Source organism: Carex rostrata, chromosome 25, assembly GCF_964058835.1.
Source record: "Carex rostrata chromosome 25, lpCarRost1.2, whole genome shotgun sequence".
NCBI classification, from domain to species: domain Eukaryota; kingdom Viridiplantae; phylum Streptophyta; class Magnoliopsida; order Poales; family Cyperaceae; genus Carex; species Carex rostrata.
Genome location: NC_135942.1, coordinates 6,388,191 through 6,532,369, shown reverse-complemented (window position 1 = coordinate 6,532,369; position 144,179 = coordinate 6,388,191). Strand labels below are relative to the sequence as shown.

The window sequence follows — 144,179 nt, the reverse complement described above, 5'->3', positions numbered from 1 at the left end:
GTCTAGATAGCTAGGGTGAAGAACAACCGTGAAGTCTGAAACTATTTAGGCACGTTATTAATTCACGACCATGATCCTTTTTAACATTTTAGGTTAAAAACATCATCATATCAAACATGAATTTAACCAAACTGAGTAGGTAGAATTAGCAAGGGATTGTAGACCGAATTCTCCTAGACTTTCAATCTTTGAAAGCAACCAAAACTATCTCTTTACTTTCCTTATTTACTTTTATTGTTTAAAACCTTATCTTCGGGTATTGAAATTATTCGATAGAGTCAAGAACTAGTCTTTAACCATATTCCCTGTGGATCTATACCCAAAGTGCTACAAGGATAGGTTGTGCGCTTGCATCCGACCAATCATTGAGTATTTAGGTTTACAAATTTAAAAAGTTTAAAAGAGTATAAAAATAAGCATAAAACTCTATACATAAAATACTCAACAAACTTTTTGGCGCCATTGCCGGGGAATATCAGATAGATACTAGTTTTTACTTTAGATATTTATTTTAGATTTTTTTTTAGTTTTCTCCTTTTATTTTGTTTGAAAACTCATATTCGTTGTTTTTCAGCGCTTCATGCTCGAAACAATCCGTGAAGAGGAAGAACAAGACATGAAGCGCTCTGATGAAGACTCTTCGTAAGGCATATCGGTGGTAAGATCTGATACCGATAGATTACGACAAGTTGATAAAGGAGGCATGAAGAATGTCCAAATTGGAAAACGAATCAGCGCATGCGATTCCAACACAAGGAGTGGCAAAACCAAGTGCATGAAGGATGTCGCCGGATCAACACCCCTCATAATCTAAGAAAACGGGTCGAGCCGCAGATCTAAAACCAAGCGCTTCTTGGGAGGCAACCCAAGTCCTTCTCGTTCCTTCCCTCTACTCAAACCGCCATCTCTCCACCTCTATGACGGTTCTTCACAGAAGTTAAGTTTTCATATTTCTTTTCTTTTTATTTTTTAGTTTTAGATTAAAGCATTGGGGACAATGCTTGATTTAAGTTTGGGGGATGAGAAGAAATTGTTTCTTGCATGGATGAATTTTAGATTTGTTTTTCGTTTTGAACTTTTTGGAGGGTTATAACCTTGATTTTTACTTGACCATGAATGGAATTTGTGATTTTGAACTTGAATTATTGAAATTGCAAATTTGTCAAAATGTTTTACTTGGTTATGAAAAATAGAGTCTTGCATGATTGGACTTAACTGTTTGAAAATGCATAAAATATAAAATCATGTTTAATTTTTGTGTTAAAAATTGGCTAAAACTTTTGATAAATTTGAGTGATTGACAAAAATTAGAAATTTTGATGGGAAATTTAACAATTTTTTAGGAATATCCTTAGAATAATTTGAAATAACCACATAATTTGGCGAAAAAAATTGTGGAAATAAAGGTTTAAGAAAATGAAACTTTAGGAATTTAAATTTATTTTTTTTGAAAAAAGCAACTTGTATGTGGAAAATAAATTTAGAAAGATCGGGATATCCATAGGTATGATTTAATGCCTAGGGATGTGTGTATTCATGATATATGCAAAAGAAAAATAAAAAATGAAACAAGAAAACGATGGAGATAAATAAGTGTACTCGCACAATAAATCCTATAGGATGCCTTTGAGCTCGACAAATCTCCCAAAGTAATAAAAAAGAGTACTGGCACAATCTTACGAGATGCCTTTGAGCTCGAAAATTTTTAATTTTCTAATTTTTGTCAATGACTCAAATTTATCAAAAGTTTTAGCCAATTTTTAACACAAAAATTAAACATGGTTTTATATTTTATGCATTTTCAAACAGTTAAGTCCAATCATGCAGGACTCTATTTTTCATAACCAAGTAAAAACATCTTGACAAATTTGTAATTTCAATCATTCAAGTTCAAAATCACAAATTCCATTAATGGTCAAGTAAAAATCAAGGTTATAACCCTCTAAAAAGTTCAAAATGAAAAAATAAATCTAAAATTCATGCATGCAAGATACTATTTCTTTACATCCCCCAAACTTAAATGAAGCATTGTCCCCAATGCTTTAATCTAAAACTAAAAAAGTAAATAGAAAGAAATATGAAAGCTTAACTTGTGTGAAGTACCGTCATAGAGGTGGAGAGATGGCGGTTCGAGTAGAGGGAAGGAACGAGAAGGACTTGGGTTGCCTCCCAAGAAGCGCTTGGTTTTAGGTCTACGGCTCAACCCGTTTTCTTGGATTATGAGGGGTGTTGATCGGGCAGCATCCTTTTTTCACTCCTTGCATTGGAACCGCACGCACCGATTCATTTCCCAATTAGGACATTCTTCATGCCTCCTTTATCCACTTGTCGCAATCTATCGGTCTCAAATCTTGCCACCGATATGCCTTGCGAAGAGTCTTCATCAGAGTGCTCCATGTCCTGTTCTTCCTCTTCAAGAATGAAGATGAGTTTTCAAACAAAATAAAAGGAAAAAAACTAAAAAATCTGAAATAAATCTCTAAAGTAAAAACTAGTATCTATCCGATATTCCTCGGCAACGGCATCAAAAAGCTTGTTGAGTATTTTATGTATAGGGTTTTTTGCTTGTTTTTATACTCTTTTGAACTTTTAAATTTGTAAACCTAAATACTCAATGATTGGTCGGATGCAAGAGCACAACCTATCATTGTAGTACTTTGGGTATTGATCCACAAAGAATATGGTTAAAGACTAGTTCTTGACTTTATCGAATAATTTCATATTATGCAAGAAAGTAAAGTTGATTAGGGGTTTTTGTTCTAAAATCCTAAGGTTGGGTTCAATACCTGAAGATAAGGTTTTAAACAATAAAAGTAAATAAGGAAAGTAAAGAGAGAATTTTGGTTGCTTTCAAAGGTTGGAAGTCTAGGGGCATTCGGTCTACAATCCCTTGCTAATTCTACCTACTCAGTTTGGTTAAATTCATGTTTGATATGATGATGTTTCTAACCTAAAATGTTAAAAAGGGTCATGGTCATGAATTAATAACGTGCCTAAATAGTTTTGGACTTCACAATGATTCTTCACCCTAGCTATCTAGACCCATTAAGCTCTTGTTAGTCTATCATATCCTCAAATATTTATACTTCACGGTCGTTCTTCATGCCAATGTTCAATTCAATTCAAGATGTCCTAATTAGGGGTTTGACTTCACGGTCGTTCTTCACCAAATTCTAACCTTAATTTTTGCAGTTTCGGTTTAGATATCAAATTGGTCAATTCTAATCTAAATCCTAAGGTATTTGTGTTCACAATTTGACACTATCCTATATGATCCTATCTTCTTTGGTTCTTTCGAATCCAAAGCAGGAGTTGTGCAAGTCAAGTACTAATTATGTAATAAACATAAAGAATAAATCACAAAAATTAACAATCAAATCAAACAATCATAATAAAAATTAAAATCTGAGTAAAACATAATTAAACAAGTTCATGCATAAGACCTAAACCTCTAGAGATGAAAACTAGCCTCTCATGAAGATGCAAGAATTCAACAAAAGATTCATTACAAAAATTGGCTAAAACAAAGAGAAATTAAATATAGATATATATATATTACACCCTTCTCTAGATAAAGAAGCCTTAATCTTGTTTTCTTTTTAAAATCTTCTTCTTCCTCCTCCTTGAATTGCTTCCTTGACTACATAATTTTACATGAAGTATAGATGTGAAAGAGATATGACAAGAGATGAGATGATATTTGCGAAGAGATGTCTTGAATGAGAAAATTCTCCTCTTTTTAAAGCTAAAGTTCTGCCCAATTTGGAGCCTAGAATGTGTGAAGGTTATTGAATGTTTATTTTACAAGTTTTTCAAACTGGCGTGGTCTAATTTGAGTTCTTGAAATGCGTCATGGAGTGCCAGAAATAGAAAAACTGTCGAAAACGAGTTTTTTTTAAGCTGTCTGTGATTTTAGTGTGTTCATACTTGACTTCTCAGGTTATAAATCTTCTCACGAGCTTTTTGAAAAGTGGTCATATACTCAAAACGGAGTCACGAATCAAAATATATTACTATTTTAAGTTCAGGCTGGCTGCATGCGGCCCCTCAGCATCTGCACTGTGCTTGGATTTTTTTCTATGCGACCGGAGTGCGGACACAATGTACATCTCATTTTCCCAAGATTGGTTAGAAAAACAATGCTTTTGTTAAAACAAATAGAACTTAATGTACACGGTGCAGGGGGATTTTATTTCTTCAACAATATCTCTTGAAAGAAGCTGGCTTAAAAAATTCTTCGGAAAAATCCAAGTTCCAATATTTCATGTAATGAAAACTTGCACTTGTCAACCAGAAAATATATATATTTTTTAATTATAATAATTTCTTCTGCACTTACTTGTCGGATTAATTAGACTAACAAATTCGAATATAAAACGAACATGAATATGCATGAAGTTTCTAAAAAATTAATTTGAAGTGTCAAAAAAATTCTGACAATTCAACTACTTAAGAGTTTGTACCAATATTTATTTCGATTTTAAATTTAAAAAAAATAATTAGTGTGTACCTCTAACAAGTAGAGGTCCGTTTGGATCATAGTGGGTAAGAATAGTGTGAGAGAAGTGTAAAGTTGGATGATTCAAGAAGTGTTAATTTCATGCAAATGTAGATTGGATGATTTACCTGAAATAGTAATATTAATTTGTTAATTTTATTAATTGTTGAGTTAGCGAAATAACTCAACACTACTCCGTAGAAAAGAAAAAAAAGACAGAGATAGATATTATTATTCTCATATTGGTGTTATTATTTTATTTTTATTTTTGGCATTCAAACATACTCTTTAAAACTTCGATTTGACAAATAACCCTTGATTTCGGCTCTTGCAAATGTTTATTAGCAAGAATGCAACTTAAATTTATCTTTTCGCACAAATTATACTTCTCAACTAAATGAATATGTAGAGCATCATGTTAATCCGGGACGGATCTACATATATGACGGAAGTGCTAAGCCACCCTATAATTTTAAAAAATTTAATTATGTGTATATTATAACCATAATGCACCCCAGCAATAATAGCTTAAATCGTCAAATTTTTTATTTTTTTATGTACTATATTGCTACTGCTAAAATATAGACATTACCATTACTACAACCCCTTTTTCTAATCAAGAACAAAGGTACATGCCGAAACTTTCAGATTAGAGGTGCAATCAAGAATCCTAAACTCCTGGTCAAAATCAGTGTAGACATGATAGTCAGACTACAAGATTGGCGAATTAAATCCGAATTAAACACGAATAATTCATTTTTTTTGGTGATGTCGAACCGAATGCCGAATCATTCGGTTGACCGAACTTTGACCGAATTAAACCCAAATAATTCGCGAATTTTACGTACTTTTTCCGAATTTTACAAATTATTCGCGAATATTTCCCATAACATTTTTTTTTTGCTCTCTTACAAAACTGAGATCTCTGATCCGGATAATTTCAAATTATTCCTGAATTATGCCCAAATTATTTCCGAATCATGAATTTTTGACTTCACTGAACCAAACCCGAATAATTCATTTGTCACAATATTATAATACCTATTGTTGTACTTTGATATTTGGAGATAAGAATTAGAGCAAAATAGAGGCCCATTACTTCATCTCGTCTAAATTGAGAGCCCAACAAGGCAATAAAAGCAGGATTTTTTTCGCAACTGGTATTATATTGGTGCTTCGCTAAAATGTAAAATCAATTCTAATAATAAAACAGTATGGATGATGAATGCAAAACAGCACATACCTAAACATTATAAAAATACATAAAAACATGAGCCACACAAACTAACAACATACACACAATGCTTGATAGATCCTTGCCAATAGTAACTATACTTGACACAGCAAGGCTCAAATAATCATGCTATTTAATGATAGCATCGCTATCTTCTTCAATTAATCCTAATCCTTCTTAGCAGTGATTGATCGTGCCTTTAGATTCAAAAACACTGCCCTGAAATACCAAATATGAAAGTAAAAACCAGTTAGTATAAATTAGGTGTTTTTGTTTCTGGAATAGCTTAATCAAGTCTTGTCATATTTGATTATATAAAGATGGATAACAAATTATAAGATAGAAGGACATACCAGCACGAGGCAATAAAGCTATGAAACAGAACACGAAGCTGAAGCGGTATGTACTGGTAATTTATCCATGATACTATCGGCCATAACTACAAACCAGAAAAAGATGAAAAGAACACTCAATAGGTTGATAGGCGATGAAAATATATATTCATTTAGAAGTTAAATACACAGATGCATTTTTCATTTTTTTTTTCTAAAAACAAACTCAAGAAAAGAAAAACAAGCATATTTCAATGTCAGATGACAAGTTTGCATCGGCTGGTTAGCGGGTAGCCAATAGGTTAAATAAATGTTCAACTGGGTATGTGTTTTCAAAGTCAAAATCTTTTTAGTGCTGTTTAGAAAGACACAATGGTGTTGGGTTAAATCCTGTATCCCCACTCATAACCCAAAAATAAGTCATAAAAAAGCTTTTGTTCCTAACAAACCTTCCAAGAAGTCAATTGAACAGTTGGATAGTCATTCTTGATCTTGCTCTTCACTTGGCTAAATGGCCTCCCTTCAAATTCAAGTACATTAATTGAAATTTAATTTTTTTTCTGATATAACTTGTTTCATGGAATTATAAAAATAAGCAACATATAAATTCACATAAAGAATAAATAAAATAAACATCCATAGTAATATATTTTGAAAGGAACTTACTTTCTACAACTAAGCCGTAATATGCCATAAAGAACATGTTGTTCCACGGTGAAGTCGTCAATTGTTCGAGTAACACCTGTGCGTATTATAACTCAGTAAACTTACAAACCAACAAAAACTTGAGAAACATTGACAACAATAGTACTTGAAAAATTACCTTTTTAGCTGTAGTCTCTTTTCCCTTTTTGCCCTTGAAAATAATTTCCATAAATTTGTGCAAGAAATGGCCAAATGGTCCCGCATAAGCAAATCCATAAAGCTGCAATTATTTTTAGTTGCTAATTAAGTCATCCACCTCGAAAGAAAGTGAAGTTAAGAAACATGAAAAAACTGTTTTATTTAAGTTTTTCAAAGAAAAATATTTTTGGGTGGCAAGCACATTCCGAGGGAGAAAAAAATATCAAATTCCAATATAGTGTTGGTAGGTACCGCCTACCAGTGTGTATCATGAAGAACTAGTATGATACTAAACATTGGTGTTGAACTTGATAACTTTTCATAATAGATTTGTGTTTTTTCAGTTATTTCCTACATAACCAAGCAAGATGGCAAAGTCCTTGTATTGCCCCAGAAAACAAAAATGTATCATTAATGCTGAAACAAAGCATATCTATTTAACTCACTTCTCCATTTCATGAAAAGATGCCGAAACTAAACTTCACTTCACACATTGCTTCTCTCTAAATGAGAGAGAAAGGAGGGACCATTTTTGTGATCTTTTAAAAAAAATTGCATGTTTATATGAATTTTACTACATTTAGAAGGGTTTACATGAACTTGTAGTGGAAAGTATTAAAGTTTCCGACTGAAGACAGGTATATTTGACCAACACTGATCAGACTGGGTTATATAATTGAAACAACAGATATGCATAGGCCAAACAAAGTCAACGAGTACAGTGTGGCACCCTCTTAATGACAACCTGCTAAGAAATATTTTATTTGATTAATGAGCATCCCTTAACTAATCAGATTTATACCCAATAGAACTATGGAAGTCAATTTATGCACATAAATTAAGCTGGTCAATTTCATAACTGAACTAAAAAACACCAGACTACACAGATAGCAACCAATTAACAAAGGGCAATTAATTATGATCGATTAACAAATATATATCTTAAATCAAATGAATCACTCACCAGTAAGAATTCCACTGCAGAAAAAATTAAGGAACAAAAAGATAAATAATAACAATAATTAAAATTTCTAAGATAGCCAATAAATAACAAAAAACATATCTTTTAGTTGAGTCCAAACTGAATCAAAATAGCTAAATCATTCTGCCTTCAGTTTATTCCTTGAATGTATTATTATTTGTTACAGGGAATCAGATGTAGTTCTATGCTTGAGGCCACCAATTTAGAGATGAAAGTTACAGAGAAAATTCAGGGTCTAAATTGGGCAAAAACTTTACAAGTTAACTTACATTAAGTTCAATTTGTTATTTCTGTTACTCTTTTTCTCTTCTTTCTGGAAGAGAAGTGTTGAAAATAGAATTTGCCATATTTAGATTTGACGGTGGTTAACAATAGCATAAACTTTTGGATCTTATTTGCGAAAATCAAATAAATCCAATTAGGAAACTAGAAATGGGAGCAATTCCTATGCACCTATACAAAACAGGCAAAACTGTACAAAAGACACAATCATACAAAATATCAAATATAACCCAACAGAACTGAAAATACCCTTCACCTCTGCTGCTTTGACATCCTATGGTGTATTGTTACGAAGAAATTGGATGATTAGTTGGGGTTTATGAAACCCTAAAGGTGAAATTTCAAGTTTTGAAAGCGACACAAGTGAAATTTCTACAAAAACGGGAAGGAAATATTACAAAAATAATATACCATGATCAGAAAAAGCCTTCTCAACTGAATCTTTTTGTTTCCAGCAATTTTCTGAGCGATCACATCGCTAGATCCCGCTAGAACACCTGAAGTGATGGCCTATAAATTAAGATTTCCAAGTCGGAAAAAGGATAAATTAGATGCCTGAGAAGATACCAAAAGGTTCAAAGATAGCAGGGGAGGAAGATGAGAAAAACCTTGGTGCGAAGCGGGTTGAGTTGAAGTTGCTTGAGGTAAGCCGACCATGCATCTTTCACCACCTCCGACATGTTCACTTACAGCAACTAGAGAGAAGAGAGAAGAGAGAAGAGAGGAGAGGGATGAGTAGGTGACGACTTGCGAATTGTGTTATTGTGTTATTGTGTAATTTATGGTAGAATTAATAAAGAGGGAAAGGAAGGTGCCTACGCGCGTTCAACTGCAATTCGTATCCTCTCTGCATTAACTCAAAAGGGAATCTTTTGAGTTAATGAATCTTAACCGTCCGATCTATTTTAAGATTCGTGTATACTAGTTCTGCACTAATATTGAAAGACCCCCTATGTTATAATAAGATGTCGGATTGGATTCGTTCAATATCAGACGGTTGAGATTCTTTAACTAAAAAATTCCCCTTTGTGTTAATGCAGATGATATGCTTTTCGTTCAACTGAGGCCGGACCTCTAAGGTAAATTAAAATTTCAGTTTTAATATAAACCGTTCGATCATAATTGGAGTCAATCCGCTCAGGTTAGAATTTACGGGTTCCCTTTAATAATCGTGAGAGTTTTGATCTTACGGTCTAGATCCAAACTTAAAGATTAAGTTACCTTAGGGATACGAGTTCCGTTCTTTTTGAGTTCCGTTCAACTGTTAAACATTGACTGTTGATTATTATACTGAGAAAATATTGCTTTCTATTTATTTTACTGAAGCATCAGCATCATGTATAACATGCGCGCGTTGGAGACTAGATGGGATTCCAGCAAATGTGATTTTTAATATTTGAACGAAATTTCAAACAAATTCTCAGGTAATTAAAAACCAATTTTAGAAAAGATCGAGATGTAAAATTGTTATCGATTAATACGGAAAAAATATAAGTAAACGATTGTCTTTTTAAATGCTACAAACAAATAAAAGGTAACAATATCTGTTCTAAATTCTAACTAAAAGGTTACGATTTTATAAACCTTGTAATTTTAGACGAATATGTTCTTTTTAATTTTTATTGTCGATGTCTCAAAATATTTAGGGTGATGATACTAAAATAATTAATATTTTTATTAACACAACAAATTCAAATATTTTATTTGTATGGACAAATTTGTCCTTGTTTTACTCTAAATGCCGTATCTTTTTAAAGATGTACTTTCTTTATATTAATTAATATTCATTGTTTATTTATTTTATTTTCAAAACTAAAAGGCCTAATCAATTTTTTTTATTGGAAATGTTTTGTTTTTTTTCAAATTTGAAAAATATAGCTACATAAATTTACCAAACAGTCATTTCTGGCATAAATAATCTTATTTTTTTTAGTAGCTTTAATCAATTTTTTTGGATTTGCAATATTAATATGTCATTCCTTAACATCATATGTCATTTTTACTGTTACTTATTATGTATTAGGTGGTTTGTACAATATAAGTTGAATTTTGAAAAACAAAGAGAGTATAAACTGTATTCAAAAAATATTATCATAGTTCAATAAAAAAAAACACTATAAAGTATAAACTCTATTAATTGAAAATAAACATGAATTAAAACAAAATATTATACGCAAAAAGATTAATTTGTTTGATAGAAATCATAGAATGATTTTTCTCTATGTAAAGAATAGGTTTCTAATTTTATTATTTCTATTCTTTGAAAAAAAAAATGTATTAGGTGAAAATTTCAATTATGAAAATAATAAATAATATTAATAACAAATAGTTATTAATATGAAGACATAAACATGTATTTTATTGGTTGATGATTTCATATATAATTTGGTCATTGTTTAATTGTTTTCTTCCGCTACTTTTTTCATCTATAATTATTTATCTTTGTTTTCTCACTTATTTAATTCATTAAAAATAACTTGTATCTTATGTAATTTCTTATTTGGACTAAAATTAATCTTAATAATTCGTATATGATATTAATTAATAATTTGTCTTGATTTTTAGAAATAAGATTAAAATAATTTATTAAATTACATAATAACATAGTATATGACGATACAAAAAGAAGAATGGATAGTTTACGAAAAATAATATAAACATAAATGCTACAAGGTAATATAAAAATTACATTCAATCGACATAAAACACGAGAAATAATTAAGTTTTTATCTCAACATAAATTAATAAATAAAGTGTCTATCCCTCGACTTTTCTCAACATTATTTTGAAAAAAAAAATTCATTGCAATAATAAACTTATGTTTTTATTGCAGTTTATTTTTCAGTTGGTGTTATTTTTAATTTGTCTATGCTTTAATAACTAGTAAAAATAAACTAATTATGTTAAATTTGTTAAACAAAGTGGTAATATAGTAAAATTTATTTTTATAATTCTTATACTAAATATCTTCAAACAAAAGAGGATCAAAATACATATTTAATTAAAGATAAAATCACTGATGTACATCCAAAAATATGTGGTTTATTTTTCTTTTGTTGCCTTTTTCTAAAAGAAGTGGATTAGCTAACCGATTTCTATTAATACAGAAATCATACAGTGTTTGCCTTTTTTTTTTTGAAAACCTTCACAGAAGCTGCGAAGTCGTGAGAGGGAATCGAACTCTCGACCTTTGAGTACAACAACTCTAAAACTTTTTTCTAGGCAATTGTGCTATCCCCTTTCACAATGTTTTGTCAAATGGTACTTAGTTTGAGATATCTCAGAGGGAACCGAATCTTCTGCCCCCCCTAGAGGCAGAAATTTCCTGCCCCCAGAGTCACTGCATGTGGGTTCGACGTGGATCCCCAATTTAAAAATTAAAAGTGATCGGCTCCTTTAACAGTGATTGGCCCCACACGCAGTGACTGAAGGAACAGGAAATTCCTACTCTCCGGAGGAGCAGAGGATGCTAATTCAGTTTTTCAGCATGTCGCTGGGACAATGCGTTGCACACTGGACAGTGGACAGCAGGATGAATTATCAGCCGTTGGATCGGAGGGTAGCATTAAGCGATCAAATATTTAACAATTTTGGTCAGTGCTACTGCTACAAGAGTACAAGACAGGCTTTTTCCCGTTTTTTTTTTATGTACCACCCTAATAAATAAGAATTAAATCAATACCATCCGTTAATTCCGAATTAAGATTCCGCCACGCTCGCACAGTAGATCTGCGAACGGGTCGCTACCCGTTCGCGTAATAGCTAAGCGGACTAACCCGTTCCCGACGACCCGTTCCCGACGACCCGTGCGCGCAACAGATCTGCGGACGGATGACCCGTGCGCGTGATAGATCGGCGGACTGACCCGTTCGCATTATTGATCTGCGCACGTGGCAGATTCTCCCTATATAGAAGATCAGTTCTGCAGAGCATTCTACACCCTCATTTTCACCGAAGCTGCTGCATAGGTAGGTTTTTTTTCCTTTTCATCCTTTTTTTTTTAAAAATTTATTTTTTGTAGTTGTTTTAATTTAGTTATTTTTTATTATTAGGTTTATTCAACAAATTATGATTGGAATTGCTTGTTATTTTGATGGTGAAGTATTACAAGGACCAAATGGCGCTTATTATAGCCACCAAGTGCCGAAAATGTTTAATATTCGGCCTGATTTGGATTTTAGAGGTTTAAATAGGGAAGTGTACCAACAACTCGGTATTGACCACCGTAATTATGAACTGATAATTACCGCAAGAATTAATATTGGCCAAGGCAATCAAACCTGGTTCCAACAGCTACCGGTACAAGACGATAGCAGTTGGCAGTTATATGTCCAAATGACAATGAATATGACTTTCAAGTTCCTGGAGTTATATGTTGTAGCCAACCCCAGACAAAACTCTAGACATAACTCCAGACAGAATACTAGGCAATTGTTGCAGTTGACTCAGGGTTTGGGGCTCGAGCAATCTGTAACGGGTCCTAGTCGGGCCCCATGTGTAGCGGGCCCTAGTAGGGTCCAATCTGACAGGGGTCGATCTCAGATTCCATCCTCGTCCTCTAGCCGAGTCCAATCTGAAAGGGAGCGATCTGAAACCCCTGAACGGCTTTATTATGCTGACAATACGGACGATGATCCTGAAGAAATGGAGGCAGAGGCTAATTGGGATGATAATGGGGACGGTGGGGTATCAGATCACAGTGATGAGGATACTGGTATTCCTGTGCTTGGTAGACGGAAGTGGCCTATAGTGGATCGTGGGGAAAGACATCCGTTTGAGCAATTTCATGACACATCAGGGTTTGGAGAGGCCGATAGCTCTTTTTTTGCGACTTGTGAGGTATATTTGTTAAATTATATTTAATTTTAATTTAATTATTAAAATGTTGTTATTAAATTGATGTTGTTTATTTTTTGTTGTTTCTTTTGTACAATAAAAGGGAGAAAGACATGAATTGTCAGAGGGGATGACATATGACAACAAGGATAAGATGAAAGATACAATTAACCACTGGCACATCAAACAAAATAGGGAGATTAAAAATACACACAGCGATACCACTAGGTTGAGGTACAAGTGTGTTAGCGCCCGGTGCAGGTGGGCGTTGGTTGCGAGGGCTACAGGCTTTGGTAATACTTGGGCCATCACGAAGAATGTGGCTAAGCACACATGTCACGCATCGGCATCCAGGTTAGATCATGCACAGTTGACGTCCGCTATGGTCGCCAACTGTATAAAATTGTCATTGGAAAAAAATGCTGATATTTCTATCCGGGCAGTCGCTGACTTATGCGCTGAAAGGTACGAGGGTATTGTTCCAAAGTACAACAAATTATGGCGTGGTAGAGAGTTAGCAATTGCTCGGGCCTTTGGTAGTTGGGAGGGGTCTTACGGGCTGATTGTCCCTTTGTTGGAGGCAATAAAAAGGTCAAATCCGGGAACCCAATATAAAATTGTTTCAAAGCCAACCACTAAGCCAGGGTATCGTTTTTTCATGAGAGCAGCATGGGCATGGGGACCATGTATTGCCGCAGTCGGTCACCTCAGACCCGTCATCAGTATCGATGCTTGTTTCTTGTCTGGCAGATACAAGGGTAAGCTGTTAATTGTAACCGGATATGATGCAGAGAATCAGTTAATCCCGTTAGCATTTGGACTGGTAGAGAACGAGGATTTTGAGAATTGGGGATGGTTCATGAAGTGGGTGCGGGAGTTTGTAATTGGGCGAAATATATACATGTGTGTGGTATCTGACCGACACAAGGGCATAAAAAAGGTGTTTATTCAAGATGATTTGGGTTGGTGTGAGGAGAAAGGAGAGTGTGCTCACCGCTACTGCTCTCAACATGTGTTTGAGAATTTTGGAAAGCACACTAAGGATAAGGTAGCTTCCACTTTTTTCAAGGTTATGGTTAAAAAGAAGAAGAGAAGAAGATTGCAAGAAGGACTTGATGCAATCGGGAGGCAAAATCCTGCTTGGTTGGCTTATTTGGATACATGTGGCAAATATAATGAAAATGATGAGGAAGAACTGCCTAAACCATGGAAGGTGTATCAAGCTATGGATGATGGATCTCGCTGGGAAATAATGACTAGCAACGGTTCCGAATCGCTCAACCATGTCTTCAAAACTTCTCGCAGGTTTGTATTTTGTAATCCTCCTATTTTTTATTATTGTTTTCTGCACTTAGTTGTAATTTTAATTATTGTTTTATTATTGTTTTCTCATAGATTACCAGTTGCTGCAATCATTGAGGAGACATTCTACAAGTGTGTCAGCTGGTTTGAGCAAAGAAGTGAGATGGCTGTGCAATTGCAAGCAGCGGGTCAGCTTTTTTCCACTCGCGTGCATAAGAAGCTGGATAAGCACATTGAGAAGACTAAAAAAATGTCAACGCTTGCATTCGTCCATAATGAATTTATGGTGACCTCACATGGCGAAAAGATTAATTTTGACATGGAGAATGGCAGATGGGTACACACGTCTAGCGACTGCAGGTACAAGGTAATTCTGAAAAACGATCATGAGGTGGAATGTCAGTGCCAGAAGCCTCAGATGGGCGGAATACCATGTGTTCATGTGATGGCGGTGTGTCGTTTAAGGTAAAATTATGTTTTATTTAATTTGAAACTTCATATTAGGGACGGTACTACTTACTAATGTGTTAACATTATAGGAACTTGAATCCAAATGACTTCGTCAATTATTATTACAACATTCAAACACTCATAGACACATGGAGTGGTCAATTCCATATGTATGACAATCAATGTGATTGGCCGGTGCACGAAGGAGATCTCTTAGTTCCAGAGCATCGGTTGGTAAAATTGGGTAGGAGACGACACAACCGGATCCAAATGTGGATGGATGTATTGGAAGGACGACGAAAGGGTCACCGAACCAGTAGAGAAACTCTCGAGAGGAATGCGAGAAGAAGAAGGGATGCGAGAGGAAATACGCAATAGGGTAATTTTTATTGTAGTAGAAGTTGTGATTTTATTGTAGTAGAAGTTGTGTATTTCTATTGTAGTAGAAGTTGTGATTTTAGCCAGGAATTTATATATTAATTTTTATTGTAGAATTGTGTGTTTTTTTTTATTGTAGAATTGTGTTTTTTTTTTTATCCGAACCTATGCCGTTTTTTTATTGTAGTAGAAGTTGTGTTTTTTTCGTTATTCGAATTCTAAGAAATATAGTAGCAAGCATAAACCAAATAACAGTCAGAATAACATGATAACTAGATAATATAGTAGCAAGCATAAACCAAACAACAGTCAGAATAACATGATAATAACTAAATAACAGTCCAAACAGTACGAATAGAACAAAAAGTCCAAATAGCCATAACAGTCCGAATAACTACTTGGTCGATGGTGTGTACGGGTCTTTCCTGATCTTATGTCTCTTACCGCGCCCCAACTCCTCCGGTACCTCCTCAATCTCCGAACCTAAGAAATTGAAAGCAGGCGTATACTGCCGCGATGGCTGTGGTGGGGTCTCCTCCTGTATATGTCCAAACAAAACCTCCTCAGGTGAGCTAGGAACAGGACCGAAAATAGAAGCTACAGCAATCTCTGCTAAGGATGAAGCTGTCTCCGTCTGGTACACTACTGCACTGTCCTCTGGTGGTGGATCATCCTGTGTGTGAAACTGAGGATAAGAGTAACCCTGAGTGTATATGGTATCATATGTCGAACCCACGTCAAACTCAAAATCCTGCGATGGCTGAGTCGGCTCAAAATCCTGTGATGGCTCGAACCGGGGCTCATCTCCCTGAAAATAGATTGTTAATAAATGAATAATTTGGTTTCTCAATAAGTAGGTTATTAGAAAAATGCACGTACCACTCGATCTCCAAAACTCTGAAATGCTGCCTCAGGCGTCGGTGCAGACAAGATCTCTGAAAGATCCGGCTCTGGTGTGCTCATCTGCTCTGCAGAATCTTCATCATTCATATTTGCCAAATCCTCGTATCTTGGAAGATCTGCTAGCCGCAGGATCTTGTCTAGCTGGTCTTTGTACCCCGCGACGACCACCGGAGGTGCAGATATGCACAACATCACCTTCCCCACCTTCTTCCAGCCTCTTGTGATCCCATATCTTGCAGCTTTCAGAACTGCCTTGATGTTCATGAGTACCTGTGAATAAACCATTTCATCAATATTTCAAAAGATGATTACCATAACTGTATTGAAATAATATAGTAGAAAATATAAAAAACTTACAATCTGTGCAGCCGGACCACTGCTAGGGATGAAACCATACTGGGGGGTAGTCGTGTCGCGTGGTACATGAAGCGGCTTCCTATTGACCTCTGACATGAGACCGAACATGTACACCGTGAATGCACAATTTTCCTGGTACCACTGTCGATACTGCTGGTCCCACTCCTCGAAAGCATAAATCTGGTACATATCAGGAACCATGTCATCCGGACTCATAGCCTCCAGTCGCTGTACATGCAAGGCGTGCTCCGTCCGCCAATCCTTCATGACCGTAGTGCATAACGGTTGGTGAAGATCATACCAGTCGTCCTTTGTGATAGGATCCGGGACTGGAAAATACTGGGCCATACCAAACTGTCTCATTACCCGTCCAGGGTAATAATGCTCAACAACCTGGTAGTAGATAAGCGGCACCTGCAAATATTTTATGTGTCTAAGTTTCAATTTTAAACTACAATATGTTTATTAATTGTAAACTAGAAAATAAAAAAAATCTAGTCGCACCTGAGCAAACCAGTATTCTCGCTCGCGACTGCAGATCGAAGGAAGTTTTGTGAGGAAAGAGTAAGGTTCTTCATCTTCTTCATACACTGTGACGCGAAAATCATACGGTCGCCACTCGACATGTAGATCTGGAGTCATCTGCTCGAATTGAGTTCTGAAAAAGAAAACTCCCGAAGGCTTGCCGTGAGGGGTCGCGACAAAGGTCTTTCTAGCGCAGAATCTCTGAGCATACGCAGGACAGGTCTCCCCGTCCGGACGACCCCAGTCTGGAACCCAACCCTCGTCTAGTGGTTGTGGACGACCAAATGGAAATCTCGTCCACGACCAATGCTGAAGAAGACCAATCGGTCCGTACAGACCTTGTTTGTCGACCTATTTTTATACAATTTGCATTTATTTTTAAATTCGATAAGAGAAAACAAATTATTTACAATAAGAAGAGAGAGTAATTTATACCCGGCACGCAATGCATAAGCCTCGGTACAGACATGCCAAGACCGCCGCACCCCAATTCATTTGTGGAGGGTCATCCAAGTCCCTCAGCCACTGCAGCATACAAGCAGGGACGGTGTTCCCAGAGGAATCTGGGAACAACCAGCAAGAGAACAGCTCCATTATGTAAGCCCGTGTCCACCGATCCATCTTCTCCTCAGGCGCATCTTCTTCCAATTTTCCACTACATGTACGAACTAATTTAGTACAGAGTATGAAGCATCACAATCAAATACTTACTATTACAAAAAAAATACTTACCTGAATGCCGCCCGCAAAAGAGGGATACTGATGTCATTCTTCGATGCAACCTTCGACCTCTTGAGGGACCTTTCCTTCATCAGGTTGGGTCCCAACAGTTCTTCGACGTCCTTTGTGAAGTCCCCGTACTCCACACCCGTCACCGCCCGTCCAGTAATAGGCAGTCCCCAGAGACAACTGACATCCTGGAGAGACAACGTAATCTCTCCGACAGGCATGTGAAATGTGTGTGTCTCCGGCCGCCACCTCTCGACCAACGCAGATAGAAGAGCGACATCTGCGACAATGGGGGTCAGCTGTGAGACATGCCACAGACCCAAACTCTTCAACACGGGAGCGTATCGGTCGTCGTAGAGGATACTCATCTGATTGTTCCGCGTATTCGTCAAGGTATGAGTCTGCATTCAATTTCAAAACAAACAAACATTTAACTTACCTATTTTTATCTAAATGAAAATGAAAATTATTTGCATTTCTCAAAACAAAAACTTACATATGCGTTTTTCATCTTGTGCTCCTCGAATTTATACCAGCAAAGAGGACTGATACTCTCTTCCGTCATATTTGGAAATACGTGACGGGCCAGTGATAAATCTAACTGTAAATCATCTTGCGTCCGATTTTGATTGGTACCGCTGGTTGACGCCATACTAACAACAAATTAAACAATTTTATCAATTTTGACCTCTATTGATAATTTCAAATAGTACAAATCTAACAATAATACAAATATCTATGGTAATTCAATAATATATCACCATTCTTGAATGAATCGGTAAAAAATCTTACAATCTACACTAATTCAGAAAAAAATAAATTCTGAATTGGTGCATTTATACTCTATTTTGGTCTAAATACAACATTTCTAAATTTGTCAATTTGTAAATTGGTACATTTCTAAATAGGTACATTTCTAAATTCTAAATATAATTTCTAAATTCTACATACAATCACAATTCTAAATTGGTTTAAATACACAAATATTTTGGTACCCAACTAAACTACTATTTTACTGTAATTTACAATATACTACTATTTAATAAAAATTATACACAAATAATAGTATATTATAAATTACACATGAGAAACCATAGACAATTTTAATTAATGTCTATTTTGGTACCATAATACTACTATAATACTACTATTTAATCAGATTGCTTACTATGTTGTTCATTGGAAAAAAATGTCTATTTTGGTACCATAATACTACTATAATATCAACATATTGTAATTACACATGAGAAACCATAGACAATATATTATTTTGATCTAATTAACACAAATATTTACAAAACTACAAAAAAAAATTTGATCTAATTTACAATATACAACTATTTTGGTACCTAACAAAAATAAACTGCCTAAAACTAGAAAAAAAAATTAATCTAATTTACAATATACAATTATTTTGGTACCTAACTAAAATTAAACTAATAAAAATACTCCGGATCTGCCTCGTTTACAAGTCATTCACTGTCAGATCTACCTAAAACAAGTCATTATTATTTTACCTAACTAAAACTAAACTAATTAAATTATTTAACAAAATTAAACTAATAAAAAAAAAAATTACCTGTTTACTGTGCTGGGCGGTGCGGAGACAGGGACAGCGACAGGGCTTCTGTAAAAACCACTGCGCAGCGGTATTTATCCGGATTCGCCACGTACGCATAACTGATATGCGAACGGGTCGTCGGGAGCGGGTCACATCGGGAGCGGGTCGTCGGGAACGGGTCAAGTCGGGAACGGGTCATCCGTCCGCAGATCTATTACGCGCACGGGTCGTCGTGAACGGGTCGTCGGGAAAGGGTCGTCGGGAACGGGTCAGGCCGCTTATCTATTACGCGAACGGGTAGCGACCCATTCGCAGATCTACTGTGCGAACGTGGCGGAATCTTAATTCGGAATTAACGGATGGTATTGATTTAATTCTTATTTATTAGGGTGGTACATAAAAAAAAAAACGGGGCTTTTTCACTTGGAACTGTACGGAAAAGCAGCAGCAACTTCTTAGAAATCAATTAGCTATATATTTAGTCAATGTATTCAACAAGAATGTGAAAAGAAATAATTGACCAGAAGACCAGAATGAAGTCAACTGGATGGTCGTTGCATTATCACCTAGCAAGTATCACCAAATAAGTACCAACTTTCCATGAATTATCACCAAGAGACTATGAAGTATGAACACACTAGACTAGGTTCTGTTTTCACCCCGTTGCAACTTGTTGGACTTGCCTAAAATATATATTTAATTGAATTTGGGAACAATCTTACAAGCTTTGCTGTGGATGAAGAAAATTTAGTTTATTTTATTTTTCATGACTTTTTTTTATATGAATTACATCACAATGGTTTCCTAATAAGTGCAATTTGTCCTTGCAAAATTTATTTGACACACTATAGCTACCATTACATATAAATTTTATAGAATAATAATGACGACGACGAATAGGCCGAAGAAATCTCCGACGAACAAGATTCAAGGTAAATCGATGCCTCAATTCTTGGTGTTCGTGGCACGCTCGACCTTCTCGGCATTTTCTCGAACACACTCTGCTGTTTGCTCGGCGACACCGGTTGCTCTGCTTTTTGCTTCATCAGCCATCTCTTTTGCAGTCTCAAATGCATCATGTGCTGTTTCTTTTACCTCTTCCCCTATTTCATCTATCTAAACAAAATAATTGAGGAATGAACTGGTGGACATATTTTCTTGAGTAATTGTCATTAAAAAATGAAACAAAAAAAAATATATTAATTTGATCCATCTGAGCACTTCTAATGATCTAGTTAATTTATTGGTAGCCATATATAGATGCACCAGAACCCGAGATTTTTATTAATACCCTAAAAAATAAAGAAAATATCAAATTTGTTCTCGGTTTTTTTTTTTAAATGCCCTGACCGTCCAGTAGAGGTTGGAATCGGGTACCTTAGCCGCAGCAGAGCTGGCCATGCCTCGGGCCTCTTCGGTTATTTTCTGAACTTGATCACTACTAGTTCCTTCTGTTGTAGAATTTTCCAAATCATTTGTCCCCTATTTGAAAACCAAAAGAAAATATATATAAAGAGGAATTGCAGTTAAGTATGAAAGACAATAATTATAACTCTAATAGTATGCTAAAATTTCTCTTTTTTTGTTATCACAAGTCAAATATAATGCAGTGTTAATTGGGTAAAGACATTTGTTTTGCTTAATTAAAAAACGATTTAAAATGATAAGCTGGTAGCTTAATTAAAAAATTGAGTTGCTGTTTTAAAATTGCTAACAAAGAATATGAAGATTTTTTTTTTTTTATAGATGAAATATTGGGGAAAAAAATTATATACTATGACTGGATTTGGAGCATTGGTAACATAGGCTCTAAATATCATTGGGCTTTGTTGAAGCCCAAATGGTCTCCGCCTCATGACCTGAGAGAAGACGGATAATAGTGTCATTTTCGCCATTCAAATTTGAATTTTAAAATTTGAAATTTTGAAATCAATATTTTTTTTCAGGGTAAGTGGAGGTGGGTGGAAAATGGGAGAAGTGTGATTTCTCTCTGTTTGTAATTAGTGTTGTATTTATAGCTGTGGGGAACTGTAGTATGGAATATTTCTGTGCTCTATTTGAAGTGATATCCTAAGTTTAAATTGCATGATTTGTCATTTCTAAATTGAGGAGAGAATGAATGGACAGCAACAAATTTAAGAAAAAAAAATTGAAGAAGAAATAAAAAATTAATACATTAGAGGAAAAAAAAATGAGGCGAAAACATATAATATTTTATGAGAGGGACTAGGCTATATAAAAAGTTCTAAAAAAAATTAATTTTAATTAAATTTCAATATAAAGAACCAACCTTTGTTCTAGTGGCAAAGACACATGATCTCTATGTGAGAGGTCATAGGTTTGAAACCCGGATGGAGGAAATCTTTTGTTGTAATAACAATGGTATTAAATAATTGCGTGACTTGACCTTCAACCTTTACTCAAAAAAATTAAATTTCAATATACATAACTAAAATTTTAAAATTACAGAGTGATTTAGTACTTGTAAGGTTGAATGTAGATCTCAAGTTACATCGTAGAGAGGTTAAGGGTAACACTTCATATATACGATACACGCTATATGCGTATTGCTTTGAAAATTGTCATATTAAGTCCCCTCCTCCTATCTGGAAACATCGTAAGCATTTTCAACTTGTCATAACTAACAATGGTTATCGCTAATTGTGAATTTTCTTTTAAGAATGGTTTAAAATAATTTGCAAAATTTGTAAATATATATACTCCGTTAGTTGAAGGTCCAAAATAAAACATACTCCATTTTTTAAATTATAAACGCGGTGTACTAGTACTAAACCATATCAATATTTACATGTTAACTCTGGTATGTTATCTCCTGTTTAGAGATTAATGATCAATTCTCATCAATCTCTGTGTAAGATTGAGACTTATTTTAAACTGGTAAAACTGTCATACATCTCTAAAAAAAAATCACGTGTAACAAGCTCATTTTAAAGAACTTGTGGAAATTTTCAAAGTTGTTTATTTTTTGTTCAATAATTAAAAAATATAAAATTTTGAGCCAATGTTTAGTATTTCTATTTTGAAATCAGATATGGAATACAAAGTCCGGCTAGTATGATATCAGTGTCATATGACACTAATTTCAAAATTAATTGAATATATTTCAAACGACTAATTCAAACCGTTCAAACCGATTTATTTTATAAGTGATGCGTTTACATGCAAATTTTTTATATTTTCGAGTTATTTTAGTATCAAATCAAGCGGTCAAAATGTTGAAAAATAAATGTATGAGAATTAACTTAAAAACTCACACATTTGACAGCTTGACTTGATACTTAATAAGTTCAAAAATTTATAAATTTTGCATGTAAACATACAACTAATGAAGTAGATCGGTTTGAACGGTTTGGATTCACCGTCTAAAATCGATTCAATAGGTTTTGGAGTTGGTGTTATATAAGTTGAAATGACACTAATATTATACTAGCCAGACTCTGGAATACAAGATATAGAAAATGATAGCACTAGTTTAACATAAATAACAGTTAAGGCTCAAGGAAGTTTGGTCAAATACTAGATGGTAACAAAAAAAAAAGTTTCAATTAAAGTTCGAGGGGCTATTGTTAATTTAAAAGGTTCAGGGTCTTTATCACAAAAGAAAAAATCACGAGGGTACATTGACATTTTTACTCCTATTTTGAATCTTAGGTTACGTAAACACGTGAGGTGCCACAGAATAATGTGCCACAGAAGAACGAGATACTCTATGAACATAGGATTCCATTGGGAAAAATTGGGACCGTACCGTATATAAACAAAAAGATAAGTTAAAGGATACTTTCTTTTCTTTTTGTTTGTGAAAATATATTTCTTTATTTATTTTTGAAATATCTTTTAAAGTACACTGAGACCTCAGATTTTTTTTAATATCCAACATTAAATAAAAAATAATATAAATGCTGAGTTTTTTACAGAATTTTACTGAGAAAAAAATATATTTTTATTTGTTCGATTGATGTGAGAAACCGTTTTTATATTAAATTATAAAATGTTATGATTTTGTTTATTTTTTCTATTAAAATATTAGAATTTTTTATATTTTTTTGAAAATAGATGGAATATTATATAATCTAATTTACTAGAAATACTGTAACAAATAACTCCGGTCAAAAAAATTTAGTCGATAATTTTTGTAGTTGTAAGAAAAAATAAAATATTTCTCTGTGTGCTATTGAAAAAAAAATGCTTTAAATCTGAGTTATTGATCTCGGTTCAAAAATTACTTCTGAGTAAATACATAAAATATTGTGGTCTTTTTATTTTTAGAAAAAAAAACAAAAAAGTTATATGACAAAATGATTTCTTTTCAAATAAAATCTCAAAATGGTTGCAATTTCTTACAATTTAAATGTATTAGAAGGGCCACAATATTTTATTTATTTACTCAGAAGTAACTTTTGAATCGGGATCAATAATTCAGATCCAAAACATTTTTTTTTCAATGACACACAAAGAAATATTAAAATTTTTCTTATAACCGCAAAAAGTCCGACCTGAAAAATATTGATCCGAATTATTTGTTACAGCAAATTCGAAATATGAGATGATCATACTTTGCAGAATAAGTTCCATAAAATCGCAGCTAAATTTACTTTGTATAAAATTCAAAATGTACACAAGGGACTTTTATTTCAATAGTTTCACAAAATGTATTAAATCAACGGCTCAATGTGTGATTTCATAAATCATAGGTATTGTGTGTGCATGCAAACTTGCTAGATTCTAGCTGATGTAATATTTCGTAGGAAATAGGGAAGGACCCACCTTGAGCCAGGGAGCAACTGTTTTTTTCTGAATTTTGAAATTCTGTAAAAAAATATAGTTCAGTACCGCTTTGTCTCTCTTTAGAAATTGTTTTATTATTTTCTGGAATTGGAAAACTCATATAGCCAATTCAAAAGCACTGTTAATGAAAAAATTTGTTGTTTTTATATAAAATTTATAGACATTTACGGGTCTGAACCAACTTTGTTGTTTTTTTGAATATGTAAAATAGTATTATTTTATTATTTTTATTATGTAAGAGTAAGAGCATACTATTATTATTGTTTTCTGTTATGTTAATTGGTTTTTATCTAATATTCGGTTAGTTAATGAATTTGAATGTGAAAAATTATTTGAATCTGATTCCTGTATTTTTCTGGTACAAATCTTGCGTCTGTCAGACCTTACTTTACTGAATGTCATAGAATAATATTCCCTTGACATCCTATGCAATTCATAGCATGTTGGCTTAGGTGAATCCTACATGCATGACTGGTTTAATTATTTTGTATTTAATTACTTTTATTATTTTATATCTTGTCAAAGCACATTGAATAATTAAAACCTTTTTAGATTCATAAATTCAGATCTAAATGTAATCTTGAATATCAAACATTAACTAGTGTTGGTCCATATTTAAATATATAAATTAATCCAATCACAAAATTGAGCTGTTTAATTCTTAATTACAATGACTTGTTTCAAATGTCAATACAAATTATTAATTTTGAGTTCACAGACAAAAATTACAACATATAAATAATTAGATGTGCTCATTTTCCTTTCAACAGTAATTAAAAAATAATCTAGTGTGATTATGAGATTTCTGGGGCGTTCTTTTAGTTCTCAGCATTCAAAATTGTTCCTGATTCAATTAATAATCTTAATGAGAAGTTCGAACAAATGATAAGATAATATAAAAATTCTCCTATCAAATGTTTCTGTTTTTTATGTCTTCATCATGCGTATATTTCTAGAACTATAATAACTTAAAATTTAAAATTTAAATGTAAAAAAAATTATTATAAATGATTTATATCATTTTATTTATGCATGCGTAAAAAGTTATGACATTTTTATTTTATTTTAATTAATATCAAGGGCTTGCTAAAATATACCGATGTGGAAAAATTATGAACACTGATTTTCAACTTATTGATCCATATAAAATAAAAACAAAAAATGATAATTTTTTGCGTACACGTGAAGGCATGAATAATATAGATCGCATATAATAGTTTTATTTTGATATATAAATTTTAATTTATTTATTATTAGAACATAAAAAAATAAAGACACGATAAAAACAAAAAACAAAAAAACATTTGAACCCTCCTCGTTATATATTAACATGCTATTATTGATTTTTCTTTAACACAAATGGCATGTATTCTGTTAGAGACCTGCCAACAAATGTTTCCTAAATCACTTGTTCAGATTCTTTTGGTAACTATTATGTTTTAAATGACTCAATCTAGGTTGGTTACAGTCCATTTGTAAAGTTTTTTTTTGAAAGAAGTGGCATATCCACCGACTTTTATATAACATAAAATCTTATAATATTCAACTGGTACCAATCGGCTGATACCATTACATCAACAAAACAAGACAACATTATATAAACCTACTACATCATAGCATAGTCAAAGCAAGCAATCAACAAAAACATGCATGACATTCTGTAACAACACAAAAAAAAAAAAAATCATGTAAGACTACAAATTGGCAGAGGATACAGAGGAGCTCGAACTGACAGTGTCATCCACCAAAATTATCCCCGTTCCATGCATATGGAATAAAAAATTGGGCCATTTCTCTATTTGTTCGTGTCATTCTTGCACAGGAGCCATGCTAATCTTCTATGTATCATTCCAATTCTAAAGTTAACTATATAATTTGTACCTTAACAATTTTGGTTGGTATTCTGATAATATATGGTTAATATATTTGCAAGTTAAACAGTTGACACTTGTTGGTCCAATTTTATTGACAGCACTATGTTTCAACAGCCGACACACAATTTAAAGGCGGATGCTTGACAACTCAAATTTGGTATTAATTTATTAGTGGTTGATGTATAGACAAGTAATTAAAATCTCTGTTTCTATTTTGAACAGGTGAGCTTGGTCATGATCATCAGAGGACTAATTTTTATTTAATTTTTAAACAATAAGTACTTGATCATCAATATGTAAGGCTAAGTTTATATGATAAAATATTAAAAAATATCTCATTTTTACATTAATAAAGAGGATCCTAATTAATTAACCTAAGAAAAATTATTTCAAAGACCCACATTTTATTAATATCGAATTTATTTTAGTTTTCATAATATTACTAACTATAGAAATTTAAAAATTATATCACAAATTATTATCTATTAACTTGGTTAAAATTTTAATATCTATCATCTATTTTCCAACAAAATTACATAATGATAATTGCACTATTAAAAATATGTCCAACTAAAAATGATTTCGGATTACATGTCGTACTTAATTTTAAAATCCCTTGTTACCGTACTAACTTTTCAAATTAATCTAAAAATAAAGTGAAAATATACGAATATAACCTTTAACTTCTCCAAATTCTGAAATTATCCTCCATGTCTTAACTCAGAAACCCAGAGGCCCCAGGAGTTATAACGAAAGTACATTTCTTCTTTGTCCGTAGCAAATCTCTTCCCTTTCCGCATAAAACACTCCCCACCCCTAAACCACTCCTCACTCTCTCTCTCTAGTTTGAAATATTGGCAAAGCCTCTCTCTTACATCACCTCTCTCTCCTGGCTTCCGCTCGTGCGTTCCTCGATTCTATCTCTCTGACGCTATTTGGATATTTGGATCGCGTCTCTCTTTTGGTGTTCGAGGGATTGTCGCTTTTCGCTTCAATTCCTCGGTATCTATTCAAGAGCGTAAAATGGGGAGGATTAAGAGAAAGAACAGAGGAGGTGGTACAGGGGTTCTGACAAGGGCAAAAAGCCTAGCTCTGTACGGCGTCACCACCACCTCCTCCTACCTCGACCTTCGCAACCGCCGCTTGGAGAAGAGGCTCGTGGTTTCAAAGAAGAAACAGAGAGGAGACGACAAACGAAACCCTAGTTCCCTGAAAAAAAGTGTTGCTTCTAGTGAAAGGAGGACAGAGAGAGACGATTTTACCAGGATGGAAGGAGGAGAAGAGAATAACGAAAAATCAGAGGGGTTATTTGGAGATAATGAGCTTGTTTCGGAGCCTGAAAGGTTAACCTTATTTGAATTTTAAATTTACAAAGCTCAAAATTTCGATTATAGAATTCCCATTTCTGATTGATGTTCAAAAATTGTTCCCAACAATTTTTCTATAATTTAGTACAATGTACAAATGTTTTGATTTAGAGGTAAAAGGAAACTGTTGAAGGTTTCCTTTATGGTTATTAATTTGGCATTTTTCTTGAAGCAATTTTGTAAAATAGCCACAAAAGGTTAACACAGAGCTCCCCTTTCTACCCAGAATGCCATCCTTTACTAAATTTAGAATACAAACCACTGGATTCCCTGTGGGCCTTCAATGTCTGGTGATTCCTGTAATCCCTTTTGTTTTTTGTTTTTTTTTTCCAGTATTTCTCCAATATCCCTGATTTGTTTTGCATGGTGAATTGCTTCTATTAGTTTTCACTGGTTAAAATAATTTCAATTTGTCCTGACAGATGTAGTTTGGTTTTATGTTAAAATATAGTTTATAATGGTCTATATGCCAAATTTAGCAGAACCTGAATTCAAATCCTTCATTGTTTTTTTTTTTTTACTTCTTTATCTGTATATTAGTCGTTCCTCAATTCCATCAGCTGTCATTGTTTGTCAGTTGTCACTGATCAAAAGATCCAAAGTTGTTGGATTTTTCAGAAATTTGCAAAATCTCGAAATTCTCTCTATTTCATATTTGTAAGAGTGTCCCACTTGTCAGAAAAATAACCAAACCATCTATTATAAAGGGTCAATGATTTGTTTACGGCGGACCTTAACTTGACAACTTTGATGATACTTTCTCGAATCAAATTAAAAATAAATAGAAATAGGTTAAACGGTATAAACATGTTGTTAGCTTTATAAGATTGTTTGTGTATCAATTTTCACGTAATTTGGGTTGTATTTGATATTCAATCAAATGCCACTAAACATTAACCGTTGCAAATTTCGAGTCATTTTATAAAAAAAAAAATTCATGAAACTTCGTCATTTTCTTTTTTATTTGTATGATGTTCTTCAAGTATATACTACATTCCAACTGTTAGGTTTGAAAATAATAAGTTTATGTATAGTTGTCAAAAATATTAAATTAATCTGCTTGTCAATGGATCCCAACCAGGGGCATATTTGCTGCATAGCAATTGGGGTCCATTGACTTTGTTGATTTATCAAAATAAAAGCTTTTGAAAGGTCTTTAAGTTCTACAATTTACTAGTATACTCTGCATGCTACAAATATTTTTTTTTTGAAAACCTTCGCACAAGCTGCAAAGTCGTGAGGGGGAATCGAACTCTCGACCTTTGGGTACAATAGTCATAGGACTTTTTCCTAGTCAACTGTGCTATCTCCCCTTTTCTGCATGCTATATATATATACACACGCACACACACTTTTGAGTGGCATTGATGGATTATGTTAAGTAGTAATTGTCCACAACAGAACAGTTTTTTGTCTTAAAATTGTGGTGACTTGTGTTCCTAATTCCGACAAGAATGAAGAGAACCAGGATACCTCCAATTATTTTCATAATTGCAGTGCCACCTCATAGATAGTAAAGTGTCCGCACAATCGCTTTTGGAATTAATTGCTATATGTATTCTCGGAAGACTTGTCTAGCCTACTGATCATTCTACCTTTGGTCATTACTGTTTTCATTATTTAATCTTTTGTTTCCGACTTTTATATGTCGTGAAAATTTATTTTGTTTCAACTATATGCTGTAGTTTCCAAACAAAGTTACATATATTGCAGGGAAGCCAGGGAGAGCACACCTTGCAACCTGATAGGAGACCCCAATAAATTATCTACTCCTAGTTCTTCAAACAGAAATACTTTGCAGTCAACAACACATCAGACTGGTGGGCCCGCCTGTCAGAGAGTCGTCCCTTCTGAAAGAGATATCAACGATCTATTCGGGAAGCCTGAGGAGCTTCAACAAAAGAACTTCACTGAGAAGTAATTAGTACATTATACCTCTCTTATTGCAATAATGAATTTGATAGAAATTCCAGAAGTGTATATAGTAGTTTCAATATGAATATTCTAAACATGCAAGTTGTGAAAGTAGTTTAGGTACAATAATTTATTTTATTTTTTCAACTGGTTATAGGTACAACTTTGATCCGGTGACGGAGCAACCATTGCCGGGACGCTATGAATGGGAGAAATTGGACCCTCCAAAATAGGCAAGGGCTAGTATAAAAAAAAATGTTACTTTTGAATTTTAACATCTCTGTCACTTGTTTTCATCTGAGGATGGAGATTTAGTTGGAGTGTGGTGGCGGTGTGTGTGCCACCCCTCCGCTAAACTGTATCTTGACAAATCTAGTTTAGTTCGTTACATAAGACTAGTCTCTCTCCGCTAACATAATTTATCACTTGATATCTAACCTTGGTTGTGTATCTTCTGTACAAAGTTTCTACCAAAGACTTCATTTTTAATAAATCTAATAAAACGGGCCTCTTTTTTGTTTCATCTAGTAATAATGGTTGGCTGTTTGCTTTTCACGAGTAAATGTTGCACCGCAACTTGTGGATTTTACACCCAGTTAATGGTTGACATGGAAATTGTTTGTTTTGCATTTCTTTCCTTTTTTTGTGTCTATGTTGATGTGGGGTTGAAAGCAAACAAACACCACCACCACAACACACACACATCCCATCTCTTTGCATATAAAGTATCTAGACAATCTGTTAACCCATGAAACTGTCTCATATTTTGCTAGCATTGAAGTAGCAATTGTTCTCTTTTTATTCTTTTGGATATATTTGGACATACACAATGTATGGATTTTTTTTTTTTTAAATAGAATCAAATTTAAATATTTCAACCAAACAAGCAAGTTCGACTTGTTTTTTATGAAAAACATGTGGATTGGTGCAGGTAGTTTATTTTGCTTACTGTTCATGCTTACTATGTTTACTTTGTTTTGCATCCACCGATCCACATAATTGGTGGAGCTGTTTTTCATAAAAACAAAAATTTAGCGTGCTTGTTTCGTTGAAATATTTAAATTTGATTCTATTTTAAAAAAAGAATCCAATGTATGGACTATCCCATTGGTCAATCAAGTGGTCTCAGCTCTGGGATGAATTTGTTTTAGCCATTAACAGAAACGTGCTAATTTTGGTCACTTGACAGTTTTAGTTTAATTGAGTGCAACCCTTAATCTAATAATTAAGACCCGATTCTGAACCTATTTGAGCATGTTTGCTGAGTCAGGCACACACTTTCTTGTATCGAGATCCGAAGGTTACGCTACAACAAGTTTTTTATATTGCACGCGTTGTCAGAATTTTTGGTTGTATTAATGATTTAATGTTTTTTTTCATAATATGCCGCTTGAGTATTATATTTCAAATTTACGATTTCAATTACAAGTCCGAATTATTTGTATTAATGATTTAAATTTGTATGCGCATGATGATGTAAAATAAGACGAACTTTATAAATTTTGCACTTACAAAATGAAAAACATAAGAAAATAATGTGGAAAATAGTTGCAAAGAACATGGTCGCAAATTCCTGTCAAAATAGATATTCTGATTCTAATATTCAGATAATTATTTTTTGTTTTGCGAAAAGTATTAATTATATTTGAATTATTAGCTTATTTGAGGGGCACGTTATATTGTCTCTCTCTTGGGCAGTTGGGCTACTACGAAGAAGAATATATCTGCTAGCTCTTCTTGCTCGTTATGACGTGGCAATTGTGGGGACCCCACCTTGGCTTGTTGACACCGACACATTGAAACGCATCGTATATTCTCGTAGAGTATGTACAAGTTCATTAATTTCTGTTCCTTGTATTAGCGTATCCAATGCTAAGCGGTCAGTCTCAGTCGGTCACGGCATCCAATGATTAGATCGGCCGAAAAGCCCACCAATTATTACGGGCCGTCATTTGGTTGTATTTGGGTCTATAAAGGCCTTTTTAGCCCAGGAATAAGATCCTCGTGGCGTAGGTGCGTTGCTGGTCTCCTTCTCGTAGATATCCTGCGCCATTTTGGATCTACAGCATACAGCTTATCAGCATCAGTTACACTCTGGGGAAAAAAGGGTTCCTGATGCCTATTGGTGGGTTTTTCTAGATTCTCTTTAAGATTCATGTCTGTTGCTTCAATATTTGTGTGTTTTTATTTTAAAATTTGTGTTAATTTATCATGCGCAAATTTTAAAAAGAATTAGACGCTAGAGAAATCTATCAAATTCAAATTTGAGTTCGATAAACGTCGGACGCAAAAAATATAAGTCGGGATAGACAAAAAAACATTCCTACCTAATTTTACTTAATTAGCTTATAATATTAGAATAATTATATTCATCTTCACATTCCTATCCCCCTCTATTCCCACAGCTACAATTTAGGAAGGTTGTATTATGGTCCTCACCGAGTATTTAAACACTTTTAAAATTAGAGGGTCCATGTTAAATAAGGAATGTGATAATTATTTAAAGGTTGTATTATGGTTTCCACTAATTATTTAAATACTTCTAAAATTAGAGGTTGTACTATGGTCCCCACTAATTATTTATCCATACAAAAAAATATTTATCACGATAAACGTATACAAGATGATTATTCAAGTTTTTTTTATATATGATAAATACTTGTAATACTTGATATTAATATTTTCATATGTCAGTCAGTGTCATATGTAAAAAATACTATCAAGTATAGGTATAAATGCTTGCACGATGAGGTATAAATGATTGTGTGACGACGAGCCCGAAAGTATTTTATCATGAATCTCATTTGAAAGATAAAATTACATAGAAAAAATTCATGATTTTAGATCTGTAAAATTTCTCATAGATCGTCAGAAATGTGGATGAGATTGAATGAAAAAAAAATCCACCTCTTAAAACGTATATGCCCCCCATGTAATTTGAGATTTGGTTAGAGAGACAATTATTTATGTAAAAAATATTCATTTTATAAGCATAAATACTTTCGTTCTTAGGTATAAATACTTATATGCATGGATATTAATACTTTAGAAAAAAAAAATCAGTGCTGGAACTTTTGTGATTCCCAAGATATTATGGAAGTTAAGTGCGGAGATAAATGAGGAGATAGAGGTGCGGGGACAATTATCATGATCCTATATAATAATGATGTGTGGTTGACAAACATTTTGAAAATGTATATATATATATATATAGGCTGTGGCTAATTTGCTGCCGGCGGTGCTGCTGCCTTTTTTTTATTTTGTGATGTCCAAACAACAAATCCAAACCGTTAGATGTTTAATATATACTATAATCTACTTGGAGACCAAATTTTATATTTTTTGGAATTTTTTTACTATTTATTAAGCTGGTTTGAAAACCGCTGATTTTAATGCTGCAGAAATTTACTGAAATCAGTGATTTTCAAACCAGCTTAATGAATAGTAAAAAAATTCCAAAAAATATAAAATTTGGCCTCCAAGTATATTATAATATAGATTAAACATCTAACGGTTTGGATTTGTTGTTTGGACATCACAAAAATAAAAAAGGGGCGGCAGCACCTCCGGCTAAAATGCTGCCGGCAGCAAATTAGCCGGACCCTATATATATATATATATATATATATATATTTTTTTTTTTTTTTTTTTGATGTTATCCCAAATGGGAATAATATTTAGAAATGAAATTTGAAAGTTTTGGTCTTAAATTATATAAATTGATTCTACAATTGATATTCATAAGATTCGTCATTCATTTGATGGAAGACATAAAAGTATATATATTAAGATTATGGGCGATAAAGGAAATTGGATAGTAGATGAATTAATTTTCATGACATAATACGGTTCATTTAGTAATAGAAAAACAACGAAGGGAGTATTTACTTGACCACTTCCATGATTAAAAAAAATAAAAAATCATGTATATTAAATTTTAATTGATTTTTATATAGTTCAATTAATCTCCATATGAAATGTTATGTGTGTATGTGTAACTTAGTAGTTATAATTAATTTCTCTGTGTGATTATGAAGACGAGTTCAAATCTCATATCAGTTGCTCTTTCTAAGGAATTATGAAATGGGATTAGAGGGGCCATGGTTCTAACTTCTAAGCATAATTTATGTGACTAATGGGTTACAGCTAGGTGCAAATAACATGGACATGGGCTACGTAAGATTCCATTGGTGCAAATAACATGGCCCACATTCATATTTTCTTTTATATATGTATGGAGAAAATTTTCAATTTTTTTTTTTTTTTTGATCGAGATCAATTAATCCGATCTAAATTTTATATCGGAAAAATTGTCCCAATATTTCTACTTCTTTTTATTAATTTTTACGAATGAAATATTCTTGGCCTCTAGAGAGGGAGAGGGAGAGGGAGAGGGAGAGGGAGGTTTTTTAATTAGTTGTTTGTATGTTTTAACAATGTAATGGTGTTTTTTTTAAGAGAGAGAAAGTTAAATTCGGGCAGGAGGCTGTCGGCTAGAAAGAGAATTGGGGCGGTACGGTGTGAGGAAGAGTTCATATTATTAGTATGCCTTGTTTATTTAATTATTCTCTTACTTGGTCTTCTTTTAAAAATTTAAATTTCTAGTAATTATTTGATTAAAAAAAAGTCACTTTTTTAATTATAAATAAATGATCTTTTTACCTAGAGACAGTGTTCCAAATACTTGCTTGACGTAGAAACTTCCAGAATATGATAAGGATTAATATTTTTTGGGTGTTCTTTTTAAATTTTGAAGATGGATTATTCTTCATCTTAACATAGATCCAAATTGAGTTGATTTAAAATTTTGATGGATTATTAATTAAAATCCCGTTAAAATCCAATCTTTAGAGAGTTATAATTATTTGATGACTTACCAAACAATTTTTAAACTGGTCTCAATTCAATGCATATTTTTTTTTCAAATAATAAACAATATATTTAAAATTTTAATATTTTTAGTTTGAGCAATATTTTATTAAAAAAATATCAAAAAGTTCTTTGCACCGTTCCTATTCATCTCTTTTTCATATAATTGGACAAATTTGTACGGTAGGTTTTTTTTTTTTTTTTGGATAAAATTCCGTATGTAATTTTATTTAATTAAAAGAGTTACAGAGGAGCTGTTATATAAGATTAGATCACAATGTATGAAAAAGTATATAATTATAAATAAACTAAAAACACAAAAAGAGTATATGCATCATGTTGAAACCAAATTGGTTATCTCTGCTTTATGGAAATTATAGGAGCGTAGTGATTGTTTCCTCGGTGCGCATAGTTGTCATAGTTCTTCTGGCAGACTACATTGGAGAATGTACTGAATCAAATCAGATCGAAAACTAAATCAATTGGGCTAGGACAGTCACCACTTTGAAATTTCAAGAGATGCATTGAATCAAACCAGATCGAGAACTGAATCAACTGGACCGAGACAATAACTACTCAAATGTTCCAATAAAGAGCCGCAAGTGTGGAAGTCAGAAAGGGAAAAGAAAAAAAAGGAGAAGAAAGATATCACATAGTAAACGCCAACAAACAACTAACATAGATAACACACATATAAAGTAAGTATCTATATGTACAACTCAGTCCATCCACTCTTTCATTGTCAAAGAGGAGAAGAAAAGTTCAGAAGAAGAGAAGGAAAAAACGAACCGCTTGTTGTGAAGAATAAAAATTTCCAGAAAGGCAAAATGAAGAGCTGATACTAGATTCAAAAGTGAAAGCACTGAAAAATGATGATCAAATCCGCTAGACAGAAGCACCTGCTCGAATAAAAAAGAAACAACAAATGGTGACTATATACATCTACGTTTAGAAGCACCAAGAGCAATGACTGAATTCACCAGTGCGGGTGGTTGGGGGGGGGGGGGGGGGGGGGACCAATTTCAAATCGCCTAATAACTTCTCGAAGAAGCGCAAAATCCACTAAATCGATTAAATTTGTACGGTAGGTGTTACTAAAGAGAACAAATTAATTTTTTTTGGAGCAGTTTAAAATATAGGAAGGTATTTAAAATTCGCACAAACTTAAATTAAATAACTCGGATTTAATCTGAATCACTTACCTCACCTGATCTGAATTCCATCTAATAACCCTTCTAATTTGTGTTTGTTAAAAGAAAGAGACTTCGAACTCATAGACAGTCAAAAAACACAGCCTCTTTATTCTTTAAACATTTTTATCAAAAAGTTTGGTGTGCGAACTGAGGGCGCGTGGTGATGAAAATTGAAATTTGGAGGGATAGGTGGTGTTTGTTTAATTTTGATTAATTGAGGTGCTAACTACTTTTTTTAGATGTTATTGGAATGTGCTAAAATTTATTTATGTGTTTTAATGATTAGTTAAGTGTAACACAACTATCAAAAATAGTTAGAGAGTTCATATTCATTGCTCATTAAAACTTATAATATATATAGTTTTTTTTTATAATTATCCGATCGGGTAACGGATACAGAATAGGCTCCGCTTTACCCATAACTTTACCCGTTTAGATAATGAAAAAAGGAATTTACTCGTACCTATATCTGTCTTATCGAATACGATACGGCTCAGGTAAACGGATAAAAGGGTGCCATTGACGAAACTCTTTTGGAAACCATAAATAGAAAAATAGATTTTACCAAACTAACTTGATTGTTTTGGTTTTTACAAAAACCATAAGAACCGAGATGTCATTTCGGTCCTAAATATTTTTTTCGGACTGAATTGCTATTTCAGTACGAGCCGTTTTCACAGATTTTGACAAATTAATTCTGTAAAACTTGTAAAAAATACCTCGGATTGAATCGCCATTTCAGATTGAATCGCCATTTCAGTTTAAAAAAAAAGGTTCGGACTAAAATGATATTTCAATTTTTATAATTAAAAAAAAATAATCATATTAATTTCATAAAAATATATATACATTTTTTAATTATGGTTTAAAAAAAAATTCGCCATTGACACCCTAGATACATTCTCTATTCTCTGTTTATTTTTTATTTATTTTTGAGAATATATATATATATATATATATATATTCTCTGTTAATTCAAAGAAAGAGAAAAGGTACACTGTTCCGCCAGGCCTTTCACATGCCCCACTCTACTGCAGTACTACTGCCTTCTTCTCCACTTCCAACTTTTGATCGAAAGAGAGGGTTTTGTGGTTTCTCGGAAACAAATGGAGGGGAGCGGTAGAGAGGAAGCAGGGAGTTCCTCTGCACCAATAACAGCTCAATGCGAAAATGGAAACGATGCGATCGCATCTTGCCACGCTGGCGAGGTGGAAGGGACAGAAGAGAGGAAAGATGGAAGCGATCAAGAGGAAATAGAGAGTGAGGATGAAGAGCATGAGTTCGTTCCAGGGCCTCTTCTCTCTCTTAAAGATGAATTGGAGAAAGACAAGGTTATTTTTTTTCAAGTCTTTTTCTAATAATTTTGCTTATTAATGGTGTACTTGGTTTGGTTTGTGACTTGGGTTTTGTCACAAATTTGATCCATTTACAACTAATAATTTGAAGGAAAATGGTATACCAATTTTGGAAGGCATGAATAGAGTGGAAAAAATGTGTCGTGTCGTGCTGTGACCAAGTTAATTTTTCACATGCTGTGCCGTGACTAAAATATCAAGGGATGGTCACACCACATGAGTCACGCCGTGCCCAAACGTGACTCGCGTGGCCATTTAATCATAATTTAAGTTAGTCTATTAAAGATTCACCATTTAATCAATATCTGATGTTTTTAATTACACGCGACTCACATGACTACGTGCCGTGCCGTGCCAAAGTTTCAAAAGATGGTCATAGCACGCAAATGGTCACTGCACAGGACACATGAGTCATGGCACGTAACTGAGCACGTCAGGAAGTAGTGATTTTTAACCTGAGTCACAGCACGTAACTAACCTTACTATTCTGGCTTTTGCACATAGGATGATGAGAGCTTGAGGAGGTGGAAAGAGGAACTGCTCGGTTGTGTTGAAGAAATTGTCGGTATTAATTTTTCTTTGCCATTTATTATAAAAAAAGTCATCTTATTAATAGATTGATTGCTTTTTCCTTGAGAATTCTTGTGAACTCCCACTCTATCATCAATATCAGATATACTTGGTAAATGTAAACCTTCGAATTTTACAAAGTTTAACATTAATTGTTCTGTGAGATCACATATCCTGATACGAGCATCATAATTAATGAATCTATACGAGAGCATTTGTGGAAGAAAATCTTTATGAATTTATATGTATTAAGATGCATTATTCCTATATAAGCATTAAAATTACAGATTTATTATTACAAACATATGTTTGTAACAGTATAATACTTCCTACTTTGCCTATCATTGATCAAATACTTAATTAAGCAGGGGACATGGAAACTGAAGTCATATTCCATTCAATTGGAATAATTTCTGATGGGTGCACAGAAAATACGACCACCTTGCCAATCACAGAAAACCAAAGTCGCATGCTTTTTAGTCTGAAGGAAGGTTCACAATACCGCCTCAAACTGAAGTTCAGTGTGAAGCATAACCTTGTCTGTGGCTTGAATTATGTGAACACTGTGTGGAAGAAAGGCATTCGAGGTATTGTCAGCTATTGATACTATAATAATGACCTCTGTGTCAATAATACGGGTTTTGGTACCATGCAGCACAGAGCTTTATCTTGCATTTTCGTCTTGGTTTCCACTTCACACATGTATGCTCCAATATAAATACATACGAGTGAGGCTATGGTACTATGCGTAACGTATTTTGTTCCGTACTGTATATCTCCATTTCAAAGTCCAAATAGTTGATCCGTTCCGCTGAACATGATCTCCATATGAAAATGTGCTTGGGATGCCAAGTTTTACATTTTTTAGATTTTTTTTACTATTTTTTTTTAAATAGGTACAAAATCACTCGATCTAAAGATTCTAGACCATTCAGAAGTAGTGATTTTTAACCTATCTACAAAAATAGTAAAAACATTATAAAAAATGTAAATTTGGTCTCCAAGTACAATTTCACATGGAGATCATGATGAACGGTTGGCATCGACTATTTAGACTTTGAAAATGAAGATATGGATTCGTAGTACGGACCAAAGTGCGCTATGCATAGTATCATAGCCTCACTCAATACGTAATATTAACCTTGTAGGCAGTAACAGTAATAGAGCACTAGAACATAAGATTTGTGTAATGCCTGATTTCTTCAGAGTTTTTTTTTACCTGTTAGATTCTTTTGTAATATAACTTTAGGTTCAATGATGTGCCCTTTTTGTTGCAGTTGATCAAAGCCGGGGAATGCTGGGTACATTTGCTCCTCAGCGAGACCCATATGAGCACCTGTTGGAAGAAGAGACTACTCCTTCTGGCACACTTTCTCGTGGACTTTACACAGCTAAACTGAAGGTATACATTTCATATTAAATCTGGAAATACCAATTCTAATTAAATTTGGAAAGCTAGATATACAGTGAGCTGGGTTGGGTTCTGATTGGGTGAGGTTGCAGTTCATTTTGGGTCAGATCATCTTGAATTGTTTGTTTATGTTTTTGGATATTGGATTTGGTCTCAGTCAGCCGTGTTTTGGATTCTATTTTTGGTTGCTTTGTTAAGTGTAAGTTGGGTCAGTCTTGATTTGGGGGACTTTATGTTTGGTGGATGATTGACTCCGGCTGGGTTTCATTACTAGCCTACCCCAACTTGTTTGGGACTAAAGGCTTTGTTGTTCTTGTCAATTTCCAGCATGCCCTCAGATCTTGAATTCTGTTTCAAATATCAGGTCCTCAAAACTCACTTTTTTTATTCAGTTGGATTTAGAGGAACCATGGTAAAATACTCGACTTTTGTTACCAAATTTATCTTCTTTCCTTAGTTAAGTGATGAAATTGCCTTTTGACCTATTTGACAGAAGTTACCTTCTGAATTAAATTAGGGGGAGCTGAAATATGTTAGGTCTCTTCCGTGTTTATTTCTTCTGGATTTGTAGGTGATCAAATGTAAATAATATGGTGTAGTTACAATTTACTGTCATTGGAGTGCCCCGTAGTGAAACAGATATTTTTTTTTTTGTGAAAGATATCCATCTGGGGTATGACCTCTAAATTAACTGTCTTCTTGTCGTTTTTTTTTTTTCCTTAGAAGCTTGTAACCATAAGGGAATGAATTTTTACTCTGAAAAGTAGTGTATAGACCTTTTGACAGGTATATGTGATCTTTTGGGTCTTTTGTGGAAAACATGAACTACCTGTACTTTTTGTTGGATATTTTATTTACTATAAGAAAATTATATTAACAAGAAAAAAAATCAAAAGATATTATCAGTTTTCAATTGGTGCCAATCACTAACATCTATAGTTATATTTTACTATGCAAACGAATTAAATCCTTAGATGCATGTAAAAAGATGCTCTGGTAGGGGAGAAAATACAAACACTATTGGATTCAGGCACTGATAATTGATTCAAACCAACAAATTTGAGCTGTGTGGGGGTCACAAGTTGGCCGGTTTCTGTTTTGTGAAGGGGATTTGGTTCTATACAGTTAAACTTTTTATTTGTTGTTGTTATTCATTTTAACAGTTTGAAGATGATGATAAGAGAAACCATCTTGAGCTGGACTATTGCTTTGAAATTAGGAAGACCTGAGAAACTGCATTGTTACTAGGTACAAGCCAACTTAAGTGAAAATTCAAAAAGTTCAACTCGTGTTGATATAATATATGGTGGAATTGTAATTGTTCTTATGCATAGTTGCCTATTATTCCAATGATATGGTATGAAAATTTGTTTCCCTTGGTTGGTTAGGCTCCGTACATAATGCATTGATGTGTCTTGTAAAATTGCATATTCTTAATTGTCTAATTAAATTTCATATTGATGTTCTGTTGTTCTCATTCGATTCTATTTTTTTGGAAAAGAAAATCTTAATATTATGCTGCAACCTGATTTAATGCACATGCATTTTGTTAAAAAGATTAATAGTAGAACCATTGGATGTACAAACTATCCATTGGTGTGGCGCTCTATATTTATGGTACATGTATTCACAGTTTTTACATAATGAAAATCTGGTAGGAAGCAAACCAAAAATTCCCTCTGTAAGCCCATGATTGTTAGGTTAGTGATCAAATTGTGGAGAACGAAAATATACAAATAATCTCCGATAATTGAGAAAATCTCTAATTCTAATTTAAACCAATTCCTTCAGCTTCCCCGGTCCAGATCATGCTAACATTTCTAAAGAAGCACTCTTTTTTGGTTGGTACTGAAACTCTTTGCTGACCTTTCTGCAAGGCCGTTTACCACCTTTCACAAATGGTTCCAAGATGCAAGAGCTTCTTCCCAAGCCTTTTTGCTTTTCATAATATTTTCTTTTGGGCCATTTTGTCATCCTCTCCTCTTGGGCAAGTCGAACATTCTCTTCAAGAATCGGTTGGCTGCCTCCTCATCACGGTGACATAGCACACGCAAAAGTGTATTTGGATCTGATCGACTCCATCTCCCGGTGGTAGGCGGCATGGGCATGATTCTTTCATCTCCGATTGGACCGCTTCCATCCCATGCTATCTTTGTAAATTCTTCGATCAATTTCTCAACAGGCAGTGCCATCAGTGCCACCACGGTTTCTGCCTTTCCTGCTTCATTCTCCACCATTTCCTCTGCCACCAACCCTTCACCACAAGTACAAAATGTCCTCCTCAAGTTTGCCAAGTCCTCTGCTATCATTTGATGATCAGCTTTTAAAAATGCACGGCTTGGTCCACCTGCTATCAGTACCAACAGAAAGGCATCAAAGGATGCCTTCATGACTTCCCGCACGGCAACTGGCTGTGCTCTGTCTGCAAGCACACTAACAAGAAAATTCAAGTTCTGCTTCAGTGCACGGAGGGCAGGGCGCAACCTTGCATCTTTTACATTTCCTGCATAAAGAGAGTCATAGAACACATTGGCTGAGTCTAGAAATATGAGACGGTAAGCAGCAAGTTGAGCCACATGGTGAGTTGCGGATTGGATAGCAGCACGAGCTTGTTCGAAGTGGGTGGGGGCCACTGTGCGTCGCCGGTGGATGTGGTTTCGGGCAGGGGATGGGCTTGGGTGATGGTTGTTGTAACCCCGTGAAGAGAAGAAAGACAAATTCTTGTCTATGTTGTGGAGATTATTGAGGATGTAGTGAAGTGTGTTAAGCCGGACATAGAGGCGTTGGGTCCCCCGGCTCATTGTAGGGCGTGGGTGGTGTGTCTCGCCCCGTGCACGGGTTGATTTGCTTGCCACTAGACGTGGTCTACTAGGAGCTTGTTCAGCCATGTCTATGCCAGCCTGGCAAGATGGTTGGGCACATGGTTGTTGGCACGCAGCTTTCTTCCATAGTTGTAGTAGTTTCGAGTCCTGGTTGCACCTTGTTAGAGGCGGGAGTGTTGGGATATAGCTCTGCCTGTTGCCTGTTCATAATAAAAATATATTTCTACACCATTAAAAGAGTTCTTATAATTATAAAAGTATCAAAAGCACTATTTTCTATTGCTCAAACTCACCTGTTTTATTATAGAAATAATATGTTCAAACTCTGGTAAATTGGACTCTTATGAATATGATAACAATTACACTCAGTTCTCAATCCCTAAATTGAGAAAAAATAAAAAATGATGACCTAACAAGAATCCTCACCACAAGTTGCAACAAGAGAGGTGTACTCTTGAATAAGGTTATCGATGCCATCGGCGAGTTCTTGTAGCAACTCCTCTCTAGGCCCCGAGGCCTGAATCTCGAAGAACTCGTCCACTGTCACTTTTGCCAACTTCATTAGATCAACTGCTGACTGTGCATGCGGTTCTGTCTTGGACCTTGGGTGCCAATTCTACATGATTAATTAAAATAAAGACTTATTAGTAAATATTGTTGATTATATTATGAACGGTTGTTGTACTAGATCTCAAATTTTGTATCCTCAATTTCATAATATACTGTTAGTGTTGCTCTTCAATTATTATTTGGTGTCAGAATATAGTGACAACGGTTTAGTTTAATTTATGTTCTTACCTCAGTTTCTTTAGCTCGTTTGACACACTCCCGACCCATCCTGAGTCTGTCATCCATCCACCCCTTCATGAGGCCTACGATAAGTGACTGGACGTCATATGGGACCATCTCGTCCACTATCGGGTTTGCTCCATTTGCCAAGTTTGGTGAGTCCTCCAATGCCATTTGTTTCAGCATAATCTCAAGTTTTCCAGCGGATTGGAGGACACGAACATACTCATTGGTTAACCCTGACATGCGAGCCACATATTGCCGAAGCACAGCACCGAAAGAACTGTGAAGAGTGACGGCTGCTGTTGCAACTGGAAATGGGTGATATCTTCTTAGGACAGGGCTATAAGTCTCTTTTTCTAATTTGGCTAGCTCCTCGGTCTTTTTGGCCAGTTGCATTAGTGAATCACAAGGGTCTTCCTCTACCTCCACCACCATGCTGTCTATGTTACCGTTGCCATTCTCGTAAACCTATCATTACAAGATAAAATATGAGTTGGTATATTCTATACTCACTAACATATGTTATTTCAATACAAAATATTACAACCTACATTATATATACCTTGTTGAAAGAATTCTTGACCGATGATCGAATGAAATAATCAACACGGTTTCCAGCTGCACATCTGGAGTTTTCTTGTTCAACTGTTGTTGAAGTAGTAGTAGACCCAGAGCATCCAGGGGTAGATATATCCTCGCAAAGTATTCTTCCCGTAGAAATGGCCAGACATAATACATTCTCCATGATAACTGAAATGGATTTCTCAAACCACTCATGGTAATCTAGAAGCTTTTTCTCCGACCATGATTGGATGGAGGCCATGACGGCTGATAAAACCCTTACATAGCCCGGTTCTCTATGCATGCTCGCTGCATCCTTTGCTACCTCAAGAAGCATGCCTAAGGTAGCAGTTAGAAGATCTGGTTCAATTTGTCCAGTGAGAACATATTGCTCAAATAGGACCCAAGTGAAGCACACATTGTGTATCATACCATTGATTCCCAGTGTGGTCCATGTTTTCTTCATTAACTCCAGTAATTCATCCACCTCATCTAAAACAATGGTTTCATCCCTTACATCAAAGACAGCGTGAAGAAGGGCGGTATATATGTGCATGTTGAGAGGAAATCCATCTGCCCAATGTGCAATCTCGGAAGGCATTTTGCTCGAATTTCGTTCAGTTAGAATTCTGATGGATTCATTAAGGGTTCTCCAAGATTCAGATTTTTTATCAGTCATGTCGAGTGGTCTGATCTCAGAAGCGCGTATAACTTCACGGAGACGTTGTGCTGCTGGGTAATTCCTTTCTAATGGATAAAATGGATGTAAAACAAGACCAAGCTCGAGAATTTTTAGTTGGCGAATCTGCCATGCATTGTAGTCGTGTATATTGTTGAAATCACTGGGCTTTAGATGCTTCAGGAGTTGAAATGGGATTACAATCAGCTCCGGTCGTCGAGCAAACTGTTTTGTATAATATATATGTAAATATATTCAGAAGATTAGTTAGCAAGTTGTTTCCAAGTAATAGAAGTGTACACACTTATCTACATTTTTATATTTTGGAAGAACATAAAGAAAAATTCAAACATCAAAGAGTAACTTTATGTAGAGTTGAAATCCTAAACTTTTGTTGGTCTTCTGTATTCTATGTTAAAATCAGAAAATCTTATTGCTAAATTTGTCTATATAACCTGAGGTTTGGCAGAAAGGAGGCTTTGCATTTTGCGGAGGCGGCTGTCAATAATTTCATTCCCTCCTAGCTGCTGCTGCATTATCTCATTTGCCGGTTTCGGCTTCAGCTGCATTTTTTCTCGTTTCCCAGCTGCTGTTCCTGGTCTCCCTGGTGTCGATGCCACCTGAACTGCCCGTCTCGTCCTCAAACCCAAATTAGTTTTAATTTTGCTATTCACCACTGACATCCCACCCCCACCCCCACCAAATCTCGGAGTAGCATTCCCCGCTATTTCAACCGAGACGTGTGATGTATGCCTGACATGGCCACCACCTGTAGCCCCCCTTGAAACAATGAAGTATAATTCATATGCTGTTTCGCGGAGGTCATTGCGATTAAGGCCATCGATGCGTCCGAACGGCAATTGGAGTTGGTCTACAGAGCTGGCGAATTCGCCAGACTGCTCCACCGCAAAGTCTCCACCGAACGAGGAGACTGAGGGGCGGCGGACCATCCTCTTGCCGTCCGTCAGGAGTCTAATGGTGGATGGTGGTGTTTGTGCAATGGATGATGAGTAGTTCCCAGTTTAGGTAATCTAATTATGGGTATCTGCATCATGTGTACAAAAATTGAAAGTAAAGATGAGGAGAGATTAGAAAAAACGTTCTTTGTTGTCGGACAGACTAAGCATAACTGGATTTCTAGTTCTTTTGAGGTCATAGTCTATGCAAATTACCATGTAAAAGCGTGTATTATTGCTGGATCTTTCTTTCAGAAAAATACTTGAATTTTTATTTTTTTTGCTTCTTTTCTTCTTTTTTGTATTTTCATTATATAATGCATTATATATATATCACACGGGACAAGTTTTTCGATTAGTATGAACCTCAAAGCTTTATAATTATATAATGCATCAAAATTCTAATTACAACTAGGTATAATTTTGACGCACTTGTATTGCATTATTTGTTAAAATTCTTATAATTATACTAATTAAACTATCCGGGTCATTAAAATGTCTTGCTTTGGTTTGATATATAGTTTCGTCGCACGAATGGCTATATACAGAGTTGCATGCAATTTCTTTACAAGGTAAGAGTCAAGATAACAAGTTGCTAACTTCAGTTATAGTTATAAATGACAATAACTATAGTCAACTAATTAAAAGACCATAATCAAAGAAATGTTCTCTATTTTGGTCCGGGAAGATTGCAAAGGGGTAGTTCTGGTCTTATTTTAGAACTAGATTCTGGTAAGGTGTGATCCGGTTTACCGTCTACATCAAAGCCTACACTATACATAGCAAACACCTCCAAAGTGAAATTTCCTTTTTAACATCACCCGAGTCAGGGGCGGAGCTATGCATAAGGTATGGTGGTCAATTGACTTGACCCCATTATTTTTCAAAAAAAAAAAAAATATTAGCATGCATTTTTTTATATAGTTAAGAACAAAATACTATGGATACTATAAAATTGACTTCCATTTATAGTGTAAATGTCTATATGATTCACCCACATTCACATTTGACCTCCATAATCTGAAGGTCTGGTTCCACCTCTAACCCGAGTGATGAAAAAAAAAATATTTTTTTTGTTTTTGTTCAAGTAGAGAGAAATTTAGAAACAATCATTTGATGAACCAGTGGTATTTTCATTCATAATTGTTTTCGTATCTATAGTCACAAATACTTGCAATATTTGCAATCCCGTTGGTTTAAATTGGCATCTTTTGAGTTAGTGTTTGAATACTAATATAGAAAAAAAAAAATCAACAACATCATCCTTGGCCAACCAATGTTTGGAACAACAATAATTTTTCTAATATAATGTATGAATTTATACTCTCACAGGCCAACAATTACTCAGAGCTGAAGTTACAAACACAACAAAGCTAGATAGCTTTGCATTATATATCACACGAAAGAAGAAGAAAGAATAAGAAAAAATTACAACATATGGTCCTTCCACAATTTCCAAAAAATAGAAACCAAACTCTTTCATCATACTATGTGGGTTAATTACGCCAAATCCAAATCCATCTGAAGTATAAAACAAGTAACCTCTGTGCATTAGTCTCTGCATATTTATGTACCTGATTACAAAGAGTAGAACTAGGGTGTTCTAAGTTCACCAAGTCTCTTAGTGAATTCAATTCTAAAACCCATCAAATCGATTTCAAACGACGAATCCGAACTGTTGAAATCCGCATACCTTACGAGTGATGCTTTTACATGTAAAAAAAAGAAAATTTTAAATCAATTTTACATAGAGTCAAGTGGTAAAAAAAGATTAAAAAAAAATGCATTAAAATTAATTTATTAACCTTTTAATTTTGACCGCTTGACTTTATACTAAATTAATTCGAATGTTTAAAATTTTCACAGGTAGACACGTCACTTGTAAGGTAGGCCGGTTTCAACGGTTCGAATTCGTCATTTGAAGCTGATTCGATGAGTTTTTAGACTTGAATTCACCAAGGAGCTTGGTGAACTTAAGAACACCCTAGTTCTACTCGATTACAAAAATCAAAAGTTAGGTGGTCACACTGGTAAATGGGATAGGAAAAGTTCCGTGGGTTTTATCAGTATTCCTTCGGTCAGAAAATGTTGCAGCACAACAGAATGCACATTTGCAGCACAATTCTAGCCCTTGGGATCAAAAGAAAATTCATCTTCTCATGGGGTTATATAAGCAATTATAAGGTTACATGATGGAACAGCTGCAACAAGGGCCATACTCTTCCTCTTCCTCAGATTCACTCGAATCACTGCACATAACAAAAAAAGGAACGTCAAAATTAGAGAACACTGAAGTGGGAACACGGCTGCAATTAACAAATCCCTAGCAGACACAATTTTAGATGATCTTTCCAGAAATATGTTTGTATGGTAGCCGATAATTGCATTTCTTTTACCCACTATTAATAGCAAACATAGCAGTTATTGTAAATTTGCAGATGTTAGCGAGTCAACAGAAGAAAACCAATATAAGAAGTGTGGAAATGACAGTTGTCAATTTTCTGAAATCTATTTAGCAATCCACATTACAATCAGAAAGGACGTATATAAGAAATGAATAAAAAAAATTCTATGTTTAAATATTACATGAAACAAGCTCTCTCATAACATCAGATAAATGTTACATAATGCATGATACATAAAAAATATAATATCTCAAAATTGTCAGAATACGAAGAATCAAGTAATTAAGAGGACAATAGATTTGCACTATCATTGATTGCCGTATTTACAAAGATTCCTTAAAATTGTCAGAATACACCTTACCATGTTTGGCCATAACAAAATGGAGCTTTTCAATGGCTGCCATGGAAATTTGACTTTTGCCAAATATACCCTTACTATTTCTTTGTAAACACTTGATGTAGACTTCTGAATTATACAAAATTCAGCAATCATAAATTCTGCTCAGTTAGATGTTTCAAATATGCAACATCTAATTTTGCAGCTCCAATATCATGTAGCAGCAATTGAAACTCAATTTTCACTCAACCCAAAGCAAAATACCAAAAGAAAAAATGAACCATGTGCAGAAGTTCAACTATATAAATTTCAAGCTACCTATTATCTTTTTTTTTTTTTGAAATGCTTGCTAGCTACCTATTATCAAATCAAGAAAATAAATACAAAAATCAAATTTTCACAATCATCAATTGAAATGTCATATGATAGCGATCATAGAAATACCTTTTTTGTTAAAAAAAAAATCATAGAAATATTCAACAAAATTAATTCAGCATTTTTTTTCTCGTCATTAAATTATTACGACAAAAGCCAAAATAATGGGGTGGTTCATGCATTCAACAGGTCACATCAAACAAATCCCTGGCATAGTTTGTAGTTTATTATCTGTAATTTATTTATTTTGGATTGCTGTGGGATAATTTATTACTATGCCAATTCCCATTTAATCCTGCCAAACATGGCAATACTACTATACTTAGAAGTCATTTTAGGAAAACATGAACCAAACTTCCAATGTGATCCAGAAGTATCAAGGAATTCATAATTGAATAAAAGAAGTTTCAGCAAATTCCCCTTCAAACCCTCTCCTACATACATCACTTTAATTTGGCCATTTCCATCATTTGATCCTTGAAATAGCCTTAATTGGGAAAGAAAGAGAGCGTCTTAATTTGGCCTAAATTTATAACGTATTTAACAAATGAATATAGACAAATTTATTACAGTTTATCTCACTTAGAAACTTTGCATCTTGAAATAGTTTATATGTTGGATATAGAGAGCTATTTTAATGGTTCAACAAATTTGGTGTTGTACCTTTAGTGCTCTGAATTTGTGCACAAAACAGAAATAAAAATATACATTGGGTAAAAAGAAAGTTTACCTAGGCTGGAATTCCATTATTTCGACAAGATTGTTTCCATTTCTATCATTCCATTGCACTTTTCTCCTTGAGTTTCTCTTCTCCCTCTCCCCTACATCTCCCTTAACAGCTACCTTCAAAAGGGACACTGTTTCTCTCTCCTCCTCCACTTCATCCTTACAATTCAATCCAATCGAATTCTTGTTTCCATTGCACTGATTAGCCTCTACCGACACTTGATCCATTTCTCTACTATTGATTACTATAATCACTGAAAGTACCTTACTTAAAATGAAGCCCTTCTACCATATCAATCCATGGTTCATTCTTGTTACCATGGTTTCGAAAATATATCAATCGACAGCCCACGCCCACGCCCACGCCCACGATCCGTTTGTTCACAGATTTTCCAATCGGAACAGAAACGATTTGTTTGCAACTAACTGGTTCTTCAGATGTGATTTTTGATTGATTCTTGAAAGACAAAGACAAAGGCGGATGTGATGGATGAGCGGAAGAGAGATTTGGGATAGCGTTGAAGTATGTTCGTAGAGTTAAAGACAAAAGAGAAAAAGGAAGAAATGGATCTCTCCGCCCGATGGTTAAAAGGTGGGTTAGGCTGGGCCCGGGCCCCGGCCCCGGGGTGCTTTCAACACTTCAAAATTTCTGGACAAAAATAACCCTGCTACGAACCCGTATCCTCTCAGGTATTGCACAATTATTACAGAGGATCACTTACTTTACGGTTTGAGATTAAATCTCAACTGGCTTGGGATTCGGGTCACTGTAGGGGGCCCCATTTTTGGGCTTTGAGATTCGTGCCAAGCTAAAAATTACGGTTCAGATCTAGTAATTGTAAAAGATTCCCTTATCAGGTATTGGAGAGGATGTGAATTCGCTACTATATGCAGTCCTAGACTCGCAGTTGTCTTTCTTAATCGTTTCGTCCTAGTGATACAAAATAATAAAAAAAATTGTCTTGACTTGTGACTTGTCAGAGAAAGAATTTGAATAGAGGGACTAGAGTTACTGTTCGGAGGAAGGATTTTGAAGTACAATTTAAACTTTTGCTTGAACAGAGTTTTTGTACTTTAGCAAGAGATTGAGGGTACATTTCGATGGGAGTTAGAATAGTTAGAATAGTGAAATTTGAGAATAGTGAATGATTAGAGTCACCCTCCTAAACTCCGTGTTATCTGCAATCCCTTTATATTGGATGTCCATGTATAGATTACCTGCTAAAATTAGGAATATGATAGATAAAATTAGACGCAAATTTCTTTGGCATGGTGGAAATTCCACAAGGAAAAAATATCATTTGGTAGCTTGGAGAGAAGTTTGCAAAAGTAAAGATCAAGGGGGTTTAGGTGTATTGGATTTAAAGTTAATGAATCAGTCGCTTTTAGCTAAATGGTGGATTAGATTTCTAGATAATTCTGTTCATGGTACATGGAAGTCAATTCTTTTCAGTAAGTATGGATGTAGAACCAACCCTTCAGTGTGCTCTCCATTATGGAGATCAATTTTAAAAGACCATGTGATGATTAACTTAGGTTTAAATAAAGAAATAGGTAATGGTAAGTCTACGGCTTTCTGGTTAGATAGATGGTGCAATGAACATGCTCTACAACATCAGTATCCAAATTTGTTTTCCATTGTTACTAATAGATTTGTGTCTGTGGCTGAGGTTTTTGCTGCTTCTTATTTGCAAATTAGTTTTAGAAGACAATTAACTGGTATATATATGACTGAATGGATAGCTTTACAAAATAGATTCTTTCACTTTACTCTATCTGACCAATTAGAAGATAGGATCATATGGAGATGGTCCACCGATGATAACTTCACTGTTCATTCCTTTTATAAATGGTTAGAATATGGGGGCATGCCTAATTCTGAATATAACACTATATGGAAATCTCATATTCCATTAAAAATTAAAATATTTTTGTGGCTTGTGCGAAAAGACAAGATTTTGACCAAGACTAACTTAGTAAATAAAGGTTGGCAAGGAGATACGAAATGTATGTTTTGTGATCAAATAGAGAGTACAGAGCATCTTTTCGTTCAATGTTCTTTCATTAGCTGAATCTGGAATTGGATAGCAGATTATAATAACTTTAGTTATGATTGTCACACTTTGGATGATTTATGGATGATTGATGCTTCTATTCCTTTAAAAGATAGATTATTAATTGAATTATTACGCGGTGCTGTTCTTTGGACTATTTGGTTAGAACGCAATAGATTATGTTTTAATGTTAGTTCCCCTTATTCTATTAAGGTTATTGGTACTAAGATTATAGCTTTGACTCAATTTTGGTGTAAATCTAGAAATGATGATTCATTCTTTAAATTAAATCTTATATTGCCTTTTGATGTTAAGAACCTTCCAGATCTCCTTCTGCTGGAGGAGGGAAGCAGCTCAGACACGACCCAAACTTTGGACATCCCGGTGCAGGTTTCTGGGGGTGGCAACCCCCCATTTCCAATGTTTGGCGTCGAGGAAGAGGATGAAGACTTATTAGATTTGTAGTACTTAGTTTTATGCATATTATGATGTTTTTGTGTTTTCTTAGGATTGTTGCCTTTTTGTGTTGTGGTCATGATAAGATGTTTTGGTTTTTTCTATTATTTTTGCTTATGTTTTGAACAGCTGTAAAGACTTGACATATTTGATTCTGGTACTAATTTTAAGTACTAGGTCAAATATGCTATGATTCTTGATTTCAATGAAATCGGTGGTAAAATACCACTATTTTTCAAAAAAAGAATAGTGAATGATAATAAAGGAAAAATGATGATTTTTAAATTAGTGTGAAATTGCTATTCGGATTAGTAAAAATATTGTTTGGATTGTACATTTAGTTAATAGCTGTGATCGATAAAAAATAATGTTAATAATATACTAATTAAGAAGAAAGATAGATAAGTGGGATCTCAAATGAATTATCACAACGTAAAGATAACAAAAGTGATGTCAATTTTATCATTTCGGAACTGTGTTGGTGGAAATTTGAGAAGAAATTATTTTTTCCTCTCTCTTCACACTTTCCGAATAATAGCTATTCTAACATTTACAAGAAATAGAGAATAGCAGCTATTCTAGCTATTCCGTATAGCAAAAATGTTGTTTGGATGTACGTTGCTATTTCGAATAGCCTCTATTCTAGAATAACTGCTATTTTTTACACATCCAAACATATCCTGAGAGAGAAGAAATTGCAGTCATAAATTTGTGTTGTGACATGACTAATATGGTGCATTTGTAATCACATGCCGTGTTGTGTCGTGACTTAGTTAATTTTTCACGTATTGTGTTATGTCGTGATTAAAATAATAAAAAGTGGTCACAATATTCAAATAATCACGCCATGACATGCACATTTATTGAATACATGCTTTAACTTCTATAGATAAATTGATTATGTATTATTAAAATGCAAATATAGTTTTATATTATAATTACCACCTTTTTTCCTTTATCTAATCAATTTGGTTCATTTTTTCAATGATATGTGAGAATTTTTGCGAATCTAAAACTATGAACGTCTTCTACTCGATTTTCTCTTTTAATTAAGATCCATAATTAAGAATTTGAGTTATATTCACATCTTTATTTTTTTCTTCTTAATATGTTATGTATAAAAACTTGATATGCTAGATTTAAAGACATATATACGTAGATTTAGACTTCTTTTTTTTTTAAATGAATGGTGGAGGTCTAGCCTACCAGCTTCCTTCAAACTTCCTATTTATTATAGAGGATTTCCTCACTTTGTAGGTTTTGAAATCATGACGTTTCACATGGGAGCCATGTGCCTTTGCCTCTAGAACAAAGGCTGGCTCTTCGCTTAGATTTAGACTTGATATGCTATGTATAAATACTACACTTTGAATCTTTTAAAGACTTGCATTTTTTTTTCTTTGTTCTATTTCACTCATTTTTTCGATGATCTGTGAGAAATCTTACAAATCTAAAATTACGAACATTTTATACTCAATTTTTCTTTCAAATGAGATCCATAATGAAATACTTCTAAATTATATTCGCATTGTTATTTTTTCTTCTTCTTGATATGTTATGTTTAAAGGCTTGCATATACTAATTAGCATCAGCTATAAATGCACTAGCGGTTTCCATCAAAAGTCACTAGTTGAAAAAATTGACTAAAAATTGATTGTAGGGAGCAGTTATCATGTCTTATATTATATATTCTTCAAATTTTAACCCTTTCGTTGTCTGACACTTTCAACTTATCAACTTGTTTTCTTCTATTAGTTTTTAATTATAGAGCAACTTTTCCTCAGTCAAGATTCATGTTCTGGACCATTATTTTAGCAAATTGAGACTTTGAAGATAAACTCTGTAATCAAATTAAACAAAAAAAGATAAAATGAAAAGTCAACGAAAAGAAAATTCAAAACTAGGATAGTGATTAATGAGCAGTCCTGACCATGATTGATTGGGGAACTTAATTATTGATTGGGGAATTTAATCTTCTTTCTTTTGGTAATTTGGTCATTCATGATGAGTTAAATTCATGTATTAATTCACTCTTGTTAAACGGATCTGGTAATTAAACGTACTCAAGTTGAATTCATCAAACATAATTCATTTAATTTTGAAGAGAAGAATTCAGACTTAAGATACCATGGAACCAATCTCTCTCTCTCTCTCTTGATCTATCTTATAAGCAGTTTAAGAATAATGTATAATGTTTTTAAGAGTATACATGAAATTCTTCCATTTAAAAATTATTAACATGAATTTTGAGTATAAACATTTGAAAGTAACAGCATCTTACAACAATTCGATTTTGTAATTTTCAAAATTCAAACAGTTGATCCAAACCGTTCAACATGATCTTTATATTAAAATGTATTTGGAGATCAAATTTACATTTTTTTTTGAATTTTTTTACTATTTATTAAGTATTTTACAAAACTGTTGTTTTTAGACAATTTTAAACCACTGAAGAATAACAGTTTTGTAATATAAATAGTAAACAAATTAAAAAAATATATAAAATTTGATATGCTTTAAGATTTATGTGCTCCGTTTTAATATACATGTGGACGGATTTTAAAGCAGATCGGACAGTCCTAGAGCCCATCCGACCTAAAAAGACTCAAAAGTGGATTCGAGTTATTAAGGGGATCTGAATTCGGGTTTAGGTGCGAGTTACATGTCCGGATGCGTATCCTCTGCGGAGTCATTTCGTGCAGAGCTTTTAATCTGGTCCTTTCATTTCGGATCGGACGGACCATATTAAAAGCTCTGCAAATTTTGAGAATTTTTTTTTTCAATTCGAACAAGATCTAATCTGTTCCGTCCAATTCAAAACGAACATACCATATTAAAAGTTCCGCACGGAACAACTACGCATGTAGTACTATTCCATGGGAAATGCACAAGCTGGATTTGCTCTTCTTTGCATGCGACTATTCCAAGGGAGATGCACAAGCTGGATTTGCCCTTCTTTGCATGCGGTTGCTATCGCATCAGTGTGTCTTGAAAAAGTTGCTATGCAATCAGTTTCTGCCACGTGGACGAATTGGATGGGTCAAACTGAGGTAATGCTGGCCCAGCTCGTTCAGGTGATCAGGTCTCCGCATCCTATCCAGACTTGGACTCATTCATTCCGCTTTTGTTTTTGTTTTTTCCGCCGACATTTTTATTAATAGAGAAATGTTATGGCCCCCGAGCTCACATTTTTATTAATAGAGAAATGTTACGGTATCCGAGCTCTCGGTGTCTCGGCAGTTTAACAAAAAAATCTTCTAATATTGTTTAACTTCCATTTTCAGTGCTAATATTCAAACATTTAAAACTATGTTTATAACATTTTAAAATGTTACTCACAAGCATATAAACATCTGTCTGAAAATATTTATAGATAGTTTTAACTCTCATATCTTCAAGCCAAAAAAATAAATATTATTTTCACCCACTCTTTTTTTATTTTTTCTGACGATCCGTGATGAATTTTACGAATCTAAAGATACGAACGTTTTCTATTCGATTTTATCTTTCAAATAAGATCCATGAATAAATACTTTTGAGTAATTTTAAAGTCATTTGTTTTTTTTAAAGTAAAACTCATTAGCACTTTCAATTTTCAAGTTTTTAAATCTCAGTCTACAACAATTAAAATTTTCAAGGCTTTGTACATGAGGTTTATATGCTTTGTAAATGCAATGTTATTGTTGAGGTTTATATGCTTTGAAGTGTTATTGTTGAGGTTAAAATTTTTTGTACATGAGGTTCATATGTTTTATTCTAGAGATTTAAAGTGTTATTAATGTGTTTATTTGCTTGTACATGAGATTTATATGCTTGTAAATAGAGGTTTATATTATTTGAAGTAAAATAAAAAAAAACTGAAAGTTATAGATATTTAAAGTGGTAAAAAAAATTACAACACAAATATAACTCGAAAGTTATTATTCATGGATCTCATTTGAAAGAGAAAATCGGATAAAAAACGTTCATATTTTGAGATTCGCAAAATTCATCACAAATCGTTGAGAAAATGGATGAGAATGATTAGAGAAACAATAAAAAAAAGTGGGTGAAATGAATCTTTCTGTTTTTGCATTGAAAACAAAAGTAATTAGGAGTTAAAACTATATAGATTTAGAATTTTAATGCTTGCAGATAGAGGTTTAAATGCTTGCGAGTAGTATTGTAAAGGATGCTGATAATTATCCACGCACTCCTATCCCCGCATTTATCCCCCATTAATTTCTATAACTACCATGGGGACCATAAAAACTCCAGCACTTTTTTTTTTCTAAAGTATTAATACTTACGTACATAAGTATTTATCCCTAAGAACGAAAGTATTTATACCAATAAGGTAAATAATTTTTACATAAATAATCTCTCCAAACAAATCTCAAACTACATGGGAGGACCATGCACGTTTTTAGAGGTGAATTTTTTTATCTCATTTCAATCTCGTCTACATTTCTAACAATCTATGAGGAATTTTGCAAATCTAAAACCACGAACGTCTTCTACGTAATTTTCTCTTTCAAATGATATCCATGATGACATACTTTCGGGCACGTCGTTACACGTGTATTTATTTTTTTGAAAGAAGTGGCTTAGCCACCGATTTTCATATAACAGAAAATCATACAATATCCAATTAGTACCAAACAGCCGAGATCGATACATCAACAAAATAAAACAACACACAGTAACCTACTACAACTTGTCATAACCAAAACAAGTAAACAAGGTAACAAGCTATAACAACACCACAAAAATCATAGACATGCCAATAGACAAAAGGGACCTTGTACGCCTATAAATTGGCAGAGGATATGGAGGAGCTTGAGTCAGACACATCATCCATCAAAGTTATCCCTAGACCATGCATATGGGTTGTATCCTGTATAGCCTCCATGGAAACCATAGTGGAACCTATCAGGTCCTTCAAATCAGAAGGTAAAATTAGTTTAAGTTGAGATGTAAGATTAGATGTTTGATTCGTAGCCCAAAAATTAGCTAGAGCCATAATCTTGGCTCCTAAAACCTGTACAGTGTATACACTACCTGCATTAAATAAAATCATGTTCCTGTCCAACCATATGTTCCATAAAATAGCCCCCCGGATTATCTCAACAAGATTAGCATCTTTGAGAGGGATGCAATAATCCAACTCCCATAAATCAACAACAGAATTACATACAAAAACAAACCTATTAAACGTAGCAATCCATGCCCAAATAGATCTAGCAAAATGACAATTGACAAATAAATGATCAACCGACTCCATCTCGGAAGAATATACACATTGCAAATTTCCAGACCACCCTCTCCTACTAAGGTTATCCCTTGTTAAAACCCTATTTTGCTTAACCAACCATAAAAAAATTTTAATTTTGAGGGGGATGGTAGCAGCCCATATACTCTTAAATTCAATATTAGGAACCCTGCCATATTCGAGCCAACTATAAAATGAATGAACTGAGAAATTACCATGTGGAGTCCATCTCCACAATATCTGATCTGGTATGGTAGTCAAAATAAAACTCAAAAATTGGTTAACGAGAGAGCACCATTCTATAAGATATACCCCATGTAACTGTCTCGCAAATTCTAAGTTAATAAAAGCACCTGACAAACCCTCATGCACAGTGATATATCTATTAAATGTAATCTGAAACAGATTAGGGTATTCATCAAAAAGAACAATCTCACCATGCCATTTATCTAACCAGAAGCGAACATTCTTACCATTACCCACCTTCCAATAAGAACTAACCTGCACAAGATGGATAGTTTTCAGAATACCTGACCATAAAGATGATTTAGTTCGCATCTGACCTGTACTGCTATATTTGTCAATTAAGACAAGCTTCCATGTACCTGTAACTCTTGAATCATAAAATATGAACAACCACTTAGCTAACAAAGCTGAATTCATTCTCTTTAAATCCAATACACCTAAGCCCCCATGTTTTTTACTCCTACAGACTTGATCCCTATGTATTTATACCTCATCGTGTAAGTATTTATACTTATACACTAGAGTATTTATACCTATGTAAAAAAAACTTGAATAAGCACCTCGTATACGTTTATTGTGATGAATATTTTTTGTATTGATAAATAATTAGTGAGACCATAGTACAATGTCTAAATAATTATCACTTTTCTTGTTTAACTTGGACCCTTTAATTTTAGAAGTGTTTAAATAAGTAGTGAGAATCATAATGTAACATTCCTAAATTGTAGTTGTGAGGATGGAGAGAGGATAGGAGTGTGGGGATGAATATAATTATTTCATTGTAAATTGTTGTAAACAGAGCTTTAAATGTTTAGATATTAGCGCTAGAAATGAAAGCTAGATAACATTGAAAGTTTTTTCTGTTAACTACTTGGGGGACGCGCTTGGGGATTTTATTTGGGGTACAATTATCAGGCTCTTTTATTAATGTTCAATTTAAAATACAAATTATCAAATCTGATCAAATTTTCTAGCTTTTATTAAAAATATCCAAATCGTAATCTAAATTCACGGTTTGAAAAATAACCATAAAATAAAATAATATATATCTAAAAAATTGAATTCCAATCATTGATCTAAAAAAACAAAACAAAAAAAAAAATTCCCAAACTGTGATCTAAATTCACGGTCTCATAAAGAATGGGGAGAAGCTTGTACTTCAGCCCGGTTGGCATGATTTTGTCAATGATAATGGTGTGTCACAACTCACAAAATGACCTTCTTGTCTTCAAATACAAAAGAGGGATCACATTTGAAGTGTTAATCTTTGATCAAAGCGGGTCTGAAAATAGTTCTATAACAGAAGAGAAGAGTAATGGTTCTATGCAAATTGTTACGAAAGATGAATTGAGTTCGCCAAAACCAGTCAATTTTACTGCCCAGTTACCAGATTCTGCCTTACAATCAAATGAAGAAGATGTATATATTGAAAGTGATAAGATGAGTGAAACCAAGAACCCTCCTTTGACATCTAGTGAAAATTCTAGTGAGTTCCCCTTCACAATTATGAATATTATTTGTGCAATGTTTGATTGAATTAAATTTTGAAAAGTCTTGAAACCAATGCAGAAAATTAAGCACAATGAACATACCTATGATGCTTCTACTTCAATGGTACAAGGAAGGATGACTGATGAACTGAGGTAAAAATTGCAAAAGCTGCAACAGCAAGTCCAAGCAGGAAATCTCTCATTTGCTGTAGTACTCAAGAGGTCTCATGTCTGCCGTCTCATAGTATGTTCATTTTGATATATTATTATCTACAATATTATCATGTTCTCTATCGATCATAGTAAGTAGTGTTAATTACAATATTTTCTGGAGTTCATAAAGGGCGAGTTTTAATTCATGTTCATATTTTGCAATTTCAAAGTTCGAACAGTCAATGTGAACTGTTCAACCTGATCTGCATATTAAATTGTGATTGCAGACCAATTTTTTTATTTTTTGAAAAGAGTTTTACTATTTTTTTTAATATTTAAAAATTACTGATTTTTTATGGCCACAATTTTCTAAAAAAACAGTGATTTTCAAAATTCTAAAAAAAAAATTGAAAAAAATTTGCAAAATTTGGCCTCCGAGCACAATTTAATAGGAAAATCATGTTGAACATTTGAATCGATCTTTTGTACTTCAGAACTGGAGATATGAGCATAAAGTAAAACACGCCCTTTACTTCATAAAACACACTAGTCTAACTAATATTTTCTGTCCTACTAACTAAAATTATTACCCTGATAAAAATTTTGGTTTTAGAAATTATAATGCGAAGTATACATGCATTCAAAAGAATAAAAAGAAGAAGAGAAAATGCTTGCTGAAATTAGAATTTGTTGGTATTGCCAGATTGATATTATCTCTGTTTTTTCTTTTTAGTATGAACCCTACATTAGAACTGGTTAAATTCCAACCATCTCATGCAAGGTTTATTTGTTTTATTCTTAATCAGAGAATCCCAAGCAAATTTTGTTCTGCACATCTTCCAAATGATAACGCGGAACTCGTTCTTCGTCTTGCAGGCTGCGAAGAGACATGGCTGGTGAACTATATAAACAGGTCATACCAGCAAGAATTGCATTTCAAGAAATTTTCGCAGGATAACAAGTTGCGACAAGGCGATGTTTGCTTGTTTGAACTAGTTAAGGGAGCAAAACCTACAACATTTAATGTACACATCTCTAAGAAAAAATAAGATGTTTGGTTGTGATTAATGCTAATTGGTAGTTAACATTAGTGGAAATAAATTAGCTTCAATTTAGTATTTCTTATTTATGTTTCCTCATTTGTTTGGTGCACACATTGCTTTAATTCTTGATGGAACAGAGATTTCCCCTTATCGTTAACAACCTCATGTTTATGTAATTTGATCAACAGTATATTACCAGACCAAAAAATATCTGTATTGCTCTTGGGAATAGATTCCAGAATAAGTTGAAAGAGAAGTACAATTGATTCAATAGAGTTGCTTCTTTCCAAGAATACCAATGATCTACCCCATTCAAATCGAGTTGCACGGTAAGAGAAAAAAAATGAGGAGAAAGGAGCAGAAAAAAACCAGGAGAAAGGAGCAGGGTGAGAGAGAAAATGTCAAAAATAAATTTCTACTGTACAAGGTGGTTAATCAAGAGGCTATTCTGCTACTCCATTCCAAAGTTTAACTGACAAAAAACCCCAAATATTAGAGACAAGGATGAGTACAATTCTATTTTAGGTTATTTTTGGTGTATCATGCAACATGAGAAGATAGGTTCTGAGTACTGACATAAAGGGTTTATCTGTTGAACTAACCAAGGCAAACTCCAAAAACCTCCTTAAATTAACCAATTACCAATTCACAAACCAAAGGTCTTGCATAGAATTCAATACTGGTGCCGACCGCAACAAAAAATCCCATGGATTATAACTGTATGTGACAACATCTGGCATCATCCCTCTATCTATCATCTCAAAGAAGCTCCAAAGCACGCAAGAAGGTCCCCCTCTTTGCAACAACCATCTGTTAAGGTAGTATATGTGAACTCATCTGCTTAAAACCCAGAGCCAACCAATTTGTCGTATATTTCAAAAGCCTTGTTCATATCACCAAGTTCACAAAATCCAAGAATGAGACCATTGTAGGTATAGAAACTCCTTTTGCAACCATTTCATCAAACATCCTCAGAGCACTACACATGTTGACTTGGCTACACAAAATATAAATTATACTATTGTACGTTATCACATCAGGAACAACGCCTTTCGCAACCATTTCATCAAACATCCTCCGAGGCAGCACTACACATGTTGCCCTGGCTACACAAAATATAAATTATACTATTGTACGTTATCACATCAGGAACAACGCCTTTAGCAACCATTTCATCAAACATCCTCAAAGCACTATGTCCCCCTGGCTGCAGAGACCATGAATAAGATTGTTGTAGGTATGCAAATCGGGAACAAGTCTACAAGCAGGCATTTCATCGAACACCTTCCGTGCTGTAATAAGATCACCCATTTTGCACAGGCTTGCAACTACCCTCTTCTCTTGCCATCTGACAACACAGCTAAAGCCCAAGTCGGGTGTCACCAGTGCTGCAAAGACCTTCAACAAGGGTACTGTAAATGATCAAATTAGGAGTGCATCCCATGAGAGGCATTTTAGCAAACACCTTACCTGCAAGCCCAATCTGCTTCAATACACAGTCCCTTGAGCAGGGAGCCGAACATGATGGTATTAACACCACATCCTTCTCTCAAGGACTGATCAAGGTCTAAGCACACAGAATCCAGATCCTGTACCAATCTCTCCAGCCTCCAGGTGACAGGCGAAAGGTTTGCCTGCCTTGGCCATGAATAAATAAGATGATGATTTAGTGTTCAATCTTCTTTCCAAACCGCATTAGAGAGAGAGAGAGAGATTATTTTGGGTCTAGTTTAGTAACAGTTAGTTTATTGCAGTCAATCAGATCGACAAACAATGGTCACGATTAAAGATCATAATTAATTGTCAGAGTTAAGATTGATATTCCGATTTCAGACATTCAGCTAATAAAATCGCTCATAATTGTATTGCTACTCGAATATATAGTTTAAATATTCAAGCCATAATATTTGTAGAAAATTAATGATATTGTGATGTATTTTTTTAAGCGTTAAGCATCTTCATTTTCATCACAGAAAAATTAAATTTATTTGGAATATTTTTATTCTTACAGTTTTAATTTTAATTTTGAAATGTTATTTTAGTCGACTGTTCTGTTTACTCGAATTCCGAGTTTCAGGGGAATTCACATCCTCTCAGTTTACCTGACTCATTACAATTGAATCGGACGGTCTGAAATTGGAATTTTTAACTTGACACTCATCTCAAAGCACAAAGAATACTGCCCCTAACGCCATTCCGAGCACCCCCGGCTGAAATTAAATCTGGACCGTCCATTTCAATTATGTTGAGTCAGGTACCTCAGAGGATACGGATCCGTTTGAAGGCGCGAATAACAGCGGAAATAAAAGCGTGGGTTGAATTGAACCAGGAAGTAAAATTTCTGGGCGATGAATGCACGCCTCTAAAACTAACCACAAAACCTATCAATCCAAGATTTCCCTTCTGTGGCTCATAAGCTCTCTCTAACCAACGGCTCTCCACACAACACCTCTACTAGTTTTCCCTTCTTTCCACCACTCTAGCTACTCTCTCTACATTCTCTCTTTCTTTTCTCATCTTAATTTCTTGTCCGCTCGATGGCTGTCTCTCTGGCGCCATCCACCACTAATCTCAGTGCAATGAGATGGAGATCAACAGCTTCCTTCCTAGGAGAAGATCAGTATATGACGCCGGTACCACTATCGGTCTCAGTACGTCATAGAAGCACAGCATTGCCTCGGTTAAAGATCAGGATGGGAAATGTGAATGAAGGGAAAGGCATTTTTGCACCCGCAGTTGTGTTTGTTCGTAATATCATAGGTCGAAAAAGGTTCAACCAGCTAAGAGGAAAGGCCATAGCTGTTCACTCCCAGGTACCATAATTTCAAATTTTCTTTCATTTTATTAAAACATACAGAACTGCAAATCTGCATTATACCATTCAAAAAAAAAAATTGAAAATTGGAAATATTGTTTCAACCCATATTTATCCACCTTTCATTCAATTGTAAAGTACACGAAAAGAATATGAATTAAACCTAACTATATATATACTCGATAATACTAGCTAGACCCGGGCTTTCGAAAACAGTGTTCCAGTAATAGAAATTATAATTATGTAAAATTAAAACTTCTTAGAATTAGTTAAATTTTCGTGGGGCTGAATAAATTATTTGCAAAACTAGTTTTGAGTTTTGGATCGTCTAATCAGTGTTTGCAATTTTTTCAATAGGTAATAACCGAGTTTTGCAAAACTATTGGTGCCGATTCAAAGCAGAGGCAAGGGTTGATCCGCCTTGCAAAGAAAAATGGAGAGAAGCTTGGTTTTCTTGCTTGAGAGATTAAAGTTGTTCCTAGACTTCGTAATGTTTGATGGGGAAGGGGGGGTATGGTGTATTTATGGATTCTTATATTGAATTCCATCAACACTATATTTGTGCATATCTTTAATTTCATCTAAAAAATTTCTTTTGCTTTCTTTTTTTTCCTTTTCTTTTCTTGTTATTAGATAAAGAAATTTCAAATTTGAAATGTCTGAGGTGTTACATTCAATAGTAATTAAGATTATAAAGGTCCTATTGCAAATCTTGTTTGATTACTGCATGAAATAGGAGTTGTTTGAAATAAATAACCAAAAACATACATATATACATACATTGTGATGTTCTCTTTCTTTTTTGCTTAAAGCCTTAGCAACGGCTGCCTTAGCTACCTACCTAAATTGGCAACAACAACACCTAACAACAATAAACATCAATCAACACAACAAACACTTCAAATAACACCAAAAAGAAAAAAAAAATCACAAACATAATTTACATAAAACGATCTGAGCAGTATCAAATCCTAACATATCACCTTCCAGCAACACATCTATTTTTTTACAACACTGCTTTGCAAATTATCCAGGGTACACGAATGACAAACAAGAATGAAACCGAGGTCTACAACTTAGTGAAGGAGAACAAAATAAATCATTGGTACCGGTACCGGTACCGCAATCAAAACAATTTGTGTTATAAAGCTTGTGGTATATGAAAGCAACTCTGCCCTTGCTTATTCACAAATTAAAATTTAATGTTTAATTTATAGCCAGTAAAATCTTATTCTATAGCATTTTACCACTCAAAATTTAAATTTTTGCCTGAACGGGCAGACATTTTTTTTTTTGGAAACCAACCCCTGAAATGTAACTTCCAAGAAAAAACTAAGAAAAAAATTCTTTCATATAAACACAAGTTCTGTGGCATGCACTAGGCAAAAATATGATTATGAAAGATAAAAATAAAATAAAAAACTGAATAAGTTCTTTGATATAAACACAAGTCACGTGTGGGAATTAGTGCAAATTTTCTAAACTTGGGATACCCCTGCTAATACCCCAGTAAAAGTAAAAAAAAAAAATCTAAATTTGCAACATGGTGTTGTGTTTATCATTATCTCTAGTTTGATTAGCCTTTTCTTTTGTACAATCATCATTGCTATTGGATGATAATGATGAAATCGATGATGCATGCGATTCATCGACAGTCACGTGTTGCTGCTGCTCAATCATTCTTTTAAGATGTTTGCCTTGTTCCTGGATTCTCATCTGTAACTTTCTTTGCATCTACATTTTTTAAATGATATAATTGTCATATCTATTTTCTCGTATTTTATTTTGTTAGCTAAATTTTTTTTCCTAAATATTACTCTACCGGGTTTAAAGATTGTTATTACTATAATGATACAAAATCCTATGACTCAATATTTCACAAATCTGGTAGTTGTTTTATGGAAAGCTTCACTGGTACTATATAAAAAATGGTCTGTAACAGGATATTTTAGTCTCTGATGGCAGTTTTTCTGGTAATGGTACAACCTTATTTGAATACAACATCCAATAAATTGCATGCCGAGGACCTAGAAAGAAATTGCACATGATCATTGGTTCCATAGGCTCCTTCATTCAAATTACTGTACCAGCTGGCTTGCCTCTACGCAGTCAGATTGTACCAGTATACACTTAACAACAGGAATGAACTTAGAACCAGTGAGATACCAAAATTATAAAAGTTACCTCAAGATGTTCATGGAGTTGTTTCTGCACTTCCATCTGGATTTTTAGTGCTTCATTTATATCAATATCACCAATGTCACTACTAAAAAAGATTAAAAATATATAAATGGATAAACAAGTTTGTGATTGAAAATCAGCAAATTAAAACAAAGTTAACTTGGACTTGTTGCCATCAGATCTCGTCCTTAGATATGTCCCAACAAAAACACATTTGAGTAAAATAGTTTCTAGAAACATTTCGATCAGCAAACTCAAAATAAGGCATATTATTAATATGTACATTTTGTTATATTCTATCTGGCTTCCATTACTGGCCACCACGTGATTATCATTAATTGGGTTTCAGTTGTAGATTGAAGCCTCAATTATGTCCCAATTGAGATTCAAATATGCAGTTCAACAAATCCAATATTTTGAGTTACAATCATCAAAGAAGGACTTCAATTGTTGATAGAAGCCTCTACTGAGACTAAAATTTAGCCTCACTTAATTCAATTTTGCAATTAACAGTCATAATTCATCATTGGCCAAAAGAAGAATAACAAGAAAGATAAAGGTAATAAACCTGATATAGGTACATAACATAACCCCAATACATATCGGATTGTATAGAGCATTCTTTTTTATTATTATTAAATAGTGAAGGCTCTCCTGCCTTGTAAATTATAATTCATTATTATTCTCTCTTCATTTATTTTATTCCCTAATTGAGACTATTTTAGCCGAATTTTGTTTTGTTATCATCTTTTAAAAAATAATAAACAGAATTGACATGGGTTCTAGAAAATTTTCAATTTTACCAGAGGCGCAGCTATTAGCTGCGCACCCAACTGGGCCAGCCACTCGGTTCATTTGATGGAAAAATTGGGTGCGGAGCTAGTTCCGTCCCTGCCTTGGGTGGTGTGCAGCTATTAGCAGCGTTCCTGGTAAAATTGAATTTTTTTTTCCATAACCCATGTCAATTCTATTTATTATTTTCTAAAAGATGGTAACTAAAAAAAATTCGGCTATTTTAGAGCTCAATTGAGGCTTGAAATGTCCAAATATAGACAATACTTCAAATAAGACAACAAAAACAACAATTAATTGTTTCAAAAGAAAAAAGGACAAACCACTTCTAAATTATCCTAATGCAGTACAGAATTTAAGACTTACATTGCTGCCCTGAGAGATGGTGTTTCTTCTATTTGGCCGCCTTTTGTTTCAGATCCTTCTTCCACAAAAAAAAATATTACTGAATAAATTAAATCTTTACCAACTCCAAGTGAAATTAACAGCACTTAGCTGACATGCATCAACAATGAGGAAAGAAATAGCAGACGCAGCCCACAAAAGACAATAAAAGAACTTTTTAGTATTAAAGTAGAAGGCTTAGTTGTAAAATTGCCACAATTTAAAGACAAAAACTATTATCAAACTTGAGTTTATTTTCTGTGATCACATCTCATTAGTACTATTATTTAGGTTTCCAGATTGGTTCAATTAGAACTTCATGGTTACCTAGCTTGTCTGTTTTGATATAATAAAAATATAAGTTTATTCTACAAAATTTATGTTTATGAAGTATACCATCATACTGAATAAATCATAAGGCTTTGGATCAAGAAGTATATACAGTCCGAGTGATTGTCGGGCAAGGTCTAAAGATAACATTTTTTTTAACTATGAAGAAGCTATTTTCCAATAGTATCTTTATTGGTGAAAACCTCATGGTAAAGTCAATAGCATAACACTTTTCTATGTAAGATAGTTGATAGCAGACAAGATATTTTATTCAAAGAACAATTTTAATAGAATAGGGAATTAAATTACCTTGAGAAGATTCATGGCTGCCTTGAGAGGCCAAGTACTTCTGTTGCTGGGACAAAAACTCCTAAATAAAAGACAAATACTTAAAGAAGCGAAACAGAAAGAAAAAATATAATAGAAGGAGAAGATTTCTGCCTTAAGACACTACTTTTCTTATCTCATTTATCTTTTTTAATATGATATCCTTGCGTTAAAAAAAAAAAATAGATCCTCTTTAATCAGTATAGCTCAGCTGTGTACATTTTATGATCTTACATATTCCTCAAACTTCTACTATACCTACTAGATATTGAGGTCTTGGCATGCTTATTTTGATGCAACTTCTAAAGCCTGACAAAATGAAAGAGAAGAAAATGCCCTTTCTTTTTGAACAAGATATGGGGTATTTTATATGTTGCAACTTTTCATGAAATATGATGGGAAAGGAAAAAAAAATTAACCTGGAGATGACTTTCGACGAGATCTATGGTAAGACCTTCCACCTTCATGAGGTTCAATATTTCACTGGGAGTTGCCTCTAGGGATAAAAAAGTAAATTAATTAATGAAAAGCTCTTTTAGTTTTTACCTATTATTTTTTTGCAGGTCTCACAATGCCAAACATCAAAATATCTGACAAGAAGCAAATTAAAAAGGTTGACAATAAAAATTCTGTCCAATCAGCCCCTAGTTTCACTAGGATACCATCAAGACAGATTCTCTTATTTATTTATTTATTTATTTACTTATTCTCTTATTCTCAGGGTAAAGTACTTCTTAACTAATTTAAATTGAAACCAGGGTACTTTCTGGAACTGCTTCATATCATAATTATTATAATCTGACCGGTACAGATTTTCTCATGTCTATTAACAAGAGCTAGTGATACCATGTCGTTCTATACTTAGAGGAGACCATCTTTTACCAAACTGGTCTGTTGCCATTTCAGTTTATTTACCACATTTTTTGTTTGGTGGCAATGTACCTCAACTCTCTGCATTAAGGCAGTGCTCGCATTAAATTCAATGGTGTCCAGTTGTTCTTGAATTTTGGGTCATTAGGGTTTCAGGTTTGCTACATTCATCATCTCAGGTTGGAATCAGCCATCTTTGTTTTGAGTTTGGAGTTCGGTTTGGTTTGGGTCAGGTGTGATCACCAAGTTAGACATTGGGTTTATCCAAATTCAGGTCTGGTGAGGTTCAAGCATATGATTTTAAAATTCGGGCCGCCATGGGTTCAATGTGGGTATAATTGGGTACTTGGGTTGATTTTAAAATTAAGATAGATTCAGATTTTGCCACTTCTTAGCTCCAGTTTAGGCAGTACTCCGAATTTAGTTTAATTGATACAAACCCAAGGCCACAAAGACTAGAAAGTGCGAATTTTAACTGGAAATATGTAAGAATCACTATAGAAACCCAAAAGAAAGTCAGAAACTAATGTTGTGATGCAGAGTGTGAAAAACAATACTTTCAGTAAACTCCAGTATTTGATGTATCCAGTTTTTAGCTTGAGTGGGGTTCCAACATAAATTTTTTTATCAGAATGGGTTTGCATTTGGGTACGAGTGGGTTGCTTTCAGATTGAATGATAATTTTAGTATTAAGAGTTAATCCAAAATCAGTTCAGCTCATGCCAACTCAAGGCCAGAAAGGAGAAACGCAAATTGTTTCAAGAAATCTGTAATAAGCTTCAGCCAAAAGCAAGAGTTGTATGGAAAATTGGGAACGAGAGAGAGAATGATACTTACTTTCACTACCGCCGAGCTGGTTGAAAGCTTCTACGAAGTGATCATGGAGCTCCGGAGTCCACCTCATGCATGTCAGATTTGCTGACGTGGCACCTGAGGAAGAACTGATAACAGTTTGGAATGCGATTGGAGAGGTTCTCTCAATTTTGTACAAATGTGGTCGGCTGGCAATATATTTCTTCGGAGTTTCAGATTCAGGGGCCAATTGCTCTACCTTAAAAGCAAGACAATGTGCCTTTTATTTGTATAGCAAAGAAGGTGCAAGATGTAACATTTACATAATTAAGGGCTTCTCAGAAACACACAACACAGATAAACTAAATCTCACTGGAACCGAAGTGCTGGGTTTTTCTGCTTAAAACATCTCTCTACTAAACGATGTTTTATTAACCCTAGACGAGATTAGGTCATAACCAAACCATCCTGGGTTGGGTACAACATTAAAACATTAGTACCGCATCACTTAGCACATATGATATCATATAGCTGCAGGTTATTATGGCATCATACTAAGTAAAGAAAGAATCAGTATCTGGTCAATTTTATCAGCATTGACATATAACTACAACAGAATTGGATCTGAGCAGAACATAAACATCTGTATAATACCTGTGATGTCGCATGCTTAGTCTCCTCCAAGATCTCCTCTAAATCCGGCCAATCATCCTCACAGTTTTTTACATTTTTTTTATTACAGAAAGCCGGCATTTCCTTTGGCAGCATACTTGTGTTATCATCAGTAATCGACATAAGTGGGTAGAGAGGTGGGGCCAATGTCACATTCTGACTACCTCTTATCAAATTTTCTTGAAGTTCAGGCTCTTTTGTCGATGAACTCTCTTCTACACATCTAAGAACAGGAAGACAGGTGGAGAAAATACCAAAGAACCACAGGCTCTCAAATTGTTTCATCATGTCTAGTTGTGGCAAGTGTAGGACACGATTCCTTTGTTGGTTTAATTCATTTACTGTTTCTTGCATATCTTTTCTTGTTTCAATCATCTACATTACAAGCAATTTTTTAAATCAATTAATTGAGATCAGGGAAGAATTATTGTAAGGGACATTATCTATCTCTCGGAAAACTGAACTGAACAGTGTAATTACTATTAATGGTGATACTCTAATCAGGTCATTAATAAAATTGTATGTTCTCAATGTTTCTGAAAAAAACAGGTTGGAGATTTCATAATTCATTAAAAAAGCCAATTTTATTATAACTGTAAGCATTGCCAAAGGGCTACATACTTGAGCACGGGATTGGGTTTTATCCAAAGGGCTTTGGACAAAGCCTCATCCAAAGCCAAGAATAAACGTCTGATTTGCATTGAGATTCGTGCAAACATATTTAAAACTTAATAAATTTAAATGGCTCCTGGAATCTAAATATTTATACGAATTTTGATGCAAATTGGACAGTTTAAAATTAGGTTTTGGATGAGACTTGAGCACATGTAGTAATATAGTTAGGTCCTCATCCAAAGGCCTTAATTTTTCTATTGTATCAAACTATAGCCTTCTTTCTTATAAAATAAAATAACTTTTTTGGTGAACCAAAAAATAGAAAAGAAAAGGTAAAACCCAACTATCTAAAAAGGATAAGGTCAAAGAGCACTAAATTAAGATAATGTCACACTTCTTCTCATTGTGATCTAAAGTAAAACACTTTCATTAACAAAGAAGCTCGTAATCTCGGTCAAATGAAAGGAAAACGCAACTATCGGACAAATTAGTTAGTGTTGCCATGCAAAATATTTAGCAATCCCATTTCATCCCAAGACACTTTTTATTATCTCATCTTTTGAATAAACAAAGAAGGGTAGCAAGTCGCATTTTCCATATCACAAAGCCAATAAAAATCAAAGAAAAAAGAAGAATGAGTTCGAGCAATAACAGTACCTTACAAGGATCAAATGACTAGAGCTTGATCAATTAGAGAGAAAACCACATTGATGAGGAGAGGAAGAAGCCAAGAAGGGTTGTTATTTTGTTGAAACTTAAAAAACGAGCGAAAGGGAAGCGGGGGAGACCAAGGGTTGATAACAGGGAATTCACATCCCCTCAGGTACCGGACTGAGTACAATTAAATCGGACGGCCTAAAATTATTATTTTAACTTGACACGAATCTCAAAGCACAAATAACACTGCCTCCTGCGCCATTCCGAACAAGCTTCGGCTGAGAATAAATCTGTGCCGTCTGTTTCAGTTGTGTTGAGTCAGGTACCTGTGAGGATAGGATCCTGATAACAGGGAGCTAAGTTTTGTTTGTGCCTGGTTTTAAATAAATTAGGAAAGTAGACCTTCTTAAGAAGATAAATGAAAATTAATTTTTAATGGTTATTTTTTTGTATTTGATATTCTGATATGGACATGTACCCGAATTTCTTATTAATATTCAAAAAAATATAAAATTTAATATTATGCAGTAAAATTCAGAAAAATTCAAAATCTATCTAATTCGGAAAATAATTCTTCAAATTCGGACTTTGACTTTCTTTTCAGAAAACTACTCTATAAAAATAGATAAAATACTATATAATTTAATTTATTAGAAAAACTGCGACAAATAATCCGAATCAATATTTTGCAGACCGGATCTTTTACGGCTGTAAGAAAAATTAATATATTTCTTTGTTTGTTATTAGAAAAAAATAAAAAATATTTTAGATCTGAGTTATTGATTCCGGTTCAAAAGTCACTTTTGAATGGTACGCAATATTTAAATCAAATATTATTTATTTATTTAAAAAGTATTTAAAGATATAAAATTTGTTCTTCAAATTAATTATTATTATTATTTATATAAAAATTATATTTGATCCGTTGATCGACAGTTTAAAATTGAAAAATAAAAATATTAATTTATCACACGGATAATATGCATTCAGATGTAGTTGCCTCTCTCTCTCTAGTCATTATTCAATTTGAGATGAGGTATTGTGATACTTTGTGCGTGTCTTCTTTTGGAAATATCAGACACAATTAAAATCTTAAAAAATAAATTAAACTGTAAATGTTTCAATCCTAAAACATGTCCGGAAAAAAATGAAGAACCCAATTAATTCATTTAGAATAAGATCAATATATATTTTTTTCCTTTTCTTAATAAAAGAGTATCATCATAGTATATTTATTTTTATTGAAAACTACTTTTCTCAATCAAGTAATCAACAACAATTAAACTGTTATAGATTATCAATTGTTGGTTTTTTTTGGTCAACGAGCATACTTGTATAATAAAAAAAACGTGCTCAACAACAATTTCCCAAAATATATTAAATTTAAATCATCATACATATACCATGCATGTTTATAACATGACAAGGAATGCGCATATATATATATATATAGTAAGACTACCATACATTGCAATGTATAGGTATTTTTGTACATTGGACTATAAATTATCAGATTCAAAGTCCAAATAATCGATCCAAACCGTTCATCTTGTTCTCCACATTAATATGTGTTTGGAGACCAAATTTTACATTTTTTTTGAAAATTTTTGACTATTTTTTTAGATTTATTGAAAATCGTTTTTTTCAGACAAATCTTTATCATAAAAAAAACAATGATTTTCAATAAATCTAAAAAAATAGTCAAAAATTTCCAAAAAATATATAATTTGATCTCCAAAAATATATTAATATGGAGAACAAGATGAACGATTTGGATCAGTTATTTGGATTTTGAATCCGGTACTTTATAGTTCAGTGTACAAAAATGCTTATGCATTGCAATGTATGATAGTCTTACTCTCTCTCTCTCTCTCTCTCTATCTATCTATCTATCTATCTATCTATATATATATAGAGAGAGAGAGAGAGTACGGCTAACGCGCTTTCTCTAGTATATTAATAATATGCTTCCGGTCTCTAAAATCTATCGAATCGACTTCAAATGACAAATCTAAACCGCTCAAACCAATGTCCTTAACGAGAGCTTCGTTTTCATATAAAAAAAATTTAAGTTTCGAATTTATTTACTATCAAGTCAAGTGGTCAAAAAAATGACCAAAATAGTACATTAAAATGTGCATAAAATCCTTCATCTTTTGACCACTTGACTTGATAGTAAATAAACTTGAAACTAAATTTTTTTATTTGGAAACAAAACTCTGGTTAAGGACATTAGTTTGAACGGTTTAAATTTGTCATTTGAAGCCGATTCGATAGATTTTAAAGACTGGAAACATATTATTGATATATTAGAGGAAGCGCGTTAGCCGTACTCTATATATATATATATTCACGCATTGTCCTCAAATATTTTCAAAAGAATGCACTTGGTCACGTATTATCCTAAAATCTTTTATCTTGCGTTACCACAACTCTATGCAAAATATAGTTGTGTGTATATATTATAAATAATTAACATTTTTTCTAATCTTTATGAGTCAAACATACTGTTGTGATTCTTTTAAAAATGACAAAATAATTTATTAAAAAGTTCTGATTCTTGCGAATCTTTCTAAACTAGTATAATAGTACAAAAGAATATTGTCCACGGTGAAGTAATAATTAATTTCATAATTCCAAAACCAATCGCAGCTCGTTGACTAGGGTTCGCAGTGGATGAATTATTTTTCTCTAGTATTTAAGAAATATAAATTAAATGGGTGGTAATTTTTTTTTTTAAATAATAATTTTGGTGCTAGCACTGCTATGCAAATTCAAAGTCTGAACTCTGAAGTGTGACTCATTTAATTTATTTTGTTTAATATTATAAAAAAATAGACTCAATAAATATTTATAATTCGATAATACGATCCGAATTTGTATAAATAAATCCATATATGGATATAAAAGATGAGGAGGAATCAAGTTACAATAATTTTTTAGTTACAACAAGTTACCACAACAATTGTTTACATTTTTAAAGTCCAAATCGTCGATCCAAACCATTAGATGTGATCTCTACAATAAAATATGCTTGGAGACCAAATTTTACATTTTTTGGAATTGTTTTACTATTTATTAAGATGGGTACAAAATTCAATGGTCTGAATTTGACTAGATTTTGTACCCATCTTAATAAATAGTAAAAAAAATTCAAAAAATGTAAAATTTGGTCTCCAAACACATTTTATTGTAGAGATCACATCTAACGGTTTGGATCGACGATTTGGACTTTGAAAATGTGGAAAATAATTGTGGTAACTTGTTGTAACTCAAAAATTGTTGTAACTTGATCCCTCCTCATAAAAGATATATATTATAATTTATTGAATCATCTTACAGATCTGGAAAAAAAATAACCATCTCATTAATTATATTTACATTTGCATTTTGCACGATTCAAAATCGAAATTCGAAATTCTATATTAAATATGATATAACTTGTTTGTCATACATGTTTAAACTTAAAAGATATTAGATCATAATTAATTACCACTATTAGTTTAATAAAAAAATTACAAATTTACAAATTTACAAATGAATATTCTTAGATGTGCGTGCATTATCTATGTTCTAAAAAAAACTGCTTGACACATCTATGAATATTCATTTGTAAATTTTTTGGTAATAATAAAAAATTCAAAATCAATCATTCTTCTATAATGTACCTCTCGAAGGAGGAATTTAATCAAAATTCCATAGAATTTGACCGCTAGGATTTAGCTTTTGTGGAAGACTTGTTAAAAATTAAAATAGTTGTTAATATTTTTTTGATTTTATTTTTCAGCATTGTTAACCGCTTTTCACATATTCTGTTTAATAAAACTAGGAATTGCGGAATTGTTATAAAAAATGAGGAATTGGTTTTGACACTTTCTTTCGTAATAAATAATACTTTGTAAAGACATAAAATTATTTTATGACCTTTAATTCTTTAAAAGACGATCGTTTAAAAAAAAATAAGTCACGATTCATAGATATATTCTACAATATTGGTTTAAAAGAAAATAACATGATATATGAAAAAAAAATATTTATTGAAGAAAAATAAATGTTTAAAACTTTAAATTAATATAATTTCTAAAAAAATGCATTTAAGAAAACTGAAACACCAATATATATGACATTTCGAAACACCATCAGAATGTATAATAAGAATAACATGATAAATCATACGAAAATTCCGACAACAATAAATATTATATTAAGAATTTAAGAATTTGTATTACCTTAAGCACATTAAATACACTCATTTGAAATGAGAAAAAAAAAACATGAAAACACAAAAGTCTGATAGAAGTAGTGAATATAAAGAAGTAAGATCTGATAAAGGAGCGCATATATAAATAATAAATGATAAATGATGTGGCATTATAAAAAAATGAAAATTTGTATCCTCTTTATATATTAATACTATATAATTAGAAGAACACTATATTTTACAAGAAAAAAAAAAATTACAGTCTTATGGGCCAGTTTGACCCAAAAACTTGTTAGTTGATCCATGATTCTTAACTCTAGTATTGGGCTTTCTTTGAAAAACTGTTCACCAAAAAATGACATTTGTAAATGGTATTTTTTTTTTTTTAGTAATGATTGATGATGAAGTAATTTAATTATTTAATATTGATAAAAAAAATCATTTGTATTTTGAACTTGCAATTTTTCATTGTCACTAGATCAAAGATCAGTTCTTAACATGCGTTATCAGTAAGTTCTAGGACTGGCAAAAAAGCTCGTGGCCCGCTTGGTATTCGCCCGTGACTCGATCGGTAACAACTCGTTCGTTAGTGGATCGAGTTAAAATTAGCTCGCTCGCTACATACTCGAGCCAGAATTAATGAGTTTGAGTTTGAGTTTGGCCTGGCTCGACACGAGCCAGCTCGGTCGTTAACGAGCTATTTAATATACATAGTTTAATAGTTTAATCGGATCCGTTCACTTCAAATTGGAGATATTATGATTTATTAATGTTATAGCCAATGTTATGGCAATTGCACTTTGGACTGTGTTTAAGTTTATTGGTAATTTTGTATGAAATATGTGTGAATTAATTATAAGCAATTAAGCTAATTTGTATGAATTTGTTTGATTTGGTATGCATAAATTTATTCTGTGAATATGTTTGTATGAATTTAGGATTTTTGATATATTTATATGTATGAATTTAGCTATGAAGTTAATTTATAGTAGTTGATTTGCTTAATTACAATTGAATTAAGAGTATTCCTCAATAATTAGTCATATAAATATTATTTTGTTTTAGCCATAATTGATAAGATGTGTTATGAAAAATTAAGATATAGCAGGAAAGAAAATATACAAATTTATAAATCTGCCAAGTTAGTAACGAGCTAGCTCGGCTCGCTCGGACAAGCCACGAGTCGGTCTTGAGCAATAGTTTTAGCTCGGGACCTGAAATCCAAACTCGCTCGCTCAGCTTGATACACCAACAAGCCGAGTTCGAGTGTGACCTAGCTCGCTCTTTAACAGCTCGTTGCCACTCCTAGTAAGTTCATTTTCTCCCGCATTATTTTCTGTTTTTCGATCAGCATTTGCTGCTTTTTTTCTTGTCTAAAAATAAAATCATCTTATTACAGTTCCATCTGTCAAATTAAAACAAATGGATTGGATGAAATAACATAGTTGAGATGTAAAAACAAAAGAAAATTTGGATTCCAGTTCCATGTGGCCTTGGTCTTCTGTATCATGAAAAGGCAATGAAACAGACAGCACTACTGAATCTAGGAACTAATTAGTAGAGCTTCCATGACCAAATTCAACTAAGACAACTGTTCATCATATGAAGAAATAATATAGAGATTTTGATTCATTCTGATAAATATATACAAATTAAAGTACCCTAACAAGCCACCAAATTAGGCTTCTCTACGCTAAAAAACTTTCTAGCTAGAAATCAAAATTTCCTGATTCTAATAAAAACACCCATCATCAAAATTTTGAGAATAGCTTTTCGGATCATACCCAAAACTCGTTCGACCGGCACCATGTTTCCTCGGCGAACCCACCGCTTGTCTAAATTGGTATCTTAAACGCCACAACATCTGCTTCACACTCATGGAACTGCTCCATTTTTCTCTAAGGGCACCTCCATGAGTCTTTACAAAAGCTAGAACTGAAATCTCTCCTTTACCATGTCTCTTTGTTCTCCAATCCATTTCACTAGCCTTCTTTTCCCCAAGCCTCAAACTTAACATATTTATGTTTTCCCTTCTTCTTATAACCTGTATATGTTTTGACTTGTTGATTATGTACACTTCGAATGTGTAGGTGGTTTTATAGTAGTTCAGAGTCAAAAAAGAAAGAGACTCATGTATTTTGGTGTTATCTCATTCATGATGTGGTAGTGGTACTTTTTCAAATTGGTACTGTATAATTTATTTATTATTTCTTGGTGTGTGGATTGGAAAAAGCACGGTGAGGATACATATCATGTCAAAGTTGAGTCATTGTGGTACTTGGTGCGTCAGAGCCTTGATTAAGATTAGCTTTCTTTTTGCTAAAGGGTTTGGGGCCCTTTTAGGCGCTGATGGAATGAGCATCACACATTCTGGTAAGACATTATCACTAAAGCAACTTAAGCCATCTTTCATAGTCATCCCTTCAACCCCTGATCTTAACAAACAAGAAATTGTTAGTGGCATCTGATCTGACTATATATGGTGGGTAATTAAAGATTTATATATCTTTACACTTTCAAAGGACAAGACAATCATCTTAATCATCGGTGTTAGATGATCGATAATGATAGATTGATGTCCGTTACGTTGATTAACTACAGATTATATTGGAACAAGTACCAAATTACAATGGGCTTTCTTCAGGCTAATGCCCAGTAGCAATTGTGGATTTATATCGGATTTAGGTTGTCGGGTTCGATAAGGGCCCGGTGCAACGGGAAATTTCCAAACCCTAGCTAAACCACTATCCGCTCCGTATCTGATCCGATTTCACACATAAAATTATGTGTGTGCAAGTGAAATAAATATTGTTGAGCAACATACGTACGTACGTACAAAAATATAGTGTAAGTGAAATAAATAGTGGGATCGGAATAACAGAACTCTGTTTATTCCATTGAAATAACAGCAGATTTATTTCCATATACATATAGAGAGAGAGATGTTTTATTTTTTTCAGCGTAGCGTTTGGAACCACGAATGCAATGTTATGTAATTGAATGCCAACTATTGCCAAGGGACTACATATTCAACTACTCAATTTTCATAAATGCAACGGCTACATCTTCATCCAATATATATATATACAAATATATATACTTTTTTTCCAACTATTCAATTTTTATAAATGCAACGACTACATTTCCAGAGTATTGAATTCAAAGGGACTACATGCATGTCCATCTTATTAAATACTTCTTATTTAATTATAGAAAATATTTTTTTATAAATAATAATTAATAAGAAATGTTATGTAATTATTTAATCTATTTATTTAATTGCATTATTGATAATTTTATTAATAAAGAAAATTGTATAATATCAAATATTTTAGAAAGAAAAATATAATTTTTCACAACTAATTGTGCAGTACAATCAAACACTCATTCCATTATATTCCCCTAATTAATTATGTACGTAACCGTACCTGTGGGTTTCCATTTTTTTTTAAAATAAGTATCCATTCCTATTAAATTTCATCCCATATAATTATGTAACATCATAACATGCCATAACTCATATCATAGTCCCCCTAAAAGTTCGAGCTACTACGAACGCTTGAATTTTTCTTTTCTTTTCAATAAATAGGATAGAATTAAGACATACACAGAGGTACGTAGTATAAAATGACTATGGGCGAAAGTGTATATACGGAGGTCAATAAGCATTTCCGTGTCATGTACACTACACTTATGTTGAGGGAAAACAAAATTTAAATTATGATTTCTAATTTTTTTGCATTTAACAAACTTAAACACCAATATATATTTTGTATCATGAGAAGGCATGCAATAAAAACAGACAGCACTACTGAATCTAGGAGCTTAGTAGCGCTTCCATGGACAAATTTAACTGAGACAACTGTTCATCATATGAAGAAATATTATAGAGAGATTGATTCATTCTGATAAATATATACAAATTAATTAAAGTACCCTAACAAGCCACCAAATTAGGCTCTCTCTACGCTAAAAAATTTTCTAGCTAGAAATGAAAGCCTACAAGAAACAAAAATTCCTGATTCTAATATTGCATACATATATGATCAAAGAAAGCACCCATCATCAAAATTTTGAGAATAGCTTTTGGGATCATACCCAAAACTCGCTTGTCCGGCACCATGTTTCCTCGGTGAACCCACAGCTTGTCTAAATTGGTATCTTAAACGCCACAACATCTGCTTGACACTCATAGAACTGCTCCATTTTTCTCTGAGGGCACTTCCATGAGTCTTTACAAAAGCTAGAACTGAATAAATCTCTCCTTTACCATGTCTCTTTGTTCTCCAATCCATTGCACTAGCCTTCTTTCCCCCAAGCCTCAAATTTAACATATTTACTTTTGATCTCTTATCAGTGGTATCCTATGTTGGTTTATGATTTTGTACACTGGGAATATGGAGGTGGTTTTATAGTAGTTCAGAGTCAAAAAGAAAGAGACTGTATTTAATTTGGTGTTATCTCATTCATGATGTGGCACCTTTTCAAATTGGTACTGTAGAATTATTTATTATTTTTCGGTAAGGATGATACATGTCAAAACCGAGTCATTGTGGTACTTGGTGCGTCAGAGCCTTGATTAAGATTAGCTTTCTTTTTGCTAAAGGGTTTGGGGCCCTTCTAGGCTCTGGTGGAAAGAGAATCACATTCTGGTAAGAGATTATCACTAAAGCAAATTTAATGTATCTTTCATAGTCATGGATCCCTTCAACCCCTGATTTAACAAACAGGAAATTGTTAGTGGCATCTGACTATGGCAGAGAATTCAAGATTTTCTATGTCTCCTGCTGCACTTGATTTTTGTGATTTGCGATAGCTATCTGTCATAATATAATATTGCGCTGCAAGTCAATTAGATTTCTTCATTTCTTGATTGCAAAAACTAAAAATAAAAATAAGATCTTTGTTGACGATACACATTTTGTAAAAGTTTAGCACTCCCAATATCATGCCACATTCTCCCGCATGGAATATAGAGCAGAGGCATGCTACAGTGTTTTAAAATGCGGCTGCATATGCTTATGTAATAGTCTTCCGCATATAAAATTTCATGTAGTCAAGTTCATGCGATTTTGAATATACGGATTTGAAAAAAATCTAAAAATTATTTTGCGATGGAATATTATAGTCTTTATAATATGATAAAGAGCACAAACCATTAGACTAAACAAGCCTTTAGATATAAATTAGTTTTATTTTATATATATTTCTTTAACAAAGCATAGTAAAACCTCATATGTACTTACGCATACAAATTCACATATGGAGCTGCATGCTGTGTATGCGATATACATTGATCTTCCGCAAGTATGAACAAAACCGCATTTTAAAACATTGGTGATCACTATCAGTAGCAAAATCCCACGGCTATCACACTGGGACCTTTTCCTTTTTCAAAAGGCACAAGACAATGGAATGACGCAATTTTAAAGGTGTTTTGAGTCGGCACAAAATATATGATATTACGATTCCACACGGACCACACCATATCTTCTGATGTTGATACCAAAAGGAAGTGGAACAAACAAATAGTCAAATACCAAATTAAAACAGGCTTTCTTTTTAGCCATTTATCCGATTCATATTGTATTTGATAAAGCAAGTATAGCGGATATAGGTAAGATTTTTTTTCGTTAGCTTATTGGGAATGGGTATGGATAAGAATTTTTTCCGTTAACCAAATGAGTAAGAGTATGAATAATGACTATTTCGTACCTGTTACCCTATAGTGTAATTCTAAATATATATTAAATTCAATTTCCAACCTACTTAAATATATATCCGTGTTTTTAAATTTTCTTCCTTTATAAAAAATAATTTAGTTGAAATTGATTGCACATTTATTTTTATTAGAAATGTAATTACATATATGTAAAATGAATGATTTTTTATGTTTAATTTGTAAAATATAATAAAACTAATTATTATATCAGTATTATTCGTTATTCACTTGTTACTGTTTCATCACCCAATAATATTAACAGGTAAGGGTAGAGTAGGATAAAATCAATTTGTAATGAGTATAAATAGAATATGAATAAAGTCAATTTTAATAGGTATGAGTATGAAAAAGTCTCCACCCGATCCGCATCAGACCCATTGACACCCCTAGTCGTATGGGCTAGTTTGACCCAAAAACTTGTTACTTGATCCATGATTTTAACTCCAGACTAGTATTGGTATTTTTTTTAGGTAATAATTGATGGTGATGTTATTTAATTATTTAATATTTGTAAAAAAAAAGTTCATTCAGATTTTGAATATACGAATTCTCACATAAAAAGTATTATCTTTGTTACTATATCAAAGACCTAAGTTTATTTTCTTCCGCATTATTCTCTGTTTCTCGATTCGCATTTGCTCTTTTTTTTTTATTTCCTTCTCAAAATAAAATCCTCTTGTTACAGTTCCATCCGTCAAATTAAAACGAACGGATTATATGAAATAACATAGTTTAGAAGTAATCACAAAAGAAAATTTGGATTCCAGTACTTGCATGTGGCCTTGGTCTTTCGTATCATGAAAAGGCAATATATATAAACAGACAGCACTGCTGAATTCTAGGAACTTAGTTTGCATGCTTTCATGGCCAAATTAAACTGAGAAAAGTGTTCATCATATGAAGAAATTATATTATAAAAAGATTGATTACTTCTGACAAAATTACACAGATTAAAATACTCTAATTAACAAGCCACCAAATTAGGCTCTCTCTACGCTAAAATTTTTCTAGCTAGAAATGAAAGCCTACAAGAAACAAAAATTCCTAATTCTAATACTACATACATATATCGATAGATAATCATAACTAAAGATGATCAAAGAAAGCACCCATCATCAAAATTTTGAGAATAGCTTTTGGGATCATACCCAAAACTCGTTCTTCCGGCACCATGTTTCCTCGGCGAACCCACCGCTTGTCTAAATTGGTATCTTAATCGCCACATCATCTGCTTGACACTCATAAAACTGCTCCATTTTTCTCTCAAGGCACTTCCTTGAGTCTTTACAAAAGCTAGAACCGAAACCTCCCCTTTGCCATGTCTCTTTGTTCTCCAATTCATGTCGCTAGCCTTCTTTTCCCCAAGCCTCAAACTCAACATATTTGCTGTTTGACCTCTTTTATGTTTTCCCTTCTTCTCTGTGGTATCTTGTGTTGAGGTACACTGGGAATATGAAGGTGGTTTTATAGTAGTTCATTGTAAAAAAGAAAGAGACTGTTTATGTTATCTCATTCATGATGTGTCACTTTTTCAAATTGGTACTGTAGAATTTATTTATTATTTTTCAGTGTTTGGATAGAAAAAGCACTGTCAAAGCTGAGTCAATGTGGTACTAGTCTACTAGATGCGTCAGACTGTTGATAAGATTAGATTTATTTTTGTTAATTAAAGGGTTTGGGGCCCTTTAGGCGCTGATGGAAAGAGAATCAAATTCTGAGATATCACGAAAGCAACTTGGAAGACGTATCCTCTGCATTAACTCAAAAGGGAATCTTTTGAGTTAATACATTTTGACCGTCTGATTTTAAACAGAACCAAGAAGGCCGTCTGATTTTAACACAGGATTTTTCAATATTAGTGCGGATCTAGTTCACACGAATTTTAAAGTGTATTGGATGGTCAAGATTCATTAACTCAAAAGATTCCCTTTTGAGTTAATGCAGAGGATACAAATTCAAGCAACTTGAGGCATCTTTCATAGTGGCATCTGACTGTGGTAGAGAATTAAAGATTTTCTATGGCTCCTGCTGCACTTGATTTTGTGATTTGCTAATTGCGATAGCTATCCATCATAATATAACTGCACTGTAGGGCTGTAAACGAATCAAACCGAATTGAACTTATGCCAGCTTGAGTTTGAGTTTGAATAAGATTTGAATTGAACTTGTTTGATTTATTTCAGAAAGAACTAATTTCAAATTGAATTAATTGCGAACTACAAATTTTTCGAATCGAAGTCAATCGAATTACAAACGACAAATTTTTTTGGCAGCCCTAGTCATACCGGTAGTTTATGCATTAGTTTTGTTCTCACGGAACAAAATTCACACGGTTTTCTTTTACCTTTCACGAATTCACACTGATGGATGGGCAGTTCAAGATTCCCTTAGCTTTTACGCTGCTTGATTGATTAAAATCACGTCATTGACTTAGTCAAATGGAACTTATTCCATTGTTAATTTGTTACGCTGCTGAAACATTTTCTTTTTATAAGTTACTATTATATTAACAATTTTGAGCTGTGACATAAGTTTAGTTTCTGCATTATTAAAGATTAATGGTTGAATCCATTAGTTGAATTATTTGAGATTCGAACTAAAATAGTTCGCGAATCAATTTCGAACGAATTATATTCAGTTTGAGTTTGATTTGAATAAGATTCGAATCGAATTAATTTGATTTGTTCTGGAACGAACTAATTTTGAATCGAATTAATTATAAACTTTTTTCGAATTAAACTCAAATTGAATCACGAACTATAAATTTTTTGTGCAGCCCTACTGCACTGCAAGTCAAAAAGAAAAATGAAATCTTTGTTGACAATAAGTTAAGCACTTCCAATATGATGCCACATTCTCCCGCATGGAATGCAGAGCAGAGGATCCGTGCTGTGATTTCTATCAGTCGCAAAATCCTACGGCTATCAATCACACCGTGGGACCTTTCAATTTTCAAAAGGACAAGTGAATGGAATGACGCAATTGATAAAGGTGCTTGACCTTTGAGTGCACAAAGACATGATATAATTAACGATTCCACACCATATCTTTCTGATGTTCAGATGATGATCTTTGATCATGGCTCATGCATGCCCCCATCAAAAGGAAGTGGAATTAATTTAATCATCGGTGATAGATGATAATTGAATCGGTTTTAAACCCGTTAACTAATTAGGTAGTTGATAAAAAATAATGTTTTAACTTGTATTTTTCAATACTTTAACTTGTAATTTCTGATTCTCTAACATATAATTATAATTACTAATTATAATTCAAGAAATTTATTTTTATTTTAATTCTAAATTTAACCCAAATTACAAATCAAACATATAGAGAGAAGCAAAATAAATTTTAGAAGGGAGCAAAATCGATTGGAATGTTCAAATCTCCACTAAAACTCAAAATACAGGAAGAAACAGTTGCCCCTTCTGAAACTACATGATCCGCTATGTACACAGCTCCAATTACATTTGAGGATTTTGTTTTGAAAAGAAAATATTTATTGAAAAAATATATTAAATTAAGATAATTTGTAGAAAAATGCATTTAAGAAATTTTAACACCAATATATCACATTTCGTAACACCAACAGAATGTGTATAATATAAATACATGATAAATATATCATTTGAAAATTCTGACAACAATAAATAATTATATTAAGAATTTAAGATTTTTTTTTATTACCTTATGAAAACACAAAAGTGACTGATAGAACAAGTGAATAGAAAGAAGTAAGATCTGATAAATGAGCATATATATAAATGATAAATGATGTGGCATTATAAAACTTTTTGAAACTTTTATCTTCTTTATATGTATAAATTTGAATAGTATATAATTGAACAGGATTTTTTAACTCTACTATTGGGGTTTCTTTGAAAAGAATGTTCACAAAAATGTGACATCTGTAGGGGTGAAAACGGAGCCGGATTATCCGGCGGATATCCGCTCCGTATCCGGATATAATCCGAATCCGGATTTCGGATAATCCGGATTCGGATAATTCCCGGATACGGATTCGGATAATTTTCGGAAATCCATAAAAGATCCGGATACGGATACGAATTCGGATACGGAGTCCTAAACGGAGCGGATATCCGGATTATCCGGATTCGGATAGTTTGGCCAAACCCATATAAAAGAGGAATAAATATTTGCTATAGGTGGGATTTGAACCCATGTCCTCCCATCTCAATGCCTTAAGACTAAGCTTCAAACCACTACACCACAACATCTTTTGTTACCATACACTTATTTGATATATATATATATATATTATATGAATAGATTATCTTTCATCTCTTATAAGTTCATTAATATTTATATTTAATGTTTTAATTAATATTTGTATTTTAGAAGTTCATATATCTTAATTATCCGACCATTATTCGTTTTATATCCGTATTCGAATCCGTATCCGTGGACTATCCGTTCCGTATCCGTATCCGTATCCGTTTAAGGCGGATTTGGTTTTGAATTTTGATATCCGTTTACTATCCGTATCCGTATTCGTATCCGCTCATTATCCGACGGATGCGGATATGGTATTAGCATTATCCGCTCCGTATCCGCTCCGTTTTCACCCCTAGACATCTGTTAACGGTAATTTTTTTTTTTTTTTAGTAATGGTCGGAAGTAAAATCATCTTATTATTTAATATTCACAATAATTCTTTATTCAAATTTCGAACGTGCACGAAATTTTTTATTTTTGTACCAATGACTGATTTTTAACATTGTGTTAACAGTAAGTTCATATTCTTCCGCATTATTTTTTGTTTCTCGATCCGAATTTGCTTTTTTCTTTTCTAGCTCGTCTCAAAATAAAATCCTCTTATTACAGTTTCATCCATCAAATTAAAAAGCAGCATGAAAAGGCAATAAAAACTCGCTTCCATGGCCAAATTAAACTGAGAAAACTGTTCATTATATGAAGAAATATTAATTATATTATACAGAGATTGATTGATTAATTCTGATAAAAATTTACAAATTAAAGTACCCCCCTAACAAGCCACCAAATTAGGCTCTCTCTAGGTTAAAGAACTTTCTTCCCATTCCTCTTTCTAGAAATGAAAGCCTAGCTACAAGAAACAAAAATTCTTAATTCTAATATTATCCATAACTAAAGATGATCAAAGAAAGCACCCATCATCAAAATTTTGAGAATAGCTTTTGGGATCATACCCAAAACTCGTTCGACCGGCACCATGTTTCCTCGGCGAACCCACCGCTTGTCTAAATTGGTATCTTAAACGCCACAACATCTGCTTGACGCTCATAGAACTGCTCCATTTTTGTCTGAGAGCACTTCCATGAGTCTTTACAAAAGCTAGAACTGAAATCTCTCCTTTACCATGTCTCTTTGGTCTCCAATTCATGTCACTAGCCTTCTTTCCCCCCAGCCTCAAACTCAACATATTCACTGTTTTACCTCTTTATGTTTTCCCTTGTTGATTAATTATGTACACTTGTAATGTGTAGGTGGTTTTATAGTAGTTCATGGTCAAAAAGAAAGAGACTGGATATGTTATCTCATTCATCATGTGTCACTTCTCCAATTGGTGGTTTGGTACTGTAGAATTTATTTATTATTACGTATCAAAGCTGAGTCATTGTGGTAGTTGGTGCGTCAGAGCCTTGATAAGATTAGCTTTCTTTTTGTTAAAAGGGTTTGGGGCCCTTTAGGCGCCAATGGAAAAGGCATCACATTCTGGTAAATGATGATTACTAAAGCAAATCCAATGCATCTTTCATTGTCATCCCTTCAATCCCTTATCTCCTTCAGCATAAAATTGTTAGTGGCATCTAACTATGGTAGAGAATTAAAGATTTTCTATGGCTTCTGCTTGCCATTGATTTCGTCAGTTGCGATTAGAGATGTAAATTTGTGTTGTGTCGTGTAGTGTCTAAGTAAGATTTTTACGTGTCGTGACTAACTTCAGAGGGGACGGTCACAACATCAAGTTTGATTACAATTAACTATTTTTTCATAATAATATTAGTTTAGTTAAGATTTACCATTCGATTAAAATCTAACGGTCCTGACTCATGTAATCACATGCAAATTTTTCAAACAATGATCACATTACGCAAATAGTCACGACACGTGACAGACATACATGTCGTGTTGTGAAAGAACTATATTATACCGTAATGTATCCGATCACAACATGACTTTTATACGTCTCTACTCTCTAGACTTGCGATAACTATGTATCATAATGTACCACATGCTCCCACATGGAATGTAGAGCAGAAGATCTCTACTGTGTTTACTGGCTGTCCGTCGCAAAATCCCACGGCTATCACACTGGGACCTTCTCCTTTTTCAAAAGGCACAAGACAATGGAATGACGCAATTTTAAAGGTGTTTTGAGTCGGCACAAATATATGATATTACGATTCCACACGGACCACACCATATCTTCTGATGTTGATACGAAAAGAATAACAGGCCCCGTTATTTCAATCCCAACCGTTCAAATTTTTTATGTGCGAATCTCAATTAAAAAATGTTTTCATACACAAATCTCAATGAAAATCAACAGTTAAAATAGAAATAACAAAAAACTATTATTCTATAAAGAATAACAGCAGATTTATTCCCATCTGGAGACATCCCACCGCCGTTCTATTACGGATGATATAACCAACCATCTGTACATATAACCAACTGTACACGTCGATATAACCAACTTAGATAGATGGGTGTAATTATATATGGAGTATATTAAATATTTTATTACACACGCTCTAAACATGCAGCAAATTGAATTTGATGTAAACTTGAAGATTGTTTCGGCATCTATATCTGTATATATATATATGTGTGAAACTATAATTTTACTTTCCATTACATATAATGTCTCTCTTGCTTTATATTGGGAAGAACTTACAATTGCTTTATTTTATCACAGCTGCCACTGAAGAGTATAATTTTTTGCCTTTTTTTTATCTGTTAAATAATATAAAATTTAAACATGTTCCATCGTTTTCGAAAAATCTCACTTTATATCACACCCGTGGCCGTGGATGATATTATTCAGCAGATTTATTAAGCGATTGATCCAATTTCCAGACCATCGGTATCTTTTGCTGCTGTTGGCTACATCTCACGACAACGTCAACTATTAATAATCAATACGCTGAGATATAAAAATGATGAGGTATTAAACCCATAGACAGCAACAAAGTCACCTATGGAGGGATCAACCTGAGAAATTCTGAAATTCTGATGCGGAATTCCAAAATATCTCCCAAAGACAATGGACATACATTTGCTAGTATGCCGGTCATTGTAGTTTTCCTAGATACTTTATTAATATATTATTAAATTTAAAATAGTTTTCAATATATACAGTGCTTATAAATGCATTTTGCACACTGCTTATGCAGTGATATATATTTAGACGTGAAATTGCCCATCTGACCCAACACATTTGGATTTGGAAAGTGCTAGCAATAATCGTCATCCGACCCATTTGGATTTGGAAAGTGCTGGCAATAATAAACCTTTGTCTGATTCCCATTTGTTATCGACTAAACAATCTCATACGTGCTCATGTGGCGAGTCTACCTTCTTCGATAAACAAACTATTGATCAATTTCGAAAATATTATATCAATATCACATAAGTTGGAGCAAACACGTACTAAGTTGGTCCGCAAACTATTTTTATCTGAAATAACATAAAAAAAAAAAATAATGATCTGGCAAAAATCTGCCAAACACAAGCTTATTTTTTTTTTTTTCGAATGAAGTTTTCCTTATTTTCTGGCATCAACAAGCTCAACAGTCCAACATAAGCATAATAGCCGGGTCCCACACAACTATCAATAAAACTAAGTACCAATAGCATCATCAATGGTAAATTTCAAAATCTGCCCAAAAATTATGTTAATTGTGCTCCTCAGATTCAGATTAAGATTCCTTATCTTGCATGGCACGAACCCGAGTTGGCAATCCATACAACCTAATGAATCCTTCAGCATCTGCTTGATTGTAAATCTCACCATTCTCAAACGATGAAATGTCCGCCCTGTACATGCTATTGGGACTGGTACGCGAGGTAACCGTGGCTGAGCCCTTGTACAACTTGATCTGTACCGACCCAGTGGTTTTCTCAGTGATCTTGTCCATAAAAGCATCCATTGCCTCACGTAGCGGGTCAAACCATCGACCCGCATAAACCAAGTCAGCATACTGCAATGCCAGCGAGTCTTTTAGTTTCATGCTATCACGGTCAAGAATTAGAGATTCAAGTTCACGCACAGCATGCCACATAATGGTACCACCAGGTGTTTCATAGACCCCGCGGGACTTCATACCAACCAGCCGGTTTTCAACCATGTCAATGCGGCCAATACCGTGTTTGCCACCGATTGTGTTTAGTTCATTAAGGAGTGTGGCAGGGGAAAGCTCCTTGCCATTTATAGAAACAGGGACGCCTTTGACAATACCAATATCCAAGTACCTACAAATTCAATTTATAGAATTAGCTCAATAAATTATACAATAAAGGGAGAGAAAATAAATAAATTGTCTAATGTTTGGAATTCAATGACGAAAAAAGAAACAGAAAAGAGACATCAGTAGAAACAAGTATATCAAAAAGGCAGTTTTATGCAGTTTTATTGCACTGGGAATGCTTAAAATACACAGTTACGTGCAACTACTTTTATATAGAGCAGGGCTCAAATGCCTCATTGCTTCATGCTCCAATCATACCCCAATATCTTTATCTTCAATTTCAAAAAAATCACAGTTTTCAGGAAACTGTAGACATCTTAAAAAATAGTAAAAAATTTCCAAAAAAATATAAAATTTGGTCTCCAATCATATTTTAACAAGGATATCATGTTGAGCGGTTCGGATCGTCTATTTGAACTTTGAAGTTGAAAATAAAGATGTTGGGGTAGGATTGGGACATGAAACAATGGGGCATTTGAGCCCTCCTCTTTTATATATCTAGTTTTAAATAAGAAAAGGGATATAAAAATGTCCATACTCAGGTTGATTAGGAGCATCAACTGGATTGACACTCATCATGTACATTCCCTCCTCAGGCTCATTCGCTGGGTCCTCCAAGATATCCCCCTATATATAAAGAACACAAGAGAGAATTAAACTACAAACATAGTCTTGAAATATAATAGATAAATGGACAATTTCACATATAACCCTGCAAAATGAGAATTAAGAGAAAAGGAGGTCCAGTTTGGGTAAACAAGAAATTAAGACATTGAAACAGAAATGATGCTTATCATGTTTTAGCAGCCATACAGTATGCTGACACTTTATGCACAGATATAAATAACATTAATAAAATAATAAAGTGTAAATAAAAAAAGATTTGGAAAATAAAAAAGAGAGGGATGGTAACCTCATGGCTAAGATGCCAGAGGTTGCGGTCACGGCTATAAATGGATTTCTTTGTGACCGGTACAGGAATATCATACTTCTTTGCATACTCAATAGCATCCTCTCGGCCAGTAATATCCCACTCACGCCATGGTGCCACCACCTTCAGGTCGGGGTTCAATGCAAAGAAAGTGAGCTCAAACCGCACCTAAAAAAATAGCAATAACAATAATTAATAGCAGCAATAGTAAAAACAATAAATTTAACAGGAGGAAAATGTTAGTAAAAAGAATCAGGTGAGGTATATTGAATGAACCAATGTATAAGAACCAAACAAGACCTGATCATTGCCTTTGCCAGTGCACCCATGAGCCACTGCATCAGCACCAACTTCTCTTGCTACATCAACCATCGCCTATTATAAGAAATAAAGAAACTTATTACTTAATCTGCTAATTTAAAACTCTTTTCTTTTAGCCATGTGTTACCAGTATCGTTGAAATAGAAAGCATCAAGTTATAAGATACGAAGTTTCTAAAAAACTCGAGGACATACAACACTAGAAAAATCCAAAACGAAAATGCCCAAAAAAATATGAAAAAACAAAAAGGAAATAACCTATTAAAAGAACAACAGCATATAAACCGTTAAATAACACCTTGTATACTACATAATCTGATCAACTCTCAATTTTACAACATCACAAGTTCACAACCATTTAACTCAATTTCACAGCCCTAAGCATCAAATTTGCCCAAATTAATTACCAAAGCTATTTCCAATCCAATTAGCCGTTACACATCAACCAATTCAAGAAAAAATGGGATGAGGGAAGGGATATCGGAGTCAGGTTCACACTATTTTATTAATATTCTACAATGAGTCAGACCCTTGTTTGACTCAACAGGTCGGAAGTCAACCCAAACCCACTCAAGTACAAGAAAAAGTTTAAATACAATCAATATTGTACAATAGTCAACAAAAATTTAGGAGAGTTGGCTTCTCTCCTGACCAATGTGATTTTGATTCCCACTGTTGAGATCTGACTTTTGAACGATTTTCTCCACATTTCCAACTCTAAGTCCATACAGCCCAACAACTCCAGTCAATCTAAACTATTCTGTAATATCAAAAAAATAATTATAAACAGGTCGGGTCGGGTTACACAGGTCATGACCCAACCCGACCATGTGTTAAGTAAGAGGTATGGCCGGAACCCAACCCGTTAACCAATCAGGTTGGGATGGGACACGATTGACACCCCCCCACCCACACACACACCATGAATACCAGTTGGAAATATGAAAGGTTATAACAGGAAAAAAACAAAAAAGGAACCTTGGCAATGACAGGACGAGCCATGGAAGTACCAAGCAAATACTTTCTTTCATAAATGGCACCGGCACGAAGGCACGGGAAAATGAAATCCTTCACAAATTCTTCCTTCAAATCCTTCACTACCAGTTGGCTTGCACCACTTGCTTTTGCCTTCTTCTCCAATCCGTCCAGCTCCATATCTCCCTACATCGCACCACCGCAACAACCAACTGAAGAATTATGTACAATACAAGAAGTACATGGATATCAAGTATAATTTCTTGATGCTTATCCACAAGGGAACTGAAAACAAGTACATATTTACCTAAAACACCACAATAAAATCTGCCTTTCCCAAAAAAAGGAGCATGGTGCAACAAATAATTAACAGAGATACATATTAAGTTGATATACTAAAGGCAAACTTAAAAATTTCCCAATTGGAGTGCTGCGAAAGAGCCAAATTCATTGAGAGCAAAAGAAGAGGGCATAATTGAAAGCTCACCCAAACATTTTAACCAATATCCAATTTAATTTTTCAAAATGAAAAAAATATCGTATATAATATTCTCAGATGTGTAAAATTTAAAATCGATCTGTAGAACTTATAGATAATGGATAACTTACTTGTCCCACATCAGCAGTGAAGCACACAACCTCACATCCATAATTTTCCCTAAAAATTAGGCAAGATAAAGAGAAAACATGTTGCAATATGATGTCTGTCAAAAAACAATAGTGTACAGGGAATTTTCACACAAATGGTACTGATTGTAAGAAACTCTTCAAACTTTTTTTTTTGTTTAAAGAAGAGAAACTATAAAATCATATATTCAGCAAAAATTGTTGATCCTTAATTATTTGTATTTAAAACAATAATTGTATACCTAATCCATCTGACTATAACTGAAGTGTCTAGGCCACCGCTATATGCTAACACAACCTTATTCACTGTCTGCTTCTCACTAGGTACTGCTTTAGGTACAGCTGCACATAAGAAGAAAATTGAACTTAACAGAAAGCAAATACAAAGATTCTAAACATGTTATAATATATATATATATATTGTGCCTAAAATCTTTCTATCAGTTGTTTGATATTAATTAGTTATTGTGGAGCCACTATTGACCAGATTAACATTAATAAATTCTAGTCGACAGCAAACATATATAAAGACTTGGGGCAAAATATGGTCATTGCTCTACAATTCTATATTTCATTCAAATACAATGAAAATTACAACAGAATGATTAGCATTTGATAAAAAAATACCAATTCTAGGTGAACTTTGGCCCGTGCATATTCTTCCAGAAAACAGTCTTGACCTTACTCCAGCCTGATTTCATACAAATAAATGAACAATTATTTAAAAAGTTAAAAAAATAAAATCAAAGATCTGAATAATGATGCATTATGTATTTGATCTGAACCTGAAGGATATGAGGCTTCTTCAGACAGCCCACACTCTCTTGATGTATTCGATCTGAACCTTCATAAAGAGGAAGATTTATGACAGTTAACATAATTTCTACTGGCAAAGGAACTTTCTGAAATAATGATCTCATCCAATTTTATAAAAAAAACATTAATTGTCATTTCAAGCTCAGCTCTTTTAGTAAAAGAATCAAGTAGGCTTCTGGAACTTTAATGTGAATTACAATATTGTGACATTTAACACAGAGAGAATGTTATATTGCCATTAAACCACTGCAAAATCTCCAATTTGCTGTTTTATAATCAAAGCTTTTGATTTCTATGATGAAAGATCATCTTTACTTGTTTATGCTAGTTCCAAATCATCAAATTAGCATCACATTCAAGGTCTTTGATGAGGTTTATGAGTATTAACTTAAAATATTAACCACATCTATCAGTAAAAAGAGTATAAATTTGACCACAAATTTCAATTTTGCAAGTATTACATGAAAAAAGGAGGTGATTTGACACTGCAAACAGAGAAAGTATCAACCATGTGTCCATGTTCAAACTACAGACTCCACAATTATATCAAAAGCTTGACGAACAAAAAAATTTAACAAAATACAGAAAAAACCTCAAACACCCTTGACGGACAAGAATTGGTTGAAACTTGAAAAATGTGAGAGGGACGGAGAGCTGGTACCTCTTACAGGAGATGGAAGATGAAACGAAGAGGCAGAAACCATGGTATGCGCCATTAATTTTCTCTGTTTAGGTTTAGGGTTTTAAGAGGGGATGTCCGATGGCATCGGACCATATTTGGTTCGATGGCCCTGTCTCCACCGTACGATTCTAATTTTGATAATTTTCCTGTTTAGGTTTAGGGTTTTAACGTAGGAAGCAGTGTTTTAATATTCGGTTACAAGTTAAGTTATCGAAAGAATCGATTTTCAAGAACTCCAGCCTAATGAAATGAAACTCCATGAAGTGCCCTGCCTATGGAAGTTCCCGCTTACCCAAATAGATATAAAGAATTCGATCTTTCTTCTATGAACTGATTGGCCGAGACTATAACGAGCAGCTTGCACGAGAGGGCTTTGTTGAATGATTAAACACCACCTCGAATGTCCTATTCAACGCAAAATAAGTAACCGTATATATTGCATTGCTGTCCACTTGGGAACCGATCAGATGGACTAATCTACCGGAGTCGGAAGCTACTTGGGAAGAATACCAGCGTTTGAAACTGCGGTTTCCGGGACAAGGAAATTTTGACACAGGTAGCAAATATTATAAGTTGAATTATTTGGTGAATAGCGTTTTTTTCTTTTATTTTTATTTAGAAATATATCTCAAGAAATTCATTCGGAAAGCCACCGAATACTACATATACAGTATGCGGCCGAATATTTAGATTTTTATTCGGATTTTCAAATGAAAAATCATAGACATTAACTATAATAAACATAGATAAACATTACAAATAAAACATAACACAAGTTAGAACAAGTTAACAATCCACAGTACAAATTACAAAACTACAAATAAACATAAATAAAACATAAGTTCAAACTTAAATAAATGAAATTATAATTTATTCGGTTCTTATTCAGATTCTTATTCTCTATTCGGAAATATTCGGTTCATATTCGGAAATATTTGGTTCTTATTCGGATTCTTATTCTCTATCCGGAAATATTCGGCCGAATAGATAATATGCGGAAAAGTATATTCGGCTGAATATTCGGTCGAATATTCGAAACCGAATATTGGACTGAATACTCATTTCCTATTCGGTTTCCAACCGAATACGAATATTCGGCCGAATAGACCGAATATTAAAACACTGGTAGGGAGAGGGGATGTCCGATGGGCATCGGACCATATTTGGTTCGATGGCCTGTCTCCACCGCACGATTCTAATTTTGAGTTGTTCATTTTGATTAACGGATCACTTCATGAAAATCAATTGAATCCGCTAAGACTGTTTTCTGTCTCTTCGTCTCACCCTCCTTGGCCTCAAATACAAAGGAGAAACAAGAAATACAAACGAAAACGAAAACGAAGAAACTGCGTCGATGCCGGCGGCCTCCTTGACCCCACCAGATGTGCCTCGCACAGCGACCGCCCTTGCTCTCCTCTTTTTGTGCTATTTCTCCTCAATCCTACCGCTGGTGTCTTTTTTGAACTCTCCCTTCTCCCTCAATTTTATCATTGTCAGCTCAAAGAGAGAGAAAACAGCGTCGAGATCGAAAAAGTCACTCGTTTTGCAAAATACACACAATAGACGTAATTCAATTTTCTTTCTCTTTAGAACTAGTTAATTAGAAAATTCTTAGAAGCTCTGCTCAATTATAGTGTTCCTGCAAATGGTAATACTTGATTTGAATACTTTGTATCTGTTTCAACAAGTATAGGTTTTTGAATTACTAAATGAAGTGTTGTAATTGGTCTTAATTTATTATTATTATGTTTAATCTATGTAATGGATCTGAAACCCAAACTGGAAAGGAACTTTCTGAAATAATGATCTCATCCAATTTTATAAAAAAAACATTAATTGTCATTTCAAGTTTAGCTCTTTAAGTAAAAGAATCAAGTAGGCTTCTGGAACTTCAATGTGAATTACAATATTGTGACATTTAACACAGACAGAATGTTATATTGCCATTAAACCACTGCAAAATCTCCAATTTGATGATAAAAAATCTCCAATTTGATGTTTTATCATCAAAGCTTTTGATTTCTATGATGAAAGATCGTCTTTACTTGTTTATGCTAGTTTCAAATCATCAAATTAGTATCACAATCAAGGTCTTTGGTGAGGTTTATGAGTATTAACTTAAAATATTAACCACATCTATCAGTAAAAAGAGTATAAATTTGATCACAAAATTCAATTTTGCGAGTATTACATGAAAAAAAGGAGGTGATTTGACAACTGCAAACAGAGAAAGTATCAACCATGTGTCCATGTCCAAACTACAGTCTCCACAATTATATCAAAAACTTGACGAACAAAAAAATTGAACAAAAAACAGGAAAAAATCTCAAACAAATAAACTCCTAATTGTAAATGAGAATCTGATCTAATCAAATTGAAATGAAAAGGAGAGATAGAGAGAGAGCATGCGCAATCAAAAGGGACCTTTGACGGACAAGAATTGGATAAGAGATCGACCTTGAAAGAACCACTACCATTGAAATGTACCTAATATTGTGCGCAATTAGAAACTTGAAAAATGTTAATATTGTGTGCAATTAGAAACTTGGAAAATGTGAGAGGGAGGGAGAGCTTGGTACCTCGTACAGGAGTTGGAAGATGAAACGAAGAGGCAGAAACCATGGTACGGGTAGAAAACAATGCCATTAATTTTCCTTTCGGAGGTTTAGGTTTAGGGTTTTAAGTGGAGTCAAGTTTTGAGAGAATTAATGTAACTTTTGAGTTTTAAAGGTTTCCACCGTCAGATACCATCTAGGCTTCAGATTTCGCAGATGTAATTAGAACCGTCAAAATTCATCCCTTTACCCTTCTCCAGTCCGTCGCTCTCTCTTTTCTCCAGTCTCGAACCATTCTCCCTCTTCTCCATTTGAATTAAGTAAAGTAAACAATTAGAGTTATAAATATTATTAGCTATGATTTTGATCCATTACGTGGTCAAATCAATACAAATAAAATTTATGTCAAATTTATGTCACCCTTATGTCAAATCAATACAAAGCTCATTTCATTGATTTTCTCTAATCTCTCATTAATGATTCATTAAAATGATAAAATATTATTATACATTTATTTATTTTTCTATCGAACTTAATATTAAAAAATAATTGTCAATATTTTTTAACTCTTTTCACATAGGCAATAAATCATAATTTGTCTCATTATCATTAGAATTGAAGAGATATATAAATAATAATAAAAATAATATTTGCATGATAGATCTCAACTTATCTCTTTCTCTAACTCATGCAAAATTTATTGTACATCAATTTTAAATGAACACTCATAAAAGTTGTCTACAAGGAACCAACAACTGAAAATTATTACAAAACCGAAAATCACTTTAACAATAATTAATTTGTGAAGATTCAATTTTTACAAAAATGTGATTATTTTAATCATTTTATCTCTTTCATTAAGGAATCTTGCCGCTTTTAATATTTGTACGCATGTGTGACAGTGTGGGAACAATTTTATTTTAGATTCACACAAACAATATGATACAAGGATTTTCTCTTCAATTTATACAGAAGTTTGAACTTTTCTAAGAAATGAAATATGTAACCTAGCAGCCTCTGCTAGGCCTTAAAAAAAAAAAAATGAAATATGTAGCGGGTAAAACTATACTCGGTAACTCTGGTTTGAGTCAGGTAGTTAGCATTGGTAACATCTATGTGGCCGCAGTAAAACTTTTGCACGACAAAACGGGCCAAGCCTTGAGCTACACATGTACTGTACCTGGAGGTGTCAACGAGCTGGCTTGGTCCGAGCTAAGATCTAGCTCGGCTTTTTAATTATGGACCGGACTACAGCCAAGTGAGTTGGACCTAGAGCATCCGAGCTAAAATCTCAGCTTGAACTTATAACAAGCCAGTCCGAGCTAGCTCGCGAGTTGACGAGCTGCCTCACTGGGTCTAACTAAATCTTGTTTTAGGAAAAAAATAAATTCTACAAATTTTTTGGATCGAGCTGAACCGAGCTAGACAGTATAAAATGCACACAAATTCATACAAGTTCACAAATTGATGCCTAGCCGAGCAAGCTAGACCCTAACTTGAACTCGTTAATTCTGAACCAAGCTAGTGGCAAGCTGGCTCGTTAACAGCTCAGTTCAGTAACGAGCGAACTGTTAGCAAACGAATCAAGTGCGAATCACGATCCAACCACAAACTACGAGTTTTTTTTGCCACCCCTAACCGTACCCGTTGACACCCCTGACAAGTAAACTTAGAGTCAACACTCAACATGTGGGGAAAGGGGTCCAATATTATTGGAAAAGACAATTAATTATTGGCGCCAATGGAAAAGGCATCACATTCTGGTAAATGATGATTACTAAAGCAAATCCAATGCATCTTTCATTGTCATCCCTTCAATCCCTCATCTCCTTCAGCATAAGATTGTTAGTGGCATCTGACTATGGTAGAGAATTAAAGATTTTCAATGTACCACATACTCCCACATGGAATGTAGAGCAGAAGATCTCTACTGTGTTTACCGTCTGTCCGTCGCAAAATCCCACGGCTATCACACTGGGACCTTTCCTTTTTCAAAAGGACAAGACAATGGAATGACGCAATTTTAAAGGTGTTTTGAGTCGGCACAAATATGTGATCTTACGATTCCACACGGACCACACCATATCTTCTGATGTTCATACCAAAAGAAAGTGGAACAAATAGTCAAATACCAAATTAAAACAGGCTTTATTCCCGCCTAATTTAGGCCAAGAGCCCAGTAGTATTGGTGGATTTATTTCAGGCCTTTTAGGTCATCGGGTTCAATAAGGGCCCGATGAAACTGGAAATTTCCAAAAGGAAGTGGAACAAATAGTCAAATACCAAAATTAAAACAGGCTTTCTTCCCGCTTAATTTGGGCCAAGAGCCCAGTAGTATTGGTGGATTTATATCAGGCCTGTTTAGGTCATCGATTTCAATAAGGGCCCGATGCAACCGAAACCCTAGATAAACCATCCGATATATATTCCTTCTTCCTCTCACTTTGCATCAACCTCTCCAGGCGGCGCCGTTGCACACGTTGGTAGACGAAGAAGAGTAGCCATGTCGAAGCGAGGTAAAACTCTTAATCTTGATTCAACCTATTCTTCTCGTTCGATCCAAGCTTTGACTCAGTTCTAAGTCGTAAGATTTGATCACTCTCTCGCGCAGGTCGCGGTGGTTCCGCGGGAAACAAGTTTCGCATGTCGCTGGGTCTCCCGGTGGCGGCGACGGTGAACTGTGCTGACAACACTGGCGCAAAGAATCTGTACATCATCTCCGTCAAGGGGATCAAGGGAAGGCTGAACAGGCTTCCATCGGCGTGCATGGGTGACATGGTTATGGCCACCGTGAAGAAGGGAAAGCCAGATCTAAGGAAGAAGGTCATGCCTGCTGTGATCGTGCGCCAGCGCAAGCCCTTTCGCCGAAAGGATGGTGTCTACATGTATTTCGAAGGTACAATTTCATTTAATTTACTGAAATGGTGTAGTAATCTAGGTCTAAATTAGGTATTCTCTTATTTGTTACTCCAGTTATATTGTCCTGGCCTTGGTTATACCATTTCACTAAATAAAAGTGGGAAAAATGTTCTAAAATTATCAAACACTGTTACAGTGTTCCAGTATCGATGGTTATCAAGTATAGATTGTTTAAAGAAGACTGATATATTGTTTAATTGTGTCTTTTCATCTCTATCCTGAAATCTTTTGGTGATAAATTGTTATATTATTGCGCAAGTTCAAACTGTATCTGAATATATTTGATTATGTGTGTATATTGTGTTGCTTCTTTTCGGTATGTTTGGTCTCAATAATAGTCCACTCTCTCAGTAAGAAGCATAAATTAATAAAATGCCAGTATTAAACAGCATGATGTTTTATTTTTTTGTTCGCATCATGTTACCTGTCTCCTGGTATATTTCTATCCAATGTTGCACTAATAATTATTTGAAACATTCTTGATAGACTTTTTTATCCATGTTTTGCATCATTGAAACTTGATTATCTTTTGTTAGTATATGTCCAACTCTATTCAGTTGCTTTTTGTTATGGCATTAGCTGTTATATATAATAGTGAAATTCTCACAATTTGTCTTCTGAATACTGTGGTACTTGTAGATAATGCTGGAGTCATTGTGAACCCCAAGGGAGAAATGAAAGGTACATTACAAATTCTACACATCTAATCTCTCTTGTCTAAATTGATGTTAATTATTCTCTTTGATTAAAGTTCTGGAAAACTCTTTTTGAAATCTTGCAAATTTCAATTTTGAAATTATTGTATGGGGGAGATTCTCAATGCAACTGTGTTGTGCAGTACTTTGAAAAAGTGACTAATTGATATTTGTATAATTGCAGGGTCGGCAATCACCGGTCCAATTGGTAAGGAGTGTGCTGATCTCTGGCCAAGGATTGCTAGTGCGGCCAATGCCATTGTCTGAGTTTAGCTTTCTGACGATACAAATTTGAGAGACTTGGTGCTGCCTGAGAGTACTTATCCTTTTGTAGTTGTTTCACCCTGATAAAAGAACAAATTAAGAGATCTTGGTGCTCTACTTTTTGTTATATTCTGTAGTTGGTAAATTTTGCCTGAGTTTAGTTTGTTTATTCTGTGTCAGACTTGGAAGGTTTGCTCAAGTTTGTGTGAAATTGAGCTTCATTATGTGCTTTTGGAAACATAGGTGTTTTTTTTCAAGTATATTATGAGGTCTGTTATTTTACTTAAATTGCATTAATCATTCTGCTAGAGTTATTTAGGTTATGTGATCAAGGTACACACAGCATGTGATCAGGAATCCAGTTGTATAGCAGATCTTTATAAGGCCATGTCTCTTTCCTTTTTGGAAAGAGACATGATAAGACATCTAGTTACCCTTTATCCGTTATCAAAATTAACTCGATTACTAAATATTAGCAAATTGGTAATGGAGGTTTACAGTCTCTGCTTTTATACACTGTTAGCTGGAGGTTTACAGTCTGTTTTTTTGGATTTCTTTTTCTGCGTTAATGTACAGTATACAGTCTTGGTAGCTTAATTACATCACTGAACTTTTTTTTAAGTGATGTATATTTTTCAAAAACCACTAGAGCTTACTAAGTGTGTTCTGCATAAAATTCAAATAGAAGAGAAGGGGAGAGAAGATGAAAGGAGTAAGAGAGAGCTACTCTCAAAATTGGGAGGTAGAGATTGGAGGGTGCGTATCATCTGAGATATCTCAACTTTTGCGTGACCGATGTGTCCGGTGCCTATTCGGGGGTGATGTGGGGGTTAGTATTATGTGCGCTTTGAGATTCTTGCATAACATATTTAAACGGTTGGGATTTTCCATAAAGTCGCGCAAAGTTTGAGATATCTCAGACGATACGAATTCGAGATTGGAAGGGAATTATATTTAATTTTGTCTTGTTTTTTCTTCTCTAAAATTTTAATTTGAGCAAGTAAATATCTTTCAGCCAATCCGGTCACCCCTTCTCTTCTCTCCCCTCCTCTCCTTTCTCCTCTTCTAGAGCACATCTAGGGTCTGCTTCAAAAGGAGGTACGCGAGAGGAAGAAAAGGGAGGAGAGAAAAACTGAGTTGATTGTTTACTTGCTCCAGAACTAGTAATTTTAGAGGTGAACGGATGGGAGAGGGAGAGGGAGAGGGAGAGGAGATGAAATATGTAGAAAACTTGATCAAAACTTTGAAGATTTTGTCAATTTGGAGTGTAGAGGAGATGAAATGACTACCTATTATCTCTCTCCCATCCCTTCCATTCTTTTTAATGATCTTATTGTGGAGCACAGTCTTAATTACATTACTTATTTAATTAAGATTTTAACATTAAGTTAAGTCTCATCAAAATTTAAATATAGGAGGTGATTAACGATATTGAAAATTGGAGATCCCATATCTAATAATTGGTTGCTTCTTATTTATCAATTATTTTGCCTTGTTCTTGAAGGGATGCTTTTAAGTCCCTGCTAGAGTGCTAGTTGTAAAAGCTGAATTTGGAAGAGAAATCATCATTTTGAAGAATCTTTTCAATATATATTATCGTTATCATTTTCAGTCCCTGAAGTTACAAATTCAGCATTGCCTTAATCGATGTGTAATTGGTGTGCTGCTTCTAAAGCAGGGCTTCAGATATGGTACCTTCCATTATTAGGTATATAAATGATTTCAAATACAATTATAATTTATATTCACATGCATTGCTATAGAGACTGGAAGAAGAAGCCTGATCAAACTAAGATATAGTAACTAGTAGCTATTCCTACATGGCACTGAAGAACTGGATTTCACTAGTATCAAAAATTTTGTTTGCTCAACGGATCCATAATTCCGTATAACTGGAAGCAATGTTCTGTCAGAGGAGAGCCAGTGAGGCGGAGGCGGACTAAAGGGGCAAAGAGTGATGTGCGGAGGGGAGCCTGTGGGGTGAAGAACAAGGTATACTTCAGCGCAAAAAATAACGAAGTGGAAGAGATCAAAACTTTGGAAGGAGACGAAGAGACAACGCGAAAGAATGGTAGTAAAAGAGGAACGGGAAATTTGATATGAGTGAGTTCCCCGGATAATTTTGTCAAGAAATTTAGAGAGGATATATTTTGTTTGATTTTTTCAAAAGCATTTCAGTTCGCAAAATTTCCCATAAATAAATACTGTGTACTATGTGATTGAAAAAAACATGTATATTTATTTCTCTTTTTTTATTTTCTTGTGAAGAAGATTATATCGTTCGAAACTGTTAAATTTCAGCTAGTTCAGACAAATGCAAGTTGAGAAAATCAAGAATCTTTCATAAAAAGGACAAGAAACGACGCACTCGCAAGTAATTGCTCAATTTTTACGATCGGAAGTTATTCTTTCGGATGTCATATTTGGACTTATTTTTAGAATAGTATAGGATAAATTTCTATTGTACCCATGTAAACTTAACCTAATTTTGCATTCCTTGCTCATTTTCTTGCGCACTTACCTTTTATTTTTAAGAAGCTAAAAAAAAAGGATCACAGATGCACACAAAACAATGGTATCCTCTTGTATGAAGAAGGGGAAGAGTATAGAAAGAACCAACGCCACCCATTCGTTTGAAGCCACAATCAGACAGTTTTATTTGGAATCTAAACGAACAGAGGCAAACTAGACTAGGTAAGCTTATTTTAACGAAATATTCTCCTAGCGCTGAAACAACATTTTGGAACAATATTGCATACGGTATCCCAAGTTCTTTAAGAAAATAGAACATTATTTGGATGGAAGTTACATTATACGTTTGGATGGAAGTTAGAATAGCTAAAATAGTAAAATTTAAGAATAAAAAATAAATAGTGATTTTTAGATTAATAGAAAAAAATATTATTTGAATTAGTAAAAATATTATTTTGATTGTAAATTTGAAATAATGAATAGCTATAACCGATAAAGAATAGTGTTAACAATATACTAATTAAGAAGAAAGATACTAATTAAGAAGAAAGATAGACAAATAGAGTATTAAATAAATTGTCACGACGTAAAGATAACAGAAGTGGTGTCAATTTTATAATTTCATAACTGTGTTAGCGGAAATCCAAAAAGGAAGCATTTTTTTTCTCTCTTCACACTTTCAAATAGTAACTATTCCAACATTTACAAAGAATAGAGAATAGCGACTATTCTAACTATTCCGAATAGCAAAAATGTTGTTTGAATGTACATTGCTATTCTGAATAGCTCCCATTCTAGAATAGCCTCAATTCTAGAATAGCCCTCTATTCTAGCTATTCTCATTTCATCCAAACATACCATAATATTGAGCATCCGAGGATTACCACCATCATCGAAGCACCAAAAGAACCAGATATTTAACTCATAAATGCTAAATGACCATTCAAAGATGATTAGCCCCATTAATCATATCATAAAACCAAAAGTTAGTTACTTGTTTCTGGATTTAGCAGCTTGCCAGGACTCTCTATGCAAAATAAAGCTCAACAAGCTACACTACCTAGCATTCTATCTCTACTGTCAAACTAGACAAATGACATCATATCAAGACTCCATCTTCTACCAAAGTTTACTCTGCTTGCCTTTGTTCTTCCCTGCCAAATTAGTGACACAAACAAACAATAAATTAACCAAAGCAATTCAAACCTTATTCCATAAAGCAGCAATCTCAATTTGGTATATGAGTACATACAAGCTTAATCCTATCAGTACGAGTACATCATGGTCAAATTTATCAATTTGGTATGAGGTATCAATAAGCACGGTACACAATGGTCGAACCATCAATACAACCCAAATGGCAAGCAAGCTACTGACAAAATGTTTTGCTACTATTCAGAAAGTGGAGAAAAAAGAATACTAACTTGAGCGGTTGGTGTCACGGCAGTATTTACTGCCACACATGCACTTGAAACTCCTATTTAGGATCTCAGTTTCTTTGAAATCAATCCCATAATCCTGCAATATAAGACAGCCAAAATATATGTTACAACATATCATCCAGCACCAGTTAGATAATTGCTTCTGCAGATGTGTGTTTACTTGTAGAAGAGAAAACTAGTACCCATGTGAGCTCCTCAAGAGGTTCAATCTTTCTAGAACTGAACAGGGCAAGCTGCATTTTTCAAGAGATGATAATTGGTCAGGAAATAATTTTGCGTGCAGAGAAATTTTTTACTAACAGTGTTTCCTGTTAATGATGACACTAACATGGTAGTAGAGATGGTCCGGAGACTCAATTTCAACAGGTACTTCCACCAAATTAGCATCATAGCACCTGCAGTTTTGTTTTATCAAATAGCCTCCAAGGATTAAGATTCTTTTTAGGAAGAAAGAAAATCAAAAGCATGGAACTACCGAAATAGCCCAAATTCGCATGCAAGTGTCTTATTGGGATGTTGAAATCAAGGCTTCCAAGCTGATGAAACGCACAATAAGAACCAAACTTCTAGTGGACATACGATATCATACTTGTAAGAACCAAAAGAAAAGGCCTAATATGTCAAGCACCATTGCAGACAACTAAATACAATAAAATCTTCTTAACTTGAAAATACCAATAGTAAAAAGAAAAAAAAAACAAACAAACATGGAATTAACTACATATTGCAAAGATGAGCAAACTTGTTCCTATACCTGTGGTTGATGAAGCGAGCTATATTGCCGTAGAAGGCGGTATCAAGGCAGAAAACCTCTTCATCCTTGAGCCCACTGCGTGGGACCCAGTCAGCATCCAGGAACACTGGCTGAGACTTGATCAAGCTCTGCTTGCTTTGACCGTACCTCTCTTGATACTCCTTGGCTGTCAGGATCTCCCCTACAAACTCGCATATAAAAGTTCCCTTTGGTATTTCATCTAGGGTGCGAAGCCCCCATCCCCTACCATCTCCTGTCATGAAAACCTGATATCCATCAAGGTATAAAAATAATGGTTAGCATCCATAGGAGTAAGTGGTTTAGCGGTGATAACAAGATACATATACATATTTAAACACAATATCATAACATAATTGAATTTTACATAACAGAAAATAAATTTTAAGCATAATACAGTAACAGTTATGCCAAATAAGCAGTTTGGCTCAATTCTGTGCGCTTCTCAATTGAAGAAATTTACACAAATTTGTATGCTTCTGCTTTGTTAGTTGTAAATATTTCTTGGTGACAATCTGCATATATTTATCGGATCTTACACTTTACAAAATTCTTCAAAATATTTTGTATTTTTTAATCTTTTTTGTATACTGGTAGAAAAATATTTTGGTTCTCCAAAACACACAGAGTGATGGCTGTTGGTTGGACCAAGCCTTAAAGTGAATTCAGATTTTGTCCTATAATTTTTATTTTATTATATTTTCCATCTGCATCTGTTATATTTAATAGGTCCCCAAATCTTAAATTGATCTAACACTGCAGGAGGTATACTGCGGCCGCTCATTGGTGGAAAGAGTACTGTAGAATCGAAACAAAACTAAACAGGAGAGAGGATCATAAAGTCGACTGTAAATTAGTTCTGAGCTGCTCCGCACCAGTCATCTAATCATATGAGAAAATACTAACAATGACAATAACAAAACAATAATGATGATGATCATCATCATAACAATATAGTAATAATATTAATAATAACAAATTAACAACAATAATAGCAATAATACTAATAAATAATAACGATAAGAATAACAATCATGATGATGATGACAAAAGAAAGAAAGGACAAAAGAAGTTGGTACCTGAACCTGGCAAGTGATGCCACGCTGTACCACACGATTGCCACAAATCTTCTTGCAACCACATTTACTCCAACACTCCTTTATAAACTTCATCACCAAATGTCCCTTACACTTCCCCACGACCTCCTTGGACCTATCAATAATAGGGCATTCCCCCTCCTTACAGTAAACCCTACGCTGCGGGTCCCATCTGTTTTGGACAATCCCTAGACACTCATCCAGAAACTCTCTTTTAACAAGCCCTTCATTAGTGTATGCAAACTCTCCCCCGGTCTCCCTTGCGCATGCACATGGCACAGGCCCTTCCAAGCAGTCTCCAAAACAATCAGCACAACAGTTCTCATCTCCAATGCGTGCCAGGCAGATATTCAGGTAAGCATTGTCGCGTACCAGGTTTTGCGGTATGTAAGCAAAACTTGGAGGGGTTACATCACTGGTATAGTCATTGAAAACCGGTATCGAGAACTTCTCCTCACCCCTAGCAATATCACTCGAGTCATGTGCTGGCCTGACCACACCTAGAGCTAGTTGCATGTTATGATCTGTACAGTCGTTAGCGTCAGTAGATTCCATTGGCGCACAGTTGGAGCTCATACCTGGAACAGGAGGGTTGTGCTCGACTAAGGCTTCACACATCTCATTCATGATTTTAGAAAGAGAGAAATTGGGTGGGAGGAGTTTGTACGAACGGAGGCACTTATCTTCGACGAGTTTGAAAAAGTCAGATAAACTTGGTGTGGGGAGGTTGACAGGAGAGTACAAGGCAAGCTTGAACTCACCCTTGGAAGAGGAAGCAATCTCAAGCTTGGTGGAAGGGGATTCTTCCGATACAACACTGTTTTTTGTGCATGGTACAATGGTTACATTCTTCCTATTGTTGTGAGTTGACACGGGGTTAGGGGCTTTGGAGGTGGATGCAGAAGGGGTTTGGGGGGTTTCTCTCTCAAAACCCTCTTGGTTTCCTTGATTGGCACACTCTCTGTTTCCGGCAGAATCAGAGTCTGGAGGAAAGATCACTGCAATAGGAGCATCCCCAAATGCACAGTCTGGCTCTTCTTTTGGCTCTTTCAATGGTACAGCATTGGGCCTTCTCACATTTACAACTTTTTTGTACGTGATTACTTGACCTGATTCAGTAATCACTCTTGTACCTCTACATCAAGGAACACAGCAGGTCAGGATAAAGTAAAGAACAATTAAAATTAACCACGCTAAACTGATCAAGGATTGTACCGGTAAGGTTGCATGGTACACACGACTGCCATTCTTAATCTTGCATGCAAGATCTGATATGCACAGAGAATTACAAGTGGCTTGCTTGGGTTCTTAATAAAAACAAAAAATGGAAGTATTTTGTTTACTCTGATGTTGGAGGCGGTACAGAAGAAGAGGGCTCTTGGGGCATAGGGACAATCGCCTGATCTTGAGTAGGAACAGGTTCAGGTTGTTTTCTGCGGGACCGCTTGAGGAGAGGCGAATCAGTCTCTGCATCCACAAGATCATCCATGTCATCATAAGTATTACTGTTGTGATCTAGCTTACGCCTTCTTGAACTTGATGGACCTGGTGCACCTGAACCATGATTGATGATTGAAGGGGTTGTGATTTCCTCCTGCGCAGACCAAGTAACAGTGTCACCCATTTCCTGCTCATGACGAGAAAAAGGCATCATAAAAGAGGGAGAAGAAAGTTACTGTGATAAAACACTTTAACCAAATATAGTGGATCACTGCAGAGCAGGGCAGTTTGGTGAAATAACAGTACCTAATTGCCTGGTTCAATATACCGGTTGCCTCAAATATGCCCCAATTTTATTCCATGGAAAAGAAACAGCACAAAACAAACTGATAACTGTCCAAACAGGTACATGCCATGACATTTTTCCCTAATCAAGGGATGGTGAATCCAACTAAACACGATTATTACACCACGACCAAACTTTTAACAGAACCAGGTCATTACACTAAAACCGGCTTTAGAATGCCTTAAAGGTAACATCAATTATCTGATTCCAAAACAAAATAGTACATGACCATTGTGTAATTGCAAAAGCTGCACAAGCTTGGCCAGATTATCAGAAAGGCGTTCTAAGCTTAACTGTTCCAGATTTTTTTTTCCTTCCAAATTTCAGAAAATACCAACCACAAAATGTGCACGGTTCCATAGGAACAAAATGTGCACGGTTCCATAGGAGCCAATGAATACAACAAAGATAGACCTTAAGAATATCCAAAAAAAACATAAATAAAAGAAAAAGGAAAAAAATAGCTTTACTCACATCATTTTGCACCGCCTTTTTTCTGTTTTCTTCTTCCTCCTGAATCAAAAACACGAAAGAAGACAAGAAATGTGTTAGTGCCACAGCAACAAAGACTTAACAATACACAAGAACATTATGGCCAGCAAAGAAAACCTTCAAGAAGAAGAAAAAAAAAGGCAAATAAAAACCTGAGCAGAAAGTATGGCATCCGCAAAGGCACTGTAGTTATCATCCTCGATGTGCTCCCAGTTATTTTGATACAATTTTAACAAATCCTTCAATACTCGAGTAGCAAGCCTTCTGTTAAAGCCTAATTCTTTCATAGCATTTAGAGCAGCTTTTGCTCGGTCGGTATTCGACCCCATCGAATAAACCCTAAATATCGATCGAAATACAAAACGGGAACACTATTAGGGGAATGTAGCTTGAATTCAGAAAATGTTAGAAGAAATCGACCACCTCTGGAACTACAATCGAGAGAGAGAAACTCTAGGGTTTATAGGGTTTTGGCAATGGCGGAGTGGTAGAGGTAATCTGTTTTGGCTTTCCGAAGAAGCCGAGGAAAGGAACGAAATAGGAATTCGTATCCTCTGCAATAACTCAAAAAAGAATCTTTTGAGTTAATACATCTGGACTGTCCGATTAGACTCAAAATTCGTGCTAATTTAGATCCGCACTAATATTAAAGACTCCTATGTTTTAGGCGGGGGCCGAATAGGCTCCGTTTACAATCGGATGGTGGATATCTTCAAAAGATGCTCTTTTTAGTTAATGCAGACGATGCGGACTCAGGAAATAGTGGGTCCGTCTGTCAGTCGGAGTAATTACTGATAATTTTTTTTTGTTCATGTCTAGTTTTGGGAAAAAAAAAATTAATTGTATATTATTTCGATGCCGCTTCGGTTCCTATCTAATTATACCAAAATTAAGGGATATTGCAATTAAATCTGTATTAATTACGTAATAATGAGCTTATTATAAGAATAATTATATCAAACCGTTAAACATAGAATAGACAGCTGAGATATTGCAAGAAGCCAAGAACCAAGGTTCTAAATAGCGTTTATCGCGTCATACTGGGGAGCCTCCAAAAAATGTTATAGCGAATAGCGACGCTATAGCGAAAGCTATCTCAAATAGCGTTTTTTTTATTTTTATAAAAATTATATTATATATTTGTACTAAATATCAACATTATTTAGTCTCATAGAACAATAAATAATATCAAATTTATTAAAAAATTATAATATTCATATTGAACCAATACAAAATCCAAATTGTGACTCAAAATATCTATAGTAATACTAATATCATAAACTATCGATCTTTTTTTATTTAAAATATCTTCAACATCATAACATAATTTATCTTTTTTCTATTTAAATTTCAAAATAACCTAGAAATTGAAAAGAAAAAAAAATAATACTTCTAGTAAAATAAACAAATGATCCTTGAAGAAATTATTGTTAGTCCCTAAAATTTCCATAATTTAGCAATTATTTATTTGATTTATCATCAGTTAAAAAAACCCAAGAGCAAAATGAAAAAATTATTATAGCGGATCTGAATTTGATATAATGTAATATTCATCAAAATTAAACAATATCTTCACCATTTATTTATTTTAAAGCTTATATAAATTGAAAAAAAAAGAGAAGCAAATGTTGCATAGCGGGCGCTATTTGCGCTATAGCGGACCGCTATTACCGCTATAGCGTCCGTAGCTCAAATAGCGCGTTATTATGCATAGCTTAGCGTTTAGGGTCCAAAAACGCTATAGCGGCGCTATAGCGCGCTACTTAGAACACTGCCAAGAACCATTCAATTAGGGGTAAAGATTTTAACAGAGTAGTTTTGGCTACATGCAGCGTACTAACCATATAAAATGTGGTTTTAATTATATAGTTTGTGCGCTGCATGAAGTTAAAGCTACTCTATTAAAATCTTATCTCTTCAATTAGGACTAGTGTATTGAAAATACCCGCCCGGGTCGAATCGGGACAGGATCGCCCGTGGTCTGTACTCGACCGGACCGTACCCGGGACCTGATTTGGAACGGATAGGTGAGTAACCCGCATAAGGGTGACCCGTCCGGACCGGACCGTGAACCTGCCCGCCCGTACCCACCCGCCCAAACACGCCCAGACTCTCAAAAAATTCAATTTTTTTTTAAATATCAAATTTTATTCCCCCAAACAAAAATTAGTTTAAATAATTCGTAATTTTAATTTATATTTTATTATAACAAAAATTATTGAGTTCAAATATACAATCATATTAAATGAATTTTTATTTATATTTTATTGGTTTAAAAAGAAAAAAAACCGGTCTCGATCGGATCAGACCCACACTCACCCGAACTAACCCGTGCTACCCAGGGGTTGAGCCGGATAAGGGTAGGGTTTTTGAAAATAAACCCGTGCTACCCTACCCAAACAACCTATGCCCGTACCACTCCCGCCCGCACGGGTTTGACCCGGACCCGCCCGATTCGGCCCGTTTTCAATCCACTAATTAGGACCCTTGGTTTGAGTTGGCAGGTCAAGCGGTTCGACGCCTGACTACTGACTACTGACTAGTCGATTCCCTTTTAGTCAGACGCAGTTTGAATCATTGGATAAAAAATGAACGGTGGATATTGGACTAACCTTTACAGCAGTGGGAGCGCAATCCAAGATAATTTCTTTATATAGAAATATGTACACCGGCATTTATTTTGAACGTCTTCAGTGGCTGTTGAATGGACCGAAATTTTTATTAATAGAAAAAATATTAATTAAATATCGAGATTAGAGAATGGTTTCGTGTTTTATCCAAAAATAGAGAAAACGTGATGGGAAATCACGGCCAATGGCCGTTATGGTTTATTCCGGGCATAGTTAGTGCTTAATTAACCTCGACTAAGCTCAATAACAGGTGAACCGGGGAAAAAATCAAAAAGAACCAATCCATGATGGGGCGCATCGGCCATTGTCCGTGATGGGGCGTATCGGCCATAGGACGTGATGGGGTGCATCGGCCACAGGAAAAAAAAAAACCACGGGCCGTGATGGGCCATCACGGACAAGGGTTAAATTAAAAAAATGGTCCCCAGACGCTCTCTCTCGCTATCTCTTTCCCTCTGTCTCTGTCTCCGCCGACAATGGCCAAGGTGAGAAAAAAAAAAACGGTGGTCCAAGCCAAGAAGAGAAGTCTACGTGCACAGGACGCTATAGAAAATAACGGCCAGGTCTTCTCTGCTTTTATTTCTCCCCAAGTAAGTTTTTTTTTTCTTTTACTAAAATTAGTAATTTTTCCATAATTGATTAATTTGATTTGTGTTGAAGATCATTATTAGGTTTAATTCGGTGAAATTGCAACCAATTAGTAATTTTTGATAAGTCGGTGAAATTACAACCAATTAGTAATTTTTGAAAATTATTGGTTTAATTCAGTGAAATTGCAACCAATTAGTAATTTTTGAAAATTATTGTTATATTGAATTAGGTTTAGGTTTAATTAAAATTTAACAAATATTATGTACAAAATTCATCATATTATGTATCTAAAAAATGTACAGTTGAATCCAAATTATTTAAAATATTATTCTTGCAGGATGGCAGAAAATTTTAGCAATCTGTTATGGATGCCGCATGCACAACATAAAATATCGTTATTCTCTGATCCTGTAAGTTTCTCAATGAATCTTGTAAAATTCAAATTTCATATAATTTTTGCTATGATATATAAATGTTTGAATTATGATATTGATTTTAACCAAATTGTATACCAATGACAGACTTATCACGGATTGGATGTTCGACACCTCCGGGCTGTGATTCCATACCACGAGCGCTGCGAGCCGTACTTGCTGAGGCTTGGTTTGTTTCAGGTTGCTAGAATGAAAGAAATAAATATTGACAAATGGCTCCTCGCTGGCCTCATTGAACGGTGGAGACCAGAGACGCATATGTTCCATCTTCCAGTGGGAGAGATGACAGTTACACTGCAAGATGTTTCATGTTTATGGGGATTGCCAATAAAGGGGGCTCCTGTTACTGGTTTTGCAGACGTAAAATTGTCTGAATTAGTGGAGCGGCTTCTTGGAGTTGGGCTTGCAGCTCCGCTGCTTAAAAAAAAGAAGAGAACGGGGCCAAACGAACAAGTTGTTCGCACGACTTCTGGATATTCCATAGAACTGAAGGAATTGCGCAATCGATTTCTTGTCATGCCAAATGAACAACCGGGTGAGCCTACAGAGGAGCAGGTACAACAGTATACTCGGGCTTACATACTTGACTTGTTCGGGACTATGTTTTATGCTGATTCTTCGGGAGATTCTGTTCCGACAATGTATCTGCAATTTCTTGAAAATCTTAACTCACCGACTCAATACAACTGGGGTGGTGCTGTTCTAGCAGTACTATATAGAAACCTATGTAATGTCATTGAGCATAAGACAAAAACAGTGTCGGGACCAACTCTTCTTCTCCAACATTAGTGTTGGACCAGATTACCGAATGGACGTCCTCGTCTCCTAGGTGGATGGACTCCAAAATGGGGTGAGCCGGATTTAGAAAAGTAAGTACAAAAAACTTTACAATAGTTTAATATGTCATTTATTATGTTTATTAAGATTATGTCATTTTTTTATTGTAGGTGTCCTGCAATCGGGGAACAGTGGTGTTATAATCGTGACTATAGGGAAGCTCACGGTCGTGCTGGAGTTGGTTACTTCCGTTCGACACTACAAGATCTTGAAGACTACATGGTAAAATGGGAGCCTTACAAAGATAAGTTACTAGATAATCCGTCCAAGCTGCCGTTACGAATTTACAATGAGAGTGATGTATAGCTTGCCTGTGTGTCACTAATACACTTTTGGATAGTGGAATATCATTATCCTAATCGAGTGATGAGATAATTTGGGTATTTACAGGTCATCTCACCTCCTGAATCGTTGTTGAACGAGATAGAAATAATATAAACTCAAACTCAAACTCTTAAAATACTAGTTCAATGTTTAGAAATAATATACTACAAACTCTTAAAGTAACATAAACTCAAACTACAAACCAAATAACAAAATTAATCTCCAGCTGCAACTCAAATGATCGATAAAAATAATCAGAAAAAATGAGTCTTGAACGTATGGCTTCATCTTCGACTGTAACCAGAAGATGTTCCTGACAACAAAAGAAAAAAAAATATTAACTAGAATACACAATTTTTAGATAAGGAAACAAATTTAATAAATATTAAAATTTTAAAGACCTGCTGCATATATGTCGGACGTAGAACGCCTAGCTTGCTGTCCCATTGTCCTACTAGAAGAAGCCTCTAAACCAAGAACACAACAACGTGACCATTAATATATTAGGTACATTTATTTCAAATGGGAATGAAACCGAAATTCCCTTTTGAAAATAAAATTAACCAACCTGTCGCACGTCTGTCGGACGTAGAACGTCTAGCTTGGTGTCCTTTTCTCCTTCCTTGCAATTCATCCATCGTCATGACTATATGATCGTGCCTTCTCCTACCCTTCTTGATTCTGTCTTTATCCGGAATAATGGTTGGACCGACATGACGTGGCCACTCGCATTGGTTGGCAAATTCGTGGAACTGGCCACTCCAAGTTTCAGCAAGTGTGCTAGCGGAATACAATGGATGCACGAATATATTGTGGTTGTATCTCCGTTCCCGACACATGGCAAGTACATGAGCGCATGGTATACTAGTAAGTTGTGGTTTGAGACATGCACATGTTACTTTGTTTTCATCATTTATGATGACCTTATACTTGAAGGTTTCTTTTTTGTAAAAAAAATTACCGTCTCGTTCTTTGTATACGACTCTCTCATCTCTGACCTTGACCTCGTGTTCACCGATAGGCATTGAATGCATTTCTTTGCCTTTCTTTATTTTTTTTGTCAGTATTTCTTGAACTCACTCTAACCAGGGTTGCTGCTGGTTTAAACGAGCCACTGCTTTCTCCCGCCTTTCCCTAAACCAATTGAGACACTTGTAAAATGTGTCTTCCACGAGTGCAATGAATGGCAGTCTTCGACTATCTTTGAATACCGCATTCAACGATTCTGATTCCCCAACGGGCGCCACCGTCCATGCATTGATACACCTTCCATGGTTTAGGGATCTCATTATGGTTGGAATCTCGGCATTTACCGATATTTTCTAAGTATGCAACTGCAGCCGGACTTTTCATCCGTAAAAATTCAAAATATTCCTCACACCTTCGTGGCTTCTTTTTATTCACTGGTATTTTAAATATGTCATAGATTTTTTTATCGTGTATTTTTTTCATCAAATTCTCGGTGACGTGTTGAGAACACAATCTGTGAACACACTCGCCACCATCCTCGTACCAACCACCATATTTATCAGTGAATACTTTCTTGATCCCCAGTGCCGGTCAGAAATAACACACATGAACTTAGGACCGATTACCTCAAAACGCAACCACCTCATGAACCATCCTCATGTTTCAAATCTCTCTTTCTCGACTAATGCAAAAGCCAGGAGAAGCAACTGGTTCTCCACATCATAACCGCATGCCATCAATAATCTCTCTTGATACCGACCAGACAAGAAACATGCATCAATACTAATAACTGGCCTGAGATGAGGAACTACAGCAATGCACGGACCGTAAGCCCACACAGCTGCCTTAAACAACCTTTCTGTTGGATCTGGCAGGGGTTCGTGCACAACTCCAAATTTTGTGCCAGGAACGACTCTTTTAATTGCTTCCAACAGGGGGGTGAGAAGGTTGTACGAGCCTGACCAACTACCGAATAATTGTGCGATTGTCAGCTCTCGGCCATGCCACAACTTGTTATATTTGGGAATAATTCCCTTGTATTCTTTACGGACTAGCCCTTTAACGGTTTTAAAGGTCAATGTAACATTTTCCCTAATATCTTCTCGTATAACATCGGCGATCATTTCTGCAGTTAATTGTGCATGATCAGTACGAGAAGCATCGGCATTGCACGTATGTGGTCCTGAAATTGTTCTAATTTCTCATTTAGACGAAAAAAAATCCAGACACGGCATACAAACGCCACTGACACATGGGGTCCCTGCATTCGACTATAATGCTGGTTCTATTGCTACCAGTAGTTTTTATTTCAATATTGTTTTTTATGTGATACTGATATATTTTATGTTTTAGAGCCTCTTTCGAAGATAATTCTTGACCTACAGCAAGTGCATCACAGAGGGGTTTGGTCCTACCAAAGTGACAGGCCTAAATTATATACATATTTAATCTAATTTTTATCACAAAATAACACCAAATATCTTGTATTTTGAATATAAAGTGAATAGAATACACCTAGAATCAAGTTACTGTGTTTGCTTGGTTTTAACTTGCAGGAAATGAAGAAAATCAAAGAAAAATGCTCACTGCAGACACACGGTTTGCGATATGGACGCGCGCCAATTTTAAAAAGGTATAATAAGCTATACATCAAAATCCGTGCGGATGCACGGATATCGATGCAGTCGCACAGGAAAAGTCCGAGCCTAGTGCGAACGCAGTTTCACCTGCAGTGCGGGTGGTGTAGACGCAGGCGGACGCACTGTAGCAGTCAGCCAAAAATGGAGTCTGAACTTAAAACGACCATAACTTTTGACTCGTAACTCCGTTTAAGGCTTGTGACCACTTTTTGAAAAGCTAGGAAGAAGATCTACAACATGAGAAACTAAAAAAAAAAAATTAAATTTCTCCCAGTACGGGTGAGACCATCCGCTGTGCGGCCCAGAGCACCCGCACTAGACCCGCAGAAAGCCAAAATTGCACATTTTTGACAGTTTTTCTATTTTTGGCGCATCATGGACGCGTTTTGACAGCCACATGTGGACAAGGCAATCCTGGGAAACAATCCAAATATAGCACCCACTAACTCCACTTCCTATGCTCTTAATTGGGCATGATCCTTGGCTATAAAAGAGAGAGTTTATTACACAACATGGATAATCCACAATCATCCATTATCTCATTCTCTCTCTCCACACACACAATACTTAGCGATAAATTCTGAAGTAAGGAAAGCTTTCAAGCAAGGAGAAGAAGGGTTTCCTGAGCAAGAAGTCGGCAAGATTGAGGGCTTTGATCAAATAAAGGGTGTAATCATTTCTTTATTTTATTTCTTCTTACTTTGCCAACTTTTTGTAATGGATCTCTCCATGAGGGAGCAGATCTCTCTCTAGGGGTTTAGGTCAATGCATGAACTTGTTTAATTCTATTTTATTCGGTTATTTGTTTTTATTATGATTATTTTATGGGATTTGATTGTTAATTTCTGTGATTTAATAATTTGTGTTAATTACATAGTTAGTACTTGAATTGTAGTATCCCGTTTTGGATTCGAAAGAACCAAAATTGACTGTGATCAATAGGATAGTACCAAATTATGAATGCAAATACCCTAGGTTTAGATTAAGATTGTAACCAATTTAATCTAAACCGGAACTATAGAAATTAAGGTTAGAAACTTAGTGAAGGACCTAACCGTGAAGCCAAACCCTAATTAGGACATCTCAATTCGAATTGGGTATTGGTATGATGGACTTAATTGTGAAGTACCAATATTTGAGGAGAGGAGAGACTAACAAGAGCTCAATGGGTCTAGGTAGCTAGGGTGAGAGACCTAATCGAGAAGTCCGAATTACCTAGGCACGTTATTAATTTACAAAAGTAACCCTTAATAACATATTAGGTTAGAAATCTCGTCAAATCATACATGAATTCAAACAAATACCGAATTAATAGAGTTAGCAAGGGATTATAGACCAAAGACCCTTAGATCTCCTTTACTTGAAAGCAAACCAATCTTTCTTTCCTTTATTTACTTTAATTGTTTTTAATTCCTCTCTTTAGGGTATTGAACCCAAACTTAGGATTAATTAGAACAAACCCCCCCCCCCCCAATTTACTTTTATTGCACTTTACTTTCCTTCTATTTTCTGAAATTAATTAGTAAAGTTTAAACTAAGTATTTATCATACTCCCTGTGAATCGATACCCGACAATATACTACTTTGATAGGATTGTATACTTGCAATCTGAACCAAAAGTGTATTTAGGGTTTAAAAGGTACATCTCGTTGTACTGAAGCTTTTTACCATACCCTTTGGACGTATCACAAAGTAGCTGACGTCTGCTTCTCGGAATGCTGAGGTGTCATTGAAACTTCCCACAGGGTGACTCATACCGCGATCAGATATGGGAAAATGTTGAGCCTGGACACGGGGTTGCTGCTATTGTCTCGGGGTATTAGTAGGGACATCTCCTTCTGAATCTGCTTCATTTTCCCAATCAGTATCATCCTCACACGAGTCAGCGTCATCTTCATCATCACTCAGAGGCACGTCATCATCAGGACAAGAATTACCTACCCTTGGGGGTTCAATCCATGGACTGTGATCATTATTGTATTCCATCCGACCCATATCTGTTTGAACAGGCGAAGACAACTCGTTTACATCGAGATAAGGGTCACGATAAAGGTCTTGCCTCTGGATTGGTTGTGTTTGATAGGGTTGGAACAGACTAGGACCCGCTTGTGGAACACTGTATTGGGTATGTATAGCTTCAGGTTGTGTCTCCGGTACCATACTATCAATGAATAGCTCTGGTTGCATTGAACCCACAATTGGAATCAACTCAACGTATAAATCAACATAATTAAATTGGGTACTCGTGTTCACACTTGGGTATAAATACCTCTCCAAGTCTGGTCGCAAACGATTTCTAGTATCTCATAATAACGTCGAGATGTTGTACCAACATTGACCCGTGCAAGTATTTTTAGATTGTACTCACTCTCAGAATATCCAAGCTGACGATAAATTTCACCTTTCACATCATACCAGCCAAATTCATCAGTTGCTGTCAATGAGAATCGAGGACCAATGCTATACGCTGCTCCTTTACGACCGTGTCGTACTTCACCACCGAAATGAATCCTTAACAGGAGCATGATTAGTTGTTTTAATAAATTAACCTACACAATAATAAATAAATTAGATATAATTTATTATTATGTTAATTAAAAATAAATTGCATATTATAAACTACTTTATTTATTTTCATATTGCATCTCTAAAATCTAGAAAAATAAATTTCAAATATCAAATATTTGGAGTGTCCATGTTCTTCCGAATCTCTCTTTTTTTTATTTTTTGGCGTTGATTACTGATCAGGATGCTATTTTGTTTTTACTGTAGAATGTGAGGTGTAATCTTTTGGGGATTACTTTACTGGCTTCTTTATTTTATTTTATTTTCTGAGGAGAATTAACTTTAACATGTAGAGTAGATAAACATGAGATGCATGTTTGGTAGCTCTGATTTTGCACCTAAGCTTTAAAGCATAAATTTCATATTTGGGCACATATAAAAATAAAAATAATAATAGGTTAATTTGAATGCTATATTTAATTTTCGGGCAAAGAAGGTCGTTACAATGACTTTTTTTTTTCCCAGAATTCTTTTGTTTGTGATTCCATTTATTAGTCGAAGATGAACTCTATTAAAAGTTAAAACAGATATCATAAACCGTAGAAAATAATAAAAATTTGTACGTTAGTCATATAAAGCCTAGTTCGCTAACACATACATAATAAACTTCCCAGCATTATATTAACGAAATTTTTTTTATGAACAATCAACAATTTAAATTTTTCTAAATTTAGTTTTTGTAAATATTTTTAAAAAAATGTACAGTCCTCTAATAATAAAACTGCTATGAAATGAAAGATTTTTTTTTTTATTCTTCCTTTCTTGAGGATCAGAATTAATTGCAAATATAAAAAATTTAGTTCATTTTTATTGAGGATCAGAATTAAAACTTCATAACTAAGATAATAAAAAAAATAATATGTTCATATATAACTCACATTGATTGAAGCTATGATTTACAATACGGGAACCTGAGAAAGTGATGGGGAGCTTTGCAACATGAAACAGATAAAAGTTCTCCTGTGCCACCGTCAAGAAATCTAGTTTTCGTCTATGACAATAATGACATAGAAAAATTCAAAACTAAACTGTTGATGGTGGAACGGAGGGAACCAATATCTAATATATATTTCACGATGCAAAACTCCACAACACTTTCTACAATGAATTAATTACTTTCTCATAATTGAAAAATTACTTACGAGAGAGGATTTTTTTTTTAAGGAGATAACGTATTTTGGAATTAAGAGTGGATTTATGAAGTTATTGTGTACATCTGAACGTTTTGGATTTAATTTATAGTATGTCTGGACGTTACGAAAAATTACGGATCACGGACATAGGCCGGTATGGCGCATCACGGACATAGGCCGTTTCACCCCATAACGGACATGGTTTTTTCGGTTTTTTGTCCGTCCGGTTCAATTATTAGATAATTAACGGTTCAGTGGTTCAGTGGTTCAGTTGTTAGATAATTAAGGTCTAAACCTGGCCGTGATAAACCGTAACGGCCTATGGCCGTAATTCCTCATCCCGTTTTCCCTATTTCTGAAAAAAATTTCAAAAGCTTCCTCTAATCTCGATATTTAATTAATATTTTTTCTATTAATAAAAATTTCGGGTCGAATGGATCACCAGAATCTGACAGCTGTTACCGAGTTAAAATTTTAAGATCCTAATCTCGTTTAAATAAATAAGTAGTTATCTATTATATTTAACAAATTATTACGTATATGCTAATTAATAAAAGGATCACTTGGTAAATCTTATCTTTATGATCTTGATGATTTTTTTTTAAATCATTCCAAAATAAAATTGAAAATAAAAAAATATATAACGGACATGTGGATAGTCTAGTAATTATAGTTTACGCAGATGCATTAAGAACGGTTAAAAGTTTCACGATGGAAGAGATTAGAACCCATGGCATTAATAATATAAGTAAAGAACACAAATTACTAGATTAAACAACTCTTGTAATATAAATTTATTTTATTTTATATATATATATTTAATAATACATAGTAAAACTGCATATGTATTTTCATATACAAATTCGCAGATATGACCGCATACCGTATATGTAGTATGCAGTGGTCTTCCACATGCGTGAACAAAAGTACATTTTAAAATATTAATTTTATTTGGCGCTAAATTTCATCATTTTCTATAAACATAATATATTATGATATATGCATTATATATAAATTATGTTTATATTGTTGGATTTATAATTTAAATTGTTTTTAGAGATTGTTGTCTCATCGTATCTTTAGTTAATTATCAAAGACTTTGTTGGTACAGTTGGAAGGGTCTCGTAGGAGAGTCAACGGGTACGATAAGAGTCGGATGAAAGTATTTTCATACTCGTATCCGCTACAAATTGTTCTTACTCGTACCATACCCTTACCTACTATGAATTAGTTTAACCGTACTCTACCCTTACCCGTTATTGTTATCAGGTAACGAAACAGTAGCAGATAAATAACAAATAATTTTATTATAATAAAAAATTTATTATTTACTAAATAATACATTAAAACACATTTATTTCACAAATATATATAATTTTTTTATAATTATCCGATCAGGTAACGAGTATATAATTATAATTTTTTTATAATTACCCGTTTAGATAACTAAAAAAAGAGGAGGGTTCAAATGCACCCAAATGCACCCTATCTTTTTTCTCCATTTTCAAAGTCCGAATAGTCAATCCGAACCGTTAGATGCGATCTATATATTAAGATGTGCTTGGAGACCAAATTTTACATTTTTTGGAATTTTTTTACTATTTATTAAGCCACTTTGAAAATCGCTGATCCAATGGTCCAGAAAATGTAAAATCAGCGATTTTCAAAGTGGCTTAATAAATAGTAAAAAAATTCCAAAAAATGTAAAATTTGGTCTTCAAGCACATCTTAATATATAGATCGCATCTAACGGTTCAGATTGACTATTTGGACTTTGAAAACGGAGACAAATTATTTGAAAGATAGGGTGCATTTGGGTGTACCAAAATTTGGGTGCATTTGAACCCTCCTAAAAAAAAAAATCTTTACCCGTATCACACCTGATATGTTTACGAAATTTTTATTTACCCATACTCGTCTTATCGAATGCGGTACTAGTCAGGTAAACAGATAAAAGAGTGGCATTGACACCCCTAAGGGCCTCGTATATTTAACCACACAAATAAAATGAATTTCTAGAAAACGAACCTTATATCTATTGGTCCCATTCGGCAACATGGATTAAGAGGTGAAGGATTAAGAGCTTCAAGAGCGCTAAGGAGTTCGCATTAGGCAAATAACAATGATTAAATAGTAGTATGTTTGAACAAAAATATATATATAAGTAATGAAAGACTATTTTACCCTTTAATTATTGTTGCCATATGATATATGATATGACTGATTAATCAAATTGTGTTATAATTTTAATCAAAAGTAAATAAATATATTTCATCAAAATGTCTATGGACAAAAGGGCTCTTTAATTTATAATGATAGAGCTTATATATGTACAACAGTAAAGAAAGAAAATATGTTATAATTAAGAGTTCCTATGAATGAAAAAAAAAAATTGTAACAATAGTAAATATAAAAATGTAACTAAAAATGGCTAAAGGAAAAAAGCTCTTTGAAATTCATTACTGTACATATCTAAATTGGATTGGAATTGCTGGTTTTGGTACTGGTACCATAGATTCAGTTCACTAATGGAGAATTGGGTACCATGGTTTTAATATTGATATCATTCTTGGCTCTGGTTTTACCACCCATGTACCAGAAACTGTACCGGCTACCCTAAAAAAATTGGGAAAAAACCAGCATAATCTCAATTATCATTTTCATTCATGTTTCTACTATTCAAAAGAAATAGTAATGAAATGATATAAATTCAGCTTCATCTTTTATTTTTTTTTCTACCATGTAACTGTCATTTTTAATGTTATGTTCATTTTTTTTTGTTAAACAGAGAATATAATGCAAAATATATTTTTCTGCAAAGAAAAATAAAAATGATTACTGTACAGAAAGAACCAAACTTCAAGTGGTAAGAATATAAAGCAAAACAACGTATTTTTGTACAAAGGAAAACAAAAATGTTTATTGAAAGTAAGAACCAATTCGTATTTTTATTAATGCGGAATGTTTACTAAACAAAAAAAAAACAAAGAAAAATCTATACTGTTAATGCGAAAATTGATTTACAAATCAATCACATTTACTCACTATTTCACCAATTATAATTGAATCAGTTACTTCCAATAGTACAATTATTCACTATTTCACCATTGATCATACTCGTAATACAATGTACCTACAACAAATTCTTTTCTCCAAAGTGCGACTTTGAGTGAAATTTTACAAGAAAAATTATCTTGACTCAGAGGCACAACTCTGAGGGAGAGGCAGCGAGACAGATACGTGACGGTGAAGAGGAGATAGCGAGACAAGAGGTGGCACTACCGGTTGCGTGTGGCGGGATGAGGTGGCGAGCAATGATACTCATCAAAGTGTGGTGTCGGATTTGAAGATCGTTCGTCGAAAAGTCATGAATCCAGCATCAGAAAGATCAATTTTTTTCTTTCACGTACCTAGGGAGGTGTTCCTCTCCTTTAGGAAGAAGACAATAAAAAATGAAAAAGAAATGGAAAGAACTTAAAGAGGCCGGCAACAGGGGGTGAAATCGTAAAAGGAAAATGGACCCTGGATTAAGAACTTAGACTAAAGAAGATCATTTAATCTTGCTAAAGGAACATATGTTCGAACGGATTAACGTGGATTAAGAGCTTAAGGAGCTTTAAGAAAACTTAATCCTCTCCAGCTGAACAGCACCATTGGATTTGGATTGTTCGATAAGTATCTGGACCAATTCAGTCTGTGATAGAATTTACAAATTTCTTTTTAATATTCATACAGATCAACCGGTCCATATTCAAACTCGAGTTATTTTAGGATCCAACTTCATTAATATGGAGCATAAAATTGTTCAAAGATAATTCATGACGAACATATTCCTTCATTACCATTGATGGCTTAAGAGTTGGCAATCATAGCAAGTTGACGTTTAAAATATCTGCGTATCTTGCGTAACATTGTCTAAATAATTGTTCCTTACTACTTATCTCACATGAAGCGGGCAACATCATTAATGTTCTTATTAGTTCGTCGTAAATTTTTTTGTCAACTTGTTAATTTCTCCAAAATTTAGAGTTTTGGTGATTTTAATGGCGATTAATGGATGAAACAAACATAAAGAATATGGAGAGACACAGACTAGAATTTTGCGAAAATTAAATCTAGTTTTCATCATGTAAATTAAAAAAGGGGAAATTAAATAGTTTTTGTGAAATTTTTTGTGAAGGTGAAAAATAAAAAATAAGTGAAACAAAATTCTTATATAGAGAAGTATTTACCAAGGAATGTGATCATGTAAAGATGCCCTTTCTTAAAATAACCAAATAGGATTTTGAGCAAAAGAATGAAACAAGTTACTATCAACAACTCAAATTATGTTTACTTTCCATGCAAAATTGGCCTCAACTGCACTAACATTTATCAGTTACCAGCATTCAGTTTTTCTTCAAGTATCTTTGTTAGAAGCACGGGGTTTGCCTTTCCCTTCGATTTTTTCATCACCTGGATTTTACAAGTTCTTTAGAAAATGCCCAATTAACCAAAACAAAACAAAACAGAACAGTAAAAGACATTTGGTGTTGCGTTGAAAATGCACAATTGCCACAAAAATTGCCAACAAGGTTTATGTATACTATTTCCTCTAAAAGCAGTCGAGAAATAGAAAAAGAAAAATTGGTTTCTATTTGGATATTTGATAAGATTTTGATTAATAAACTGAAACTAAAACCTACTGGCACCACGATCAGATATGAACTTTTTCAAACATTTGAATGTTAACTTTAAAAAAAGGGGGACATTCTGGGCAAAAAGGCACAAATAGAAAATAAAAGAAAATGAAGTGAAACAAGGGAAGACGTGAAATTGAATGAGAATACACATACCTGTCCAGCAAAAAATCCTTGCAATTTTGTTCGGCCGGAACGATACTGTTCAAGCTGCTTTGGATTCTCTGCAATTACCCCGTCTACCAGTGCTTCTATTGCCGCTGGATCTACTATCTATTCATTTATTCAATATACACCATCAAATATACTTCATATATTGAAATACATTTACTACTGTTATATTGTTAGTGGCAGATGATGCTTCTTAGCATGCTTTGTTTTTAGCCAAATGATGCTTAATGTGCAATTAAGACTTATAACCTTTCCTTGATAAAACTTGAGATTCGGTAGGCACCTATCCAGTACTTACAGTTACAGATATAAAGTACCTATCAGGTACAATGCATGCTTATTTGTTGGCCATAATCTTAAAATCAAATTACCTGGACCAAATCTTTTTCCTCTATCAATCCTTGTACTGTTCCGCCTTTACATATAAGTTCATTTAATATCTAAAATTTGAAAAAAGAGAATCAGCATCATCGATCTATAAAAATTGCAATAAACAAATGGAACAATATTTTATGAGCAGTCCCCAAAGAGCAAAAGAATAGGATAAGTTGCAAATATGAGAAATGCTTGTTGTTCTTTTCGATTGAGTTAAAAGTTAGCTGCAGTTTGCTGAACCAAATGAAAAAAAAAATCTATAAATACTCAAAATAGAATATACCTCCTTTCCAATCTTGCCACTTATGGTCCCGTTTTTAATGGAGGAGATGAGCTCGGCTAGCTCCTTTGGTGTCAGCTTTATCTCCTTTATTGACACCTTTTCATTCTTTAAATAAGCTGCAATATCACCCATTATCCAGTTTGCTGCCAATTTGGCCTCTGCACCATTTTGAATGCATGAATCAAAATAATCGCACACCTGAATTACAAAAGGATGATATTAATATCAGTAAAAAAGTCAGCCACTTAACACAGCAATATTAAAAATCCTGAAATCATCCTTTCCGTCATGATCCTTTTTCCAAGCAGCAAAAAAAAGGAGATGTATCTCATTTCCCTATTGAACATTAGAAGTATGCACAAATGACATTTCCTATTTTTAAATTTTTATGAAGCATGCATGATAATGATATTTCTAAATAATGCAAGATATACATCAAATTGCCGCCGAAAATAATAGTATATAAAAAAAAAGCATTACATCATCGTCATTAGCAAGGAAGAGAACATCTTGCATGGTAAGCCCCATATTCTCATACCGCCTCCTCTTTGCTTCGGGGAGCTCAGGAAGTGACTTGCGAATTTGATCAACATATTCATCTGTCAATACTACGTCAGGCAAGTCGGGTTCTGGAAAGTATCTATAATCTGCCAGTCCTTCCTTTTTCCTCATCGTAAATGTTTTCTAAGGAAGAATTAAAAGGTCTCTTAAAAAAGAATCACAAACGTGAGATTTTGTTTCTTTCAGACTGAACCAAAATTCAGAATTTCAAACTGGCTAGTGATGCTTCAATTAACCCAAATCTGCTTCAACATGAGGTAACTTTTTACTATGAGGTCATTGTTCATTAATTAAGAGGAGATTAAGCATAAATTTGATTAACCAAAACACCGTATTTGCAAGAGAGAGAGATGTACCTGAGTTGCATCGTCCCAAAGGCGAGTTTCTTGTACAATTTGGTCGGCTTGGCCTTGCTTATGCAGAAGGATCTGTCTATTTATCTCATAGTCTATTGCTTTGTTCATTGCCGAGAAGGAATTCATGTTCTTTATCTCCACCTGTCATCCGTTGCATCAAATAAAAAAATAGTTATCAGCAAAAATAAAGTCGTAAGACATGATTAGTTGTCAGCAATGCAAAAATAGTTATCAGCAAAAATAGTTATCATTGCTGATAAAGCTGGAACATAAGTGCAATGCAAGACACCATCGCGGCCCATAAATTCCTCCTTTTTTTTGCTGGAAGTTCTAATTCCTTAATTAAGGTACACACAAACCTCTATCCTGACCTCTTCTTCCCCACTCAATATAGGGATGCCAATTCTCACCCAACCCGACCGCCAGGTTTCACCTAGACTCTACCTGATCTTATCTTACTAGTAGTAGGTTAACATGGATATAATATGCTGGATCATTTTTTTTAATTGGCTCAATAATAATTACATATGCACCATTACAAAAAAAAAAAAAATTAGGTACATTTTTAGCTGTCCCAGATTATTAGCAAAGCTTGATTATTTTTAAATAAAGTAACTATTAAATGAAGCGGATGCTCCATCATACATGACACCAATCCAACCCATCAACATCTCTAAACTTTTGTTTTCTTTTGTCGAAGTTTAACAAGTTGAACAGAAAAATGTACCTTGGTACCGAACTCCTGTTGGCCACCGGGCCGAACAGAGACATTGACGTCACAACGGAGAGAGCCCTCTTGCATATTGCCGTTGCTGACACCAATGTACCTGACAACACGCTGCAACTCGGAGGCATACTCTGCAGCCTCAATCCCGTTCCTCATATCAGGCTCTGACACTATTTCCAGCAAGGGTACCCCGGCTCTATTCAGATCCACCTATTGTCAATTAGGGTTTAAGAGGAATGAGCATTCCTTTCTTGTAGTACCTTGTAGCATTAGAATTGATGTTGGTCCATGTAATTTCCACAACAGTACAAAATAAGCAAAACTACTTTAGCATAATTGTTCCATGTAACATCCCTCCAACAACAGCTAGTCACTTAAAAATGGGTCCATATTTTAGCAAATTACACAAATATTATACTCTTTTGAACGTAGAAGTCTAGATCAACATGTTTGCAACCCATGACCTGATATAACAAGAATTTGCAATTAAAACAATCCCATCAATACATGTGTACCAGTATGACCAACGGATACCAACCTGTACCGAACCGAAGCCAACTACATTTTTGTACATCAAGACTTAACATTGCTACCAAATCAGTACTAGGATTGGTACCCCAATAATGCAGGAGATTGAAATAAAACTGCATTTACCTGCGAAAAGCTTCCTGTGTCAGAGTGTACCAACTTCCCAGCATCTTCTTCCATGTGGACCCTTGTAATACCAAACTTCTTGTGACCCCCACCAAACTCCACAGGCAAATCCACATCCAAGAACCCTCCTTTTGCTATTGGTATATCAAATTGAGAAATCTGGTACCCCTTTGGCAAATCAGGGTAGAAATACTGCTTCCTGTCAAACTTTGACTTCATTGAAATTTCGCAGTTCAACGCAAGACCTAATTTAACTGCAAATTCTACCACTCTGGAGTTCAAAACAGGTAGTGTGCCTGGTAACCCCATGCAAACCGGGCAGATTGTGGTATTGGGATCCGACCCATAACTGTACGGGCATCTGCAAAAGGCCTTGGTTGAAGTTTGGAGTTGCACATGAGTTTCTATCCCGATTATGGCCTCGAAACCTTGTAATTGTTGCTGTTGTCTCTCTCGTGTTGCCATTTGTGAAGATTTCTGTGCCGGTCGAGCCTCTGTGGTCCCAGACCGTCTAGCTTGTACCTCGAATTGTGACCTCTTGGGTCTAATTTTGTGTAGAAAGGCGCCATTTTTGGGTATGAGAATAATTGCGTTTGCACGGAAACCTCTGAATATGGATAAAGCCATTGTTATTGCTTATCGCACCAATTCTAGCAAACAAGGGGAAAAAAACACTAGTAAGCAGGGTCGGACGCAAGTAGGGGTGGGGGGGCAAAAATCGGGTGCCCATTTTTACAGCACCAATTCCTTGATATACAGCACAATATAAATTTTGGGACGAAAATATCCCCGTCTTTATTTTCACAGCTAGGGGTGTTCAAACGGTCGGTTCAGTTAAAACCGAAATAAAATAGTCAAACCGGAAAAACAATTGGTTTACAAAAATAAAACCGAACCGAACCGATTTATCTTATGAACCGATTAAAAACCGAACCAAACAAACCGAACTAAAATTTGGTTTGTTCGGTTTAACCGAAATAAGAAATTATTAATCACAAAAATAAATATCAATCACAGCTCATTCTAATGGCACGGCTGGTACAACACCTCATCCAAATCAAGAAAATTAAGCACAACGTGAGATGTGTTAAATTTGCAGAAACACGAGCAACACTTCCTTGAAGAAAAAAATAATTACATCAAACTTTATCACTCAAGTATCATTTTTTTGAACAAAGGCATAAATTGATGCACACTAATTTTTCAATAGCGAAATCAAATTTCATGGCAGACCCAATTAAAGCATCAATTGATTCACATTGATTTTGCAAATAAATAAGCTATAAAAAAAAAGATTTATTAAAACAATCAATTTTACAAGGAAAAGACAAGAGACACAAATGACTTGCGCCTTGAGTTAATTGCCCCAAGCAACGCAGTGGAAGGGAAAAAGGGATGGCCGGTTTTGCTTGCCTTTCTGTAGCTTTGTCTTTTGGCCGACCTTGGAGCTTATGTGAACAAGTAATAGAAGCGCAAAAGAGAATCTCTAGATCGGACTTGAAGAATCAGATCAGAGAAATAAAGGCTACAAGCCCTTGAGTCACACGGTGAAAAGGCGTAAGAATTTGAAATGAACACCAAAAATGTGAGAGAGAAAGAGAGAAGTCTGCAAAGAGACAAGGAGAAGCAAGGTGAAGTGACGGCTTACGAGAAAGCTGAGAGTAGGTGAGGAAAAGAAAGAGGAAAGTAAACCACGAGAGGGGCTGTGGTCTGTGGACCGCTGGGGAGCGGGACTAGGGTTTTGAGATTTTATGAAAAGATAGGTTCGGTCGGTTCGGTCCAGCCGAAGTTCAAAATTTTCAAACCGAACCAAACAACAGAAACCGAATTAAATCAAAAAATGAACCGAACCGATCCATTTAAACCGAACCATTTAGTCCAAAGTTTCACGGTTCGGTTTAAAACCAAATAAACCGAACCATTTGAACACCCCTATTCACAGCACAGCCCTTTCGAAAAACCAAAGACTTGGTGCAGGGGTATTTTCGTCCCAAAATTTATATTGTGCTGGATACTAAGGAATTGGTGCTGTAAAAATGGGCACCCCAAAAATCAGATTCAAATAGCTTATTTAGGTTCAAATCCATTAGCTAATCGGGTACTATATAAATTCAAGTAAATTGATCCTAATTTATTCTAAATCTATCCTTATTTACCATTAACAAAGTCTTGGTATTATTCTTCCAATTTAGCTAGTTGTCCAAAGAACTCCAATTGAAGATCGTAACCAGGTGTCAGACTAGGGCTGCTAATGATTAAGGTTAGGCTCAAACTAAGCTCAACTCAATGAGAGAAGTAAAATGATTCGGCTCTAACTTGGCTCGATTTTGAAAGAAAAAACTCGACTCGGCTCGGCTCATGCAAACACTTAGCTCGATTCGGTTCGGCTTGATTCGGGAGTTCATCGAGGGGTTCGCTTGGGACTACTATGGGGACACTTATCACCTCATCTCTAAAAACTGCAATCACTTCACTGATGATGTCAGCTCTAAGTTGGTTGGTAGACGCATTCCTGGGCGGGTCAACCGCCTTGCTAAGCTAGGTGCGTGTGTTGATATGTATTTTTTTTTCTTTTTCCGTAAGTTTATTCATATAAGAATGATTGTACCAGCATGAATGTACTTGTACAGGTACTGGTTAAATTTGGTTGTACATCTATTAGATGTTGTTACCACTTACCAGTAGTTTGGTTAAGTTAAAATTTAGATCACCTAAGCTTCCATTGAACCCTCATAAATGCACTTTATGCTCAATTTAAACCTGTTCACCCTTGTAAAATATAAATAGTTCAGCTGTGCCTGAATATGATTCTTTTGACTCCATTGAACAAATTGGTCTTGAATTCCCTGTGTGTATAGAAAATCACTAAGCAATAAAAATATCAAACCAGGTGACAGTTTAATTTTGTTTAGCAAATTCCAAGGAAAATATCAAACCAGATGACCTTTAATTTTCTTTTTAATTTTGTTTCGCAATTCCGATAAATTTAACATGTGCTATTAATAGACAATTTTTACATTCATTAAAAAAGATTTACAGTAGAAGTTACTATTCAATTTATTTCAGGCGCGCTGTGTAACTGTCTTCTAACAGAAAGCATGCGTGTGCCGGTAGCTGTTAAACAAATCTCTGATTACCCCGGCTTCTCAGGTTTTCATCATACATTACAAACAAAAGCCTTTGCTGTTTCTCTGCTTTTATATTCATAGCTGTGCATGTTGCCCACAACATGCAGATTGCACTTAGCATTCACTGTAATTGGAGTTCTGGAAGCTCACAATATTTTGCCATATTTGCAAGGAGAAGATGAAACTGTTAAAACCACGGTTAAATCAGTAAAAAGTTTACTAATTTCCTCTGCCTTTTTTTGCAACCCTTTTACAAAATTGTGAGGTACTGTTGTTGTAGAGCAAAAAATTGCTACTGTTTTAAAACAGTGAGAAATTGTTATTGTAGATACTGGTGTCGGCCAGACAAGCAAACACTGAGAAATTGAGCTAAATCCACAAAAAAAACACCAATTTACCGCAAAACCCACAAAAATAAACAGTACCAATTTACCTATTCGGGTGCACATTCAAAAAATTCTGATTTCAGAGAAGCCTATGGAAATAAACTAGGAATTTGGAAAGGCAGGTTTCATCAAGCTGAAAGGCTGAGCCCAGTTAAGCTGTAATGCTCTTGCATTTTAATCAAAACTAAAGTCATCTTATCTGAAATCTCAAACGAGAACTTCGAAGCAACTACGATAAAGCAAAATAAAGCAACAAGGGGAGTTGACGGGAGAGATAGGGGAGGAGGAGTAAGATACCTTCTTCGTTGGGGAGGAGGCGAACGACTGCGCGAGATGGGAGATTGAGCGAGAGCGAGGGCGAGTTGAGAGAACGAGCGACAACGGCTGAGAGGCGAGAGAGCGGCTAAGAAGTAAGAATTGCTCGGACTGGAGAATTCGTATCCTCTGCATTAACTCAAAGAGGAATTTTGGAGTTAATGTATCTGGACCGTCCGATAAGCTTTAAAATTCGTACGAATTAGATCCGCACTAATATTAAAGACCTCATGTTATAGGCTGGGACCGGATGGACTCCGTTTACAATCAGACGACCGAGATGTATTAACTCAAAAGATTCTCTTTTAGTTAATACAGACGATGCGAACTCCGGACTTACTGGATGGGCTCACGAGGCAGCTCGGATTTGGCTCGGATTCGATTTGGTTTAAGTTATAAATTTTGAGTTGAGTCGAGTTTGGACTTTTTTCAGTTTAGAATTCGATTTGTTTGAAATATTGAGCTGTTCAATGCTCGTGAGTCGGCTCGGCATATCAGGTGTCAGACTTAATCTAGCCGATTGTCCAAAGAACTCCAATTCAAGTAAATGGAAGAAGTAAGGTTTAACCTTGCGGATTAAAATCAGGTGTCAGACTTAAGCGAGGAGAAGAGAAGCCAGCGAAAATTGAAGCCTTCGAAAAGAATGCTATGAAGATAGACAACACCATTATCCAAAAGAGAAAGCTTGGAGAGAAAATTGTAGAAAATGGGAAACTACAAATGAAAAATATGAATATGAATGCTTACCATTAGATAAGAATGTGCTTCAGAGAGATAATAGATAGAAACGCCATAGTTGCTAGTAGGGGTGGCAACGAACCGAACCGAACTTATCTTAGGTTTGAGTTTGGTTTGAATTAATTTCGAACCGAACCTGGTTTGATTCGTTTCGAACCGAACCTGGTTTGATTCGTTTCGAACCGAACCCATTTCGAATCGAATTAATTACGAACTACACATTTTTCGAATCGAACCCGAATCGAATCACGAACTAAATTATTTTTTAGCAGCCCTAGTTATACCGGTAGTTTATACATTAATTTTTTCTCGCGAGACAAAATTTACATGGCTTCCTTTTACTGATATGAACTATGAAATAAGTGTTTTTAAGTTGAAAAATTGTTCATGAAAAAATACATCAGAAAACGGCTTTCCTGGTATGAACTATGAGAGACGACCGAAGAGAGAGAAGAGACAGTCATCTAGGCCGGAGAGAGGAGTGACAGCCAGTCGCCGAGAGCGTCGACTAGATTTTAAAGCTAGAGGGAGAGTGAGTTAGGGAGAGGTGGAGAGAGAACTAGGTTATTGAGATTTGAGAGCGAAGAAGTGTCGGCTAAGTTAAATTATGACTCTCTATCTTGAATTTTAATTTCATCAGGTAAATGGATGGCCAGTGATTTTATGAGATTCGAACCACAAAAAAATCACGAACCTATTTCGATCGAACCAAGCTAGGTTTGAGTTTGGTTTGAATTAATTCCGAACCGAACCTGATTTAGTTCGTTTCAATTCGAACCCATTTCGAATCGAATTAAACTCGAATCAAATCCGAATCAAACCCGAATCGAATCACGAACCTCGAATTTTTTTGCCAGCCCTAGTTGCTAGTAAAGCGAAGTGCGCGACAATTATCTCTTCCACTGGAATGGATTCCAATTTTCACACACAGGCTTATCGGTCTCTTGGCTCTTGCGGCGCGCTCTTGTTGGAAGGAAACCATCCTCTACATTTAAAATTTAATTTTAATTATCCCGGCCCATTAAATTTGGATCCGGTTAATTTTGAGATGTAGACTGAGATTTCTCCGCACCAGTGCTTCAAATTAGTGGGCTTTCAATTGCTAAAACTAGGCTCATTGAAACCGCGATTTGGTCTTTCGCACTATATGACATATGAAATTGTGATGAACTCGTGATTCATGCAACTCTCATTACATAGATCACAACTAACAAGTCCAGCTATTACTTGTATTATTTAAAACAAATAATTCAAATAATACCGGTCAAACCAAGTTCCAGTTAGCACTTTATAGTCAGATGCAGATGCATATCTATGATGTATCTAATTGAGTCATATAACCTCATTCGTGTTCAACAAATTTAAATTTATATATTATTATTTTTATATAATTTTGAGTATTAATATTATGATTACTATAATATTAAGTCAATATGCCAGCATAAAAAATTTACATGATTACTCTATTTATGTCTGACCCCTATAGGTTACAGCTTGAAAGTATAGTTCCGCCTTTATTTGTAGATATAGTTAATTAGTAGTTCATCCTTAGTTTCAATAGAAATTTTTATTCGTAGCATTTAAAAATTAAAAATCGAAAAGTAGTATTTATTTCTCAAAAACTTGGAATATAACATAATACAGACTGAATTAGCATTTGACGCACTGTGTATCCCCAAGAAAGACACATAGATATCCAAAATTATCATTAGAGCTAATACGTAAGTCTACATGCACTAGTGCACTACAACAAATCGAGGTATCAGCGACAAGAAGATTTTTTCACACAAAAAAAGAAATTACAAAAAGTAAGGTGGTCAAAATTATTAGCGACCAATTTAGCAACAACATAAAATTTTGATAAACAGAAAACCTGACGGTAGATCCAAAACCCTTCCGCCACATCATCCTCTCTCTAACTGTCGCTCAATCGCCTCAGGTTCCGAGCCAACACAGACATGCCCTCAACCCTAAACTCTCGAAATTTTTTCATAAACCATAATTAAAAATAGAATTTTTAGGGAACCAATAAGATTACTTTTTTTTTTTCAAAAACCATAAGAACCGTGGGAACGCCACGGTCTGTGTTTTTTTTTTTCTTCCAGACCGTGTGGTTCTCACGGTCTTGGGAAATTTTTTTTTTAATTTCTTCACACTTGCACGAAAATTGTCACAGAAGATCCGCAATTTTTTTTTTTTTTATTTCCAGACCGTGTGGTTCCCACGGTCTACCCAAATTGAAATCAAGACCGTGGGAACCCCACGGTCCGGTCCCTATTTGTTTCCTTGGCACGATTACCTCCTGCTTCTTTCTTGTCGAGTGAGTGCATCTCTTCCCCATTTTTTTCATCTTCTCTCTTTTTTCTTTCTTTCTTCCTTCCTTCCTTCAGTTAAATTTTTTTTTGTACTCTCATAATTAGTGTGTTTATTTTTTTTAATTACATAAGTTTGTATATTTTTGAAAGAGGAACAAAAAGAGTTTCAGATCTACAAATTTCGTTAGGTATGTATTTGATTCTTTTATTTTTGATAAATAATATGCAATTATGAATAAATGAGTAGAATAAATTGTTTATGTAGTAATTGTAGTATAAATAAATGGTTTATGTATAATTTTTTCTTTTTTGTAGTATAAATAGTTTATGTGTATTTTTTTATTAGTATAAATGGTTTATGTTGTAATTGTAGTATAAAAAAATAGTTTATGTAGTAATTTATTTGCATGTAGGTTTCTTTAGTGTAATTGTAGTAATTGTTGGATGATTTATTTATTTGCATGTTTTATGTAGATGCATGGTTTATGTGCATGTAGTTTTTTTTAGTGTATATGCATGTAGTTTTTTTTAGTGTAGATGAATGTAGTAATTTTTGGATTATTTATTTATGATTTATGTAGTAATTGTAGTATAAATAAATGGTTTATGTATAATTTTTTCTTTTTGTAGTATAAGTAATTGTAGTAAGTTTATTTTTTCAATGACGATCATATTTTAGGTTGTAAAATTGAAAATGATATCAATTATTGATTATGAATTTTTTTTGTTCAGATAATGTCTCAAGTGATAATAAATGTTTATTATGGACGCGAAATTTCAGACGCACCGACCTGCACATTTCCTGTTACTAATTCAACCAGTCTTCATGAGCTAAGAAAACATATATATGTTAGCATTCATTTGCTCCCTAGTCAATTTGATCTGACAATCAAGGCTCGTTTGAACATGGCACCACCTGGCTCAGCGGAAAAATACCAGTTATTTAGTGTAGACGAGGAAACGATATGGCACATGATGCTTGAATATGCCACTCCGGTACTGAATTTTAAACTTCTTGATTTAGTGGTTGAGTCAGTACCAGTTGATAGTCATACCAATTATGACCCATATCCGGGTAGTGTACCTGGAAGTAGTAGAGACACAACGGTGTCTGATTCACCCATATATTGTGATGACCCACCCGAAATACCGATAGTGGATGATTTGGTAACTCGTTTTAACGAGATGAATAATAATACTAGCTCAGACACAAACTCTAGCTCAGACACAAACTCTGACCTTGGTGGCTCAGCTGTCGGGGAAGATGATATGGCTGAAATGGAGGATCAAATTAGAATGAAAGATGTAATGAAGGAGTGGGTAAATTCTATTCCCTTTATTAATCGAGGATTGCAGCATCTTTTTCCGGCATTTAATGACGATGTGCCGATGCCGTACAAGGATGAAGCATTTTTTGGTTATCCACCCAGAATTGACGGTCAATTTTCAGTGGGACAGATGTTTGACTCCAAAGCCGATCTTAAATCCCAGTTAGGTGCATTTGCCCTAGATAATAACTTAGAATTACAACAACAATATACCAATCGTACTGGTTATGTAGTTGTATGTAGAGCAGAGGGGTGTAACAACAATATATCAATAGTACAGCACCTCCCCAGTTGTAATAATTACTACCTCGAGGTCCCAAATCCTCCAGAAATTGTAAATACATTAATCGAACGGAGCTTGAATTCGAATCGGGAAACATTATAGTCCCGAACAACTCCATTGCATATGCTCGTGTGTGCCGATTGATAACATCCTGGTCCTCCTCTTCATCCAAATCCGTATTTGCAAATTTTTTTCTCAACCATGCAAGACGCACATAGTTTTGTGAAATTGATACTTTCTCATTGGGTTCACCCTTATTCTCCACCTTTTTATGATAAAAATCATTATCATCCCATTCGTAACTATCATACACTTCCTGTCCTAGGCAATCTAGGATCAATTGTGACCAATTATCATCGGTACATCCAGAGATAGCATTCCCTGTAAACATAGATGTTAAACAAAATTATACTAGTACAAAATTTCATTTAATAACAAAAGTTTAAATTAGCAGCAAAAAATATTGTACCGGTAACAGATAACCCCCACAAACAGCTAACATCTTCCAATGTCACTGTGCACTCCCCTACCGGAAGATGAAAACTATTTGTCTCGGGCCTCCATCTCTCCACGAGAGCAGTGATCAACTCTCTATCAACCTGGCAGTGGTGGACTTCGACCATCTGATACAAACCTAAATTCTTCAAACCTTCTTTCATAGTTTCATGGTAGTCAATGTGCATTTGCAAAGCTCCAGGACGCAGTGCATGATCAGGCTGGAACAATAATTTTAATGCAAAAAAAGTTTAACGAAAAATTAAATTTCAATTCAAGAATTTAATAAGTAAATTTAAATCCAAACCGATATTGAACAAACACCTTTACAGATGCCGCATGTGATTGATGTTGTGCATGAGGCAACTGTAATAAAGATTCTTCACTTCTTTGCATTTTTCACTGCAATATAAATAAATACATACAAAAAAAATTTAACATTCAATATTGACATGCATAACATGCAAACCCAATCAAATATTCACATTCATTCTATTACTTTACATTATTTATACTACATAAACCACTTATACTACTTAAAAAACAAAATAAACATAAACCATTTATTTATACTACATGCAAATAAATCATGCATGTACATTAACTATGGAAATAAATAAATCAGTCAACAATTAGTACATGCAAATAAATAAATCACCCAACAATTACTACATGCATACTAAAAAAAACCTACATGCAAATAAATTACTACATAAACAATTTATTTATACTATAATTACTACATAAACCACAAATAAATAATCCAAAAATTACTACATTCATCTACACTAAAAAAAACTACATGCATCTACACTAAAATTATACTTAAACCATTTATTTATAATACAATTACTACATAAACCATTTATACTACATAAACAATCTATTCTACTTATTTATTCATAATTGTGGATTATTTATCAAAAATAAAAGAATTAAACACATACCTAACGAAATTTGTAGATCTGAAACTCTTTTTGTTCCTCTCTCAAAAATATATAAACTTGTGTGATTAAAATAAAAATTACTCTAATTATGAGAGTACAAAAAAAAATAGCTAATGGAAAGGAGGAAGAAAGAAGAGGGAAGAAAAAAAATGGAGAAGTGGCGTGGGGAAGAAAGCTCTCTGTCTCGGGTGGGGAAAACACAAATTGAAGGCCGGACCGTGGGAAGCACACGGTCTTGAGAATTGAAGGCCACACCGTGGGATGCACACGGTCTTGACAATGCAATTTGCTAAGACCGTTGGATGCACACGGTCTTGAATTCAATTTCGGATTTTCTGTGGCAATTTTCGTGCAAGCGTGGAGAAATAAAAAAAATAAAAATAAAAACAAAATTTTTGCAAGACCGTGAGAACCACACGGTCTAGAAAAAAAAAATGACAGACCGTGGGGTTCCCACGGTTCTTATAGTTTTTGAAAAAAAAAAAAGTAATCTTATTGGTTCCCTAAAAATTCTATTTTTAATTATGGTTTATGAAAATTTTTCTAAACTCTCTCCGCACCATCCTTTCTCTCTCTTGCTCTCTTCTCTAGTAACAAACAAACTAGGTTAATTTGTGTGTTCTCATTGTGACACAGACTAAATTTGCATTTCTACTGCGTTCTGATATTCCTCCAACTGTATGCTATTTTTCTGTATTTTGTTATTTTAAAATGTTACAAATTAACTATTCGGTAGTTCCAGACTTCCTCCGCTCTTCCAGCTAAAGATTATTTTGTAATATTCTGTAACAGAAAGGGGGTTTGGTTAAAGACTTAAAAGTATATTTTTTGAAATTTTGAGGGGTACATTTGTAATTGGGGACGTGTGTTGCGGCGTGGCCCACGGGCCACGGTATCCCCCGTCCCGTCCAAGCTACGCCTAAAAAGGAAGAAAAAAATGCACGAGTCTCTATTTTTATAGGTCAAATGAAATAATGTAATAACTACTTGAAAGTTTATTTAGAGGCTAACTATATCCTTCAAGTTCTAACAGAGAAAGTGGGCCAAACTTTAGATAAAAAAAAAAGTGTAGGGTTAATTTAGGGAATTGAAAACTTGATGGCAACTGGCACGGTACATTACTTGACGCAATGTTAAATTTTCGGAAGAGAATGTTTGGAGTACATCACTGTTGTACTAATAAGCTGTATATAGTTTTTTTTTTTTTTTTTTTTTTTTTTGTCGGTGGTAAATCAACAAAATAATGAAAAAATTGCAATTGAATTTAAAACATATGGGCCCGACTTTTTTTTTTTTAATATGTTTGAAAAGATGTCTCAGACAGTTTTTGTGATGTTGAATACGGAACACAAGTCTGTGAAGTGAGTATCAGAGGATAATGTGAGATCATACTAGCAATCAAATTCGCTCTTTTTATGTCATGTTAATTTCATATGCTATTTTTAAAAATTGAACCTGCATTTCTTCATTAGAGACAAAAATTTGTGTCACAAGACTAAGTCCGCAGTTTATTATTAATTAGTCTCATAAATTTTGGAACCGCCAAACTTATAGGATAAAACTCAAAATGCGAGTTACATTAGAGGAATAGTTATAATGAATTTATAATAAACAATAGAAATATACCGAAATTTTTATTAGTATCACTGTATAAAAAAACAAAAATTATGGGAATTTGAAAAATATCGGGGCCTTCAATTCAATTGCTGCTCCATTTTTGGAGGGTTGCAGATTGAATTGGAGCTATTCCTCCAAAAGCCCAAAAATACACTGTAATATATTGGTATCTAGGTTTTTAGGGGGGTTCCAATTCAATTTGCGACCCCTGATATTTTTCAAATTTTCCAATTTTAGTGATGTTTTTTTTAAATAGTATTAATAAAAAGTTCGGAAACGGAAAAAGAAAAGATTGTTAATATTGCTATAAATGGTACGGTCTTTTAGAATTTTTTTCTACAGTAAAATTCTTTCTCGAGCGCAAAAATATGTGTTCATCATCATTTATTTTGTTGACGACAATTTTAATAAAATATTATTGATGGTAACATGCACTCTATATTTATATCTAAACTCTAACTTAGGTCTTTATCAGGATGATCCTAAAATCTGAAATGATCATGGAATGAAGTATATTTCCATGGATTAGTGTTGCATCCTGAAATGTTTATGTCATATTGTCATGTATGGTACGTAGAACCAACTAAATATTTGACAAACATTATAAAACAATAATGATAGGTCAACATTTTAGGTGGCACAATTATCCAATGACACTTCTCAACTACCTCTTTTAAGGAAGGCAGTTCATGTACTTGAAATGACACTTATATTAGAGAAATTTCATGTACACCACTCAAAAACTTTGATATTATGTATTTTGTCTCTAAAGTTCATACTATCGTATTTACCCATCTAAATTTTAAAAGCTAACAAATTTAACCATTTTTTGTCTTTTATGTTAAAACTCATTTTAAATTTGTAAAATATCCATTTTATCCTTTATTAAAAGAGTATATAGCCTATTTAATAAAATAATAGTTTTCTAATTGGTCAGTTTTTTTTTTGGACAAATGGTTATTTTGTCTACTTCTGATGTGTAAATGACATTTAAGTATAAGTATGAGTTTGTATATGCGTCAGAAATAGAAAAATGGACCATTTTTCTTCGGAAACCAGTCTATTAGAAGATTGACATTTGTTTTAAACATACTACACATATAATTTTTTTTAATAAATGTAAAATGGATATTTTATAAATTTAAAATATAAATTTGTGAGTTTTTGAAATTTAGAAAGATAAATATGATATTATGAAATTTAGAGGAAGAAAAATCTAATTTTGAAGATTTTGAGGGGTATGCATGAAATTCCCCCTTATATTATATTATCTGTTGTGTTTTATTTGACCCTCGAGATACACATTATTATATTGCGGTCTACCTCGGGCAAACTGAACCAGTACAAAATAGAAAAGAATAGAACCCGTTTTTCCTGCCTCTTTGTTTTTTCCCGGAAACCCCTGAAGATATTTAATATTTGACAAAGATATGTAAGTCACACTGAGAAAAGACTGGAGAATTGTCTCTTACAATGAAGACCAAATAAATAGTGGGAAGAAAATGATTTAAGCCTTTCTTGGAGCAGGAGATATCCATTTTTCTAATTAAAGGCTCTGTTTATGTTAAAGAAATGAGAAATCCACCATATTTTGGGATGCTGTGTGAGTTGAACATTAAAAAAAAATTACTTTAATTTAGAATATTTTTTAAAGAATTAATTTTTGATCTACTGATAAAAGACTAAAGAATAACATTCTCTGTGGATATTGGAATTTATAAGGCTAGACGTTCATCTTTCTCTCTAAGTTGTAGGAAAAAGTAAATGTTTAATTAATTTTAATTATGTCTGTTCATAGTTTTTGATCAATTATCGTCTTCTCGCACTCTATTAATAGATTTCGAACTACTAACTCGAGACTCTTAATATAAAAAAAGTTGCTCTTAAACAAGTTTGAAATACTTTTGTATTTTGTTAAAATTTTCTCTTATAGTGGATGAATACTACTAATAATCAATAAAATCAAAATATGCATACATATTAGGGTTTAAAGAAAGGAATTTGAGAAATACTATATAAAGCATGAATATTATTTAATTGTGATTTACATATTAAAATCAAAATAAACTAATTAAGTTTTAAAAATCTATCCTTTCATCCTATGCTGATAAAAAAAAAATGTGACTTACTAACCGACATGCAATTACCACACATATCTGTTTATTAACATTACATCAACTTTTAAACTCTTTTAAATTCTATTTTTAAATTCTCTTAAAAAAAGAAATGGCATCATAAATTTTGTCAAACAAGTAACTAAATACAAAATGTAACATTTTTAGAGGCATCATAAATTCTTTATAGTATCTTTATTCTTATAGTTGGAGTCACTGTATAAACTACTATATTAGGAAGGAAATCTGCAAAATCAAAATTTAAATTTCAAAGATATGATTTCAAAAAGAATCATTATGTTATTTCCAGAATAATTATATGGATGCCAGCATCTATAACTTTTTCAGGATGCTATATAGAGGATCGTAGGTTTCTCCTAATTAATTAGAAATTGAAATCAAATCGAACTTAAATGTCTAGCATCCATCTTACCTTATTTAGATAATAGAAATAAGAAGGTGTGTATAGAGTCTGGCTAATATGATAGCATTTTATTTGAATTGCTGCCATTTATTCGACCGTCTGATCTACTTTGTGATGTGCGTTTGTGATTATCAGGAAAACTGATTAACGGATTCCGTTAGCTAGTTTTACGAAATGATTGAAATTATAAATTGCACAAAATAAAATAAACGCTAAAAAAAAAATTAAATAAAAGTACGCCTACGACCCATCGATAATATTCAACCTCTTAAAAATTGTAGAATTTATCGAATTTTAAAAGCATTGTTGTTAATTTAATTGGTTTCTTTTAATAGCTTTACTTTTGAAAATCTGTTCGTAATATGGCTTTCTAATTATAATTAGTCATGATGTACTTTTAACTTTTCTTAATTGTTATCAAATCTTAACTGAAAAATGAATAATCATATAATTTAGAGCGTGTTATCTCAATTCATTTGTGAAAATGGAGATGTATTATTTTATACCTTGGAAGTCTTTAGGTTTTTTTTATTAACAAAAAAATATTTGCCCATGAAAATTAACTTCTAAGTAATAATATAATCATTTTATGTCGATGTAAGTGTTGAATGAAATTATCATAATAAGTTTTTTTTTTTTAAAGTGTTACAAAGATTGTCCATCAATTGAACAGTCAACAAAAGGAAGAACAGTGATAAGAAATAACAATTTTGTAATATGTGGATGTTATATGCGTACGATGCATGTCCCTCAACTTTGTTAAATTTTTTGCTTAATTTTGTGTCTAGAAAAAAAGGAAAAGAGTATAGGGAACGGTGGAATTTTTTTAAATAGAATCAAATTTAATAATTTTAAAGAAACAAGCACTATTAATTTACATTTTACAAGAAACGACTCTACCGATCCTGTGGATCGGTGGAGGCACAAAGATATTTGTTCTACTGATCTGCTGAATCGGTAGAGCTATTTTATGACCCATATATGCAATCTGACCACATAAATCAATAGTAAATAGCTCCACTCATCAATCAAACATGTTTGTGCCTCCATCGATCCTTAAAATTGGTTCTATTAAAAAAAAAAAAACCGGGAACGGTGTATTTGATGGATAACAGACTGAATTCACTCTAATATCCAATCTAGACCGTTCGATTTGCATTAAGTTTTGTACGGAAATAAAAATTATAAACTGTGTGAATCTAAAATGGACGTGCGAATCTAGATGTCGAACGATCCATGTAAATATCGGATCTTGATGACCATCGGATGATCCGAATCCCTTCTCTCCCAAGAGTAAATGGAGGTAATTGTTGTGAGGTTGTAGTGTTGAAGACCCATGATTTTACACATATTTTTTTGTTTAATTACTTCGTGTTTCTTTCCACTTCCGCATGGAACAGAATTTATGTAAAGTAATTACTATAATATTCAAAGAATTAATATTAAGAAAGGGAAAATTTCTTTTGAAAAATGTAAACACCTGCAATTTTCTAATATTTTTTAATTAGGATCTTCTTAAAATATATCATATAGATCAGATATGTTATTTTGATTGTAATCATAATAATTAAATATTTACTTTCCTCAATTATTTATTGTATTATTGTTAAATGTAGAAATTTGGAGATTTGTTACTAATTATTGAGGTGTAATAAATCTACCTCGCAATTTTTATTGGTCGATCATATCAATAATAAGATACAAGAAAGGTAAGAATTATTTCACTTTTAATGCCAACTCCTGAAATAAACAACCAACCTTTTTTTAAGCAAACACCCCTCATGAACCCACCAGAGATTTAGTAGCTCAGCTCATGCATGGAACTAGGGGTGTTCATTGGGTCCGGTTTAGTCGGTTTTGAACCGAACCGAATTAGTTTAGACCAAACGGTTCGGTTTTTTCGATTTAATGGTTCGGTTCGGTTCAATTTGAAAATTTTCAAAACTGAAATGACCGAACCGACTGAACTTTTATATATTATGAATTTGGTCCGGACTGCCCGGTTTATTTCTTAATCAATTGTTTTAAATACTCTGGTTTAGTTCTTAATATCCCAGTTTATTTCTTAATACCCCAGTTTATTTCTTAATATAATTCGGTTTATTATAAATCAATTGCTTTAAATAAAAAAATTCATATATTTTGTTTTGAACCGAACAAATCGAAATAAAACTTTAGTTCGGTTCGGTTGCAATACTAAATCGGTTCGGTTTGGTTCTATTTTTTAAACCGAATTATAACTTTGGTTTGTCTAATTCGGTTCGGTTTCAACCGAATCAAACCAATGAACACCCCTACATGGAACCTCTAAAAAGAGGGTAATTATAATTTCACCCTGACCTGTCACACGAACTCTTAATAATTTGAATGATGATTTATATCTATTTAGTTATATAACATAAATATGTAACGAATTACAGTATCGTCATCTACTAGCACTTTTGATTCCAAAAAATAACAAAGATAATAAAGCAGATCATTTGCTATATATAGAAAAGAGATATATTTTTCTTTTCTTTTTTCTTTTTAAAAAAAATTTAGTACCAACAGAACAAGCTTTTCCAAAAATAATAAAGCAGTGGCAGAATATATCGTATTTATAGCTAATTATATAATGAGTAATATAATGATTTTGCTCATTTAAGGGAAGTAATGATTTCGCTCATTTAAGGAATATCGTGTAGGTATATGATTCATTTTTTTTTTCTATTCCAAAAAAGATAAATTCTACACATCTTAAAAATGATCAATTCTTTATTAGATGAGAGAGAAAACTTTCGGGTAAATATTTTAACAGAGTAGGTTTTGTTTCATACAGCACACAACTGTATAATTTAAACAACATTTCGTATGGTTACTGCGCTGCAAGAAGTCAAAACTACTCTGTAAAAAATTTAACCAAAATTTGGAAAGATAGTTGGCATAATGAGGGTGGTTAAAATGTATCATTGATTTTGTGTCTGAATATATATTAATTCTGAAGATTTTGAAGTCAGGAGTGCTGAGAAAAATTTGAACTCTTTATATATATATTTATTAATATGTTAATCGATCATACCTATTTATAGAAAAATTTAGGCCTTTTATATATATACAAAGTTTGGACTCATATATATATATATATATATATATATATATATAGTGACTAATGTGCATTCGTATGCATATGGTCCGATGTGCATTCATATGCATATGGCCCGATATGCATACGGTCGAAATTTAAATTTCAAAATCCAAAACGTCGATCCGAACCGTTCATCTTGTTCTCCATATTAATATGTGCTTGGAGACCAAATTTTACATTTTTATGAATTTTTTTACTATTTATTAAGCCACTTTGAAAATTGCTTATCCAGCGGTGACTGCTGATTTTACTGTTTTGTTAAGCCACCGTTGGATCAACAATTTTCAAAGTGGCTTAATAAATAGTAAAAAAATTCAGAAAAATATAAAATTTGGTCTCTTAGTACATTTTAATATGGACATCATGTTCAGATCAATTATTTGAACTTTGAAAATAAAAATATAGATACGAGATATAATTAGAACACAAAATCAATATTGCATTTTAACCCAACTCTTGTTTATAATAATATATAAAAATTCTATGATTCATGTGTACCCAACACAGAGAAAACCCAATACACATTTTTTTTTTTCATATATTAAAAAAGAAAAGAAAACCAATCTATTTTTTTTTTTTGTTGCACGTTAAAACCAATCTTAATTGACTGATCTCATAATGAAAAGGTAGGTCCATTTGAAAACCGTTCAAATATCTTTATTTATTTCACCTTGTGTGGTAGGTCAAGACATTCATACTCTTCAAAGAAACCCCCAAAACAAACTGAAGAAACATAGCAGGAAATAAGCAGCATTTCTCTCTGCTGCTCTCCTCTGCAAATATTTTCTTTCATTTTTAACTGTGCAACAACCACCAGAGAGAGAAATTAGAAAAAGAGAGAGAGAGGTGACATGATATGGATAGTTGTGATGTGGCTTGTGCTTTAAGAGCTGTAGCGTTATAAAGAGGTAGTTAGAGAGAGAGAGAGAGAGAGAAGGTGCATGGCACTAGAAGCCATGGTTTCTCAAGGGAGATCAAGCAAAAGAGAAACAATAACGAAAAGCAACACTACAGTACCCTGTTTTATGTGCTCCATGGGTTATACTAGTTCTCTTTCTTCAATGCTACTTCTTCTTCTTCCTGCTTTACTACTTGCATTATCCTTTCTTGCAAGTCGAGTTACCGCAATTCCTGATCCTGTATCTACACTTAAGATGGAGAGAATCAATAGACATTTAGACAAGATCAACAGACCAGCTGTAAAATCCATTCTGGTAATTACAACATCCACACACATTTTCAATTATTCCTTTTTCACAATATGATTAATTTTTTTGTAATTTTTAAAATTTTCAGAGTCCAGATGGTGATATCATTGATTGTGTGCTAAGAAACAAGCAACCTGCACTTGACCATCCTTTACTTAAAGATCATAAAATTCAGGTATATATTTATTATTTTTTGAAGTAAATAAAAATATACCATTCATTCATGAAATA

The 144,179-nt window shown here is 34.1% G+C and overlaps 13 protein-coding genes and 2 non-coding genes across 24 annotated transcripts in view; 6 read left to right on the top strand and 9 right to left on the bottom strand.

Annotated features, from left to right (window-relative positions):
- Window positions 1-5,685: 5,685 nt before the first annotated feature.
- On the bottom strand, window positions 5,686-8,962 carry LOC144543665 (peroxisomal membrane protein PMP22-like). The gene is made up of 7 exons (XM_078292005.1): window positions 8,780-8,962; window positions 8,583-8,681; window positions 6,888-6,989; window positions 6,731-6,806; window positions 6,514-6,584; window positions 6,086-6,171; window positions 5,686-5,951 (listed from the first exon to the last, which is right to left on the bottom strand). Exons 1-7 carry the CDS (start codon window positions 8,849-8,851, stop codon window positions 5,900-5,902), a joined length of 558 nt encoding a protein of 185 aa, XP_078148131.1. The 5' UTR covers window positions 8,852-8,962; the 3' UTR covers window positions 5,686-5,899.
- A 16,835-nt stretch (window positions 8,963-25,797) lies between these two features.
- Window positions 25,798-25,896, bottom strand: LOC144543994 (U6 spliceosomal RNA). Its single transcript, XR_013508128.1, has one exon. It is a non-coding gene; the product is annotated as a U6 spliceosomal RNA (small nuclear RNA).
- An 840-nt stretch (window positions 25,897-26,736) lies between these two features.
- Window positions 26,737-29,710, top strand: LOC144576251 (cyclin-dependent kinase inhibitor 4-like). The gene is made up of 3 exons (XM_078326563.1): window positions 26,737-27,238; window positions 28,976-29,179; window positions 29,334-29,710. Exons 1-3 carry the CDS (start codon window positions 26,919-26,921, stop codon window positions 29,407-29,409), a joined length of 600 nt encoding a protein of 199 aa, XP_078182689.1. The 5' UTR covers window positions 26,737-26,918; the 3' UTR covers window positions 29,410-29,710.
- A 6,495-nt stretch (window positions 29,711-36,205) lies between these two features.
- On the top strand, window positions 36,206-40,051 carry LOC144576249 (rho GDP-dissociation inhibitor 1-like). The gene is made up of 5 exons (XM_078326562.1): window positions 36,206-36,569; window positions 37,098-37,158; window positions 37,532-37,750; window positions 38,441-38,565; window positions 39,738-40,051. Exons 1-5 carry the CDS (start codon window positions 36,345-36,347, stop codon window positions 39,801-39,803), a joined length of 696 nt encoding a protein of 231 aa, XP_078182688.1. The 5' UTR covers window positions 36,206-36,344; the 3' UTR covers window positions 39,804-40,051.
- Window positions 40,052-40,181: 130 nt separating this feature from the next.
- On the bottom strand, window positions 40,182-44,609 carry LOC144576248 (protein unc-13 homolog). The gene is made up of 5 exons (XM_078326561.1): window positions 43,884-44,609; window positions 42,751-43,653; window positions 42,195-42,656; window positions 41,823-42,012; window positions 40,182-41,596 (listed from the first exon to the last, which is right to left on the bottom strand). Exons 1-5 carry the CDS (start codon window positions 44,376-44,378, stop codon window positions 40,545-40,547), a joined length of 3,102 nt encoding a protein of 1,033 aa, XP_078182687.1. The 5' UTR covers window positions 44,379-44,609; the 3' UTR covers window positions 40,182-40,544.
- Window positions 44,610-45,646: 1,037 nt separating this feature from the next.
- Window positions 45,647-48,800, bottom strand: LOC144576247 (uncharacterized). Its single transcript, XM_078326560.1, has 3 exons — window positions 48,232-48,800; window positions 46,379-46,633; window positions 45,647-45,958 (listed from the first exon to the last, which is right to left on the bottom strand). Exons 1-2 carry the CDS (start codon window positions 48,453-48,455, stop codon window positions 46,570-46,572), a joined length of 288 nt encoding a protein of 95 aa, XP_078182686.1. The 5' UTR covers window positions 48,456-48,800; the 3' UTR covers window positions 45,647-45,958; window positions 46,379-46,569.
- Window positions 48,801-61,370: 12,570 nt separating this feature from the next.
- Window positions 61,371-62,445, top strand: PGR5 (proton gradient regulation 5). Its single transcript, XM_078326662.1, has 2 exons — window positions 61,371-61,733; window positions 62,093-62,445. The coding sequence occupies exons 1-2, from the start codon at window positions 61,458-61,460 to the stop codon at window positions 62,195-62,197; spliced, it is 381 nt and encodes a 126-aa protein (XP_078182788.1). The 5' UTR covers window positions 61,371-61,457; the 3' UTR covers window positions 62,198-62,445.
- A 745-nt stretch (window positions 62,446-63,190) lies between these two features.
- On the bottom strand, window positions 63,191-69,466 carry LOC144576321 (uncharacterized). Of its 6 annotated transcripts, XM_078326659.1 has the most exons (9): window positions 69,356-69,466; window positions 68,066-68,458; window positions 67,457-67,670; window positions 66,169-66,245; window positions 65,732-65,792; window positions 65,075-65,132; window positions 63,920-64,001; window positions 63,331-63,469; window positions 63,191-63,230 (listed from the first exon to the last, which is right to left on the bottom strand). In XM_078326659.1, exons 2-9 carry the CDS (start codon window positions 68,456-68,458, stop codon window positions 63,214-63,216), a joined length of 1,041 nt encoding a protein of 346 aa, XP_078182785.1. In that variant the 5' UTR covers window positions 69,356-69,466; the 3' UTR covers window positions 63,191-63,213. The 6 variants fall into 6 exon arrangements, with proteins under 6 accessions (XP_078182785.1, XP_078182782.1, XP_078182784.1 ...); XM_078326656.1 differs by having other exon boundaries at window positions 63,191-63,469; XM_078326658.1 differs by having other exon boundaries at window positions 63,191-63,469; window positions 65,075-65,129.
- A 17,541-nt stretch (window positions 69,467-87,007) lies between these two features.
- LOC144576209 (argininosuccinate synthase, chloroplastic-like) lies at window positions 87,008-94,801 on the bottom strand. 2 transcript variants are annotated; one of them, XM_078326511.1, is made up of 10 exons: window positions 94,683-94,801; window positions 91,391-91,449; window positions 91,233-91,296; window positions 90,848-90,947; window positions 90,588-90,636; window positions 89,982-90,164; window positions 88,984-89,058; window positions 88,666-88,851; window positions 88,291-88,379; window positions 87,008-87,756 (listed from the first exon to the last, which is right to left on the bottom strand). In XM_078326511.1, the coding sequence occupies exons 1-10, from the start codon at window positions 94,747-94,749 to the stop codon at window positions 87,204-87,206; spliced, it is 1,425 nt and encodes a 474-aa protein (XP_078182637.1). In that variant the 5' UTR covers window positions 94,750-94,801; the 3' UTR covers window positions 87,008-87,203. The 2 variants fall into 2 exon arrangements, with proteins under 2 accessions (XP_078182637.1, XP_078182636.1); XM_078326510.1 differs by lacking the exon at window positions 94,683-94,801 and adding an exon at window positions 92,083-92,227.
- Window positions 94,802-96,969: 2,168 nt separating this feature from the next.
- Window positions 96,970-98,818, top strand: LOC144576308 (large ribosomal subunit protein uL14x/uL14z/uL14y). The gene is made up of 4 exons (XM_078326641.1): window positions 96,970-97,174; window positions 97,270-97,554; window positions 98,217-98,258; window positions 98,457-98,818. The coding sequence occupies exons 1-4, from the start codon at window positions 97,162-97,164 to the stop codon at window positions 98,537-98,539; spliced, it is 423 nt and encodes a 140-aa protein (XP_078182767.1). The 5' UTR covers window positions 96,970-97,161; the 3' UTR covers window positions 98,540-98,818.
- LOC144543991 (small nucleolar RNA snoR137) lies at window positions 97,880-98,019 on the top strand. The gene has a single exon (XR_013508125.1). It is a non-coding gene; the product is annotated as a small nucleolar RNA snoR137 (small nucleolar RNA).
- Window positions 98,819-101,940: 3,122 nt separating the features above from the next.
- LOC144576272 (putative inactive histone-lysine N-methyltransferase SUVR2) lies at window positions 101,941-107,139 on the bottom strand. 3 transcript variants are annotated; one of them, XM_078326591.1, is made up of 10 exons: window positions 107,021-107,139; window positions 106,750-106,936; window positions 106,580-106,618; window positions 105,663-105,946; window positions 104,302-105,454; window positions 103,205-103,470; window positions 102,779-102,845; window positions 102,633-102,683; window positions 102,433-102,526; window positions 101,941-102,162 (listed from the first exon to the last, which is right to left on the bottom strand). In XM_078326591.1, exons 2-10 carry the CDS (start codon window positions 106,924-106,926, stop codon window positions 102,128-102,130), a joined length of 2,166 nt encoding a protein of 721 aa, XP_078182717.1. In that variant the 5' UTR covers window positions 106,927-106,936; window positions 107,021-107,139; the 3' UTR covers window positions 101,941-102,127. The 3 variants fall into 3 exon arrangements, with proteins under 3 accessions (XP_078182717.1, XP_078182716.1, XP_078182718.1); XM_078326590.1 differs by having other exon boundaries at window positions 106,750-107,129; XM_078326592.1 differs by having other exon boundaries at window positions 105,663-105,913; window positions 106,750-107,120.
- A 5,899-nt stretch (window positions 107,140-113,038) lies between these two features.
- LOC144543964 (uncharacterized) lies at window positions 113,039-113,506 on the bottom strand. Its single transcript, XM_078292410.1, has one exon. The coding sequence runs from the start codon at window positions 113,504-113,506 to the stop codon at window positions 113,039-113,041; it is 468 nt and encodes a 155-aa protein (XP_078148536.1).
- An 8,438-nt stretch (window positions 113,507-121,944) lies between these two features.
- Window positions 121,945-131,027, bottom strand: GATB (GLU-ADT subunit B). Of its 2 annotated transcripts, XM_078326424.1 has the most exons (10): window positions 130,970-131,027; window positions 130,103-130,155; window positions 125,527-126,176; window positions 124,873-125,082; window positions 124,146-124,286; window positions 123,709-123,912; window positions 123,229-123,426; window positions 122,942-123,010; window positions 122,556-122,672; window positions 121,945-122,175 (listed from the first exon to the last, which is right to left on the bottom strand). In XM_078326424.1, the coding sequence occupies exons 3-10, from the start codon at window positions 126,151-126,153 to the stop codon at window positions 122,095-122,097; spliced, it is 1,647 nt and encodes a 548-aa protein (XP_078182550.1). In that variant the 5' UTR covers window positions 126,154-126,176; window positions 130,103-130,155; window positions 130,970-131,027; the 3' UTR covers window positions 121,945-122,094. The 2 variants fall into 2 exon arrangements, with proteins under 2 accessions (XP_078182550.1, XP_078182551.1); XM_078326425.1 differs by lacking the exons at window positions 130,103-130,155; window positions 130,970-131,027 and adding an exon at window positions 129,338-129,458.
- Window positions 131,028-143,500: 12,473 nt separating this feature from the next.
- The window catches only part of LOC144543855 (carboxyl-terminal peptidase (DUF239)), an 8,996-nt gene continuing 8,317 nt past the window's right edge, over window positions 143,501-144,179 (top strand). The window contains exons 1-2 of the mRNA XM_078292293.1: window positions 143,501-143,954; window positions 144,037-144,123. Coding sequence (XP_078148419.1) covers window positions 143,682-143,954; window positions 144,037-144,123 — 360 coding nt within the window. The 5' untranslated portion in view covers window positions 143,501-143,681. The remainder of the gene's footprint in view (window positions 143,955-144,036; window positions 144,124-144,179) is intronic.

Coding starts and splice junctions, on each gene's coding strand:
- LOC144543665 (XM_078292005.1), bottom strand. CDS start 8,851: ATGTCGGAGGTGGTGAAAGATGCATGGTCGGCTTACCTCAAGCAACTT. Junction 6,990..8,582: donor GAAGGCTTTTTCTGATCATG/GTATATTATTTT, acceptor AAATAATTGCAG/CTTTATGGATTTGCTTATGC. Junction 5,952..6,085: donor AGCTTTATTGCCTCGTGCTG/GTATGTCCTTCT, acceptor TTGGTATTTCAG/GGCAGTGTTTTTGAATCTAA.
- LOC144576251 (XM_078326563.1), top strand. CDS start 26,919: ATGGGGAGGATTAAGAGAAAGAACAGAGGAGGTGGTACAGGGGTTCTG. Junction 27,239..28,975: donor CTTGTTTCGGAGCCTGAAAG/GTTAACCTTATT, acceptor CATATATTGCAG/GGAAGCCAGGGAGAGCACAC. Junction 29,180..29,333: donor CAAAAGAACTTCACTGAGAA/GTAATTAGTACA, acceptor AACTGGTTATAG/GTACAACTTTGATCCGGTGA.
- LOC144576249 (XM_078326562.1), top strand. CDS start 36,345: ATGGAGGGGAGCGGTAGAGAGGAAGCAGGGAGTTCCTCTGCACCAATA. Junction 36,570..37,097: donor ATGAATTGGAGAAAGACAAG/GTTATTTTTTTT, acceptor TTTTGCACATAG/GATGATGAGAGCTTGAGGAG. Junction 38,566..39,737: donor TTTACACAGCTAAACTGAAG/GTATACATTTCA, acceptor TCATTTTAACAG/TTTGAAGATGATGATAAGAG.
- LOC144576248 (XM_078326561.1), bottom strand. CDS start 44,378: ATGGTCCGCCGCCCCTCAGTCTCCTCGTTCGGTGGAGACTTTGCGGTG. Junction 43,654..43,883: donor TCCTTTCTGCCAAACCTCAG/GTTATATAGACA, acceptor TATACAAAACAG/TTTGCTCGACGACCGGAGCT. Junction 42,657..42,750: donor TCAAGAATTCTTTCAACAAG/GTATATATAATG, acceptor TTGTAATGATAG/GTTTACGAGAATGGCAACGG.
- LOC144576247 (XM_078326560.1), bottom strand. CDS start 48,455: ATGGATCAAGTGTCGGTAGAGGCTAATCAGTGCAATGGAAACAAGAAT. Junction 46,634..48,231: donor ATAATGGAATTCCAGCCTAG/GTAAACTTTCTT, acceptor TGTTATGTGCAG/TGATTCGAGTGAATCTGAGG.
- PGR5 (XM_078326662.1), top strand. CDS start 61,458: ATGGCTGTCTCTCTGGCGCCATCCACCACTAATCTCAGTGCAATGAGA. Junction 61,734..62,092: donor CCATAGCTGTTCACTCCCAG/GTACCATAATTT, acceptor TTTTTTCAATAG/GTAATAACCGAGTTTTGCAA.
- LOC144576321 (XM_078326656.1), bottom strand. CDS start 68,458: ATGATTGAAACAAGAAAAGATATGCAAGAAACAGTAAATGAATTAAAC. Junction 64,002..65,074: donor CCATCTCTCAGGGCAGCAAT/GTAAGTCTTAAA, acceptor AATCTTTTTTAG/TAGTGACATTGGTGATATTG. Junction 63,470..63,919: donor AACTCCATGAACATCTTGAG/GTAACTTTTATA, acceptor TAAAAAATGTAG/ATGCAAAGAAAGTTACAGAT.
- LOC144576209 (XM_078326511.1), bottom strand. CDS start 94,749: ATGGCATTGTTTTCTACCCGTACCATGGTTTCTGCCTCTTCGTTTCAT. Junction 91,450..94,682: donor TCTTCCAACTCCTGTACGAG/GTACCAAGCTCT, acceptor CTCTTTATGAAG/GTTCAGATCGAATACATCAA. Junction 88,852..88,983: donor CTGGCAAAGGCAATGATCAG/GTCTTGTTTGGT, acceptor CTATTTTTTTAG/GTGCGGTTTGAGCTCACTTT.
- LOC144576308 (XM_078326641.1), top strand. Junction 97,555..98,216: donor TGTCTACATGTATTTCGAAG/GTACAATTTCAT, acceptor TGGTACTTGTAG/ATAATGCTGGAGTCATTGTG. Junction 98,259..98,456: donor CCCCAAGGGAGAAATGAAAG/GTACATTACAAA, acceptor GTATAATTGCAG/GGTCGGCAATCACCGGTCCA.
- LOC144576272 (XM_078326591.1), bottom strand. CDS start 106,926: ATGGGGTCGAATACCGACCGAGCAAAAGCTGCTCTAAATGCTATGAAA. Junction 105,947..106,579: donor AAAAGGCGGTGCAAAATGAT/GTGAGTAAAGCT, acceptor CGTCATGAGCAG/GAAATGGGTGACACTGTTAC. Junction 102,684..102,778: donor CGGACCATCTCTACTACCAT/GTTAGTGTCATC, acceptor TGAAAAATGCAG/CTTGCCCTGTTCAGTTCTAG.
- LOC144543964 (XM_078292410.1), bottom strand. CDS start 113,506: ATGATCGCCGATGTTATACGAGAAGATATTAGGGAAAATGTTACATTG.
- GATB (XM_078326424.1), bottom strand. CDS start 126,153: ATGGCTTTATCCATATTCAGAGGTTTCCGTGCAAACGCAATTATTCTC. Junction 125,083..125,526: donor ACACAGGAAGCTTTTCGCAG/GTAAATGCAGTT, acceptor AATTGACAATAG/GTGGATCTGAATAGAGCCGG. Junction 123,427..123,708: donor TCCTTGCTAATGACGATGAT/GTAATGCTTTTT, acceptor TTTGTAATTCAG/GTGTGCGATTATTTTGATTC.